We start from the raw sequence: 144,179 nt of genomic DNA on the forward strand, positions 1-144,179 counted from the left end.
GATTAAGGCGATCCCATTTTTTAAAATTTTTATTTAATTTATTTTTTTAATTTACATCCAAGTTAGCATATAGTGCAACAATGATTTCAGGAGTAGATTCCTTAATACCCCTTACCCATTTAACTCATCCCCCCTCCCACAACCCCTTCAGCAACCCTCTGTTTGTTCTCTATATTTGAGTCTCTTACGTTTTGCCCCTCTCCCTGTTTTTATATTAACTTTGCTTCCCTTCCCTTATGTTCATCTGTTCTGTGCTCTTTAAAGTCCTCATATGAGTGAAGTCCTATGATATTTGTCTTTCTAAAAAAGAGTTAGTTTTCTAATGACTGTATATTTATCACCTTAATCAGAGTTTTGTGTACTTTTGCCTTTTTATTTCAGCTAGAAGACCTCCTTTTAACATTTTTTCAGGCCAATCTAAAGGTGGTAAACTCCCTCCACTTCTGTTTGTTGTGAAAAACATTTATGTCTTCAAATCTGAAGGATAACTTTGCTGAATAGGGTATTCTTGGCTTGAAGTTTTTATCTTTCAACATTTTGAATATGTCACTCCATTGTCTCCTGGTTTATAGAACTTTTGCTGAAAAATCAGCTGGTAGATTTATGTGGATTCCTCTGCAGGCTGGTATACTCTTTTTCCCTTGATGACTTTAAAGTTCTTTATCATTGCCTTTTGGTGGTTTTAATACAATGTGTCTTGGAGAAGGTCCTCTGCACTGAGATAATGAGATGTTCTATTAGTTTTGTGGATTTGTATATCCATTCTTTCCCCAGGTTTGAGAAACTTTCAGCTATTATCTGTTTGTTTGTTTTTTATTTTTTTTAAGTCTACTTGTGTTGAGAGGGAGAATACACAAAACATGAGCTGGGGGAGAGGTGGGGAGAGAGGGAGAGGGAGAAAGAGAATCCCAAGCAGGCTATGCACTGTTAGCATGAAGCTTGATGCAGGGCTCAAGCACATGAACCATGAGATCATGAACTGAGCTGAAACCAAGAATCAGATGCTTAACAATGGAGCCATCCAGGCGCCCCTCAGCTATTATTTCTTTTAATACACTTTCTGCCCTTACTCCCTCTCTTCTTCTCCTGGTATATCCATTATTTTTTTTTAAGATTTTATTTTTAAGTGATCTCTGCACCCAACATGGGCCTCAAACTTAGAACCCTGAGATCAAGAATCACATGCTCTGACTGAGACAGCCAGGGGCCCAGAGGCAGCAACCTTATATTGACTTTCCTAATGGAGTCTGATAGTTCACATGGAGTTTCTTTACTTTTTTAAAACATGAGTTCTCTCTACTCTTCCAGCTGAAATATTTTGATATTCCTATACTTGAGCTTACTTATTGTCTCTTCCAATGGTTTCTAGTGTACTCTCATTTATTGAATTTTTCAGCTGTAGAACTTTAATCTCTTTGGTACTCCATCTGTTCACTACGTTTTATTCCTGAGAACATGGTATTACCTTTCTGAGTTTTCACTGAAAAATGCTATTTTGGATTCTTCATCAGTTAGATTACAATATCCCATGTCTTTGGGTTCAGTTGCTGGAAAATTATCATTTTCCTTCTGAAAAACCATACTAGCATGATTTTTCATAGTGTTTGATGAAAAATAACTCTGCCACTGCATTTCAAGTACTAACACCTTTCTTGTTTAGGTTAAGGTTTTGTTTACTTTGATTCTAGCAATTCAACATGTTGGTAATTAGGAACCTTCCTTTTGTTTTCCAGATAGTGGCACTAGAGCACTAGTTTTTGGTTTCTCTTGGCAGAGCTGACTCAATGCTGAGGTTGGGAATGTATACATTAAAAAAAAAAAAACTGGCAAGGAAAAAAGGAGTATGGCAGCAGACTGGGGTGAGGTGTGTGCTTAGCAGTGGGGCATCATGAATGCCCAGGGCCTGGTAGTGTGGGTCCTTTAGGGGTGGGGCAGGGGTTGTGGGTAGTCATCTTGCCAGAATCCCAGGACAGACAACAAGAAACATTTTCCTTCAGTTGGTTGTCTCCCTTCTTCCCTTTCCTTTGTCAGCCCCTAGTCACTGAAGTCTCTTCCCAAAGAGAGCAATGGGGGTCCCCAGCTGCTGGGCAGAGCCATGCAGACCCCCACTCACCCCCTTCCCCTTCCACCTCCTCTGCCAAAAAAGTGCTGAGTACTGTGGGGACCTGCCACTGTCACCACTCTTCTCTCTCCACAGCCTCCTTTGAGGTCCAGTCCACTCACTTTGGGGTCTACAGATGGGTGGAGTCTCAGGTATCCTTGTGTGCTGCACAGAGGTGCCTTTTTTAGTTTAGAAAGTTTGTTTAGTTGTAAATTGAAAGGAAGAGAAAAAAAAAACTATGCTATACCATGATGATGGCATCGTTTTGTTCCAGGTCTTAAAACCATCTATTTCTCCTCCATAAATACTGTCTTGCTTAACTGAATAAATACTTAATTTTGAAAAACATGAAACGGTGGTATATTTTATTTCCCCCATGGTTACCACTTAGAGTATTACTCTTCTAGTTTCCAGTTAGGTGCAGTCCTATTTTGCAGCAAAGAGTTACATAAAGTATGATTGACTACTTAGGGAAATTAAATCTCCAACAAGGGTTAATTTCTGAGTAAGTTATCCTATCTCTAGGAAGAGGTAAGCCAAATACAGAAGAGACATGGAGATAAAGAACTGAGGGCCAATGAGCTGAGTTTTATGAGATTATTCAAGGAAAATGTGGGAACACCAGACAGTGATAGGTGAAGGCACTTAGAGGAAGCCTGAAGTGATGTGGGGAGAATGAGCACCACAAGATAACAGTGCCATGGTAGTCATGAGTAAATAGTGCTTCAAGAAGGGGATTACCTTAAAATATAAAACGCCAAAGAGGAACCACAGAGGGTTAAAGTGAAGGTTAAGTATTATTTAAGTAGTTAGGATGTCACTACTGACTCTGTCTTTGACAAAGCCAGATTGCAGGGCTTTTAACACTATTTGAGATACGGGAAAAGTTCCTATTTTTCTTCAAAGAAAGTTTGCAAGAGAATTTGTTTGGGAATCTAGGATAGCAGGAAATCTTTGTAGTCTTAAAGAGGGAGAGTTTGGGCACCTGGGTGCCTCAGTCAGTTGAGCATCCAACTCTCAATTTTGGCTCAGGTCACGATCTCATGGTTGGTGGGATGGAGCACATGTAGGCTCCTTATTGACAGCATGGAGCCTGCTTGGGATTCCCTCTCTTCCCCTCTCCCTCTCTGTCTGCCCTTCCCCTGCTGGCACAGGCACACTCACTCTCTTTCTGTCTCTAAAAAGTAAATAAACTTAAAAAACGGGGGATGGGGTGGGAGAGAGTTTTATGCAGTTACAATCAGAAAAAAAGATATTTAATGGAGCAAGTCCTGGGGATGGTAAAGTAAGATAAAATCAAGATTACAAGTACAAGAGCTAACTCTAAAATAGAGTGGCACACTTCTCTTGTTAAAATTTGAAGGTAGAAAAGGACTGAAAATAAAGGAAATTATGAAAACAGAATGTTCTTTTGAAAGATGATCGTGTAAAATCAACTATTAGATGAAGGTAACTAGAGTAAGAATAAAATAAAAGTTTGTGGAGAATACTCTAGTTTGCGAATAATTGCTTTAAAGAAAGGGGAGTTAATGCGGATTAGTCAATAAATAGAATTCTTAACCGATTACAGACTGATTCAAAAGAGCAGCATGTATTTGTAATGTCTGGGTGCAAGGCTATCTGACTGCCTGACAATGCTTGGCAGCCTAAAATTAGGGGGTACAGAGGAGATAGATTTCTCCAGAGATGGTATTAGGATAGTTGTAGTGAAAAGACAAAGAGACCACAGCATTATTAGTGAACTGCCTAAAGGAGGCTCTTGAGACAATTTGAACAAAACTGTAAGTATTAAAGTGTTGAACTAAAGATTGACTCAGGAAACCTTTGGGGTTTAAGGAGTTGCTCCCAGCTTATTTCTGGTGTAGGATTAACTGCAAAATTTCCGTCAGTACTCCCTTGAATGATCTGATCTCAAAGATTTAAACTCTATTTGTTTTCTATAAACATAGGCCAAAGGGAGTGGAAAAAAACATCAAGCTGAAAATCAATAGTTCAAAACTGCCCCTATTCTGTGTATGTAGTTGATATAAAATGATGATGCAGGGAGAATTCAATTATATACATATTCACAATAGAGATGTAAAGCTTTATGGAATCACATTGAAACTTTATTAGAAAGTACAGAGTCTAAACCCTAGTCACCCTCACCCCCCCCCCATCAATACAAAAGTTAAAAGTAGTCTTGGTTCAAGATACAAAATAATATTTGACATATTTTGTTCTTCTACAGTAAATTTTTTACTTAGAGAATCATAGAAGAAGCGGTGAGATAAAATAATCTTTAAAATATTCAGCTTATTTTAGCTTTAAATGTGTCCTACATCTAGCTGGAAATGTTATTTTCCATCTTCAGCCATTTCTCCTTGCTTCACTCAATGTTACTTAGATTACCTCAGATAGATTAAGATAATGCATCTTTTGTTGAGTGAAAAAAATAATTCATTTATTAACTTCTGGATTATCTCATATTATTATGAAATGTATGATGCTATGTTAGATTACAAAAAGGAAAGGAATATCTATTTCTCTCCTTCAAAATCTAACATTTGAGACTTTTGGTTTTTGATCTCTGGAGTTCTTGTGAAGACTGACATTCAGTCTTGAGTTAGGGAAGACAGGCATTGGGTTTTTAAATATTTATCTTTATTAATTTAATCCTAAACGTGTCCATGAAGCCTTATGGATTAAAGATAATCATGATTCACCTAAAAGTCAAATAGTGATTGTGTAATTCCCCACACTCGGATTTTAACTTCTGGGCAATGAAACGAAAGGTAGGTATAATGCCCTATAAAAGAAAATTTCAAAATCTGTGTCATAGGAGAGAAACAGTAAAATAGATTTGCTCTGCTTTTATACAAGAGAAAGAGGCAACTGCTTCCTCTGCCCTCCCAAAAGGAGAAAAGTATTTTTTGCTCCTTGGAGATGAATGAGAATTATCCTGTGTTCTCCCTGTAATCTTTTGGAATGTAAATATCTCTCTCCAAAGGCCAGATAAGATTCAATGTCTCTAGATTTTATGACTAAAGATGTTGCCAAGGTCATAGGCCTCATTTCCCCTTGAAATGTAAATTAATACCTCTAGAGTTAGGTCACTATCTCTGTAGTTCTCTAGACCATCTATGCAGAAGCCAACTAACTTCCCAAGTTTTGTTGTTAGCTGATGATACCCCGTTTCAGCAAAAATCATTTAAAATGCTCCAACTCTCCAGAAACACAAAAATCTTTTATTCCCTCACAATAGATGAACTAGGGATTTCTTGGAAAGAGGTCATAGGAAGATATTGGTAATCCATAAGTAGAGTAAGGAGGATAGACAAATAATAGGTAATCTGCAGATACTGATGTTCATTTAGGCAGAATGTAGGCTCTAGTGACTACCTGACATGCTTGGATGTCAGATCCTAGAATAAAATCTTGACACAAAAGAGGTCAGAGTCTGGTATAGAAACTCATAAAAGAAACTGAGTTATGGTACAGAAAGCAGTTTTTAAGAAAATGTACAAAGTTGAAAAAGGTGCCATAAAAAAAACAAGAAAGAGATGTGGGATAAAGATTTGGTTCTTTGTTATAAAAGTTCTATATTCTATACCTACATATGGGTATTCATTCTTGGAGGACTTGTGGACCCTTGCTGAAAATTCATGGCTCTCTCCTAGAAAATTGTCTTGCGGGGGCACCTGGGTGGATCAGTCAGTTAAGTGTCCAACTGTTGGTTTTGGCTCACGTCATGATCTCATGGTTTATGAGTTCAAGCCCAGCATCAGGCTCCATGCTATGGTGCAGAGCCTCCTTTGGGATTCTCTCTTTCTCCTCCGTTCCCCTCCCCCACCACTCTCCTGCTTATGCACACTCTTTTTCTTTCAAAATAAATAAGCTTAGAAATTTTTCTTTTGTCATTTCTTTGATATCCTCTTTCCCTCTATATTTTCCAATCCCATTAAAATAAATTTTTCCATCAAATAGATATTAGATTTGTTGGGTACATCCTCTGTTTCCTCTTGTATTTTCTCTATTTTGTTTTCCTATGCTCTGGAAGATCTCCTTGACTACTATTAAAATATTTTTTAAATCTACAAATATATGTTATAATAACAAAGTCATTATTATTATATTGGTCATAGCTTTTTATTTGTATTTTGTGAATGTGATATCTTCACACATATATGAGAATATTAATCAGAATATTTAATTTTTTTCCTTTCTTAGAACTTAGATTTCATCCAAGATGATTTTTTCCCAAGTTTCTTGTTTCTCTACTCATTCATATCAAACCTTTTTTCAAATGTTATATGACTCTTGACTGTCCACATTTAACAATGAAAAGTGTGACTGGAGGTTCTGGAGAGTATCTTGGGGTTACTAGCAGACAACTTCATTTTTGAGTGAATGGTACAGATGGTGGCTCACCAAATGCCAGAAGAAGGGAGTTTCAACTCTGTAGGGCTAACTTCCATATAAGTTTCTCTGATTTCGTTCCAGTCTTTTTTTGTTTTTAGACTTCTGATTGTTTTTATTTAGATATAAACATAGGAGTATAGGTAATTAATTAACATATTATTGGGGGAAAGGATTTTCTTCTTTGTAGACTTCCTGTTCAACTTTTTAATGCCCCACTCCTCACTCAGGCCCTTTTCAATTTATGCTCTCTGAGTTCTGAGTTTGTCCTGAACGTCACTTTACTTTGTGGAGACTCTCCAATTGCAGCTCCCACTTAAAATATCTTCGGTGGTTTCCTCCTGTCTGCTTCATCAGCTAACACCCTTCCTTCTGCCATCTGTATTTTGCCTTTTTGTTTAAACTCTCCTGAAACTTCCTTTCCTGTTGTTGTCTTGCTGTGGACACATCATTCTTATTCCTTTTCTATAATTGTCGTCTGGATGTAAACGAACACACTGGATTTCAAGCTAGGCACTAAGGTCAAGGTCTAACCTCTATAGCTAAACAGATGAATTCTATGAGATTCTTTGTGAGGGCATTTAGTGAGGAGAGAGCTGAAATGAGAAGGAAGCCAGATCCATGTTACCTTAGCCTTAAACCAAATATCACCTGTCCTGAGAAACAAACAAGTAACACCTACTCCAAAGAGGCAGTAAATGGGATGGAAACAAATATAAAACTATTGATTTTTAGTTAACAATGTAATTTGACTATTTAACAACTAAATATGAGTGAAACAAGGCAACAAATAGGCTAAACAATCTCCACTATAGAAATATGAAAGTAATGAGAATCTTACAAACAATTACTTTAGATTCAGTTTCTGTGATTATTCCATTTACTTCCTTCCTGGCTGTACCGACAATTCCTTGGATACACTTAAATGCTGCAAGTGTTTCCTTGATAATCCCAAATCAGACACACCAAAACAAAATAGTCAGAACTAGGGTTATTCCACATTTTGGAGGATCTATTTCTTAGTGTTTATGAAAAATCCTTAGATTAGGGTCATGCTCTAATGGCCTCAAAAACATTATTATTGTTCTGATGGACAGTAGATGGTACATTCAGGCAATCCAGGTGCCAAGATCTAATGATTTGGTTCTGTGTATGATAAATCAGTATATACTTGGATATATGATTAGAACTACAACATCATAAAACATATGGTTTAGAAAACAGTTTATAGTATTTCAGACCCAATAGAAATGCTTTAACACACACTGAAGACTATATTCTAAAGATTCATATAAAGTAAAATGATGTATTTTGTAAAAGGAGCAACATTTAGACTGTAAATGAAAGGTTTATGTAAAGAAATAAAACTATAGTATTAAAATCATAATAATGAACACATTGATCAGGTATAAAAACAACAAATTCATAATATAGTAAAATTCCCCATAATATAGCTAAAATTCATAATACTTAAGTGATTAAACCAATAACTGCTTTGGTCCCCACCATCCAGTATCATTCTCTTCAGGCAATGAATGAGACAATAGAAATGTATATTAAACTTTTCTTTTTGTCTTATTTTTTTAATGTGAAATTTATTGTCAGATTGGTTTCCATACAACAGCCAGTGCTCATCCCAACAGGTGCCCTTCTCAGTACACATCACCCACTTTCCCCTCCCCCCCACCCCCATCAACCCTCAGTTTATTCTCAGCATTTAAGAGTCTCTTATGGTCTGCCTCCTTCCCTCTCTGGAACTTTTTTTCCCCCCTTTCCTCCCTGCTGGTCTTCTGTTAAGTTTTTCAGGATCCACATATGAGTGAAAACATATGGTATCTTTCTTTCTCTGCCTAACTTATTTCACTTAGCATAACACTCTCCAGTTCCATCCACATGGCTACAAAAGGCCATATTTCATTCTTTCTCATTGCCAAGTAGTATTCCATTGTATATATAAACCACAACTTCTTTACCCATTCATCAGTTGATAGATATTTAGGCTCTTTCCATAATTTGGCTATTGTTGAAAGCGATGCTATAAACATTGGGGTACAAGTGCCCCTACACATCAGCACTCCTGGGTCCTTTGGGTACATTCCTAGCAGTGCTATTGATGGGTCATAGGGTAGATCTATTTCTAATTTTGGGGGGAACCTCCACACTATTTTCCAGAGTGGCTGCACCAGTTTGCATTCCCACCAACAATGCAAGAGGGTTCCCGTTTCTCCACATCCTCTCCAGCATCTATAGTCTCCTGATTTGTTCATTTTAGCCCCTCTGACTGGTGTGAGGTGATATCTGAGTGTGGTTTTGATTTGTATTTCCCTGATGAGGAGTGATGTTGAGGATCTTTTCATGTGCCTGTTGGCCATCTAGATGTCTTCTTTAGAGAAGTGGTCAATTTTCTTCACTGGATTCTTTGTTTTTGGTGAAAACAAGCATTTGGTGAGTTCTTTATAGATTTTGGATTCTAGCCCTTGGTCTGATGTGTCATTTGCAAATATCTTTTCCCATTCTGTCGGTTGCCTTTTTGTTGATTGTTCCCTTTTCAGTACAGAAGTTTCTTACCTGGATGAGGTCCCGATAGTTAATTTTTTGCTTTTAATTCCCCTGCCTTTGGAGATGTGTCAAGTAAGAAATTGCTGTGGCTGAGGTCAGAGAGGTGTTTTCCTGCTTTCTCCTCTAGGGTTTTGATGGTTTCCTGCCAGGTCCTTCATCCATTTTGAGTTTATTTTTGTGACTGGTGTAAGAAAGTGGTCTAGTTTCAATCTTCTGCAGGTTGCTGTCCAGTTCTCCCAGCACCATTTGTTAAAGAGACTTTTTTCCATTGGATATTCTTTCCTGCTTTGTCAAAGATTAGTTGGCCATACATTTGTGGGTCCATTTCTGGAGTCTCTATTGCATTCCATTGGTCTATGTGTCTGCTTTTGTGCCAATACCATGCTGTCTTGATGATTACAGCTTTGTAGTAGAGGCTAAAGTCTGGGATTGTGGTGCCTCCCGCTTTGGTTTTCTTCTTCAATATTACTTTGGCTATTCGGGGTCTTTTGTGGTTCCATACAAATTTTAGGATTGCTTATTCTAGCTTCTAGAAGAATGCTGGTGCAATTTTGATTGGGATTGCATTGAAGGTGTAGATAGCTTTGGGTAGTATTGACATTTTAACAATAGTTATTCTTCCAATCCATGAGCACAGAATGTTTTTCCATTTCTTTATATCTTCTTCAATTACCTGCATAAGCTTTCTATAGTTTTCAGCATACAGATCTTTTACATCTTTAGTTAGGTTTATTCCTAGGTATTTTATGCTTCTTGGTGCAATTGTGAATGGGATCAGTTTCTTTATTTGTCTTTCTGTTGCTTCATTATTACTGCATAAGAATGAAACTAATTTCTATACATTGATTTTGTATCCTGTGGCTTTGCTGAATTCATGTATCAGTTCTAGCAGACTTTTGGTGGAGTCTATTGGGTTTTACATGTATAATATCATGTAATCTGCAAAAAGTGAAAGCTTGACAACATCTTTGCCAATTTTGATGCCTTTGATTTCCTTTTGTTGTCTGATTGCTGATGCTAGAACCTCCAACACTATGTTAAACAACAGCAGTGAGAGTGGACATCCCTGTTGTGTTCCTGATCTCAGGGGGAAAACTCTAAATTTTCCCCCACTGAGGATGATATTAGCTGTGGGCTTGTCATAAATGGCTTTTATGTTTAAGTGTATTCTTTCTATCCTGATTTTCATGAGGGTTTTAATTAAGAGAGGATGCTGAATTTTGTTAAATGCTTTTTCTGCATCGATTGACAGGATCGTATGGTTCTTATCTTTTCTCTTATTAATGTGATGTATCACACTGATTGATTTGCAGATGTTGAACCAGCCCTGCAGCCCAAGAATGAATCCCACTTGATCATGGTGAATAATTCTTTTTACATGCTGTTGGATTCAATTTGCTAGTATCTTATTGAGAATTTTTGCATCCATGTTCATCAGGGATATTGGCCTGTAGTTTTCTTTTCTTGCTGCGTCTCTGTCTGGTTTAGGAATCAAAGTAATGCTGGCCTCATAGAATGAGTCTGGAAGTTTTCCTTCCCTTTGTATTTTTTGGAACAGCTTGAGAAGGATAGGTATTATCTCTGCTTTAAATGTCTGGTAGAATTCCCCAGGGAAGCCATCTGCTCCTGGACTCTTATTTGTTGGGAGATTTTTGATAACTGATTCAATTTCTTTGCTGGTTATGGGTCTGTTCAAGTTTTCTATTTCTTCCTGTTTGAGTTTTGGAAGTGTGTGGGTGCTTAGGAATTTGTCCCTTTGTTCCAGGTTGTCCAGTTTGTTGGCATATAATTTTTCATAGTATTCCCTGATAATTGCTTGTATTTCTGAGGGATTGGTTGTAATAATTCCATTTTCATTCATGATTTTATCTATTTGGGTCATCTCCCTTTTCTTTTTGAGAAGCCTGGCTGGACGTTTATCAATTTTGTTTGTTTTTTCAAAAAACCAACTCTTGGTTTCATTGATCTGCTCTACAGTTTTTTAGATTCTATATTGTTTGTTTCTGCTCTGATGTTTATTATGTCTCTTCTTCTGCTGGGTCTGGGGTGTCTTTGCTGTTCTTCTTCTATTTCCTTTAGGTGTGCTGTTATATTTTGTATTTGGGATTTTTCTTGTTTCTTGAGATAGGCCTGGATTGAAATGTATTTTCCTCTCAGGACTGCCTTCACTGCATCCCAAAGGGTTTGGATTGTTTTATTTCCATTTTCATTTGTTTCCATGTATTTTTTAATTTCTTCTCTACTTGCCTGGTTTGCCCATTCATTCTTTAGTAGGGTGTTCTTTAACCTCCATGCTTTTGGAGGTTTTCCAGACTTTTTCCTGTGGTTGATTTCAAGCTTCATCGCATTGTGGTCTGAAAGTATGCATGGTATGATCTCAATTCTTGTATACTTATGAAGAGCTGTTTTGTGACCCAGTATGTGATCTATCTTGGAGAATGTTCCATGTGCACTCGAGAAGAAAGTGTATTCTGTTGCTTTGGGATGCAGAGTTCTAAATTTATCTGTCAAGTCCATCTGATTCAATGTATCATTCAGGGTCCTTGTTTCTTTATTGATCCTGTGTGTAGATGATCTATCCAATGTTGTAATTGGAGTATTAAAGAGCAACCAATGGTTGCAATGGCAATTGCAACCAAATTGCAACCCTGCAATTACATATTCTTATAAATAAGGTTGCTTACGTTTGTGATTGTTTTATTTATTTGGGGGCTCCCGTATTCAGCACATAGACATTTATAATTGTTAGCTCTTCCTGATGGATAGACCCTGTGATTATTATATAATGCCCTTCTTCATCTCTTGTTACAGCCTTTGATTTAAAGTGTAGTTTGTCTGATATAAGTATGGCTACTCCAGCTTTCTTTTTACTTCCAGTAGCATGATAGATGGTTCTCCATCCTTTCACTTTCAATCTGAAGGTGTCCTCAGGTCTAAAATGAGTCTCTTGTAGACAGCAAATAGATGGGTCTTGTTTTTTTTTTTTTTAATCCATTCTAATATCCATTCTGATCCATTTCTGTTGGAGCATTTAGTCCATTTACATCCAGTGTTATTATTGAAAGATAAGGGTTTAGAGTCATTGTGATGTCTGTAGGTTTAATGCTTGTAGTGATGTCTCTGGTACTTTGTGGTCCTTGCAACATTTCACTCACAGAATCCCCCTTAGGATCTCTTATAGGGTTGGTTTAATGGTAATGAATTTCTTCAGTTTTTGTTTGTTTGGGGAAATCTTTATCTTTCCCTCTATTATGAATGACAGACTTGCTGGATAAAGGATTCTTGACTGCATATTTTTTCTGTTCATCACATTGAAGATTTCCTGCCATTCCTTTCTGGCCTGCCAAGTTTCAGTAGATAGGTCTGCTACTACCCTTATGTGTCTACCTTTGTATGTTAGGGCCTGTTTATCCCTAGCTGCTTTCAAAATTCTCTCTTTATCCTTGTATTTTGCCAGTTTCACTATGATATGTCAGGCAGAAGAATGATTCAAGTTACGTCTGAAGGGAATTCTCTGTGCCTCTTTGATTTCAATTCCTGTTTCCTTCCCCACATCAGGGAAGTTCTCAGCTATAATTTGTTCAAGTGCACCTCGAGCCCCTTTCTATTCTTCTTCTGGAATTCCTATGATATGGATATTGTTCTGTTTGATTGCATCACTTAGTTCTCTAATTCTCCTCTCGTACTCCTTCATTTTTTTATCTCTTTTTCTCAGCTTCCTCTCTTTCTACAATTTTATCTTCTAATTTACATATTGTCTCCTCTGCCTCTTCAATCTGTGCTGTGCTCACCTCCATTTTATTTTGCACCTCATTTATAGCATTTTTGAATTCATCATGACTATTTTTAGTACCTTGATCTCTGTGGCAATAGATTCTCTGCTATCCTCTATGCTTTTTTCAAGCCCAGCAATTAATTTTATGACTATTACTCTAAATTCTTGTTCCATTATGTTGCTTAAATTGGTTTTGATCAATTTGTTAGCTGTCGCTACTTCCTGGAATTTCTTTTGAAGAGAATTCTTCCATTTCGTCATTTTCACTAGTTTTCTGTCCCTTATGCATTTTAAAAGCTTGTGTGATCTGCACCTGTGGGCACTGCTCTTTTTTAAAGGAGGATCACACACTGTCCAGGGCCTGGCCCTTCAGGAGGTGTTTTTTTTGGGGATTGTTACTTGCTCTCTGTTGTTGTGACTTTGGTTATTTTATTACCCTACTCAAAGTAATATTTTGGACCCTCTATCAGGTGTGCTTTGATTTGTCCCTTGGAGTAGCCCTGTAAAGGAAAACAGACAAACAGGAGTCAAATCACACAAACACACAAACAAATAAACAAAACCAAAACACTAAAGACTAAAAACAAAAAACCCCAAAACACGGACTACAAGTAAAGAAGAGGGTGGAGGCGGTGCTGATGGGAGAGCATATACAAAGAGAGAAATCACAGGGGCGGGGGGGGGGGGGGGGGGGGGAGGGGGAGAAATAAGCATTGATTAGGCAGAGAGACTAAAGGGCTTTTTCCAGACAAAGAGAAAGGCAAATAAAGAAGGAGGTGGGGAAATCGAAATGAAGATAAAATTACCCAGACAGAGAAACTATATGGCTTGATTATTCCAGAGAGAGAGAAAGGAATGTAAAGAAGGAGGTGTAGAACATGTATCAAGACAGTGGATTCAATATGTCTGTTTAGACAGACCAATAATCAGAGTAAGCAGCCTAGGGGAGGGAAAAGATAAGGAGGAGGAATGGGGTGGGGGGGGCAGATATCTATATATCCAGAATTGACCTAGAGTTAATCCAGGGAATGCTTCATCCTTTGCAGGTAGTAGCTGTCTGCAGGGTCTGTGCTGCTCTGGTGGAGACCAGTTACCCAGTGCAAAGAGGCGTGGTTTGGCGTTTTCTGGACCCACTTCCACTCAGGGGTGATCCCTGAGGCACCACCTTGGTGGTGGCTGTGGTGGTGGTGGGCAGGACAGGGGAATGGTGATCTCCCAGTCTCTTCACGGAGAAGGACCAGTGGAGGACTTGAGTCGTCCTCAGTGTGCCATGTGTGCAGACGCAGACAGGGTGGGCCTTCTCGCTCTGCCAACTCCCCTGACCCTGTGCTTGGCTAGGATTCAAAGTCTCACTCAGTACACTCTAACACTGGGGAAGTGCCTCTCAGTGCAGAGATATGTGGTCCCGGCTGGCTTTGTCTGTGCCACCGCACTTCTGGGAGGACCTCCTTCTGCTGTGGGATGAGAGCCGCTGCCCTCACTGCAAGCCCCCCCAGGGTGGCGGACACAGGCAGCCTTTGTCTTTTCCCACAGCACTCCGGGGAAACGGGGGCTTTTTCCTCCTGCAGACCGCGCCCTCCGCCCAGCCACTGCACCCAGGGGTTGCAGGTTCTGTATTGTCGTGCAGCCCTCCAGGGAGGGAACCACTTTCTCCAGCAGCAGACTGAGCCTCTGACCTACCACCGCACCCAGGCCTAGCTCCCCTCCTCCCCAGGTGCGGGGAACAGGGAGCCGGCTAGAGTCCAAATAAACCCCCGCCGTTAGAGATCGGATCCTTCTCAGTCTCAGTCCAAGGTCTTTCTCCTGTCCAGATATGGTCCTGCACTTCCCTAGCTGCTCTTTCTCTTCCCTTTGTCTCTCTGCAGAAGGGGGTCCCTCCCTGTGTGCCCACGCAGCTTTTTTTTTTTTATCTCCCCCAGTTTGCAGTTACCCACCTATCTTTTTTCCAGCTTTCCCATTTTCTTCCTAGTAGATTCAGTCGCCTTTTTCTCCCAGGCTCTGGTGTTCAAAGTCCTTTGGCTTCTACACTTACTTGTTTGAGGGACGTGGAATGTATGGATTCCCCCTACTTCTCCACCATGTTGCTCCTTTTTTTTCTCTTTTTGTCTTAAAAAACACGTGTACATATTTTTAATAAAATATTTGTGTCACATACCACAAAATTAACCAATTTAAAGTACACAATTTGGGGGTTTTACCTATTTACAAGTCTATCACAAGATGAAACCATCACCATTATCTAATGCCAGAATGTTTTCATCACCCCTGCCAACCCACCCCACCACCCCAAAAAAATCCCAGACCATTAAGCAGTCATCTCTCACTCCAAACAGCCACTGGCAGCCACTCTATTCTGGCTTGCACACAGCATAATGTTTTCAGAGTTCATCCATGCTTTATCAATATTATTGCTGAAAAATATTCTATTGTATGGATTTACCCTTTTTTATTTACTTATGAAGAAGTTGGGAGAATTTGGATTGTTACCATGTTTTTTTAGTTACTTTTTTTTTCCCCTTGGGTATATACCTAAAAGTAGAATTACTGGGTCATATGGAAATCTATGTTTAACTTTTTTTTAAATCAAAGTATAGATGCCATACAATAATACAGCATAGTGATTTGACAATTACATACATTGAAAATACTCACCACGACATGTGTAGTTACCATCTGCTGTCACACAAAATTAATACAATAGTATTGACAATATTTCCTATGCTGTATTTTTGCATCCATGTGATTTATTTATTTTATAATTGAAAATTTGCACTTCTTAATCCCCTAACCTATTTCACCCATGCCCGTACCTACCTCTCCTCTGACAACCATCAGTTTGTACTTTGTATTTATGTCTACTTTTGTTTTGTTTTTCAGATCTCAGATATATGTGAAATCATATGGCATCTGTCTTGCTCTGGCTGACTAATTTCACGTAGCATAATACATGCTAGGTCTGGCAAGATTGCATTCTTGTTTATGGCTGAATAACATTCCATTGTGTACATATACCACTTCTATCTTTTTTTCTTTTGATGGACCCTAAGGTTGCTTCAGTATCTTGGCTGTGTAAGTAATACTGCAATAAACATAGTAGCACACATACCTTTTCAATTACTGTTTTTGTTCTTTTCAAGTAAAAACTCAGATATACTGGATTTGCGGTTTGTTTGTTTTTTAATTTTTTGAGGAAATTCCATACAGTTTTCCACAGTGGCTGTTACAGTTTATATTTCTATAAATAGACCACAAGTATTCCTTTTTATTACATCCTTGCCAATAGTTGTTATTTCATGTCTTAAATTATAGTCATTCTGATAGGTATGAGGTAATATCTCATTGTGGTTTTTATATGCATTTCCCTGATGATTAGTGATATTGAACACCTTTTCATGTGTCTGTTGGCCACCTTTATATCTTCTTTGGAGAAACAGCTCGCCCATTTTTCAGTCAGATTGTTTGGCCTTTTTTTGGTGTTGAGTTTCAGGAGTTCTTTATACCTGTTGAATATTAACCCTTGAACTGATAAAGCATTTGCAGATACCTTCTCCCATTCATTAGGTTGCCATTTTTGTTTTATCCGTGGTTTCCTTCACTGTGCAAAAGACTTTCACCTTGATATCCTAATTGTTTATTTTTGCTTTGGTTTCTCTTACCTGGAGAGACAGGTTTCGGAAAATATAGCCATGACTAATAACCAAGAGTTTACTGCCTATGTTTTCTTTTAGGATTCTTATGGTTTCAGACCTCACATTTAAGTCTTTAATCCATTTTGAATTTATTTTTGTGTATGGCATAAGAAAGTGGTCCAGTTTCATTCTTTACATGTAGCCGTCCAGTTTTCCCAGTGCCATTTATTGAAGAGATTCTTTCCTCCATTGTATATTCTTGCCTCCTTTGGCATAGATTAATTGACCCACATAAGCATGGGTTTGTGTACGGGTACCCTATCCTGGTCGTTTGCGTTACGTGTCTCTGAGCCAGTCCCATAGTGTTTTGATTACTACAGCTTTGTAGTATATCTTGAAATTTAGGAGGCTGATGCCACTAGCCTGTTTTCCTTTCTCAATATTGCTTTGGATATTTGAAGTCTATTGCAGTTGCATATAAATTTTAGCATCATTTGTTCTAGGTTTGTGAATAACGCTGCTTGCATTTTCATAGAGATTGCATTAAATCTGTAGATTGCTTTGGGTAGTAAGGATAATTTACCAATATTAATTCTTCCAATTCATGACCATGGGCTATTTTTCCATTTGTTTGTATCATCTTCAATTTCTTTCATGAATGTTTTATAGTAGAAGTGCTCTTAAATATAAGTATTTGATCCATTTTTAGTTAATTTTCACATATGGTGTGAGGTAGGGGTACAAGATTATTCTTTTGTTTGTGGCTGTCTTGATGTCCTAGCACCATTTGTTGAAAATAGTATTTTCCCCCACTTAGTCTACTTCTTTGTCAAAAAATGTAATTTGGAAGCATTAATATAGTACCCTAGATTCTGGTGTATAACTTCAGAAATCTGACATAAATTTTACGTTCTATCCTTTATGTTTGGTTATTTTATCTTTTTGGAAACTTCTAGAAAGATACATTAACTTTAAATGATTTGAATTTTACTCTCACTACTTTAGTGTAGGAAGTTTTGTACTCCTATGCTAGGCCTTTATTCTGACATTCAAGTGGTGGAAGTTTTAAAACATATCTGAAAAGCTTTGACACTCTTCTAACACAGAGATGGGATCTATGTCTTATCTAATTGAACCTGGTCTTGATTTAGTGACTTGTTTATAACTGATGGATACATCTGAAATGATGTTGTGTGACCTTCCAAGAGTAGGTTGTAAAGGTGATGCAACTTCCACATTGCCTTCTGAAGCCCTCACACTGGTGGTTTGAGACACAATGTAAAAAACTTGACTACCTTGTAACTTCTATGTGGAAGGAGGCCACACAGACCAGATGTAGTTCATATGAATTCAGGTGAGGTCATGGCTGCAAGACAGCATCAGTTTCCAGACATATGAGTGAAGTTGATTCCCTGTGATTCAGTCGCCCCTAGCTATTGACTGCTCCCAGCTGAGGGCCCAGATACTGTGCAGGAGAAATAAGTTATTCTCACTGTTCCCTGTCCACATTTTATTTATTTATTGTTTTTTATTGAAGTCCTACTTAGCTAACATACAGTGTAAAATTAGTTTGGGTATACAATATAGTGATGCAACACTTCTATACAACAGCCGGTGCTCACTACAAGGGTCCTCTTTAATCCCCATCACCTATTTATACCTCCTCTCCCCACAGCCTCCCCTATGGTAACCATCAGTTGGTTCTCTACAGTTAAAAGTCAGTTTCTTAGTTTGCCTCTTTCTCTTTCTCTCTCTTTTTTCCCCTTTGCTCATTTGTTTTAAGGCAGTTTTGTTTGTTTTTGTTTTTGTTTTAATTTTAGAAAGAGAAAGAGAGCGTGAATAGGGGAGAAGGGCAGAGTGGGAGAGAAAGAATCTTAAGCAGGCTCCATGCTCAGCACAGAGTCTGATGTGGGGCTTGATCCCACAACTCTGGGATCATGACCTGTGCTGAAATTGAGTCAGATACTCAACTGACTGAGCCACCCAGGCACCCCTCATTTGTTTGGTTTTTTAAATTGCACATATGAATGAAATCATGATATTGGTCTTGCTCTGACTAATTTCACTGAAGATAATACTCTCTAGTTCCATACATGTCATTGTAAATGGCAAGAGTTCATTTTTTTTTATGGCTGAGTAATTTCCATTGTATGTATATCACATTTTCTTTATCCATTTATCAGTCGATGGACATTTGGGCTGTTTCCATAATTTGGCTATTGTTGTAGATAATGCTGCTGTAAACATTGGGATGCATGTATCCCTTCAAATAGAAACTTCTTTCTGGATATGTCTCTTGAGGCAAAGGAAACAAAAGAAAAATAAACTATTTGGACTTCATCAAAATAATAACCTTCTTCACTGTAAAGGAAACAATCAACAAAACTAAAAGACAACATGTTTGCAAATGACCTATCTGATAAAGGGTTCTTATCCAAAATATATAAAAACCTTCTGTAACTCAACACCCCAAAATTTAATGATCTGATTAAAAATGGGCATAAGATGTGAATAGAAATTTTTCCAAAGAAGATATCCAGATGGCCAACAAACACATGAAGATGCTCAACCTCACTGATGATCAGGGAAATACAAGTCAAAACTATAATGAGATACCACCTCACACCTTTCAAAATGGCTAAAAATCAATGACATACGAAACCGGTATTGGTAAGGATGTGCAGGAAGCAGAACCCTCTTGCACTGTTATGGGTAATACAAACTGGTATAGCCACTCTGGATAACAAAATGGAAGTTCCTAAAAAGTTAAAAATAGAACTACTCTATAATCCAGAAATTGAACTACTAGTATTTACCTGTCCAAATTTAAAACCATGAAACTGTGAGGATGATTAAATGACTTATAGTAGCTAAATTTTAGGGTGTATAGCAGTAATAATGATTATTTCTATGAATATAAATAATATAATATTCAACATAACTGAACTTCTGTAATCTCTATTACTGCACTATCATTGATGAGTGTTTTTTTCTTTGTACCATGTTTAGGAACTAGAAAGATACATAAATACACACATAATTATACATACATAAATATTATATATATATGTATATATATACATATGCATATTATACACATTACATATACATATGTATTACATAATATCACACATTTCACATTTTAAATCCCATCTGTATGTCAAAATCTGTGAACATAGGTCTTTGTTTCTTTCCTAGAGAGGTTGAAATCTAGGAGTTGGTAAATGAGGAGCTAGGCAATTCTTTTACTCACAATACTTTGGGGCTGACTAGTAAATTAATTACAATACTTTCTGTTGACAATACACTGGGGGAATTTATTTAGATCTACTCTCAGGGCTGACTTCCCAAGAGAATGCAAGTCAATTATGGTTCTAACTCTTCCTGTCTCATTAGCTATTTGAATAATAATATATTTGAATGATGGCCCAGGAGACTAGAATTAGGAACTATTTGTCTGAGTCCCAAATGAGCTGCTTAGTCAGATAATCCTAAGTGTCCATTATTACTTTAAGCTGTGCCATGACTGACTCTGGGATGTTCTACTTAATTCCAGGAAAACTGGTGGGATATATAGCTTTACTTCTTTTAAATAAACATCTAATTGTACTAGACATCTGTAGCTTAGCAAATTAATTTTCAAATCACCAAAACTGCTTCTAAATCAAGAGATCTATGTGGTATGTCAGTTTTGCTCAGTTTCGACTTAGGACACAAATGACTACTGTGTTCTAAAAAAAATGGAGTTTTAAAGATTTTTTTCAAAGTAACTATTTCTATGTAATCAAAACGAGCACCCAGTGCAAAACTGGGTTGTTGTGTTATTCTGGTGGCCAGCTATCCTTTGATGCATGGAATGATAAGATACAGACTAATCTATAAAATTCCACAAATGATAATGACCTAGGTCATTATTTAAATAAGTTGTTTAAGAGAAATTATTATTTTAAAAATTGTTTTCCAGGGGGAGCCTGGGTGGCTCAGTCAGTTAAGCAACTGACTTTGGCTCAGGTCATGGTCTCGTGGTTCATGGGTTCAAGCCCTACGTCAGGCTCTGTGCTGACAGCTTGGAGCCTGGAGCCTGCTTCAGATTCTGTGTCTCCCTCTCTCTCTGTTCCTCCCCTGCTCATTCTCTGTCTCTCTGTGTCTCTTAAAAATAAATGTTAAAAAAAATTAAAAATTGTTTTCCAGGATGGTATTTGCTGGGATAAGCGCTTGGTATTATTTGTAAGTGATGAATCACTAAATTCTACTCCTGAAAACATTATTACACTATATGTTAGTTAACTTGGATGGAAATGAAACAAAAAAAAAATCCATAAAAACTGTTTTCCAAAAGCTTGAAAGAGGAAGGGTAAAACACAGTACAGTATGAATGAAATAATACAAAAAAGAAAACCATATACCATGTAAAAACAATATGAACAGCAGTCTCAGAAAAAAAAATAGGATGGCTCTTTTGTAAGTTGTAATTTTAAGCATCTGTAAAAGTGAACCTAAAATTTTAAGCGTCTATAAAAGTGAATTCAGTTAGCCTCTGAATGCATCTTCATAACACTCTCGAGAAGATCAGATAAAAGGTAAAAAACAAACAAACAAAAACAGCAGTTTCCCATTCCCAACAGAGGTGTTTCCTAGGTGACTACTACTCCACTTTAGTAATGTATTTTAGCCAACATGAAGACGTCATTCCTTACTTGTGGCAACAGTTCTCTCTGCTATGAAATGCTGACTCTCATTAGTTGAACATTAACCCTTCATCTCAAAAACTTCAAAATTTACAGACAACATGAACTTAATCATTCTCTAGTTTTATCTAAATTCTGTATTATCATTAAGTTCTTTCTATCATGTGTTAACACAAAATGTTCTTATAGTAACACTACTACTAGGAAGGTCATGCATGCTTTATATATGTTACATACTTATTCTTACATAGTATCTGATATAGGTGATACTGGATTTTATGAGTTGATAGGTTGTCCCATGCATGTGAAATGACTAGATTATAGGTGAGTCAGCTATTTATACTGGCTTCTTTACTGATAAATGGGCATTCCCACACTAGCACTTACTGGTGTTGACTAATACCGAACAGTATAGAAACTATAAAATTTAGCAGGTCTGTTGCAGGTGCAGTGACCAAGTGAAAACCTAACTTTAATAAGCATATCTCATTTTAAGCATAATGACCCCAACTAAAATGGATATAGAATTATGTTACACAAGATTAGTATCATCTTTCTATGATAAAATATTTTTAACTCTTCATTCTGGTTTCCTCTTTTTAGATACTGTCTGTAAACACATTGGGCTTATTTCAATTATTTTTATTTTATTTTTTAGGTTTTAATGCTAATTTTTTTAGAGAGAGAGAGCATGCTAGCATGGAAGGGGCAGAGACAGAGGGAGGTAGAGAATCCCAAGCAGGCTCTTCCCTGTCAGTGCAGAGCCCAACATGGGGCTCCAACTCACTAACCCTAAGATCATGACCTGAGCAGAAATGCGAGTTGAATGTTTAACTCTGAACCACCCAGGTGCCCTATTTCAATTATTTTTAAAGAGTGAAGAAACTTTTCCTATAAATATTTCAGACAGATCCCTAATGGTAGACATTCCATCATAATAGATCGCCCTCCCCCACCCGCCCCCACCCCCCACCCCGACATCTGTTCTTCTGGTTTGAAGACCAGTATCTTGGTCTATATAAGTTAATGTTTTCTCACGCTAATACAAAGATCTAACTATTCTCATTAAAGAAAATAACACACTGTATGTATTATTTCTAGACTTCTTAAACACTCTGAAAGCAGACTGCCCATTAAAATATGACAATTCTCTCTAATTGGATTGTGAAGATGCTATGGACTAAACTGTATTCCTGCAAAATTCTTATTGAAGTCCTAACCCCTAATGTGACTGTATCTGGAGACTATCTTTAGCATAAAATAACATAAATTAAGTTTATGTGAAGTCATAAATGTGGGACCCTGATTTAATAGGACCATGTCCTAATAATAAAAGGAAGAGGGGTGCCTTGGTGTTTCAGTTATTTAAGCATCTGACTTCAGCTCAGGTCATGGTCTCGTAGTTTGTGAGTTTGAGTCCCACATTGGGCTCTCTACTATCAGCACAGAGCCTGCTTCAGATCCTGTGTCTCCCTCTCTCTCTGCCCTTCCTCCGTTTTCTCTCTGACACTCTCACTCTCAATGAATGAATGAATGAATGAATGAATGAAGAGGAAGAGATCTTTCCCTGTCCTGTCTCCCCTTCTCTTCTCTCTCTGCACACCCTCTCCCTGTCGCCACCCCCAGGTTATGTAAGGACTCAGCAGGAAGGTGTGGGTAGCTATCTGCAAGCCAGGAAGGGAGCTTTTACTAGAAACTGAATCCTGCCAAACTTTGAACTTGGACTTTCTAGCCTCTAGAAATGTGAGAAAATAAATTTCTGCTGTTTAAGCCACTCAGTCTATGGTGTTTTATTATGGCAGCCTGAGCTGACTAATACAGCAGTTTATAATTAGTGTGTTTTGATAGATCTGTTGGAATGAACAAACCATAGATTTTAAAACAAACTGATTGATTATGAATTGTGCTTAATTGGACAATAGCTACAGACAAAAATCAACACTTTCTTACAATTACAGGATGAAAAGTATCTTTTATAATGTCACTGCTATATTTAACAAAGGCTTTAAAATACTATGCTAGTTAAGTATGTGTCTACAATATCTGCAACAGCAGTTTAAAATCCTTAAATTTGATAACTATATAATAATTAAGATACCTTATATTTATTGAACACTTATCTTCTGGGAGACAATTAAATTGCATTATTTAAATCTTCTATTATAAGGTAGATACTATTTTTCCCATTTCACAAATGATGAAATTGACAATAGGCATGCAAGTGAGAATGGCTGATATTCTTGATGCATTTAAGACCATGGTATCCAATGCTATGCTTTGGATATCATGCTACTTTGCTCTTTGTTCTCTTTTTGTAGATGACGTTGAGACCATTTTCCCGTCATAAATATGTTTTTTTTCTTTTTACTTCAAACGAGAAAAAGAATCTACCAGGATAAGAGCTGCCTCACTTAGAATCACTTTATAGTCTTTCATCCTTGAGTTTGTACTCAGAACTAGTTTGATTGAATATTTATGTCATCTCTTGCATAGGGCTAACCTTACTCCTTAGAAAGTTTAAACATATAATTTATTCTGAGAGTGACAATTTCAGTTTTGAAAATGATTACTCTTTTCTCTACCTATGAAGAGTTAAAAAAAAAAAAAACAAAGAGAGAGCCATCTGTCTCTGTTATGCTATGAAACATCCAGAACGAATCAAGTATGTCTCCCTTTTTGTTAGATTATATGTTTCTCAGTGAGTTCAGGCCATGTAGAGCTTCTGGAAATTTGTGGGAGCCGCCAATATGCATACCAATGGCCCACAGCATGGGTCAGGATAACCTCCTGTCTATACAGCTTCTCCTAGACCATCAAAATGGAAAGAGGAGAGTGAGAATCATGCACTCGGAAAATTCTCCCATGGACCTTAGGAAAAGGGAGGAGAGCCAAATGGCTAATAAATACAGTAGCAGGAAGCAAATGTTGAAATGGTAGCACTTTCCAGTGTTTTCTGCCATGAATGTCTACTGGGAGAATCGTACTACCTAGTCCATCATTATCCAGATATTGGCTTCTTAGCCAAAACAGGCTATTACCATATTTTCCCCAAGTCTAGGGTTTATATATGTCAGAGAAAAGAATAAAACTAGCAAATACAAACACAAATTCATCAAATGAACAGCCAAATGTATGTCATCCAACAGCAATATTTTAGGTATAATATCTACAAAGAGGTAATAATTTCTCCTATGAGATACAACTTACTATTCTAGCAGCTGGTTATGATAAGGGCTTGTGGAAAGCATTCCTTGAGAGGATAGGACACCCACTGAGTTTCAGAGGTAGCTGCATGGACAGGTGAGTCAGAACAGGTTTCCCAAATCCCCTACTTGTGCTGTAGACTTTATCCAGATGCCTAGTCCATGGCCATATTACTGTGACCATCTTAAATGGATTAAGAAAGAAAAAAATATGGAAAATTAAACTAATAAATAGAACACGGCCAGTTAAGGTACACATAAAGGGAGAAAAAATAGGTACAAAGAGATAAGAGGATTTAAAGAGCAATCAGTGATTACAAAAAAAGAATTGGAATCAGAAAAATAAAATTTTAATCAAGAAAGAGAATTACAATACAAATGAAAATATTAAAAGGAAAATTTAATATGTAAAAATAGACCTATCTCAATGTTGTTTAAAACATGAGTAGGTAGGATTGTAGAATGAGAGTAAGAATTAAGAACTAAAAGGGGCGCCTGGGTGGCTTGGTCGGTTAAGCATCCGACTTCAGCTCAGGTCATGATCTCAGGGTCCGTGAGTTCGAGCCCCGCGTCGGGCTCTGTGCTGACAGCTCAGAGCCTGGAGCCTGTTTCAGATTCTGTGTCTCCCTCTCTCTCTGCCCCTCCCCTGTTCATGCTCTGTCTCTCTCTGTCTCAAAAATAAATAATAATAAACATTAAAAAAAAAGAATTAACTAAAAATGTTGAGTATAGATAGCAATATGAAACTATGACAATAAACATGACCAAGAAAAACTTTAAAAAGTTAAAAATGATTAGACAACTAGATAATTTTATTAAACAGCTATACAAAAAGCAATGGAAATAAATCAAGGCAATAGAAGAACTAAAAACATAACATGAATCTTGATTCTATCAAGTATGAGGCCTTAGTGATGTTATGCTTAGTATCAACAAGGACAGTGGCATGAACTAAATATGGCAATCAAAAACTTCTACATAGCAGATGTTAGTAATTCCATGGAAGAAAAAACTATTCTACACCTATCTGAATACACTTATCTGTTTGTACTTGAAAGACTAGCATTTCAGATGACATAGAAAAAACTTTGTAAACTTTTTGCTAGAAGGGGAAAGGAAAAACATTTCCATTTTAGTATAAACTGAAGTGCTTATGTATGATTATCCATACCAAGATAAACTATCTCGGCCTGGGCATATTTCTTTGTGAATCTGCTTTGGCACCCAAGAATAATCTTCAAGAACCAGAAAAATGAACAGCTGACCAATTTATTAAGATATGGCCCATAAAAGTCTGGGTTTTATCCTGGTGTGAAATCCTTTTCTGGATAAAGAATAAATAGGTCTGTGATATTTTTTAAGTTTGTTTAATTGTTTTGAGAGAGAGAGCACGTACACACAAATGTTCACTCATGCATATGCCAGAGGGGGAGTAGCAGAGAAAAAGAGGGAGAGAGGTTCTGCACTGTCACCACAGAGCCCCACACGAGGCTCAAACTCCTAAATCATGAGATCAAGACCTGAGCTGAAATCCAGAGTCAAATGCTTAACTGATGGAGCCACCCAGGTGCCTGCTGTTCTATAATTTTTGAATCCATATTTAGCCTTCCCTTTGTTGGGAGTTCAGTAGTGGAGAATGATATGGCAAAGAGCCTTGAGATGGTAGATGAGTCTGTGTGAGCTATTAATGCCTATATTAGTTTGTCCATACAAAAAAAAGGAAAAGAAAAAGTCAAAACCAGAGAGACAGCAAGGGAAACAGTAAGTTGAGTCACAAGGGAGGAAGCTCTGGGCTATAGTGAAGGGCAGGCACATAATAAAATGTCTGAAAGATGGGATGCATAGATCTATGAGCTGGTAATTGGGGAACTTTAATATTGTTCTAGAGAAGTTTAAAGATCATTGATTAAGATGTTTACTTTATATTTTACTTGTCACCTTAAGGACCAGTCCCCTAGAGAGACCTCAGTGAGATCCCAATTTGGCTTTAGCTTAGTCCCTATCCTTCACCGGCCCAGCCACCTTACAGCATTCTCCTGTCCCCTGTTCTTGTACCCAATGTCTTTGTATTGTCCAAAACCACTTGATACACCAAGAATCCACATACAGCCACCTTCTTTACACCCTTTGAAGCACTTTGGGCTAAACCTTTTATTTCCACTCAGACTCACAGTCCCACACTCAATTAGAAGTCAGCTGGATCTAAAAGGAAAACAATTAGATTATATTAAATGATACCAGAAGTATCAATAGCTGATAACCCACACCCACTTCCAAACCCTTTGAGAAAAACTGACATTTTAAAATAAGACACTTTAACTGCAATGAATATTCAATTGGTGGTATTTCAGTCACTATGAGAAAGTGAGAAAAGGAAATAAAATATCAGGGATTGTGGGAGAAATCAGGGAAGGGCGTTTTTAATAACTTGTAAGGTATATAATTTAAGTGGTTATATACTTCATGTCCAAATCACATTCTTGAAATGTTGATGTTTGCTGATTAATGCCTGATCACATCTTTCCTGTGATTTTTGTCCAATTTTTGCATACATTATCTAATGTAATACAGGTACGAGATTCATTTTGGTTACTTCTTTGATGAAACTTTTTGTCTTTATTGGCACCACAAATTAGGAGTGTAATCTTTGTCATGATCCAGTTTCTTTCCAGGCCATAATAATTGAATTTGTGCTCATTAGACCAATGAATTTTTGTTTTGGGTAGAACAAGTTCTATTTTATTAAAAAGATAGCTGTAAATACAGGTGAAATGACCTCTGTAGATGAAAAAAAAAGAAAAATCAACATAACTAAAAGCATAGTTAGAATTAAACATGCTCGTATATCTTTGATTGAAGGATATGATGTACAGATATTATTGTACACATTTAATTCTCTCTGGTCTCTTCCATAGTAAACATTTCCCATTATGAAAAAACTACATCTGTGCAGCAGGACACGGATAGGAGCCTTGTGTGTTTTCTGCTGGTATTTCTTATTCTTCAAGTTACTCTTCTTTTGCTGGGTATAAAGGCACAGTCCAGAGAGTCAGTTCCAAGGAAATGGACACAAAATTGGGACATTGTCATATCTGAATATGATGTGAACCTGGCGGGGGGGGGGGGGGGAGAAATAAAATATGGCAAAAAGATGAGACTGAGAAAACAGGTACATAAATAATCTGAAGAGAACTTCAGAAGCAGGAGAACTTCTAGTTTTGTTTTTATTATTTTTTTTAACGTTTTATTCATCTTTGAGACAGGGAGAGATAGAGCATGAACGGGGGAGGGTCAGAGAGAGGGAGACACAGAATCCGAAACAGGCTCCAGGCTCTGAGCCGTCAGCACAGAGCCCGACGCGGGGCCCGAACTCACTGACCGCGAGATCACAACCTGAGCCGAAGTCGGCCGCCCAACCGACTGAGCCACCCAGGCGCCCCAGAGAACTCCTAGTTTTAAAGTGAACAGTACACATTTGCCGCATGGCCTCTTCTTATTTCTGAGTGCATCGGAAAACATGAGAAATATTAACCATGGACTCCTACAGACCTGGGCCTGAATTCTAATTCCGGGTATTACTCAGATGTGAATTTGGAGGAGTAATTTTTACCTCTCTATCCCCTGATTTCCTCATGTATGAAATTAGGGTTAGATGTGTTTACTGTATTTTACATAGGCCTTGGAAGAACCAAATAGAATTATTGGCGCGAACTTCTTTATGCTATTAACTTATTTAAGCACAAGGTTGTCATTCCTTCATAGAATTTCTCTCAAGAAACAAATGTTAACAGCACATTATTTTAACTGATAAGCGCTCAGCCTTACCGATAGTTATTTCTATCCATAGGAAATGCCAAGTCAAGCATACAATGATACATAAAGAATATTCATTTTAGCAATAATTTGATAATGTTTTACTGGATCTATGTGGTAGATTAATATATGGCCATTCAATTGTTGGTGTACTATGTTTGTACTAATAGGGAGTATTTTACAAATATAGTTTATAAAAACTGTTCGAGGAAATATGTATATTAATGTTAAGGATTGAGTGTCCGTATCCCTCCCACATTCATACATTGAAGCCCTAACCCTCAATGTGATGTTATTTGGAAAGAGAACTTTTGGGAGGTGATTAGGGTTAGATGGGGTCTTAAGGGAAGTGCCCTCATGATGGGATTAGTGCCCTTACAAGACAAGATACCAGAGAACTTGCTTTCTTTTTCTCTATGGGCATTCAAAGAGATCATAACACATACCCAGAGATAAATTACTGTTGCTTGAGCCACACAGTCTGTGATATTTGTTATGGCAGCCCGAGCTAAGATAGTTGCATAAACTTATTTAGTTAAAAACCCTAATATGTGTAAATTAAGGTGATAAAGCAGAAGAAGAGACACCAAACACTTTACAGTGGTTAGCAGTGAGATTTAACATTCAGTGTTTCTCACTTTTTTCTCTATACATTTTTACAAGATATAAACATTTTCTAATGTGTGTGCATTATCCTTCTGATTAGAAAAGAGAAAAAAGGTACATTTACTAAAAAAAGTAAATCTCAATTGAAATTTTAGAGAGAATTCTCGAGTTTAAAGTAAAAAAGAGTGAAACTATTCTTGATCATGTTAACAGCGTACATACCTTAGGCAACTTGCTAGAGCTTTCTAAGCCTCAGTCCCTTCATTTGTAAATTTTGTAGAACAGTGTTAGCCCTCCCCAAGATCCTGGGATTTAGTAGGGGGAAAACTGAGATAAAACACGAGAAAATTTTTAGAAACCATAAAAGTATTTTTCCTATGTACAGTATATCATAAATAACTTTGTCACTACATATATTAAGAAAACCTATTTCTGAATAAGAAAGAAGGAGGGAACAATATTTAGGCATGAGAACTTTAAGACTCAGCACACAAAGATGCTTTAAAAAAGTTATTCAACCGTATAAAAGGGAATGAAGATTGAAATTGTTAACTTCACCAACCCTGTCTGGGAACAAAGAGCACTTTTCTATTATTCTTTGATGTCACTTATTTCCAGTGGTATATTCTTATCTTTTTCAAAGCATTATACAGGTCTTCTCTGTCTGCTAATCTCATTTGCCATTCTTCTTTTCAATATCTCTGCATTTCAATCTTGGTATACTTCAGAAAATAGTTCATATTCTTAGTTCTGATCAGACTAGATTAATCAAGATCTGTGGCTCCTTATCACTTTGAATAGTTCAATAGGACCTTTTGACAGAAAACAATATTCTGGATTTTCTTAAGAAAAGTGATACATGCCATTAAAGAAAACCCCAAACCTGTCTTTTGTATCTTAATTGATGCTTAATTAACTTTAGCACTGTGTACAGTAAGGTATTAAAAAAGCAAGCTAAGGCTGATGTTGAACAGCTTTGCTGTGTATTTGACAGATCATTCACTCTGAAAAATATAGTACCATTTTCCTGTGACTTACCTTCATTTTACTGTAGGAGTAAAAAGCTTGATGAAATAAAGGTCACATATGGAATTAATTAAAAACCAAAACAAAGTAAATACCATGACATTGCTTCCTTAAAGGACAAGTTTTTGGAGTGCCTGAGTGGCTCAGTTGGCTGAGCATTTGATTTTGGCTGGGGTCATGATCTCGTGGTTCATGAGTTCAAGCCCTGCATTGGGCTCTGTGCTGACAGCTCAGAGCCTGGAGCCTGCTTCAGATTCTGTGTTTCCCTCTCTCTCTCTGCCCTTCCCCAACTCATACTCTGTCTCTCTCTCAGTCTCTCAAAAAAATAAACATTAAAAAAAGAAAAAGGATAAGTTTTCTATGGAATAACTGGCACCCAAGGCTAAAAATACGTCTGTCCTTGGTATCTTCTTGTCCTCAATAGATACATCACCTTGTCAGAAGATATATGGGTACCTTGTCATACGTATTTAGTCATGGACATCCCAAACTTCATATTTTCCATTGAAAATTAGAAGGATAGAAAATTTGCAATAAAGAAAACTAAAGGTCACAGGCTTTGCATTGTCACTGCAGATTAAAAATGTAGTATGCAGTGTTTTCACATTAAATATGAAATGAATCTGCTTCCTAAGTATGTGCTTTTTTTAGAAGCAACTAAAGAAAGGTAGACTTCTCTACGTTCTCTAGGTTCAAAGATTGCCTAACTAGATTGAAACAGATATTTATATAAAACACAGGAAGATGTGAAAGTCATAAGTTGAGCTTTAGAAATAAAAATGGGGTTAATCCAGAAATACTTACGAAATGAAAATTCTTTGAGGGAAAGTGATTTTGTAAAAGGCTACTTGATGGTTACTAGTGTTTTATTTGTGTATGTACTGACTTTAATTGCAGTGGCCTTGAGACATAATTCACACATCATACAATTCACCCATTTAAAGTGTACAACTCAATATTTTAGTGTATTCACATGATTGTGCAACCATTGCCACAATCTAATTTTAGCACATTTTCTTCTCTCCTAAAAGAAACTATGCACTCATGAGCAATCAGTTACCATTCTCACCTTCTTCCATCCTCTAACTCTGATGAATGGTTAATCTAAATTCTGTCTCCAGAGATTTACCTAAATATTTCATTTATAAGGAATCGTATAATATGTGGCATTCTGTGATTGGCTTCTTTCTCTTGGCATAATGTTTTCAAGGATTACCATTGTTGTCATATGTGCCAATACTTTATTTTTACTGTGAAATAATATTCCGTTCTATAGATACATCAGATTTTATTTATCCATACATCATTTGGATGTTCGGGTTGTTTCCACTTTTTGGTTATCATGAATAATGCTTCTCGGAACATTTATATCTGTTTTTGTGTTGATGCATTTTTTTTCTCATGGGTATATAAGTAGGGGTGGAATTGCTGGGTTCTATGGCATAGGTGATGAAATATTGCTGGGGATGGTGGATTTGAGACTCATTCGGAGAAGAATGATAAGAGTAAGATAATATGAAAATAAAGACCAGTAACACTACAGAGCAAGAGAGGCAAATGCTGGTTCAAGGGTATGTCCATATTTAAGCAGTCGATGGAAAGGTGAAATTGAAGAAGGAAGTAAAACAGAGCTGTTCAGAAACTGAAGAAGAAAGCCATGTCAGTGCTACAAATAGTTCGTGAAGATCAAGAATAGAGACATGGATGCTAAATGTGGCATAAAGGAGATCAAGCATTGGTGACCTTGAAGGGAACAGTGTTTGTAGAATGAAGAAAGGCGTACTGCATAACAAAGGTTTCTGGAGTCAGGGGCAGGGACCTGGTCAATGTGGGGAAATAGTTAGCAATTTTGATTTTGAAAGGAAAGACTGTGATAGGGCTGCAGTTCAAAGTAGGTAAGCATCTTTGTAATCGGAGAAGAGAAGTCATTACAAAGAAAGGAGCTCTGAGAGGGAACTGTTCACTGAGAAAAATACCAAGTGAGGTGGGAGAGTGTCAGACGAAGAACACAAGTGCAGCCTTTGAAATCAGGAAATACCATTCTAATAAGTCTACATTGATGAAGGGAGGGAAAGCTGTTTTCTGAGGGATTTTTATTTTAGTTCTAGAAAATGTTAAGTAGTTCCTCGGATGATTATTCGACATTCCTTAAGCCTGTATTTTGTTCCAGAAACTGTTAAGTGCTTTAGGCATGAAATCTGATTCTCACAGCAATTTTATGGCGTACCATTGTTAATCACAATTTACAGATGATAAAACTGAGGTTTAATGTTTAGGCAACTTAAAAGATCACAGAAAAATGAAAGTATGGTTTAAACTCAGGCCTGTATAACTTAGCTTTTAACCAGTATATTAGTCTTTTTATTATGTTGGCCTCAATGTTTTCTGTGAATTAGAAGATTTCAATTTCTGACATTTGGAGGGTAGGATCTATGTTTGACTAGATCTGTGACTGTTTTAATGTGTAGGAATATAAATCTAGAGTAGATATGAATATGAAAGCTGAGGCTGTTTCTGATTTCTAAATGTCTGTCTTTAACACAAGAGGTGAAGACAGTGATGTGAATGTCTTGAGGCCACGTCCTACTCATGAAAACATAGCTCTGTGCCCTCTCCAGTAGGGGGCAGCACACACCAACATGCAGCCATTCACTGTGTCTGCAGACCGTGCAAAGAATACAGAGAGACCTTTGAAGAGTCCACTGTATGGAACTGGAGAGTGTGATGCTAAGTGAAATAAACCATAGGAAGAAAGACAGATACCATATGTGTTCACTCTTACGTGGATCCTGAGAAACTTAACAGAAACCCATGGGGGAGGGGAAGGAAAAAAAAAAAAGAGATTAGAGTGGGAGAGAGCCAAAGTATAAGAGACTCTTAGAAACTGAGAACAAACTGAGGGTTGTTGGGGGGTGGGAGGGAGCGGAGGGTGGGTGATGGGTATTGAAGAAGGTACCTTTTGGGATGAGCACTTGGTGTTGTATGGAAACCAATCTGACAATAAATTTCATATATTGAAAAAAATAAAAAAAAATAAAAATAAAATGTATTTAATGAAAATATATGTATGTTTAAAAAAAAAAAAGCCCACTGTAAAAAGGTACTGAAAAACCTGATCCTATACTAATAGGGTCCCGCCTTGAGAAAGCATTTTGTGAACTATAGAGATTACAGTTTTGATCTGTATTATCTATTCGTTAGTTTAAGAGCTATGTTGTCAATTCTGTATGAGAGTCATAATGGAGATACTTAGAAATTGAACTGATTATAAATTAATCTCTATCAAATAAATTTAATATCAAAAACGTAATTCTTAAAACTCAGAATAGTGAGACGAATTTCACAGAATCAGTGCTTGGGAATTGATGCATTTAAGATCTGCCAGCATTTAAAACTGTGGGGTATGAATAACAATGTATTAGTTATTGGCTATATGAAAGACAATATGATAATACTACAAGATGGAATTTGTTTTTGTATTGAGAAGGCCACTCGCCTATTTTAGGCTTTTGTTAAGAATATGATACACCCCCTGTTTGCTATTTTATTGGTGTTCAAATCACCATTATTTCATCAGATACATTGTTTTGAAAAATTCTTTAAGCTTGGTGCAATTAATTCACAGACCAAAAAATAAAATTATGGTAGATTGTGGAGGACACAGACTAGGAATTTTAGAAATAAAAGAAAGCTATAACCCAGCTAGTGATAGCTTTTTGCTTAAAGAGAAACATCATGTTTCAAGGCAACCTTAGACACTTTCCTTAATAAACACAATTTAAAAATACATTAATTCTAGCTCCAGAGTGTTCAGTTACCTGTAGAAAACAAGCTAAGATGTGCTGAGTGATCTCATTATATGTATATTAGTTAATAGACAATACTTTATAGCTAAAAAATAAAGGCTTAAGTGGGTATTGTACTTTACCTAGTGTCATATAGCTGGCAAAGACAGGATTCAAACATACGCCTAACTCCAGATCTCATGATCTTTCTAAAAACCACACCACATCATTCTCATGATCCTACTGTAAGTATTTGGATCTACCATATAGAATGATTTCTCATGAGTTAAGAATCCTAAGGACTGAAGCCAAGAAGGCTCAGAAGAACCAGAACCAGTAACAAAGTTATCTTCCCAAAGTTTCCTTTTCCACTTTTCTGTTAGTATACATCAGAAGCCATTCCCTAAGTAAGAGGAAGAACTCTAGATACAGACAGGATCTGTCATCTACAAAAACAATGGAAGAGCCAGGCCCTGAAAGAACAACCTCCTTCTAGGGCCCCTGTGCCTCTCTTCCCTGGAACATTCTCCTATTCAGAAAGCCGGTTTCCTTCCATCTTCTCCTGGATCATTCCCTTTGATGTGCTGGGCTGGGCTTCCTTCTCTGACTTTCAGACAATCTTTTAGACAACCTTTTATTCCAACCTTTCAGACAAACTCTGTACCAAAAAATGTCAAGGCTTTACCATGAGGACTAGTAACCGATCTGTGAAGTACCTTCAATAATGGCTGCACTTTGTAATAAAGTTTTCACATATTTTACAAACTAATCAAGGCATAATTGAAATACAGTCAACTATACATATTTAAGGTATGCAGTTGGTGGGTTATTTCACATTTGCATATCTCTAACACCATCACCTTAATGAGGGTAACACCTATGGCCATAACTCCAAAAAGTTTCCTTATCCCTTTTGTGATGTTCTGATTTATAATAAATATTTGGCTTTTGTCCCCACCTCTGGCACAGATCTTCTAAAACCCTGGGAATTTTCTAAGCTATAAAAGCAATAAAGGTGTCTTTTGTTATTCACAACAAGCCCTTTCAGCCACCTGAGCTCATGTCCATGAGGTGACTTTTGGAAAGCCCCTAGATGACCACAGAATGGGGTTTGGTTACCAAAGGAACCAATGATGTAATTAGATGCTTGAAACTTTTAGTCCTATCCCACACTTTCTGGTACAGAGAGCGGAAGGTTGAATTAATCATCTAGGGTCAATGATTCAATCAGTTGTGCCTACACAATAAAGTCTTTGTCAAAACTCAAAAGGATAGGTTCCAAGAACTTTGGGGTGGTGAGCACGAGGAAGTGCTACCAGAGTGTCATGCTTGGAGAGGATATGAATGCCACTCACTCTTTCCCACCTACTTCGCTGATGCCTCTCTTCCATAAGGCTGTTCCTGAGTTGTATCCTTTTAGAATAAGTCGATATTCCAATAAGTAAACTGTGTTCCTGAGTTCTGTGAGCCATTCTAACAAATGATAGAGCTGGAAGAGGGGATGAAGAGTTTCTCATTTATAATGGGTTGGTGAGAAGCACAGATAACAACCTAGACTTTTTTATCATCGTCTGATGTGGGAGGAAGTCCTGTGGGACTGAGCCCTTAACCTGTGAGATCTGATGCTGTCTCTAGAGAGATATTGTCAGAATTGAGTTAAAGGACACTGAGCTGGTGTCTGGAGAATCAGAATTGCTTGGTATGGCAAAAGAACAAAAACAAGGAAAACCTGAACTCAATATATCTGGTGTCAAATAAAATATTGAGAGTAGTAATGAAGTAGTAAGTCTACAGAACACAGAAATTTTCCTTTGTACCTTTGCAACCCATCTGTTAACTCCATTCCTGTCCACAGCCAGCCATTGCTCTGTTTTTGGTCATCATAGATTTGTTTACAAGATCTTGAATTTATATAAATAGAGTCATGCAATATGTAGATAGTGTGTGAATGGTCAACAAACACAACGAAAAGATGCTCAATAGTTTTAGTCATCAGCAAAAAGTAAATTACAACTATAGTGAGATACTGATACATACTGATTTGATTAGCTAAAATTACAAAGTTGGACTTCTTCAAGTGTTGACAATGATGTAAAGGAACTAGGGCTCTCATATATATATATATATATATATATATATATATATATATATATATACACATACATATATACACTGCTATGGGGATGGAAAATGGTACAACCACTTTGAAAAAGTAGTTGAACAATTTGTTAAAAAGTTAAATGTCACCTACCATATTATCCACCCATTCTACTTTAAGGAATTCATCCAAGAGAAGTGAAAGCCTATGTCCACACCAAGACTTGTATGTGGATATTCATAACGGCTGTATTTGTAATAGCCTCAAACTTGAAAAACAAATGTTCATCCATATGTAAAAAGATAATTATGGTATATTGATACAATGTAAAATTAAAAGCAAGAAAAAAGGATAAACTATTGATACATTCAACAACATGGCTGAATCTTAAGGGCTTTATGTTTTTATTTTATTTTATTATTTTTTTTAATATTTTTATTTATTTAGTTTACATCTAAGTTAGTTACCTTATAGTGCAACAATGATTTTAGGGGTAGATTCCTTAATGCCCCTTACCCATTTAGCCCATCCCCCCTCCCACAACCCCTCTAGTAGCCCTCTCATTGTTCTCCATATGTTTTGTCCCCCTCCCTGTTTTTATATTATTTTTGCTTCCCTTCCCTTATGTTCATCTGTTCTGTGTCTTAAAGTCCTCATATGGGCAAAGTCATATGATATTTGTCTTTCTCTAATTTTGCTTAGCATAATGCCCTCTAGTTCCATCCATATAGTTGCAAATGGCAAGATTTCATTCTTTTTGATTCCCAAGTAATACTCCATTGTATATATACACCACATCTTCTTTATCCATTCATCCATCGATGGACATTTGGGCTCTTTCCATACTTTGGCTATTGTCGATAGCACTGCTATAAACATTGGGGTGCATGTGCCCCTTCGAAACAGCATACCTGTATCCCTTGGATAAATACCTAGTAGTACAATTGCTGGGTCATAGGGTAGTTTTATTTTCAATTTTTTGAAGAACCTCCATACTGTTTTCCAGAGTGGCTGCACTAGTTTGCATTCCCACCAGCAGTGGAGAAGAGATCCTCTTTCTCCACATCCTCCCCAACATCTGTTGTTGCCTGAGTTGTTGATGTTAAGCATTCTGACAGGGGTGAAGTGGTATCTCATTGTGGTTTTGATTTGTATTTCCCTGATGATGAGTGATGTTGAGCATTTTTTCATGTGTAAGTTGGCCATCTGGATGTCTTCTTTGGAGAAGTGTCTATTCATGTCTTTTGCCCATTTCTTCACTGGATTATTTGTTTTTGGGTGTTGAGTTTGATAAGTTCTTTATAGATTTTGGATACTAACCCTTTATCTGATATGTCGTTTGCAAATATCTCTCCCATTCTGTCAGTTGCCTTTTAGTTTTGCTGATTGTTTCCTTCACTGTGCAGAAGCTTTTTATTTTGATGAGGTTTCAATAGTTCATTTTTGTTTTTGTTTCCCTTGTCTCTGGAGATGTGTTGAGTAAGAAGTTGCTGCGGCCAAGATCAAAGAGGTTTTTGCCTGCTTTCTTCTTGAGGATTTTGATGGCTCCCTGTTTTACATTTAGGTCTTTCATCCATTTTGAGTTTATTTTTGTGTATGGTGTAAGAAAGTGTTTCAGATTCATTTTTCCGCATGTTGCTGTCCAGTTTTCCCAGCACCACTTGCTGAAGAGACCATCTTTTTTCCACTGAATATTCTTCCCTGCTTTATCAAAGATTAGTTGGCCATACGTTTGTGGGTCCATTCTGGGTTCTCTATTCTGTTCCATTGGTCTGAGTGTCTGTTCTTGTGCCAGTACCATACTGTCTTGGTGATTACAGCTTTGTAATACAGCTTGAATTCTGGGATTGTGATGCCTCCTGCTTTGGTTTTCTTTTTCAAGATTGCCTTGGCTATTTGGGGTCTTTTCTGGTTCCATACAAATTTTAGGATTGTTTGTTCTCGCTCTGTGAAGAATGCTGGTATTATTTTGTTAGGGATTGCATTGAATATGTAGATTGCTTTGGGTAATATTGACATTTTAATAATATTTGTTCTTCCTATCCAGGAACATGGAATATTTTTCCATTTTCTTGTATCTTCTTCAATTTCTTTCATAAGCTTTCTATTGTTTTCAAAATTTCAAGATATAAAATCAATGCATAGAAATCAGTTGCATTCTTATATACAAACAATGAAGCAACAGAAAGAGAAATCAAGGAATCAATCCCATTTACAATTGCACCAAAAACCATAAAATACCTAGAAATAAATCTAACCAAAGAGGTGAAAAATCTATACAAGGGCTTTATGTTTTTAAAGCTACTGTCTGCCTTTAAGGGGTTTTCAGTGATGGGAAGAGGTAATAAAGGGAGAAGAGAGATATGGCTTTATTGTAACCATTTGAAGATTTTTTTCTCCCAGTATATACACAAGATGGCTTCCCTGGTGTATATCAGATGTGGGGAGTGATATGCAGAGAAAATTTGACATGTTAGGTGCCCTTTTTTCTGTCTTTTCTGTCTCCCTTCCTCCAGGTCAATTTCAGTCATGAAAGTAGTATTGAACTTTCCTGGCATGTCTTGAGTCAAACTACATAGTCTCAGATCTTCTCAGGCAGAGCTAATTCTAGATAGTAACGACATGAAATTATCATTTTAAAGTCTTTGCCAAAAAAGCATAGGTCTCCAAGGAATAACAGACACCTAAGGAAACTCTGAAGCTTATAGATCTGCCTATAAGCTACCTACTTAAGCGGTAGGTACTCTACCTACTTGAGTTCCCAAGGTCCAAGTAAAGACCCAGCAAAATCCTGAGAGCCCGGGTACATTTTATTTGGGTAATATTATTTCAAATTCATTATACTTTTAAGAAGCACATCTTGAATTAAAGCAAAATAGGAACTATTTGAGAAGTAAAACCACTCTATTCCTTTAATGGAGACTCTCTCCCACAGCCTCATTTCTTTTAGAATTGGTCATCCTTTTCATAAAGCTCTTCGAATTTGATATCCGCTTGCTGTATATTCAGCCATATCTCTGTGTTATTCATACTAAACCAAGTGATTGTTCTTCCTATTACAAAAAATCCCTGATTATGCATTTTGATATGGTCTGTTTGTCTAGAGGTTTCCAAGTAGTTCATAAGTATTATGACCTTTATTTTTCTCATAAAGAGCAATTCCCAGTCTTCTCTAAGGTTTTCAACTAGACCAATTAAAAAACTTTAACTTTTTTTACTCAATTTCATCTTACTTTGTTCCAATAAACCAAATGCATATTTCTCAAGCAGATAAAATGGCACGTATTCAGTGAATCCCACATCTGTATACATGACCCAGGACAGGGTCACTTCCCCTGAAAGCAATCCTCCACATCTGCAGGCACCCTGTGTGTTTCTCCATTTTTGTTTTGTCCAGATGTTTTATAATTGCCCTCATTCTCTCTCCTACAAAAGACCACCCCATGATATCAATTAAAAGCAATCTTCTGCTTGTATCAGTTCAGCCAACTTATGATAGGCAAAACCTCCTGGATGATGACAGGACCAGAATCTTCATCCAAGCTTAGAGATGGCAGATGATTTGGAAAGGCTTGATCAGCATGCACTTAACACAAGATGGAAAGCATGTTAGTTATCGTAAAGCAGTAAATGTAGAGGGGGGAGACACCTGGGTGGCTCAGTTGGTTAGGCGGTTAGGTGATTGGGTGTCCAACTCTTGATCTCAGCTCAGGTCTTGATCTCAGGGTCATTAGTTCAAACCCTGAATTAGATTCCACCCTGGGCATGAAGACTACTTAAACAAAAAGTATAGAGAAAATAAAGAGCTCCACACACTTTACAACTAATGGGAGGAGCATTATATTTTCATTCTTTTTAATACAATAAACATTTTAATCTGATTGAGACTATTAACTTCTGTTTAAACATGATATCACAAGGTTGTAATTTAGAGTTCAAAAATAGAATAATTAGGTTTTTAAATACCTTAAATCAAATTAAATGTACTAAAAATTAAGAAATATAAATATGTCTTACATACATTTAGTCCTAACCTGAGTTTTCCAGAGAGCAAGCGTTAAGAGAAAAAAATTCCTTACAGGTCACTTATTTGGGAAGTGATCCTGGTGAGCAGGGATGGAGGGTAAAAGTGAGAATGGGCACCAGAGAAGCCCTTTTGATTACCTCCACATCAACTGATTACCAGCTTATCACAGAAATGGTATCTCCTCTTATTCACAGTCCCGCCCACACCAAAGAGGAGGGTATTCTACCAGATGTGTATACCAGAGGGTGGAAATCTTGAGGCCATCTTAGATTCCTGCCTACTACATTGAGCTAAACATAGAACTAAAATCCTGTATTGAACAGATAGAAAATTATATATTGAACAGCTCAGTAGATTAAGATGAAATGGAAGACAAACATAATCATACAAGAAATACGTAAACATTTTAACTTCAGTTACATGGTGTTTAAGGATAATTGCCTTATTTTTCACATGGATTGAAATATCTTGATGTTAAAAGTTGCCAAAGAGCCATCCATTTTCAAGTCATGGAAAACCATATTGATTATAGACCTGTTGGTCCAGGTAATCATTTAAAAAAAATACAATTTAAGCTATAGACATAATAGCAACATTATAAAAGCTGGAGGGAAATGAGAAAAGAAAAATATTAGGGTGTGAGGGTAGAGCACTCATGAGTGAAATTGTGTCCTCACAATCCTATATGTGAGGACATAGTGAGAAGTGAACCAGGAAGCAAGCTCTCAACAGATGCTGAATCTGTTGGCATCCTGATCTCAGACCTACAGCCTCCAGAAATGTGAGAAGCAAATTTCTGTTGTTTATAAACCACCCAATTTATGGTATTCTGGATAGCAGCTCCAACAGACTAAAGCATACACATTAAGGACGAAGACACTGAAGCTGAGAAGTGAGGTCACACAGTTAGCAAGTGGTAGAGCTGGGGTTTGAACTCAAGGAGACTGCATCCTACATTGGCATTCTAGATCTTACATTTCTTGGCAGTGGGCTTAGTTGACTCTGATTACACACTGTCATTTCCTTCAAAGACAGCAATCTAGGAGAGCAAGGAGGAAGTGAATAGCAGGATTTCTTTCACCTAATAGTCTATGATCCCTGCCAGGGTCCCACTGAGTGTACAGGCCTCTCCTACAAAAAGTTATGATTTACCCTCTAAGCTATAATCTCATAAATGTTTTCTCCTTTTCTCATTTATTTCATGTTATATTATTCAATAGTGTGTTGAAAACACCTACCTTAATTATTACTACTTCAATTTTTTTTCTTCTGGAATCATTGCCCCTATCTTGGAAAATTTCCAAATTTATATCAAAAATTAATGAGTGTATAAAGAGACATTCTTTTTATTCTATTTCACTTTGTTAGATCACCTGTTACTAGTTCATTTCTGTTGGAGATCTCAAAGAACTATCATTCACACAAAGGAAAATGCATACATTAAAAAATATAATTCATGGGGCACCTGGGTGGCTCAGTTGGTTAAGCCACAGACTCTTGATTTCTGTTCAGGTCATGATCTCATGGTTTTGTAAGTTCAAGCCCCACATTGGGCTCTGTGCTGACAGTGCAGAGCCTGCATGTGATTCTCTATCCCACTCTCTCCATCTTTCATCTTTCTCTAAATAAATAAATAACCTTTAAAAAATTAATTCATGATTTTCCACCATCCTTTGGTAAAATGGCCCTCAATTTTCCTCTTCTGCCATTCTTCTACTTCTCCATATACAGCCTTGTTTTTCCTTTTTAATCTGCAAACCCAAGGGAGTGAGTGGAAATTACATCTCTACTCCTCTGAATAGAATATTTTTGCCCATCCCTACTCTTGAAAATAAAAGTGATAAAAGCAAACTATAAACTTTAACTTTTGTTATATCACTGTTTGCAAATTTATTTTTAAAATTATCCTTAAGTGAAAAAGTATAAATTAACAAATTATTTTAAAGTTAGCCTCTTAATCTTTCAGTAAATAATGATAGGGATGATGTATATGACTTGAATGAATCTAACCTCGGTTTTTTGTTGTTGTTTTAAGAATACTTGGATCGAATTAGCTGAGTCTAGGAAATTGACCTTGCTTCACTTCCTATCCTACAGATTTATAGTTGTTACTAATTAATGTGATGGGTGGGAGTTGAGAAGATAGGAAAAACTTCATACTCAAATGTTAGCATTAAAATTTTCCTGGAAATAAGGACATGAGATCCACATGCCAAATGAATAAAATGTTTATTATAACAGCTCCCAAAATACTTAGATTAAAATAGCATATTATCTATTTTAAAGTAATGTGATTATCATAAAAGTTAGAGGAATATTTTTGTGATTCAACTTAATCTGAATTGCTACTTAAGGGTTAATTTTCTCACCTTCATTTAGGTCATTGTTACTCATTTATACATGTAGTTAGTGGAAACTGGTGTTAAAAAAATGAACTGAGTAAATTTTTTAAAGATCTTACTGGCTGTATTCAATGATTTAGGAATCAAACAACATCCAATTTAGTAGATGTAAGGAGCTTGGAGGAGCAGTACAAGATGACTTTTATGGGGAAAAAGGAATAGGAACAAGGAAGTTGCACTGGGCAAAAAGGCAAGTTGGTTATTGTAAAGTTACTTTAAGGGATGGCAGGGGTCTATCAGGAAGATTACCTAATTAGTGCTGATTGGGTGTCTCCTGATAGACTGATTTAAGATTCCATTTCTTGAAGAAGCCAATACTGTAACTAAATCTTCTAAGTCTCAGTTTGGTGACAGAAGGCTTACCATAGTGAACTCCATTTTGGGCCCGTTGTTTCATTTTAACACTAGATAAAAACACCAGGCACAGGTGAGTCAAATTCAAATTCAACTGATAATGATTGAGAACTCCAGTGATCTGGAAATGTAATGAACCCCCAGGATTTATTATCTTGTTCAAATTTCATGGAAATTTGGACTTAAGTACAACTCTTCCCTTATAGTTGAGCAAAGTGTTTAAGAGAAGTTAAATTATGTACTGAAAGTTAAGTACATAATTTAAGTAACTAAATGATAGAACTAGGTTGGAACTTCGAGTGAAATTAAGTCCTATGCTCATTTGGGTAGAGAGGAAAGAGAGCTCAAGGTATTAGAGATCATTTCAGCCTATCTCGGTGGGGGAGGGGGGGATGGAACCACCAAAGCCTTTGTTGAGAAGATGAGTTGGAGCAAGATTACTAGTTTCCTTGACAAAGGCTCATTGTACATTTACTAGAAGAGGAACGTAAAAGAAGGAGTAAGTAAGAAAGTAAAGATGATGTTTTGGGAAATTAATTGAGATATTGATTGGCATTTGGAATTAGCATTGCCTTATCTCTCCTCTTTATAGTCAGACTTAAAAAAAAATCGTCCGTGCTCATCGTCACCATTATCACCATAATAAGAGGATTCTTATTACTCATGGGTTACCTGACTTTCAGCCACAGCACTTTGCTGACATGTCGTCAGTGACATCAGTATCCCTAAGTCCAATAGATATTTTTTTAGGCTTCATCTTTGTTAACCTTTTTTCATATGTAAAACTATTGATAGCTCTTCTCCATTTTAGAAAAATTCTCCCAGGTTGTCCTGTCCCTGCACTCTCCCTGGTCTGAATCCTACTTTTATTTTTCTTCCCTTTTCACTCTGTTCTACAATCTGCTCCTCTTTGCCAAATAACGGTTAACGGTACCCCAGCTGTTTTTTATTTCTATTCTGTATCCTTGGACAACGTCATTTGTACCCACAGTTTCTGTTACTATTTCTTGATACTTCACAAAGATACCTCTTTCTGGTCCAGACTGTTCCTCAAATTCATCATGTTCAACACCTTTTCACATACTCCCTCTTCCTTCCTCACAAACGGTCTTCTTGACCATTCCCTACATTGGGAACTCACCACTGTCCCTAATATTTTCTCTGTGCAATTGTCCACTAGCCCTACCACATCTCGTAGTGCTGAATTAATGATCAAGGTCTATTGCTTTGACCTCCAGAATACATTATAAGTCTGTCTGCCATTTTATTCTCCACCTCTGTTGTCGTAGGGTGGGTTATTCTCTCCTGTGGGAGCAATTTGAATAGCTTCCCACTCATGTGTGCAAATGCAGTCTTCCTTTTTTTAGTCGCTTTTCCACATCACAGCCAAGGTGAATTTTTCAAATTGTTACTCTTATCATAACATCCCATTTCTGAACAATCATTTTTCAAATAAAGACAAAATACCTTAATGTATATTAAAAGACCCTGCATAGTCCAATCTTTTCAACTTACCTCGCTCTGTTCTCTCTTTCTCTTAGAGTTCCAGCAACCATATATTTACATGGTATTACATGCACCATGGTTTTTCTTATCTTAGGACATTTGCACATGCACATCCTTAGGCCCAGAACAGTTCCCTTCCTCCCTTCATCTTCTTACTGCATCCTCATTCCCAGCTCAAGTTTATTTATTCAGAAAAGAGATGGGCGCATCTGACTATATCACTGTTTATGCGATATGTGCTAATGAGATCATATTCACTGTTTTCATAACATATATTGCATTTATACTTATTATCTTATTAATTTGTGTGATGGCTTTCTCCCTCTATGTAGAACATGTGCTTATTTTTGCTCACTATTGTAGGCCCCTAATTTGACATAATGCCTGTGCTATAACAGATGAGGAATACATATTTACTGAGTAAATAAATAAGTAAATGATTTGGTAAATGTAAGATTGGAGATCATACCTTTGTTATAGAATTCCCCTTGAGATACCTCACTTATCTCCCTTACTAGAAGACTTGGCTTTGAAAGTAGACACTAATCTAACCCACTCATATTTCCCTTAAATATCTAAGCTGGAACACAGTTTAAGTGTTTTGTTAACATTTAAACTGAAAGAAAATATATAAGTGGAAATCAAAATTCAAATCAATGTTTTCTTTTTGACGTTTTAAGCAATATTCCTCCTACTCCTTGATAAGAATCAGAAATTCATGGGTGTTCTTCAAAGGAACAGAATCCAAACGGGAACCTCTGAATATACATTTTTAAGTAGTTATCTCTGATATTAGAAGGCAAGTTTGAGAAATATCAATTTAACATTGTTAATATATTTATATTGATAATAGATGTAGTAATGAGAAAAAAAACAATGACATCATTCACATGTCTTTTTTTTAAGTTTATTTATTTTGAGAGAGACAGCATGAGTAGGGGAAGGGCAGAGAGGGGGAGAGAGAGAATCCCAACCAGGCTCCACACTGTCAGTGCAGAGCCCAACATGAGGCTCAAACCCTTGAACCATGAGATCATGACCTGAGCTGAAATCAAGAGTTGGAAGCTCAACAAACTGAGCCACCCAGGCACCCCTTATTCACACGTCTTAAGAAAAAAACCACATTCTTCTATTTTTCCTACCTTTTCTTTTCCCCATCTATACATTCATATTGCTGTAGTCCAAAATCAATATTTATTTATAATAGACTTGCAAATTGTGCCTTATTTTTCCTGAATTATAAGTATACTTGAGATTTTATGTATCAGTTTTTTGCTAAAGGCAGGAACACATTTGTCCTCCTAAATGATAAAGGAATTGTTACTTAGGTCTTCAGGTTGGGGTTACACTACTTAAGATTGGATGCTGATAGCATGGTTGTACTTAATGTGTAATTTATTGTAATCCTTAATGGTGCAATTATGTCTCATACATTTTACTGTATATTCTTTTGGGAAATCTCAATCTAAGTGCTAACATTTTTCTAAGTTCAACTGTGTGGGTTAAATTGTCTGGAAAATAGCTAGGCTGAGAAGGCCATGTTAAGATTATTACAGTAGCACTTTAGTGAAAAATTAGAGTGTCAAGGAAGAGTTGTACTCAGATGAGTGACCTCATATTGATTTTAAACAAAGGGACAAGTGGTTTCCTAGGGAAAGAGAGAAAGGATCTTGTCTTTGGCTCAGCATTTTAAAATGATAATAAATCAGATCAATGACATTCTAATGGTTTCAGTTTTGGAACAGTCAAGATTTCTGCTAGGGTCGGATCAGGGTTTCAGAATTAGGGTGTCATAACTTAAAGATTGCTATTAAATATACTTCAAAGTGTCAGAATGACAGTCAAGGCTCTGCAAAATTCCAGGAGCCTCTCCTTATTCAGGGCTTTTTGTTTTTTAAAGAAAATGCTACACAAACTAGTATCTATGCTACATTCAGAAAAAAAAGCAGTGTTGACCCCCAGCCCAAAAGCATTATCTACAAGATGGCTTCTCAATGTGCACAACATGGCTCCCTGTCCTGCTACTTGGACTTGGTCAATTATCAGTCCTGCTTTTTACTGTACTGAAGTCAGTTCCCCATGTACGTGGTCTAAGGGAACATAAATAGTACCCTTATTTCATTGAAATTTAGTTTCTGACCACATCACCTTATGCTAAACAAAAGTGAAAACTGGGAAGTAAGTAGAAGAGAACTTTGCCTCAAAAACCTGTCACAAAATCCATCCAATAATGTTACTGCTGTTAATTTATTATCTAATATTGCCCAGACTGTATTGTAGTGTTGTATTGTAGTGTTGTATCCAACACTAGCTGCAAAAATAAGGATTCCAAAAGGGAATCCTTACACTGTGCTTCCTCAAAAATATACGGCATTAAAGAAATGTTTAACTTGATTTAACCTTGTATGTTAAAGATTTGTCTGACAAAGTTCACCCTTCAATCCTTGCTTTTACTGATGTTTTCCCATGTAGGGAACTGTTCTATTAATTTGAAAGTATCTTGGTATCAGAGACCTCATATTAAACTTTAATGATTTCACAGAAGCTTTCAAAGTGCCAATTTACAGTAGTTCTTTGTTCAAAATTTAATAAATGAATGTGTCGGTGGATATAGATGGATGGAAGGATAAGCAAGTAAATAAATTAATAAAAACTCTTGGCCCTAGCATAATGAATGTAACATAGATATAGTAAAGATGAAATAAAGGTTGCTAAAAGTCAGATGCTACCAGCAAGATGAACCGATACTTGCAAAATATACATATATAGAGAAAAATCCTCTAATATCCTTTTAATCAATGCAGTACCCTTTTAGAGGGCCTTTCTTCCAAATCTCTTCCTCTTTTACCTCCACTTTCCTTCAGTCCCTTCCTCCTACCCAACTAGGTTCTCTGTTACACTATGAACCCTCTTCATATTTCTGTATACAACATTACAATTGCAGGTTAAATTTTCTGCTCCTTTGATTAATAATCAATTATCTCTAACATGGATCAAGCTTTTTTTCTATACACTCCACATGTACTGTCTCATTTATTCCTAGGTTCTTGCCTGTTGCTACTGTTATTCTCATTTTATGGGTATAGAAACTGAGGAGTTAATGACCTTGCTCCAGGGTATACAATTAATCAGTGAGAGAGTGGAGATATCAGCCCAGACACCTAACTGAATGACCCTTACTTGGTACTGCTCTTTTCAATTTATATCCTCTTCCCACTAGAGAGGTTTCTCTTGTGTGTTTCTCTTTAAAGCCAAAGGTATTTTTGCCAGGTTACTTATCTTAGCCTCTCACATGTATCAGTCCCTGTGACCTGTGACAATGAATGAAATAAAAACCACATGCCTAAATGAAACTAAGGCTATTGTTGCATTACAATATAGTAATTATTGTTCATCATAACAATGATGGGATATTAGGAAAAGAATAAAATATGTTGAATATATTCTATCTCAAAAGACAGAATAGTCTATAGTGTAGTTAAATAACTCATTATGGTTTAAGATACCTGGGTTTGAAAGGACCAAATACTCTAGTGATTTGAAAACACCCTATTTAGTAAGAAATCTCCCGTATAGACAGATGATAATGTCCTTTACATTCCAGATGGCACAGTTTTATCATATTCTGCTTATACAACTTGTGTATCAAAACAGAGCGTTTTCCGTTGAAAATTCATACTCAGTTATACTATTCCTGCTCTCCTTGTTGGAATAATAATAAAATATGGCCCTGTATGAGTTACTTGATGGAGCAGTTTAAAACTACAACAGGTTTTCAATATAGTTCTAACACCCCTATTCAGCTGATGGTTGTAGATGAATGTCACAATCAGTACGTGGATGTTTGATATGCCAATCTCCTGGGTTTGGAGAACTTGTAAAATGCTCTGGGCTCAGCTGGGCATTGTGTTGTCTTACCTCACAAAGGTAATATAAACAGACACCTGCTGAGCCTCTGCTGAGAAGGGGTTTCAAGATAGGCCTCTCCTGAAGTAAGACTCCATTTAACTTAAAAGCGAAAAAAGACTTCCAAAGTGAAAATATTTTCTTCAGAAGGTAAATAACACCTTTTATAGACTATTATATGATCTTCAGAAAGTCAAATTGTGTACATTCACCATTCACACGGTGTGAGTCTAATAGATTGCAAAGCTGGTTGTAACACAGTCTGTCCATTATGCACGAGAGAAGATCTGCCCCTTCAAATGTCTAAAAATTGAAACTTAGGCTAGTTATATTTTTAGAATTGAAACACAATTGAGAGATAGCAGAGAGTACATGCACAGTAAGTCCACTGAATCTTTTTTACAAGTTTTTTATCGAATTTTTTAATCAAGAAAAGGCCTGTGAAGAGTGCCTGGATAGCTCAGTCAAGCGTATGACTTCGGCTCAGGTCATGATCTCATCATTTGTGAGTTTGAGTTCCGCATCAGGCTCTGTGCTGACAGCTCAGAGCCTGGAGCCTGCTTTGGATTCTTGTCTCCCTCTCTCTCCTCCTCCCCTGCTTGTGCTCTGTCTCTTTGTCTCTCAAAAATAAATAAATGTTAAAAAATATTTTTTAAAAAGCCCTGTGAATTGTATAAGAAAATTTACACCCCTAACTGGTTGGACTTTGACTCATAATTGAAAGAACGACTAAGTAACTGGCAGGTTTCATTAGTTTAAAAAACACTTTTTAAACTGTGTTTAGCAAAGGTGTTTTAGGTTTTCATGAAGCATGAGATGATATAGGCAATTACAGTCAGCAACTTGCCTCCATGTTTTATATCAAGAAGATAAAATTATTGAAATTTGCTAGATTTGATGAGTTTATAAACTTAAGAAAGGACAATAAAAGAAACCTAAAAATTTTGTGATTATACACCCCACACACATGATTAATGGAAATGATGTAATTCCTAAATCTATATCAAAGACCACAATTGCTAAACTTAATGGAGAATAAGCCTTTATGGGTTTTTGACTGACATCTATCTCAAACAACTAAATATACTTATAAACACCTCAGTGAAGGAAATATTTTTTACATAAAGATATGTTAAAATGTGAGAAATTTAAAAGAAAAAATAAGTTCAAGTTATAGAAAATATACAAATAAGAGTGTCACTATTATCTACTTGGATTTATAGCCATTAAAGGGTAATTTATTCATGAACTCTGCAAGTTATATTGTAAATTTTAAGATACAAACATTTTCCAAAGCTCTATGATAGACTTTGGGCACATGATTTGTACTCTTTCAAAATGTTACAGATAGGGTCATTTTTAGTGAAGATGGTATTAGCTTTAAAAGTTATTGATACTTGGTGAAATAGGATTTATGTTTGTAAAGTGATTATGTACATATGCAGTTTCAGAGCCACCCCCTTTTTTTTAATGATCCCATTTTCTTTTTTTTTTTTTTTTTTTTTAAGTTTATTTACTTAGAAATTGAGAGACAGCATGAGTTGGGGAGGGGCAGAGAGAGAATCCCAAACAAGTTTTGCACTGTCAGCACAGAGCCCAACTTGGGACTCGAACTCACGAACCATGAGATCATGATCTGGGCCAAAATCAAGAGTTGAATGCTTAACCGAACTAAATCACCCACGTGCCTGGAGTCTGTCCCATTTTTAAGGTGACAGAGTTGTTTTTACAAAGCTTAAAGATAGTTTTTTTTTAAGAATATAAAGACAATAGTAGTAAATCTAAGCAGGTTACCCTCTAATTAGTATAAAGATAGCATAAAAAGTTTTGAAATGAAATGTCTAAAGATTCTGAAGATTGGTTCTTTTATTACTGTGTTGTTCCTTTATTACTGTTCTAAGGACAGCGCTTCATAGGACATAATTCTATCTGTACAAGCTGGTACACCAGAGAAATGCTCACATTTTAAGGTTTGTTTTGGAATGAATGTGTTGTTACAAGCCTTTGTGATAATGCTACTATTCATTATCCAAAGCCTCAAAAAATATATTTGACTTACATGTCTGCTCCGGATCACCAGTCTTGTTTCAAGCCTTCTGAGATAATCTAGACAGGTTTCTTTTATACATATTCTAAAAGAATAAATATAAATACATACATATACATATACATATATATATGTACATATGTACACATAAATACATATATACATATTATATACATATATATAAATACATGTATACACATATACATATATATGTATATATACATACACACAGAGAAACAGGGAGAGAGAAAATCCCAAGCAGGCAGTGTGGAGCCCAATTCAGGGCTCGAACTCATGAGCCATGAGAGCATGACCTGAGCCAAAATCAAGAGTCTTAACGGACTATGCCAACCAGGCTCCCCATACATAGGTTTCTTTTTACTAAGGCATCAGTGTGACAACAAAGGCAAGAGTGATGTTGCTTTCTTTTCAAATGTCTTTAGGATGGTACTATTATTTCTTAGAATAGTGATGGGTATGAGTCTAGAAGTTTGTATCATTCCTATTGATACCAATAAGACATGGTAAATAGCTTTGAGAAAATAGAGATTGCTAACATATTCATTTGTTACACATAACAGCCTCATTTGGAATATAAAACAAATAGGTAAAGATTTACTGACTGGAAACTTTACCAAATGCATTCAAGAATTTTTTAGGTCTGAATTAGGTAGAAAATAAATGATGTTTTTTTAGTTTCGATACATCATTGTGTTTAGCCTTTTTTTTAATATTCCTTGCTACCACACCAAGAATGTTAAGACAGAGCTGTGAACTTAAAAAAAAATTGTTAAGTTTATTTATTTCAAGAGAGACAGAGCAAGTGGTGGAGGGGCAGAGAGGGAGGGAGAGAGAGAATCCCAAGCAGGCTCCACATCATTAGTGCACAGCCCCACGTGGGGCTCGAACCCATAAAACATGAGACCATGACCTAAGCTGAAACCAAGAGCCAGACTTAACGAACTAAACCACCTAGGCACCCCAACACTGTGAACTTCAAAACAAACAGAAATACATGCACAAGGTGTAAACAGAACATAATACAACTGTGTTTATCTCAACGTGGATTACAAATGGAGAGAAGGAGGGATATTCTAGGAAGGAGCACATTTGTGAGTGGATTTAGATTGAAGAATGGTAAGATGGGTCTTGACAGGTAAAAACGTACCTGGCCATGGAGAATAGAGAGCAAAATGGAGTCTCTCAGGTCAGGCAGGGGCCTGTGTCCAAAAATGACACAAGCAGTTAAAGGTACTGCACTAGGAGATATCGCCAGGACCAGCATCAGCTGACACCCCAGAACTGGTAACAGGCAGAACCAGAGGAGGTCTGCAGGGACCCAAGACAGATGAAATCCCTTTCAAAGGGGGAGGACTTTTGCAGCAAACTGCCAGACTCCTTAGACCTGACCCCTCTGTGTCTGACCACTTAAAAAAGACAACTGCGCTGAAATCTCTGCTTGACTCATTTCTGAACGCAAATGAGAGCCTTCACTGCTTGAACAAAATAAGCAGTAAGCTCAGAGAGCTGACCCGACCCAGACAGAGACCTTATCTCAACTGTGCACCCACAGACTGACTTGGTGTTTGGTTCGTTAACTTCCTGCATCCTTCTGTCATCTTGTTTGCTGGGCGGTTGGTCTTCTGTCCTGCTCTGTGTGCCAGGTAAGAAGCCAAGTTTAATCACATGGTGAAGTGTCATTGAGTTCGGAATCCTGAACCTGCTTTATAATTGTGATTAACTTTGCTTTATGAGTGAATAAAGCTGACGCTGTGGAAGGACACATCTCGTGTGTGCGCCTTCATAGTGTGCTCATGACAGACAGTTTAAGTAGCGGTCCCAGATATCTCTGCAAGAGAGAGACTTGGACTCCACAAGGGATAGTGATGATGGAAAAAAGCAGGCAATTAAAGAAATACTTAGCATGCAGAATGAGTAAAACTTGTGAGTAATGTGAGAAGGGAATTAGACAAGAGAAAACAGAAAGGTAAAGCCTAAAGTGTTCTGAGGAGAAATAGATTCGGTGATTTTAAATTTAATTAAACTCATTTAATCATGAGTTTAATTTTAAAAGTGTTGAGTTTTATTTGTATATGTCCCAAGAGGCAGTTACAATACACATCTAGAGACCAGAAGACTGATCTTACCTAGAAAAGAATGAAGTCATAAAAGTACTTAAGATTCCTAATAGAGTATATGTAGAGTAGTAAAAGAGGATGTAGATACGTATTTTTAGTAATACTAATATTGACAAGCTGTTCAGAAGAATTGGAGGAGAAGGAACAAGATAGGAGGAAAATGAGGAAAATATTGTACTCCATAGGCCAAAGAATAGAAGCTTTCCAGGAAAAATTGGTAAACGACCATTGATTCATTCAGTTATGCACAAATACTCATGAAGTTCTTACTTTGCATCAAGCACAGGTATGGAAAACCCCTATATGGGCTCTACCTTTAGGGAACTTACAGAAAGATGGGAAAACAAATGTAAATGAAATAATCACACAAATATTTCATTGTATATTTCAATATGTCATAAAGAGTAATTGTATTATAAAGAGCTATAAAAATACAAAGTAGGTGTACTTCTGAGGTCTGGGAACCCCTATCTGAAGAGGTAAACTCTTGATTTGAGATTTAAGGAATAATGTAGAAGCTAGTAAGGCACGAAGCAGGAGGGGTCAGTTCTGACAATGAAACAGCAAATGTTATGGACCTACTATGTGAGGGACTTGACCATGTACCCAGAGCCCTACAAGTTAACCTGAAGCTTTATTTTAGCGTGAGAACAATCTCAGCTTCCAGGAGTTTTTTTAAAAAAAATAATTATTACTTTTAAGCTATCAACCATGCAGGGAAGGTGGTCCTAGATAGGACAGGGATGTTGGAGTTTGGTACATTTCCATTTTAGACTGAGAGGTAGTTATGGGAAATATGAACTTATTTATTAATTTATTAATTATCCCATTACCTGTAATATGTGTGAGATACTATGGGGAGGAGTGAGTGTTATATTTTTAAAAATCATCTTTATCATTATAATTTGAGGGATAATTTATATAGTTATCCATTTTAAGTGCATAATTCAAAAATTTGCTATTTTGCCAAGTTGTCACATTATCTTTAATCAAATTTTTATATATTAATACAATTTTCCTCCCAGTATGGCAAAGGACTCTTATCAGGCTGAACAGTGAAATGTTGCCCTTGTGAAGCCTTTTAGGGCCAATGTCAGATGCTTGATTCGTCTACCACGGCAACAAATAGCAATTCTATGCCCTCAACTGAAAACTGAAAAGTAGGGGTGCCCGGATGGCTCAGTCAGTTGAGCATTGGACTTTTGGTTTCTGTGTGGTCACAACAGAATTTATTGATTAAGCTTGCTGTGTTATACGGTGACAATTCGTGGCACCCCAAATGATTACAACAGTAACATCAAAGGTCACTGATCACAGGTCATCGCAACAAATATAGTAATGAAAATGTTTGAAATATTGCCAGAATTACCAAAATGTGACAGAGACATGAAGTGGCAGACGCTGTTGGAAAAATGGCCCCGAAAGACTTGCTTGAGAGGGGGGTCAAACCTTGACAGGCCTTCAATTTATAGACAAAGGACACTACAAAGCACAGTAAAGTAAAGTGCAGGGAGACAAGATGTGCCTGCATATAAATGTACATCAATATTTTTAATGTAATAAAATATTCAGATTCTAATTGGATAGGGTACATAATCACAGCATAGGTCATCTTTATCTTTGGCATTCTGCATGCGGTGCTTTTCATGCCTAACTTTCTTATGCAAGTCCAGTCACCTAGTATGTTCTCCAGTGTAAGCCTTTTAATATGTTGAAGTAGAAACAGTCACCCCTGGTTCTGATATTATAATGGCATGTCACATGTGGCCATTTTTCTTTTTCAAAAAAGAAAACACAGCAATATCCACTGAAAAGAATGTTTTCAATCACATATATGTGCAAGGTTTAGTTCCAATCTGATGAATTTAGAAAAGATGAATGTCTCTCAAATAATCACTTTGCTTATAGGTCTCATTTATTCTTTGTTTCCTGAAGGGTGTCAAAGTTAGAGGGCCCTGACTGTCCCAGGAATTAAATTAGGGCCTTTTTTATTTCCTTTTTCTTTCATGTGACTGTATTTATTTCTTAACTAGTGTGACAAACGTGGCTTAAAATAAAAATTGTGCTATTACTAATGAAACACGTGTTTGGCAGCAACAGGGCTGGTAACAACAAAATGTCACAGGGCACTTATTTTCTTGTTGATTTGGTGGAGCGGCGATTAGGGAAAAAGTTGTAATAAACACAATAATGGGATGCTTAATGTGATAGCCGGGTGGAATTTTACTTTGATTTATTGAAAAGAAACACATTAATAAGCAGCCATTTAATTACTATTCATGAAACCTAGTGGTTAAACATCAAATTATTTTTCTCCTACATTTCTCTGTAAGCTAATCAAGATTTTAGACACAATATTTTAGAAACAATATGGAAAAGCACACTGTACAAAACTAATGATAACTTAGATTTAAACAACAGGTTCAAAATGTCAAAAAAAAAAAAAAGAAATCAGAGCATGAGAAAAGACTAAGTATCTGTATATCACGAAACAAATTTGGACCTATTTCGATAGATTTGTTATTCACAGATTTGGCTCAAATAGTGCACATTATGATTATCAGAAGATGATCAGATCCTACTGACCTGGGAAGGACAACAGAGTTATATTTCTTAGTAGGATTTTATTATCTGTCTCATTAAAGCTGTTGGCCATCTAAATTTATTATTTGTGCAACATTTGGGTAGAAAAACACATGATGTTAGTATGCCCTCATGTGGCTGGAGACTAGTAGGTAAGATTGTCAGGAAAGGCCTAAAAAGAAAGAAGGCCCCAGCTGGTTAGATTATCAATTAATTGAATACTTACTGCAACAAGATGGAGGGTCGCCTCTCCTATTTTTAAAGTTATTCTAAGTGAGAGGATTCACAGTTGCTCCTATAGTTCTTACAAATATCTTATTTTTAGTAGTTGACTCATGTTAACCAGCTCATCCACTGCTGATTCTGAAGTGATGTCAGAGAGGAAAAACCTATGTCCACACACAAAATTTATTTTTCCTCACATATTGTTTGACTAAGTCAAGCCTGAATGATTCTGTGCAAATATTTGAAAATATATTTCGTGATTAAATAAGATAATGGATCAAGTAAAAAACAAAAACAAAAACAAAAAAAACCCGTGTTAGGACAGGCCCACGGCCTGAAGAATTAGTTTACCAATTTGTAGGATACACTTGAAGACTGGTGTTGGTTTATAAATTCTGTTAATCAATAGGATATGGGATATCTATAATGTATGTGGTAGATTTCCTAGAATTTGAAAACCCTTTTCTATAGAGCTTCTTTTTAGAGTCACCAACTTTAATATTTGATTCAAGGGTATTACCAATTAATACTCTTCTTGAATTAACTCTGTAGTCACTAGTCCCAAGGTGCAAAGACTTATCTGTTCACCAGTTCATGCTTCTGGAAAAACTCTGCAAGGATTAATTGTTGGTGACCCCATTAGATGGAAGCCTGCCCCAGATCTCTGAGGTACTGTAGTGTGTCCACAGTTGGGCACATTTTAGAAGTGAAAGAGTTGGGAGTGTTACAAATCTAAGGCATGAGGATTTGAGAACATTCTGAGTGAGGGAGACCTCAAATAACAGAAAAGGAAAATATCAGTATAATAACATTTGAACTTTGACAAAGGCTAAGACTGCCTCTTTGAGACACTAGCAAAGCAACAACACTAACTGTGCAGTTGGAATATTGAATTCTAACCAACTTTAACATTGCTGGTCTCAGTACAAGTTTCTTCTGGGTAAAGCCAGAGGATTTTTCCAGATTTCCCAGATTTTCCATTTGTTACTCTAATTAGTTCAAAATACTGTGCTTCTACGCCAACCTTTTTAATTAAAAACTTAAAAAGTAAAATCACAAATAGATGCAATTTTAAGGAGGGTGATCATTTAAGAAATGATGCAAACATCTGTTTTCTCTACTAAAAATTTCTCTTTTTAATGAAAATGCATTGTTTAGCATAACAACAATTTGTGATTGTGAAGAAATGTTTAAAATTCCAAGCATAGGGTAGGAAGGAATTTAAGGGTTCCCCCCCTCCCATAATCCAAACTGACCTCTAATTTTAGTTTGGTCATTTAACATATTTTTAAAATTTCTCACAGAATGGTATTTTACAACATTTCTACTTGCCTTTTTTTTTTTTTTTTGCACAGATTGAAATGAGTTATGTATTTGTAAAAGATAAAATGAACCATTTCTGACCCCATGCTTTACACCAAAAAGAGAAATCCAAAGGGTAAGACAGAGTCAAAATCCAAATAATAATAGTAACATTTCACAAAACATCTTGCTCATTTACTGGAAATTCTCTTCACACTGGTAGAGAAAAGCAGGCTAAAGGAGAATGGGAGAAAATAAAAAGATAAAGCAATAGATGAAATGATAGCATTTGTAATCTTAATGTAAAATCTCTTAACATTGAATATCTCCTAGCACATTATTGGTTTTAGTCATATAGATATTGGTTCAACCAGAAAAATTTATTAAATTCTCACGCTAAATGTTTGCTCTTTTTTTTGTCCTTGCTATCTTAGGCTCCTTAAAAATTTATATTCTGCAAAGAAATTTCCAATTAATTTTTCTTACTATGAAATTTTTGTAGGAATGTATTTGTTGAAAACTCCTTTATGGTTTTGAAAATAAAGCCACAGACACTCCAGTCAAGGCTACTTATGGAATAGTGATAATTCTTAAGTGTTTAGAATGGAAATGTTACAGAACCGTGAAGTGAAGAAGTGACATTGAGACAAAACTACCTGAATTCATCAGATTGGCAAATGGGTTAATTTACCTTTTCCTCATCTAGCTTGTAAAAACCTAATTAGCTCTCTTTTCAGGGTAGTTAGAAATCTCATGCATTGACCTACTATTCTGACCTGTGTATCATCTTTTTCCCATGGTAGAAGGCAAACAGTATTAAGACCTGCTTGAAAAGTATATGTTATAAATGTTACACACTTCAAGAAAGGAAGAAGTCATCTTTTTTTGCAAATCATATGATTTGGTTTGTAAGGCACCAGATTAGTTTTTAAAAAAACAGGCTTGACCATTAGCATACTGTATAGCATTTAGAATGAACCTTACAGTACTGAAAAGCTCAATGTTTCTCTTCCACAAAATCTCCTAATTACTCACTCTTACTTCCTACTTCTTATTCATAAAAGCAAAACATACTAGTGTTAAGAAACTGAATTATTTTCCTCTCTGTGGCTTAAAATTGTAATCAATTGTAATAATGCTCCATGCCCACTCTGGAGCAAAATGTGAGAATAAGTACTCCATTAAGGACTGTTGTTCAGCCTGAACAGCCTTATGCTATATATTTGACCATACACGGTCCCATTTTTAACTAGGCTGATACAAAATGATATTGTGTTAAAATCTTCAATTCTAAGGTAAAATTCAGCATTGATCACTTTTTTCAAAGGAAAACATGACAGATAAAATTACGTGCATTTCTTTTGCATATAAAATTTCCTATCAACAAGTACATGTAGAGTGAACATTTCATTAGCAGCTTACTGAATAGGAGTAATGGGCCAATAATAAATAGTCTTTATAGTACAGGCACAATTACATATCAGTGAAAACAAATGCCTCTCAAATTCTAGCCAATGAAAATAATATGGGATACTTTGCATTTTTTCATTGTTCTATGATTAAAAATGGACCACAATACAGAAATTTACTACCAAGAAAATTCAGTGTCAGTGATATGTACTGATAGAGCTTTACCAAAATGTATATTTTCAGACCTAAGGACATCAGACATCAAAGACACCCCCATCCTCACTGTGCCAAAGAAACTGAAACATCCAGAGAGAGCTGATAATATGTTAAAATTTTTATATGAAAACTTTTTGTTTTATAACACTAGTTATATTTCTAGATAAGTTAATATTATTAAAACTAAACACATCACACAGCACCTTTCCTTTTATATCTTGAAAAGTGTACAAGAACAAGAGTGGAAGAAAAAAGGGCTGATTAGAAAAGCCCACAGTCTTTTAGATTCTCTTTGATAATTATGTCTGTAACTGCATCAAACACGAACTTGACATTTTGGGTATCTGTAGCACAGGTCATGTGGGAATAAATTTCCTTATCTTCTTTTTTTAAATTCAGGTCTAGAAACTGGTTTTTGATGTAGTTCCCTGCATCTTCAAATGTATTTGGTCCTTGTTACAAAAAGAAATAAAGAAATGTTAATTACATTTAAAAATGAATGAAGTTAGAAATAATATTAGTAGGTTTTAGCATTTTACTTTGTGTGCTACTATTTGATATACTCACTATTGAAAAATCAAGATGGCAATGGTCACTTATCAGGGATTTATGCAATGTTACGTTGCTGGGAACTATGCTTACCCAGCTGGGTAGGGACTTCATTTGGCTGAAATGCTCACAATACAGTAAGAATACAAACATACATACATAAATAAGCTAGTAATGAAGCTTATATACATGACAAAGGCTGTGCATGTCTCTGTGTATGTGGGTGTGTGTATGTGCTTTAATATGAACTAAAAGAATAGAAATTGGAGATGAGTAGTCTACAAAATGAGGGTGGTATTTGAGCTGGATCTTGAGGGGTAGCTAGAAGAGAGAAGGAAATAGCATGAGTGAAGGCCAAAAGCAGGAGAATGGCCTGTGTCACTAGACTCGAAAGTAGGGTTGAGCAGCAAGTGTGCACTTTGCAGAATCTAGTTGGAATTGTAGCAAATCAAGTAGAAAGGATGGCATGGGTCAGATTAGAGACTATGTTGCTAATTAAACAAAGGGCTTGAAATGACATATGTACAAGTAGAGACAGCTGTTCTTTTTTTGAAGCTTATTTATTTGAGAGAGAGAATATACAAGCGGCAGGGGCAGAGAGTGAGGGAAATAAAATCCGAAGCAGGCTCCGGCCTTTGAGCTGTCAGCACAGAGCCTGACGCAGGTCTCTAACACACAAACCGTGAGATCATGATTTGAGCCAAAGCTGGATCCTTGCTTCACTGACTGAGCCACCCAGGCACCCCAAGACAGCTATTCTTGACTGATGCTTTAGTAGAACTAAATGGAGGGTCGATGAAAGGTGGGCTTGGGAATGTTTAGGCTGGAAGCAGAAGACATAACGGATCAATAAAAATACAAATGGTAATAAACACAAGGTAGCCAAAAGTGATCTGTTGGTGGGCTTTATAACAGAATATACTTGGTGGGAACCTAACACACAATAGGGCAGTAGCATAAAGATTTTCCAAGGAGATGAGATTTTGTTCCCCACTTTATTGTATCTAGGAGAAAAATGCCATGAGGGACAATTGTTATAACCATGTAACATGGCTAAAATCCAAAACACTAACAACACCAAATGCTGGCAAAGATGTTGAGCCATAGGAACTCTAATTCGTTGCTGGTAGGGATGAGAAATGGTACAGCCACTTGGGAAGGCAGTTGGGCAGTTTCTTATAAAGCTAAACATGGTATTAGCATACAGTCCAGCAAATATGCTTCTAGGTATTTACACAAAAACTTATGTGTGCACAGAATCATGAAGATAGATGTTTATAGCAGCTTTATTCAGAATTGCCAGAAATTGGAAGTAATTCAGGTGTCCTTCTATAGGCGAAAGGTTAAAGAAACTAGTTTCTTTATGGAATGGAATACTATTCAACAATAAAAGGAAATGGACTATCAACCCATGAAAAGTGGTGGAGGGAATTTATTGCGTTTAAAAATGAAAGCGAAAATAGTCTGTCAGAAAATGCCATATATTGTATGATTGCAGCTATATGCGTTCTGGAAAGGGCACAGCTATAGATAAAAAGATCAGAGGTTGCCACGAGAGAGAAGGGAGGGGAAAAACATAAATTTATAGTGGAACACAGATGATTTTTATGGCAGTGAAACGATTCTGTGTGTTACTGTCATGGTGGATACATGACATGGATTTGGGAGAGCATACAGAACTGAGTAACACAGAGAGCCCCCACTGAAAACTATAGACTTTAGTTATAGTGTATCAATATCTATCAGTCAGTTGTAACAAATACACCACATCAAGGCAAAATGTTAATAATAAGGGAAACCAGAATGTGACCACAGAGGGAGTATATGGAAACTCTGTATTTTCTGTTCATTTTTCCTGTAAACTAAAGACTGCTCTAAGAAATGGTCGATTAGTTAGAAGAAAACATAAAGAGCTTTACTTAGTCTATATTTAGTTTGTAGTATTCAACATGGAATCGTGACTATATTTAATCACATGATAAATGTGTTAACACAGAAATGATAATATTCACAAAGCTAGAGGAAAGATATAAGCAACTGTTTTAGATTAGCATAGTTACTGCGACCGAATACCATGCCTAGTAACATTTGGGTTACCCAAGTATCTCAGTGGTGGAATTGGGCTTCTATTTGTGTTTAAATCATGAAAATTTCCATCTTACATAATATCATTAACAACAGAACATTTAACTATATACGAAAAAAAAAAAGTTGTCTCTGAGGGAAAAACAACCCACCTATAGACCTGACATTTATAGTCACTGATTAACAGAATCAGCACTAAAATTCTAGGATCTAGGAAAACTGGAAAGAGAAAATGTCACTATTCTCAAAATCATTCAAACTGTCCTTCGGAAAACTTAATTCTGACTTCGAGCAACCACTGCATTATAAGGTTTCATTGGGGAATACGTAAAAAAATGTCAATTTGTAATATATTGTTTATAATGTTTAAGATAATATAATTTTCAATGTTGTTTAATACATAGAGTAGCAACCCTGATCTACCTAACCTCCTGTTTATTGACTAGAGCTTTGCTTTAATGTAGAAGGTTTTCTGTTTATCTGCAAACAGTTTGGATTCTTCCAGTTTGGATCATACACGTGACTCAAGCAATTATCATAAGCCTCAACTTCATAGATGCTACCTGTCAAGATGCAGATAGGAAAATATAGGTCTATGTAAGAATTTAGTGGGGCACCTGGGTGGCTCAGTCGGTTAAGCAACTGACTTCGACTCAGGTCATGATCTCACGGTTTGTGAGTGCTAGCCCCAAGTCAGGTTCTGTGCTGACAGCTCAGAGCCAGGAGCCTGCTTCAGATTCCGTGTCTCCCTTTCTCTCTGCCCTTCCCCCGCTTGCACTCTCTTTCTCACTGTCAAAAAATGAATAAACATTAAAAAACATTTTAAAAAGAATTTAGTATGGCATTAAAGAAAGAAGATCTTACCAGTGTATTCTGGAAAGCAGATACTAAGATGCACTTTGGTTACTTTTTCTTGAAAGAGATCCTTTTTATTGAGAAACAGGACAATGGAGGTGGTTGCAAAGTACTTGTGATTACAGATACTGTTGAATAGGTGAAGACTTTCATGCATTCTGTTCTGTTAGGTATAAAAGATGAGAATGTGTAGGATTATTATTTGCAAAATATTAACATCGGGTATTATAAGCAAAGCTCTAGAAATAACATCTATGTTTGGAAGGAATTCACTGAGTTGGGGAGTGTGGTAGTAATGTCGGAAAGCACAAATGCTTAGGTGTTTGTTTGTTTGTTTGTTTGTTTTACCCTGGCCTTGCTTTCCTTTTAGACTTACCACTTCCTCATCTTCCACTAGGACCATGTCATAGGCACTGAGCGCGGCACAAAATATAATGCATGTAACGCCTTCAAAGCAGTGAATCCATTTCTTTCTCTCAGATCTCTGTCCTCCTACGTCGAACATTCTTTAAAAAAAAAAAAAAAGAATAGCAAACCTTAGAGATACCTATCAAAAGTTACATTAATATTAACATTTCTAGTTATAAATGAATGCTCTCCTATCTTTAAAAGATTTTATTTTTATTGATTATAAGATATTTTAATTGGTCAATTTGCAGCTCAAGGACTATGGAAAAAGAGAAAGTTTATCTTTTTTTCTTTCATTTTTTTGTATTCATGAAAACTAGATAAAAGATACAATAACTCACATACTGGCTTTGGGGGACTGAGGAATTTTAAGCAGCTTATGGTTTTAGTAAGAAATCTATTAGAGTCGAGAAACTTCGATCAAAGGCTATGCATAGTGTGGAAGTGTTGAAGCACTATATCGTACACCCGAAACTAACAGAATGCTGCATGTTAACTGTACCAGAACAATAATTTAAAAAAAAAAATCTCTGCATAATCTTAAATGAACAGAACCTACAAAAAGATTGGAAGCCACCATAGTTCTGATACTACAATCCCTGTTTCTTCTCTTACCTCTTGCTACATTCATTTGTTCATTCAAACAATGACTGTTTGCATTTTATGTGCTACACACTGTGCGAGGACTACAAACACAGAGATGAATAGATACAGTCACTAGCTTCAAAGAGCTCTCTGTCATGCAGAGAGAAAACCAATATGCTATTATAGTATTATATAATAAATACTCTAATATGCAAGGTAAAATGTGAGCCCAGAGGAAAACTTAAGTCAGCCAGAGTCATCATGGAACCTACTCACAGGAAGTGTTTTAGAATTTGGCCCTCCCCCTGTGTTAGTATTTCAGCAAAAGACATCATTGTAGACATAGCAACTTGGTAAAGAAACTAGGAGTTTCTATTCTTAAGACCTCCCTTTCCCTTACCCTCCATATAATACACATACAAAATGCAGTTCCCAACTCATCCTCTTCTTTCCAAGTCCCCTTGTCTTGTGCAAGCCACCAACATTTCTTTTTTTTTTTTCTTTTAAGTTTATTTATTTATTTTGAGAGAGAGACAGAGAGAGAGCAAGTACACAGGGGAGGGCCACAGAAAGAATCCCAAGCAGGCTCCATGCTTTCAGTGCAGAGCTTGATGCGGGGCTCAATCCTACCACCATGAGATTATGACATGAGCCAAAATCAAGAGTCAGATGCTTAATTGTCTGAGCCACCCAGGTGCCCCAAGCCACCAACCTCCCCAACCTCCCCAACTTGCCCAAGTTCCCCAAATTCCGCAAGCTCGCCATGCTCACCATAGCCACTGCAAAACTCTGTGATTTGCCACAGGCTTCTTAGCCATGGAACCAAACACAGACTGGTTTGATGACCCTTAAGGCTCTGGCTATTTTGGTTCCTGCTTACTTTTTCCAGCTTAGTTCATACCACTTTCCTCTTTAATCCAGTCCAATCACAAGGCTATTCTTTAAGTGACTTTAGTATAAACCTACTTTTTGCTGCTTCAGGACTACTGCACAGTCACTTTTTTCCTCACATAACTCTGCCTTTTTCGCAACTTGAAGGTCTTACAGTCAGTGTCTCCTTCACAAGGAAGCCTCCTTGGTCATCTATGTAAATGGTCTCTCTTCCTATCCCCATTTAATTTCTATTGCATCACTTTCTTTGCTTCGTAGTGATTGTCATAATCAGTAATTAATTAGTTTGTTTATTTTTTATGGGTTTAATATCTACCATCTTCTTAATAGAATACCAACCTCAGGGCAGGGACTTAACTATATTAGTGACAACTATATTCCCAGTATCAGGCACTATGTTTGACCTACAGTAGACATGCAATAAATATTTGCCGAACAAATGAATATATTGCATGTTAATGGGATGGAGGGTGGATTTCGATATCAAGTGCAGGTGCAAAAGTCATTAAGGAATGAGAGGACATGGCATGTTTAGGGTAAGCACATAATTTATATTTTGGGGAACATGAAAACTTAGATAAAGCCATTGAGATATATGGCCTGCTCATTATTCATTTATTCAATAAATATTTATTGATCATGCCAGGCATTAGAGATTCAACCTCAAGAAGCTTCTAATTTGCTGGTGGCAGAGAAGGCAGTAGTGCATGTTGTGTGTTTGTGAACAGACATAGGATATACAGATAGAGAGTGTAGGGGTAATTGGAACTGAAGTAATCAGAAACTGCAGTCATTAAAATTTTAGGATGGGGGGTGGAGGCAAGTGGATGTCTGGGGAAAACATTCCATGTAAAGGCAGCAGAGAAAACAGCAAGAGCAAAGGATTTGAGCAGGCAGGAGTAAGGCTGATGAGTCAGGCCAGAAATAGATGAATGAGGCCTTTTATATCACATGAGAAGATATTTATATTAGAATCAGTGGGGAATGATGTGAGATTTGGGGGCAGGGAATTAAAATTGTTTGTTTGTTTGTTTGTTTGTTGTTATATTCGGTCACTTTGATCTGAGTCCAGAAGATAGATTTGATAAGAAAGAGACTAGAGGCAGAGAAAGGAGTTATGGGGCTTTTGTAATAGCTTAACCGCAAGACATTAATTACTAAGAAACATCCAAGCTGCACAAAGATTACAAAGGCAATAACTATACTTGGGATAATAAATGTCAATCAGCTGACATTACTGAAGATAAAAGTATAATACATTGCCCTTCTTTACTACTGCACACTTCATATATGAACCAGGTAGGGAACAAACATATGGAACTGAAAGTCCTCAAATACACACACACACACACACACACACACACACACACACACACACACCAGTACAAAAAGAGTTCAGTAGTAGATTGAAAGAGAAGATGCTCACAATATTCATGATAGTGCTTAGGAGTTCAGTGGTTATGTGATTTGGAAATTTAAATCCAGTGTCAATAAAGACTGTTACAGGTGCTGGTAATACCAAGCCCTCTGCAGTTTCAGACTTGCAGTATAAATGGAGGAAGAGGACAGCATTTTGACTTCAAGGTTATATTATGAGTAAATCAATCAACAAACTTAATTGTTAAAAACCAGTCAACACTCTTATGGAAGCAAGGATAATAAATACGCATTCAGACATTTAAATCTGTAGTTTTTTTTGATCTATAAAGTAATCTTAGTCTTTTTTTCAGACTTTGAAAAGTAGTTTTATCTATTGAAATTATAACATGTAGTACAAATGGAAATAGTTGGGATCGTGACTTTGATTTCCTCCATAAATGCTCATATCACCAATTGTAATATCTTAATTTTATTTTTTTTTATTTATTTCTTAAAATTTTTTAATGTTTATTTGTTTTTTTGAGACAGAGAGAGACAGAGCATGAATGGGGGAGGGTCAGAGAGAGAGGGAGACACAGAATCCGAAACAGGCTCCAGGCTCCGAGCTGTCGTCACAGAGCCCCACGCAGGGCTCGAATTCACAGACCGTGAGATCATGACCTGAGCCGAAGTCAGATGCTCAACTGACTGAGCCACCCAGGCACCCCAGTAATATCTTAATTTTAATGTAACATACCTAATAAGAGTTTATTTGCCAGGCATGTAAGCAATCTATAACAATTTACTCAAATTTTAAAATATAAACTTATAGTTTATACATATACATGTAAATATACATATAGTTTATGTACAACTATTGTTTCTCTTTTTCAGATGAGACATTAAAGCAACTTGCCCAAGGCTTAGTAATTCAACTAATATCTGTAGAGGCTATTATGTACCAGGCACCATGATAGGTTCTGTGGGTATGATAGTGAACCTCATCATGTGTCAGTCTATTTGCTTAGACCAGAGGTCCCCAACTAGTACATACTGTCCACAGTTAGCTTTAAAACTCTTAAGCTCTCACCAGTGGGCCAGAATTACCTTCACTGTACAGTCTATCCTTCCCCTAAGCCAAACAATAGCTCTATGTATTGTCAAACTGGGCAAAAATGTAAAACTCTCCCCTTACCAGGTGTTTTGTTCCATTATTTTAATGGTGATGGTATAGACCTCCGGGGATCTAGCTATTGTGTATATTCTCCACTTGATCACATGAGTATATGATGGATCATATCTGGTAAAGAACTGTGATACTGTGACTGAACAAAGATGCATCAAGTTGTGGGTTTTGGTGCACAGAGGACTGAATATACATCAGAGTTTTAAATTCCTTGTAGGCTTTTCAAACTAAAACAACTCCTTGTATCTCCACCCACTAGATTTTAACATGTAAATATCTCCATAATTCTTGTTTTCTCTTGTGTTCTAGTCCTCTCTCCAGGGTTTGCTTCCATACTGGACATCCTACAATGGAGAACTAACCAATCATGGAATGAGGGCAAAAGTTGCTAGATGAATAGAATGTTTGTGCTAAGACAGCCCAATCTTCAGTTTCCACAGTAGAAATGATACTGCTGCAGGAACCAAATTCCAGGACACCTTGATTAAGTTTTCCCCACTAAATAGGACTTGGATGAGTTAATTAGCATTTGTTTTTGAGCTTCTTTATCTCTGTTTTTATGGCCAACTAAGTAAGCTATCTGTCTGATAATTTCTTTTTTCTTTTTTATTTTTTTCAAGTTTATTTATTTAAAGAGAAAGAGAGGGAAGAAGCAGGGTGGGGAGAGAGGGAATCCCAAGCAGACTCCACTCCATTAGTGCAGAGCCTAATGCAGGGCTCAAACTCATGAACCGTGAAATCATTACCTGAGCCGAAATCAAGAGTTGGACCCTTAACGAACTGAGCCACCCACACCTGATAATTTCTTTTTTAAAATCACTTTTATATTTTCAATTAGATTATATTCAAAAGTTACAAATCTGACAGGGTGACTTAGTATAACTGCTCAGATTCCTAGCATGGTGGTCATATATTTTACCTCAAAGAGGGTAATCTAATATTAATAGTTTTGAATAAGAAAAAAAATTGCAGGGAACCCCTTGCAATGAAAACGGTAATAAGAATGATCAAGGTATGAGTATTACCAATTTATGGACTCCTAGGGGAATATAAACTCCCCAGGAAAAGGGAAAAACAGAAATTTCATATACTTCCCATGTATTTCTTTTCTACAATGTAATGATACCAAATGGCTTTCCCCAAAAATAGAATGTTTGCAAAACCTTTGAGATGAGAGTCAAAGCAAGCCCAGCAATCTCACTGGCTCTCTGCCGACTTTCTCTGATCATTCAGCGTCTTCAAAGCCTACTGTTGATATTAACATCTTTGTGTAAGGGTAGCTCTTCTCTTCAGGTAAATGTATAAAATCAGTGAGGGGTATAAAATGTAGTATGACCCTTAGCCGACAGTTCTTTTAACCTATCATGCAGCCTCCACTAAACACATTTTAATAGGCTTAGCTTTCTCCCAAGGAAGGGAGGACAAAGATCTGCCCTCTGAGTGTTTCGTTATGTTGATAAAAATGACTTTTGAAAGTCTTAGATTGCATGCCAATAACCTACTCATGTTATGATTCACTTGATAAACAGTGGTGTGTGTGTATATATGCATGGGAGCAGGTTGACATTAGAGACAAAGGTCCAGGAAGCATTGGCCATTGCTCTAATGTCATCTGCCATTACAGAATTGAAATGTTCATTAGCAGATCAGACCAACATCTGGAGTTTTGTTTTCATATTGAGTGTACTGGATATAATGTTAGCTCTAAGAAGTTACATTTTGTTTTCCTGCTATTGTAGTCCTTTCTTGTCATACATCTCTCTTCACTTTTAACTCCTTCTCTAAGTTTTAATTTGGGGCTTATTTTAGAGGTGTAAAGCATTACAATCTATTGAAACATTTTCAAGATTCCCAAAGTAGAAGCATTTACTTATATATTTCATTGAATAAGTATTCTTCTATATAAAAATATATTTAAGAATGTATATGAGTATATATAAATATATAAGTATATGGGAGTATGGATACATATATATTCCATCATGACCATTCTGTGAAAAACAAAAGTAGAAATCAGAGAAAAACATTCATTTCTGCTGACTGAACACTTGGATTCGTCAAATCTACATAACAATTAATGAGGTAAATGTACATGTGATACAGATTGAGTATCCTCAATTCCTTGAGCAGTTAAGGTAACCAGAGCCTTAATGATATTGAATAGAATATGCAGTTCTCATTTTGCATTTTGCATGAAGTTTTTTAATGTATATTTTGGTAATACATATTTTCTTATTAATTCTGATATTTAAGTCAGAATTCTTAAATTAAAAAAAAAGTTTTTAAATGCCTGAGTTGTATGATACAACTAAAAATCCACAGGCAAGGCTTTTAGGTGATAACTGAACATTGATTATTTGTTAAACTACCCATGGTATTAATATAGGGCGAACTGCCAGAGTTTTATATTAAATAGTTGGCTTTACATTAAACAGTTGTGTTTTATAATCTATTTTAAACAGTTCGGAAAGCTATTGAATTTTATGGGTTTGTGTCAAACAGTTGGCTAAATATTTAACCACACAAGATTATTCACAGTTCATATTAGATAGATTATAATGAAATAATCTGTACTTCATAGCAATTAAAAATTATTGCATAATCTACGCTAAAAAAAAAACGAAAATCTAACCTGATTTGGAATTTATTTTAAATTATTCTGTTGGTGGAGCTTTTTTAAGATATTTGACCATATAATATTAAACCATCTTAAGATGGCAACATATTAAAGGGCCAGGATAGATCTGTGTCACCACCACACAGCCATCACAAAATAGCCTAACCAAGTCTTTCTCTGGTGCCAAGTTCTCAAAATAGATTAGGACAGATATTTGCAGACAAAAAAGATATGCACAGAGATCATTCTAAATCCCTTCACTGCTTGTATATAAAAAACAGAATCAAAAGGAGTTATAACCATAAAACAGTCAGGGTCTCTAAATGCTCATAATTGTTAATAACATTATATACTTGCTACAAAATGTGTGCGTGTTTGTTTGGAACTTGATATACCCACTAGATAATTCTCTAATTATTGAATAGTATAATTCACAAAGTCATTAAAATATATCACTAGAATAAATTAGACATGTTACATAGCTTATTGTCTTGATAATACTAACCATGAACATACTTGAAACAAATATATAGCTATACATGAGTGATTGCTCTGTGAGATCTAATAGAGAAGGACAAAGCTAATTTGAGATCTAGCAGCTGAGTAGACAATCAGACTCACTCCTAAACTGACTTATGCCCCCACAGAAATAAACAGAGTGCATATGATCAATTTGAAATTTAAGAAAATTATAATGTATCTCATAGATCCACTCAAATATTGTTGAGAATAGTTACGTTGAATTTATAAAACCTAAAACTCTATGTTGTAATAATTGCTGACCTCTCTTCCTCGACTTCCATATAGTTTTATGTCCTCTTAATTCTATTGTTTAATTGTGGAACAAATTAGGGAGAAAGTGGCTTCTCTATCATTGTTGGATAAATCATTATAAATCTGTAAGTTCTTCGTCCTGAGGGATTATTTTATAACAATAAAAGAGCTCACACTTGTGTTTTCCATTTACATAGTACTTTAACATTTGTAAAGATAATTTATTTTACATTTGACTGTTGGAGTTCTGGTTTGATAAGAACTCTAAGGTAATTTCCATTAAATTAGGTGATACAGGAAGATGATACAGTATCTTAACAGACAGAATTTTTCATTTTGATGTTCCTGTTTAAAATTCTAGAGTTCTCTAGTTTAGTATGCAAATTAAATCTTTAGTTTTAAATAGTCATAGGATGATTTATGCTATGTGAATTCAAATCAATGCTAATGCAATATATTTTAATACCTGGGCACTTACCGAAATGAAGTTGGAAGGTATCTTATTTTTAGACTTTCTATTTTGAAACACTACCAAATTTTATACTATAAAAGTCTGTGTACTTTTAGATAATCCTATTCAGCACTTCAAAAAAAAACCAAGTGATTTAACTGTGGAAATTATTAAGGGATTAATATATCTCAGTTGCGGTGACTAAGCTTAAAAACGTAATTAAATGATTTTAAATAGTTCCTTAAGAAAAAAGTATAGTTGCCTTTTTTAAATTTTGTAGTAAAATTTAAATACTTTCAAAACTTCATTGTTTAAATACTTGTTTTTAAAGAAATTCCCTGCATTTGAGTTATTATCCTTCTCCATTTCCTAACAGAAAATGCCTTTAATAATACACCCTCTTCAGGAAGAAGAAAAATAAAACATTAAAACAAAAGAGCTGCAAACCTGTTTGAATGAATGCAAAGAGGTTGTATTTGTGTGGTATAGAAACTGTTACGTCAAAAGAAATCCTAACTTGGTTTCACAATCCAATTCACAAACACCTTCCATTTCAGCATTGATGCTGTCATAGAGAATTAGCAAGTCCTTTTCTTATTCCTTCATAAGCACCGGCAATATATGAAAGCAGCATAGGCAATCACCTGTCTATATGACTTAAGACAATGCCTCACAAAACACAGAACTACAAAAGAATGGGAAAATGGTACACCAATAGGGGTTTAAAGGTATACTCTGAAGAGGTCTATTATGAGGTAATATATCTTTAAAATAATGTTTTATTTATTAATTGCCTTTTTTAATTTTTAGAGAAATAGGGAGCATGAGCAGGGGAGAGTGGCAGGGGGAGAGAGAGAACCTTAAGCAGGCTCCATGCTCAGCACAGAGCCTGACACAGCGCTTGATCCCACGACCATGGGATCATGACCTGATCAAGAGTAGTGTGCTCAACTGACTGAGCCAGCCAGGTACCCCTAAAATCATTTTTTTAAATATTAATGCAAATGCTGTATTCTATTCAGGATATAATTTTTTAAAATTCTGTGAGTATTATTTGCTACTGAGTGAAATAGATGTTCCAAATAATGGACATGACTTTCTGAGGTTTATGTGTTCATTGGCAATTGTCATGTCCCTGGTTTCAGAAGCACAGATGTGCAAAGGTACTGAGGCTTGCCAACTCAGAGATATCTCACAAACAGGTCCTCTTCTCTCTCTGTAGGGAGTTATGAATGACCAAAAACATTTGAAGAAGCACTTACTCTACAGAAAAAAAGAATGGTTTCTTTTTTTTTTCTAATTTGTTTTTTAACGTTTATTTATTTTTGAGGGAGAGAGAGAGTGAATGAGTGGGGTTGGGGCAGAGAGAGAGGGAGACACAGAATCCGAAGCAGGCTCCAGCCTCCAAGCTGTCAGCACAGAGCCTAACGCAGGGCTCGAACTCGTGAAATCATGACCTGAGCCAAAGTCAGATGCTTAACCGACTGAGCCATCCAGGTGCCCCTAAAAAAGAATGGTTTCTGTCCCAATTTACCTAACAGCCCACAATGACATGCAGTGCAAGAAGTGTGGTTTTTGAAGTTAGAAAGATGTATGTTCTAATCACATTTCTAACACTTCTATGTATGATATTGAGGAAATCTTTCACCTCATTTTAGCTTTAATTTTTTTCTTTATCCAAAATAAGGACAGCAATACTCAGGTCAACATGTTATAATGAGCATGTAAAAATAGGGTATATATAGTGCTTGGCATCACACATTTATTCATCCAGCAAGAACTGACAGTACACCTACTCTGTGCTGGCCACTGTGATAATCACAGGAGACGGCACTGTAAACAGACATGACCCTGGCCTCCAGGAGCTCAGAGCATAGGAGACAGAAACAGAAACAAAGGAGGAAACAAATAAAGAAACAAGGAAACTTCACACATTAGTAAGTTTTTGTTTTTGGTGTTTTTTTAAGTAACAAAATAGTCTGATATTTCAGTGTTATAAAGGCATTGGCTCCCACTGGTATGGCTAGTGAGAGCTGTTTACATTTCTTCCCAGTGCGCATTCAGTGACCTCACTTTGCTAGGTTGCAATTAACCATTGTTAGGGTATTTATAGCAAGGGAATCCTCAAGAGCCATACATCAGGCGTTCCCTCTCCCTGTGTCCCAGAGATCCTATTGATATGTTTACCAGTACGCTACTGGGTGTAGTAGTGACAGGGATGTGAGGCGATGGGTAACAGATGAATAAGTCTCCATGAGGCGATAGTTTCTGATTTGGGAACCTAATGATAAGAAGGAGCCAGTCCTTCTCATCCAGCGTCAGAGCATTTTAAGCAAAGAGAAGAACAAGGTCCTAAGGTTTGGAATGTTCAAGGAACAGATATATATAGATATATAGATATAGATATAGATATAGATATAGATATAGATATAGATATAGATATAGATATATGCCATATATCTATATCTATATATATGGCAGATAATTTGTGAAAGTGACTATTTCTGAGAAGATACTAAGTTGGTGTTGCAGAGAATGACTGAATTATAAGCTTCTAGGTATTCATTATGTGATACTAATTTTCATAACTGGTTTATGGTCCAAGCGATCTAAAATCCAGAAAATTCCATTAGCTTGTGTAATGCTTTGACAGGGTTAGGAGGGGCAGAGGGACCAAGCAATTGGACTTGGACTCCCATGGGAAAACCTTAGAAACTGGATCAAAAACCAGAAGCCTGGAGAACGTAGTTGCCAAAGAGGAACAGCGATGACAGGACCGAAAACAAACTGCTTATGTTTGCCAAGAGTGGATGTGGATCCAAATCTTTGTGGCCACTTTATCCTGGTTTGATCTTTGGGTCATCTTTCAGAAAATTAACTATTGGTGGACCTGAGATTTGGGTGTAAATTTTGAAGGGCTTTATTTGATATTAACTTGAAAATATCCTGGCCATCTCTGTAATATCTATTCTAATTAGATATTACGTCTCACCACTTCTAATACTAAAAAAAATTTAAAGCTTTTATCCCACTGAAGTGAATTTTGCCTCACAAGTGGATACAGAGAATTCATGTCACTTTCGTTGTTTTTCTACTTTTTAAAAGTATTCCCATTTTGTGTACATGAATGGGTTTACTAATTGTATTTTTATTAATTTTTCATTATTTAGTGGTACATCTGGAACCTGGTTTTAATGTTTAATAGTCCATCTCATCAACAATCCATAGGGAGAGGCAGTTAAATATGATGATGTTTTATAGCACTATGGTTTGGATTTCCAATTCTTGGTTCAAAAAATGAGTGGTTTTGGGGTGCCTGGGTGGCTCAGTTGGTTAAATAAGTATCTGACTTCGGCTCAAGTCATGATCTCATGATTTGTGGGTTCGAGCCTGCATCAGACTCTGTGCTGATAGCTCAGAGACTGGAGCCTGCTTTGGATTCTGTGTCTTCCTCTCTTGCTGCCCCTCTCCTGGTTGTGCTCTGTCTCTCTCTCAAAAATAAACAAACATTAAAAACATTTTTTTAGAAAATGAGTGATTTTGCACTAGCATTTCTAGAAAGGTCTTGATAATGTGACAGCAATAAAAATACTGGACTCATTTTCATACCCAAACCATGCTTATAAAACAGGCCTTGTTATTTCAGTAAATGGCATCACATTCAAATAGTTCTCCTCTCAATTATTTGCATCATTTTAAATTAAGGAAATGAATTAATAAGAGTATTTCAGGCAAATGAGAGAGTAGGAAGGTAAAGGAAATAGTATCCGTGGCACCTGTTACTTAAATTTAATTTAAATACATTTTCTTTTCTTTTCTTTTTTTTAAGTAGGATATCAGTTTCAAGTAAGAGGAAAATAAAATCTAGCTACCACCTGGTCAATACAGAGGCATTTTTCTTGGAGGAAGTATTGGGACTTAGGGTGGGGGGTAGGGTGCAGGGCTATAGGAAGGCAATAAGGGAAAGTAGCACCGACAGTGAGCTAGGAAGGCCTAGAAAGTATGCCTAAGGTTCACTGGGCTTGAATATGGGTTAGACCTTTCTCTGTTAAAAAAAAAAAAAACAACAAAACATATATATATATATATATATATATATATATATATATATATATATACATACACATATACATATATATATTCACATATATATATGAAAAATTAAAAAAATATATATATACATATTGAATATTTCAGTTGATGATTAGAAAAGACATTGTTCATACCTGAAATGCAAATCTTTGAAGGAGAATTGAGTTTCAATGATTCCAGTTGTTTTCACTCGAGAATGTAAAACATCTTGCTCATTTGGGACATATCCAGGAGCTGTGATTCTATCTACATCATTAAGGTAGCTAATACAACAACAAAAATAGCATATATTTTTAAAATTTGCATTTGAAGATACCAGGATGCAGTACAAATGAATTTTTACTTCAGGGTCCATTAAAATTATTAAACTCCAGACTGGTTCTCTCTAACCCTGCTCATCAGAGCTTGGTGGACAGATGCTGCAGAATACTAAGTGTGGCACACACATGACCAATGGAGGCCTCTTGTAAAGACATCTAGGTCTGGGTGCCTGGGTGGCTCAGTTGGTTAAGCATCTGAGTTTTGATTTCAGCTCTGGTCATGATCCCGGGGTCATGGGATTGAGCCTGACCTGGAGACCCGTGTCAGGTTCCTTGCTAAGTCATGGAGCCTTCTTAAGATCCTTTTTCTCTTTCCCTCTGTCCCTCTCCCCTGCTTGTGTACCCTCTCTCTCTAAAAAAAAACAAAAACAAAAACTAGATCAATAGTACCTTAGCCTGCATTTTATGAGGTGTATGTAACAGAATTGATGTTATACAGATATATTTCAGAGAAAAGTTCTGTTTCCAGGTTTTGATCATCCCCCAAAACGTCCTATCTTGTAATGGTAGTCACTAGATTATCTTCAAAATGCTGTAATTTGAATTTAGGCATTTTGAATTTTAAGGGAGTTATTGGTTTTCATAACTTGAAGTTTGTCCTGTTGTTCTCCATGGATTGTCTAGCTTAGGACTCTGGACCATTTGTATGAAGTGCCATGATTATATACAGTTAGCACAATAAAAGAAAATATTTTGATTTTCTTGCTGGTTCACGATGGAACTAACTCATGTCATTGCTGAGCCATTCAGGGGACAGAAGGCTGAACTTAGACATTGCACCCACTCCTATCTCTCTTCTCTTCCACCAATGTGTCAGTATCCTTACCTCTTTCCTGGACCACATATTTAAAAACCCTACTGTTAGCAAGCTGAGTACTGCCCTGGTTTTGCCCACAGGATCTAGAGGTGCTGAGAAGCAGAAATAGATCTGAGTAAGCCGTGTGCTCCACAAGAGTCTGTTAGATTAGAGGAAAGAAGCTGCTCTTTGCCTCCTTCTTGAAATCAGATCATGTCTTTAAACTAAAACAAAGTATCCCATTGCTTTAAAAACAGTTGAAAACCACAATTCTAGACTTTGAATATAAGGCTTTAGTAGTTTAGCAATATGGCTATTTCTGTGAAAATGTTTAATAGTGACAATAAAAGCCTGATAAGGTTTTTATGACAAAATTGGTCATTATATTAAAACTAAGCTTACATGTATAGCTAAATAGGAAGATTATGATGGGCATACATCTATCCAGAAAGAATTTGAGAGGTAGAATCCAGCTAAATATTAGTTATCATTCAAAAGTTGAATTTTTCAGGGTCTAAGTTGAAGAGTTGTTATGTGTTAGCACCTCACATCATGCCTTGAAAAGCAAAACTATTTTATCCTTTTTTAAAAAATAAATTCAACAGCAATATGGGTAATTTATTCTCGGAGGATCTTTCTGCTTTTGAGCTGAAACAAATTGAGTGAACGCCTCAAAGGGATTTTGGCTAAATGACAAATAGGTGATCATAGTTCAGAAACACATTTATGTATGATAGGAAAATTTATTACTTGCTTTATTCTAATAAAGCTTAATTTTTCTTAAAAGCAAGGGACAAATCAAGAAACAGATATATCAGCAGAAAATATTGGAAGCTTTTTCCACTTTATCTATTTTCTGTTTTGTGAAGCAAGACCCTTTGTGAATTCTCTGTTGACTAAGTCTGCACATACGGCTGGTCAGTTGATTCATGCAAGAACAACAAAAACATACCTGTCAACATAGAGATTCAATTCATTTTAATGATAGCTAAATGAATACTTTGGTAAAGACACTTTTAATGTACTTTCATTTGCATGTGTAAATGATTTCAAGCAAAGCAGAAGCATTAGCAGAGTGACAAATTTGCATTTAAGAGGCCTGCTTTTAATGAATATGAGATTTGAATGCTCAGGCCTGTGGTCTAGAACTGAAACCAGAGGCCCTAAATACATATAGCTCAAATCAGTTTAAAAAAAATACCTGATACTTTTTCTAATCATGTAAAAATAATTTTTTTTCTGGTAAAGTCTTTGTTAAATATTAAAGCTTCTGGAATTTAAACAGCACACTAGATGGCCTCAATCAGTAAGCCATGAAGTATTAATAAAACTCTTTCCCCTCTTTGTCACTGTCATGCCCTTTTTCCTTCAGCTTCCTAGTAGTACAGGTGCGAGCAGGGAGGTGTTATGTTGCCAACAACATGCCCTTCCCTACTCTGATTAAGATTCACTACTTTGTTAGCCTAAACTTGAAGGGGCTCTAGGTTTGAGAAAATATAAGTATCCTATTTTGACCAAAACAAAACAAAACAAAAAAGGAACAATGGGGAAAAGAGCGAGAGGGAGAAAGGGAGAAGAAGAAGAGAAAGGAAAAGGGAAGGGAGAGAAGGAAAGAGGCCATTGCTCTATAAAATAAGTATGAAATAGACATGAGTGTGGGACTGATCTAATATGATATTTAGTTTCAAAATGTGAATGCAATTCAGTATTTGAAAAAACTCTGTTAATTTTTGGAAGAAAGCAATGGCCATTCAACTATTTTTCTTAATAAGTGTTTTCTTTAATCTTCCTTTTAAGGACCTTTGAGGGCAGGGAGTATTAACAATTTAAATTTTGGGTGGTTTTCAAATGAAAATTTTCTGAAACAGAGGTTGGGAGTGAAGGTGGAGAGGTGTTTTACTACTCTCTAAATCAATCAGGGTATTTAAAACCATTATTATATGGGCAATATTCACAAAATAGGTGCAAGTTGATACTGTGTAATGATGTTTAACGTGAACAGATAAATACTTTTAATATGAATCTATAACATGATAGTTCTGTAAAATATTTATTTTGTGTGTCAAAACAAAAAATCTGAAACTAAAGGCTAGAAGGTCTAGAAAATACAATACAGGGTCATTTCATCTTCCCACTTTGACAACACAATATATAATTTTTTCTGTTATTAAAGAGTAAAGTATTTGGTAAACATAATGATTAATATAATTGCAAATACACTTCTTACAATATTTGAATGGAGAAGTCATGCTTAATTGATAATGTATATCCAAAACCAAATATATTAATTACAGCTATTGAAGGGGTTCAGGACAACACCCCAGTTCCCCAGAATGTGTCACTTTGGTATGTGGATTATTTTGAGCTGAAGGCACTTGAGACCCTGCAGGCTGAAGAGAAATCTTGCCCCTCCCTTAACTGTATAGAAGAATCAAAACTGGGGGTCTTTCCCAGAATAAGTGTTATTAGGAGAGATAAATTTTATGAGTGACCCATCTATATGGCAGGACAAACCTCTAATTACCAAACATCTGCTGTTATCCCCCTTTGAAGTTGATTCCTTCCCTCTGAAGTCCCAGGCCCCACCCTCTTCTCCTTAGTTCAGGATGACATATAGACCTCATTTTGCCTGTCTTTGGAATTTCCGTGTCTATGTGGTTCCCTGTATGTATACCAATTACATTTCATTTTTTCCTGTTAATCTGTCTTGTGTCAATTTGATTCTGAGTTCAGCTAGAGGGACCTTTGAGGGGATAGGAATTCTTGCCCCCCAACACTATCTCTCCTTCCTTCTCTAGCGTTTTGTTAAGCAAAATTTTATGAGAATATTCCACAATTAAATTTCTTATTGTGACTGCCCTTATCAACGATTCATAAAGAAAAATAGAGTTTTCTATACTGCACAGAGTTGTCTTAGTATTAAAATATGGCTAGGCACTGGGACACATAAAACAATTAAATGAGTTTAATAATCACATGATGATATTCCTTCTCTACTTCATCAAAGAGATGAGAGCAAGACTTTCCTCCAAGGGCTTTGGAATTTAAAATGAACATGAGTGACTAATCACAGAAGACTGTTGTTAGCTTTTCCTAAAATTTATATAGTTTGTTTTCTCTCCATAATCCTTCTGACCATCACGATTAGAAAGCTGAAGTATCATGCAAGTTTCATTGTTCTATCCTCAAATAATCTTTCATTTGCTTCACTTTTACATCACCTTTTGAGTAGTACTAACATGTTCTGTTGTGAGTTCATCAAAAGAACTGTATTTATACCTTTTTATATATGAGTATGCATGGACAGATACATAGAATAAGTAATTATATTAATTTGCATACATGTACACACATGCGTGCAGGCTTATAACCAGAGTATAGGTTAAGAACTGCTTACTAAAATAGAAATTTAAAATAATTTTGATAATGAAATTATAAATGGTATCATAACCTAATTTTATTGTGGCTGATAATTGCCTACTGGATGATATTAGCTGTGAAAATTATATAATCTTTCTTGAGACTCAAACAGTATCCCACAAAATACAAATGTTTTGAAAATCATTACTTTCTTCTAGAATTCTGTATCATGTTCATCAAACCAATTGAGTCAAAGAATGTGTCATCAATAAAATTATTTTAGAAGAATATTTAAGTAATATGATGAGAGACGAATGAATAGCCCAAAACATCAGTGTGTATGCCACCAATCTGCGTTTACATTGAGAACAGTGCACACAGATGAATCCTTTTCATTTGGGAGAAAATAGTTGCAAAATGTGGGTATTTTCAGGCAAATACTTTCAAAATTATTTTAAAAGCTCCTTTGCTTATAGTTTTACATTTCATGATGTCACCTTGATCTATATTTCTCTTCAACTTCTTTTTATTTTAGTGTAACAAGACGTAAAGCTATTTACTTTCCTCATTTGTGATGACAAATGTAGAGTCTGAAGAATTATAGTTTATTTGTTTATTTATTTAAATATTTTTTAAAAAATGTTTAACATTTATTTATTTTTGAGAGAGACAGTGTGAGCAGGGAAGGGGCAGAGAGAGAGAGACACACACAATCCAAAGTGGGCTCCAGGATCTGAGCTGTCAGCACAGAGCCCAACATGGGGTTCGAACTCACGACTGTGAGATCATGACCTGAGCTGAAGTCATCCACTTAACTGACTGAGCCACCCAGGTGCCCCTGAAGAATTGTAATTCTTAACTTAAATGTTTCAACTATAATTCCTGTTAAATGCATTCACTTACTAAGCTGCTGAGTCATTGAGGTGATATTCAGATGCCCTTTCAAAGCAGGTCTGAACTCCTGTGTCTCTCCAGAGTCTTTTTATCACCTCAGCCAGTTCAGGTGTCATGCCACCATCTTGCAGAGTGTTCGCCATCACACAAAGTTGTCGTTGGTCTTCCTATAGCAATGTTTTTAAAAGAATGATAAAAATGTGTTGTTATGTGGAATCACATATCCTTTTAATAGGGCATTTCAATTTTATTCTTACTGGTTCTTTGCATGTTTATTTTTGAGGGAGAGCACAAGCAGGTGAGGAGCAGAGAGAGAGGGGGGATAGAGGATCCAAAGCAGGCTCAGTGGTGACAGCAGCAAGCCCGATGTGGGGCTTGAACTCACCAACCGTGAGATCACAACCTGAGCTGAAGTTGGATGCTTAATCAACGGAGCCACCCAGGCACCCTAAATTTTATTATTTTCATCTTATTCCTTGAGGTAATAATTCTGCTAATGCAATCTTAAATTTCCTTATTTTTAAAAGTGTTTATTTATTTTGAGAGAGAGAGTACACATAAATGGGGGCGGGGCAGAGAGAGAGGGAGAGAGAGAATCCCAAGCAGGGTCTGCACTGTCAACTCAGAGCCAGATGTGGGGCCCAATCTCACAAACTGTGAGGTCATGATCTGAGCCAAATTCCAGAGTCAGATGCTTAACAGACTGAGCCATCCAGGCTCCCCTGAGTTTCCTTATAATGGCTGGGTGAAGAGTCCTCTATTATAAAATCTATGTAACCTGATTTGGTAAATTTAGGATATTTTAGGATATGTCATTAACTTCTGAATGTAATGTCAGAGGGGATAATGTAAACCGATTGAGTTTTCAGAGTCAAAATGCAAGGATAAAAGGGTAACAATTCTGATATAATCTGGCACTTCTCATTTTGATCATTGCCATGTATTTTCCAGGAAATAAAAATACCATGAAGGAATTAGAGATAACATGGAAAATAAAACTCAGTATAATTTACCAACAAGTATTGTTTGCAATCATATAAATAAAGCCGCGATAAGTATTTTGATATACACATGGTTTTTGGACATCTGTACAGGTGTTGTTTGCATGACTTTGAGGCGAATCAATAGGATAGAGGTGAAGATTTCATTAAGAAAATAGAAGAGAAGGAAAAAAAAAGAAAAAGAAAATAGAAGAGAAGGAAAAGAAGAAAAGAAGAAAAAAATGAGATAAAGGGGGGAAAAAAAGCAGATATTGTGTTAGTCCTGATGGGATATTTGAAGGTGAGAAGGACAGAAGAAAATCAAACTTTATCAACTAAATAAAATAGTCAACAGTTTATCTAAACTAATAAAGCCATTTTATGACAAAAAAAATTAAGGTTAAGAATTTAAGTTCCAAAGGAATTAAGTTATTGACCATGATACTGGACCAGGCAAATGAAGTCTGGGTTCAAATCCTTGTTGTCAGACTCCAAAGCTCATACTCTTTCTAGCACATAGTATTATAACAAGTTATAAGACAGCGCCTATAATATCTCACAAAATCCTCACAGCACTAGTCGCATAGACAGCATTTTTCTCCATTTTACAAATGAATCTAAAACTAGAAGGTTGATTTGCCAAACCAATAAGGACAATGAGCTTCAGAAGAGTCAAACCCAAACTACTTTGTACAATGTCAGGTGGCTACCAGTGAAGAATTATCAATGGGAACTTGCTGCTTTTCTGATACAAGTCAATTTATTATTTTAAAATAGTAAAAATGGCTTATTTCACCATTTTATTAAAAATCTGTTCTTTGTGGGGCGCCTGGGTGGCTCAGTCGGTTAAGCGTCTGACTTCGGCTCAGGTCATGATCTCGCAGTTTGTGAGTTCAAGCCCTGCATCGGGCTCTGTGCTGACAGCTCAGAGCCTGGAGCCTGCTTTGGATTCTCTGTCTCCTTCTCTCTGCCCTTCCTCTGCTCATGCTCTGTCTCTCTCTCAAATATAAATAAACATTAAAATTTTTTTTAAAAAAATCTGTTCTTTGCATTAAAAACTAAAGTTATGTCTCTCCTTCTTAAAGAGAGGTTCTGTTAAGACTAAAAATCTTACTACATCTTTCTTCATATTCAGATTTTACTGCTAATCCAAACAGATTACATAGATGAGCATTAACCAAAAATTGTAAAATGGCCAAAATCTAAAGATTGAACCCATTTTCCTATATTGGCATAGTGTAAAGTTTTAAATCCTTCTTCCCAATTAGTTAGATGTGAGAGAGCACTGCAAATCCAGCGAAATATGACCCAGCCAGTTTAGCTGGCATCATCCCATGTGCCTCCTTCACTATTAAGGTGTCATTCAGGACCAATGATGCAATGAAACAGCTGTTCGAACCAGTTTGTCCTTAAAGGGAAAAAAATGACATGCCTTATTAACATATCTTTACGAACCAAGCTAATTTCTAATATACTCTTTCATTTAAAATTTTTTTCCAATTTCAACCTAAATACACTTTATTTGAATAGATAACCATCATGAAAATCGTCTCACCTTGAACATGTAAATGTCATAAAGTGTTCTTCGGCCACCATTTCTTTTTTTTTTTTTTTTTTCCAACGTTTTTTATTTATTTTTGGGACAGAGAGAGACAGAGCATGAACGGGGGAGGGGCAGAGAGAGAAGGAGACACGGAATCGGAAACAGGCTCCAGGCTCCCAGCCATCAGTCCAGAGCCCGACGCGGGGCCCGAACTCATGGACCGCGAGATCGTGACCTGGCTGAAGTCGGACGCTCAACCGACTGCGCCACCCAGGCGCCCTCGGCCACCATTTCAATCCTAGTACTTCCCTCAAGGGCAGGCCGTCCTACCAGTTTGGTTTTGTCTTTCAAGACCTTTTATTTTTTTAGTTTATTGCTTGCATAGAAAAGGCAATGATGGTGATTTTCAAACAGGGCTGTGCATTATAAGCATGTGAGGCACTCTTTAAAAATACTGCTACAAGGAATTCAACCCAAAGAAATGAGGCAGGAACTCTGGGTGTCAGGTTCTACAACGGTATTTTCAAAAATCTTCTGGGTGACTCAAATGAGCAGCCTGATTTGAGAATCCCTGGCAATACATAGTTTTCTTTACCCATAAATAATATGTTATAGGACATACTGTATTTTAATTCTGGAAGTTCTTCTGCAGTTATTGAAGGGCTGACATAGTAATTCAAAGAATCAAAATTCATATGGCTAAGGAATTGGACCCACCAATAACGTTTGAATTTTTTAAATATACATAATATCAAAATTAACAAGTATTATGAAAAGTTGTCTTTTTTTTGAACAGTTGTCTTCTACATAACTGCCAAAGTGATGGAAAATTGAACTCCAACTTATTATCTTACTCCCATATTTTAAAACCTCCAGTATTTCCCAGCACACTCAAAACCCAAATCCCATGTCATGGCTCGTAGTGTTTCACAAGTTTTGACCCATGTATTTTTTTTCAATTTTATTTCTCCTTCCCTCCCTCCCTCTCCCCCCCCACCCCCGCTCTGTCTCTCAATCTCTTCCTTCCCCCACAATTTGTCTCTCTTTCCTCAAGATGCACCAGACTTATTACTGTTTCTCAAACTCAACAGCCCCCCCATTTGAGAGCATTTGAATGGCTGTTCCTCCATGTCTTCCCTGTTTCATTTAGGTTTCTTCCCAAATACCAGCCCCTCAAAAATGCCTTCCAGAGCCACCCTTTCTTCCGTTCTTTCCTTATTCTCTAGCCCCCTGCCCTCCTCCGTTTTCCTTCATAGCACTTGTTACTACTTACATGCTGCATATTTCTTTATTTTGTATCTTTTATGTTAGACTATCACCACATGAAGGTGGTGATATTTTTTTTCTGTTCATTTCTACATCCTTAAGACTTACACCAGAACCTAATGCATAGTATTTGTCCCAGAAATATTGTAGAACAAATGAATCAATAAAATGAAATGTGTTAATTAGCTCAGACCTCTTGTTCTAAGGAAGCTTTAAAGGTTCTCCAATAATATCTCACATTTTTCAAATAGCTCTGAAGAGGTTTGAGTGGCATCCTGAAGAAATTTTATTTCCTTGTGATATATTTGGAAAAGCTTGGGAACTATGATGGTTCTGGAATGGCTCATTCTCTCAAGTTTGCATAGCTCTGGAACTATGTTGCAAAGAAAGAAAAATATATACTGTCTCTACAAGTTACCCATAATTTCTTCATAAATGTTAGGGACCTCAGGTGTTCCTAGAGTCTTGTGGAACTCATTCTAAACCCTTGAGTCATATTTCCAAAGATTGCAGAAAAAAATATATCAAGGAAAGAAGAGATATCACAACCTTATCATCTTGGGAATATATATATATATATATATATATATATATATATATATATATATATGCATATATGTATTTTAAACTTAGTTGATCACAGAACTTTATCCTGGAAAATTCTGAGAAATCACTGTTCTTTGGTTCATATTATAGGGTTCACTTTGTAGGATACTATCTCATAGATGGTCACAATACCCAAATCATGAGATAAAGTACTAAAACATTCAACATTCATTTAATGTTGGTCTAGAGGATGTTCTAGATGCTCTAAAATGGAATATGATAATATTCAGAGAGAACAAGTAGAAATTTACTAAATGCCTGTATTATGTCCCCTTCTTGTTTCTTCAACTTTACCCTTTACAAGTTCTATATTTATGAAATTAGTCTGTCAAATATTAATATAAGTAAAAACGAGCCCTCTCTTAGATGCATTCCCCTTCAGCTTCAGATACTATTTCTCTTTATATTCCTCAGCTATAGTTGCTAAAATGTCTTTAAACTGTTCCCATATCTTCTCATATCTCAACATACTTCATTGGATTCTGCATCCACAACTTTTCTAAAACCTGTCTCATGATACCCCCAGTGATCTTTGTATTATTAAATCCTGTAGGTTTTATTTTTTATTATTTTTTAAATGTTTGTTTAATTCTGAGAGGGACAGTGCATGAGTGGGGAAAGGGCAGAGAGAGAAGGAGACACTGAATCCAAAGCAGGCTCCAGGCTCTGAACTGTAAGCACAGAGCCTGTTGCAGGGCTTGCTTGAACTCACAAACCATTAGCTCATGACCTAAGCCGAAGTCTGACACTTAACCAACTGAGCCACCCAGGTGCCCCTGTAGGTTTTAAATATACTTCTTTTTGACCTCAAGACCTTTCAGCTTAGATAAGTACCCTTTGGAATATTGAATTCTGTGACTCCATATAACTTGGTTTTCCTCTTACTATCCAGCCATCTCCTCCAACTTTCTTATTCCTCTCAAATGACCAGAAAATGTTAGTTTTTCAGCACGTGTATCTAAGTCACTACTCTTCTTTACATGCTTATCTTCTCAGTCGAAGCATTTGAACTTTTCCATCCCACCCATTTCCTTAATATAAATTTTACGCTGTAGTATAATGCCAATGATACTGAGATTTAGATCTCTCATCAAATTATCTCCTTTGAACTTTAAATGCACAGTTCAACCACTTACACATGGGGACGTGTTACAGAACTTATAAACTCAACATTTCTTAAAAGAAACTTTATTATTATTATTAATTTATTATTCCCCATCCCCACTGGTGATAGTACTTCCTTTCTTGGTAATTCTTTCCACAAATGAGGATTTAGCTTCCCATTGAGCTGTACTACCCTTTTGCAATAGCTGATGCTTTGCAATTACTTGTTCAGCATCAGTCTTCCCTCTCTTTAGGGCAAATACTATTTCCATTTCATTTACTGCTGATTCCTCAGTATATTCCCGGTGTCCAGTCCAATGTCTGCTGTATAAATAAAGTTTAATGAAATATAATTTTTTTCAAATGATGTTGGATGTGTAGACTTCAATACATAAATTTTAATGAGCTTATATTCAAAGTGATTATCAGAGAGTAAATACTCAATATTTACTAGGATCTTACAATATTTGGGGGGGTTGTTTATTTATTTTGAGAGAGAATGAGAAACAAGGGGAGGAGGGGGCAACAAGCAGGGGAGGGACAACCCCAGCAGGCTCCCCACAGAGCTTGATGTGGGGCTTGACCTCACGAACTGTGAGATCATGACCTGAGCTGAAATCAAGAGCCAGACACTTAACTGACTGAGCCACACAGTTGCCCCACAAGATTTTGTTTTTAAGTGGATTTCCTATATTTCTGTTTCCTTCTGTAATAGTCTTTGAAACTCAGTGAAAAAAACACTAACATTTCATGGATGAAGAAAACAAAATGTACAAAGATTAACTTGTCCAAATTTACAGAGCTATAATCAATAAAGCTCATGGAAACTTTTTTTAGGGTTCCTTCTCTCTCCGAATGGTAATCTGCATGATGTATGAATGGTAATATAAAAATATAGAAATTATATAAATAGACAGTTAAATTGAAAGCCATAGGACAACAGAACTCTGAAAGCCACACACATAGGTGAGATGCTTAGCAATTAATCTGTTAAAAAGTTTAAGGCAGGTATAGAGTATATTGATCTTAAAATCAAATACTGTAGAATTGTCACCAAAACTACTGTAGTTTTCAACAATTGAAATCGAAATTTGAGTTATGTAGTATCTGCCAGCTGTGATGTTTGACATTTGAGGACAAAGGTCCTCCTGAGAAGTCATGTCGGTTGTTCAGTGCTGCATAAATCACTCTGTGTTTACCATTTAATGTACGCTTTGAATAAATTACATTCTTTTTAATTCTCAGCCTACTGGCAGCAATCTACAGAGTCTATTATTTTTACTCCACCTGCATGCAAGGTCATTAAGACTCTAACCAGTTGCAAATTAGCAATCACTTCTGACCATTAACAGTATTTTTGCAAAAATCCTTGCATAGGCAAAAGCACTCTAATGGAAGCCAGAAGAAGTGGGTTTTGCCCCCAAACATTAGCTATACAATGCTGGCCACATTGCTCATCCTTTTGACCCTGATTTTTCACATCTTTAAATATGAGACTTATATCAGGTTGCTTCTGAAGGGCTAATTTAAAGTCTCAGATTCTTAGGAACAGCCAGCGTCAGAGCTGTAACCAAACTACCCTTACATAAAAAAAAAAAAGGATCATCAACTCATGGAATGGTAAAGAATGCAAAGATATTGGAGTTGAGTTCCTCCTGCAAGTTCCCCTTTTACATGTGAGAGGGAAACTGTAACTTAAAGAAGTAGGTGACTTACTGGAGCCAAGTTTGAGGAAAGCTAAAAATGGAAAGAGAGCCTAGCGGAACTCCTGACTCTGCCTTACAAATGATCTGCCCTAAGAACATACTTAGCATTTCTGTGCTCTTTGTTGGAAAATAGCAGAACAAGAAGAGGATTTACCATTTCCTTTAAAATTAACAGCATGAAAGTATTTTTCTTTTCATCCTGGCTTCCAATGGTAATTTACATGGTCGAACCCTAAACTCCAAGAGGAGTATAGGGAGAGGAAAGTACAAATGTCACATTCTTCTCTGTACTTAAAATGCTGTTCTTCTCTTTTTTATTGTAGTATAACAAGGTATCTAAGAGTTGCACTGGCAACAGTTCAATTGATATCTTCTGGAGGCAACCAGCTGCTCTTGGACGGGACATGTAAAAATAAGTGAGTTTTTCCTGTTGATTGTACACTATTACTCCTCTTTTGGGTGTGGGTAATTATTGTTCTTTGGAGAATACTATATAGTTATAGAATTATATTACAAAATATAAAATAGAATGAAATGAAACTATTTAGATGCTACCTTATAAACATAACTCTGCCTATCTGAGTATATTTATTATACAGCTTACTTAATCACACGCTTTGAATTCTTTTTTAAAAAATTGACATTATAAAATAAAAATTTCCCTGCCCCACATTGCCTTTGTAATTATTGAACAATAATGAAAATTGTAATTTTTAGTAATGTTATTACTAAAAGTCTGCATGAAATGACTCATAATTCAACTTGGGAAATAAATGTAGAGATATTGTAGTTTGATTTTATGGAATAAATTCTTTTGTATTTAGGAAACATAACCAATATTTTTCTCTAATACAGTATATTATTTGATATTAGATTTGATTCCTAGGAAACCAGTTAATATTGAATAAGATTATAGCACACACTCAAAAAGAAAAGTTTCATGTAAAGAAAAAAAGGAAATCTCACACTAAACAGAATTAAAGTTTCCAAAATTCATAATTCATATTCTTAAATTTTTGGTGTAGATTAATACTAGAAATTTAGTTCTACCATTTTATGGCTCAAACTCCATTGTAGGACTGCAACGGTCATTATTTGCATACTTACTGCACTTCTGGGATTCACATAATCAATCCCAAGGGTAGTCATGGCTTTCACAATAGCTAGGATGGATTGCAATATGTTACTGTAAATTACTGCTTTGAACTCCATGCATTCTTGTTCACTGTAACCGTTCTTATGGATGATCCTACAATTTAAACATGAAGAGCTTTTGTGAGTTGAGCAATTGATATTTTTTATAATATTAAAACACATCAATAATAATTTGCTTGAATAAAATTACAGTATATATTTGTTACAAAAATATTGTCCATATATGTATGTTAAATCTGAACAGTTTTATGACTATGGATTTTTATTATCATTGGGGTCTAATGCACTATTTTTTTGAGCTCCCCATGCCAAATATAAAGAGGAATTAAAATTTGCTCTAGATAAACCACTATTTAAAATTGGTAAATCATGAGCATGTTACTTAGAACACTTGTTTATTTTCAAAAGAAAAATTTCCAGATTCCCAGGACAAAGATACAGAGTTCTCAAATTAGTCTTTATAACATGATGTCTAGAGGAAGTGAAGTACTTTAGTAGAACATTCATTTCTTTTCCTATCACTTAAGACACACTGGAAAATAGGAGTGCCTGTTTTCTATTCATAGCATTAACAAAGGCATCTTTTTTTTTTTTTAATGTAGGTAATTACCTGCTGCTAAATTCCTTATTTTTCCATCTGTGTACGTGCCATTAGCTCTCATAGTGGAAATGCTCAGACATTTATTTGGCTGAACTCTTCTTTTCCTTCCACTCATTCAATCAGAACTCAGTTTTACTTATCCTTTCGGAATAATAGATTAAAATAGATTTACCTTCTAAAAGCTAAAATCTCTGCATATGCTTATTACTTTATTGTCTATTGTATAATATGTTCTTGTTCCTTTCTAGGTTTGTTTGGTTTTGTTTGTTTTTGAAGTGTCTTATATTCATTAGCCATCATTTTGGATGTCATATTATGAAGGATTTGTGTTTTATCTATACACAGAGAGACGTTAGCATGAGGAGGAAAAGAACACTAAGGCCCTTAAAGATATTAAAACCTTCAAATATAACAATTTCTGAAGTGAAAAGAGTAGAGGCAGAACCTATATCCATTATTTGTTGTTTTTAATGTTTGATTGCCAATAATTGCTGTGTTTCTATTTTCAACATGGCCATGTTTATCTTGCTATATTAAACAAACAACTTTAATAAGTAAAAAAGTAGACCACTAAAGGTTGTGGAAAACATGCAATAAAATGTCTTTATAGATAGCTCAATAATAAGTTCATTAAAGAAATCTCAGTTCTTTGTAAAAAAAAATGAAATTGGAAAATTATTTAATTATTAAATTAAAATGGCAGTTAGGTTTTTCTTTCTGGAATAAGTTCTTATTCCTATCCTTTCATCACAGGATAAGGAAACATCACAAAGCAAAATGGTGAATGTATACTTTAAAAAATCCAGCTGTAGTGGGACTTTAAGTAACACTGTTTTTCCAGGGAATGCACAAATACATTTCTGTGACATAGAGCTTTCTATCTGCCAGTTGATTCCTAAACCTGTTCAAGTTAGTGAGCTTCTACTGGAAATTTTCTGTAACATACTGCATTGTGTACTGAAAAGAATTAATGAATGACACTTTCTCTCCTCCCCCAAAACATATAGACTAGAGCTCCACTGTCTAATATAGTAGCTACTAGACATTATTTAAAAGTAAATTAATTCTGGGACACCTGGGTGGCTCAGTTGGTTGAGCGTCTGACTTCGGCTTAGGTCATGATCTCACAGCTCGTGGGTTCGAACCCAGTGTCTTGCTCTGTGCTGACAGCTCAGAGCCTGGAGCCTACTTCTGATTCTGTGTCTCCTTCTCTCTCTTCCCCTAACCCATTAGCATTCTGTCTCTGTCTCTCTCAAAAATAAATAAAAACAGGGGCCCCTGGGTGGCTCAGTCAGTTAAGCGTCCGACTTCGGCTCAGGTCATGATCTCGCAGTTTGTGAGTTCAAGCCCTGCATTGGGCTCTGTGCTGAGAGCTCAGAGCCTGGAGCCTACTTCTGATTCTGTGTCTCCCTCTCTCTCTCTGACCCTCCCCCGTTCATGCTCTGTCTCTCTCTGTCTCAAAAATAAATAAATGTTAAAAAAATAATAAATAAAAAAATAAAAACATTAAGTAAAAACATTAAAAAAATAAGAGTAAATTAATTCCTCCTTTACATTAGCCAAATTTCAAATGCTTAATAGCCACATGTGACTAGGAGCTTCCATATTGGAAAATGCAGATAGAATCTTCCTGTCATCACAGAAAGTTCTATTGCAGAGTACTGGATTATATAGGAAGGTAGGGCATAAAATTTCACTTTTGTACAGTGTGAGAGTGTATTACAACAATGTCTGAATGTGGTACAATAAACTAGAAAAGAAGAAGCCATAGACTTTATTGGGAGGAAGTCTAAGAGACTGGGGGGAGACTGCCTGGGGCAGTGATTGATGATCGGTTCATTTTTCAAGGAGGAGTAGTTATTTCCAGATAGCAAAAAGGAAGAACATTCTAGGAAGAACAATCAGTACGACCGAACAGATGGTTACAATTACCAAACTTTCAGTGTGTGCCAAGCACTGTTTTAAGTGCTTTATATGTCTTCTCATTTCTTGCAATAAGTAGTTTAAGGTAGGTAAAATTATTACATACATTTTACAGGAAAGAAATGTAGGCATAGATAAATGAACCACCACCCCTAACTTAGTACATGGTACAGTTGAGCAATAAACGCAGTCTGATTTTGGAGCCCCTGATCTTAGCTGCTAAGCTGTATGCCTTCTGTCATACATTAGTCCAAAGCATTATGCAAGTTCAGCATCTCATGTAGAAAGCATGAAGGGGGAGGGAAGTCATAGGACATAGGACATCAGAATGAAGAGGTAGATAAGAGCTGGATTCTCAAGTGTCTTATGTGTCATGCCAAGCAGTTTGATCTTGATAGTTTGTGAACAGTACGATTCAGGAAAGACATACACTCTTTTTAAAAAGCGATCAGTTGGTGGGGCGCCTGGGTGGCGCAGTCGGTTAAGCGTCCGACTTCAACCAGGTCATGATCTCGCGGTCTGTGAGTTCGAGCCCCGCGTCAGGCTCTGGGCTGATGGCTCGGAGCCTGGAGCCTGTTTCCGATTCTGTGTCTCCCTCTCTCTCTGCCCCTCCCCCGTTCATGCTCTGTCTCTCTCTGTCCCAAAAATAAATAAAAAACGTTGAAAAAAAAAATTAAAAAAAAAAAAAAAAAAAAAAAAGCGATCAGTTGGTGTTACTGTGGATACTGCAGTGGAGGAAAGAAGAGGGAGATAGAAAGTTCTTAGCAGGATATTGCATTAATCCACTTCAGAAATGTGAGGTTTTTAAACTAAGGCAGTGACAATAGGGATAAATAACACCCTTGAAGATGTAACTTGTGTAGATGTGACAAAACTTGGTGAGAAGGTGAGCGTCTTCATATCTACACCCAGATTTATTGCTTTAGAGGCTGCCGCCGCTGCTGCTGTTGCTGCTATAATTAAATGTAGGGAAACAGGCCAGATGGAGAGATAAGTTAGTGTTGTTTTTTGAACTGGACCTATCCACAGAATATGGACATAGATATACCTGCTTCCCTAGTTTAGACAAAGTGAATTTGAAAGAAATATTCTAGGACAGTCTGGGACAGATGATAGCAAAAATCACTGGACCTTAGCAGTTTTCATCTGAAGGTATAGAGTAAGCAGAGAAGGGGACCTAGTACATTAGAGGCGCCAGCAGTTAAGATGTAGTCAAAGAATCTGGGAGTAAAGCAGGTGGTTAGGAGGTAAACTGGGAAAGAGTTATTTTAGAAGCCAGAGTAAAGTTTGAGAAGAGAAAAGCCCAGTGCAGTCAAACAATTAAAATAAGGACTCATGAGCATTCCATACAACATGGCAATTGGGAAATAATAATTGACATTTATAGGGGCAATTTTTTTGGCATGCTGGAGGCAGGCATGATGGAAATGGTTTAAGAGTAAATGGAAGGTGGAAGAGTAAAGAGAGCTAATGTTGACTATTCCTTATAGAGTCTGCTGAGGAAAGGAGGAAGAAGTAGCATCAGGAGACTCTGTTAATAATAGAAGCAATATTTGCTCATTGTAGAAAATGTGAAAAACCCAGCAGTGTTCAAAATGAAGGTTCAGTTTAACTTTAAATCCCAGTATTGAGAAGCAAATATCTTTGAACATTGGAATATTTTCTTCCATTTAAAAAAATTATCTATTTTGTTATAGTTGAGGTAAAGATGTTTATGGAATCTTGTATCTTTGTGGTGCAGTGAATATAAGTATTTTCTGCTATTAAAACTTTCTCATTTGCATACAACTTGTAAATGGGTGTAAAATATTACAGTTGAAAAGTGGATAGTCCCATACTTTCACAATCCATTTCCCTATGTTTTATTTTAATTTAGAGTATTTTGTTTTACCTCATATATCATTATTTTAAATAAGACTAGTCCAAATCTCTCGGTGCATAACTGTTCATATTTTCATGTTTATATTATTTTATTTTTGTACTTTTAAAAATTTAAATTATTTTATTAAAATTCTCAGAAAGATAGTTATTATTTTCCCAGGTTGCGGTGTAGATTGCAAGAGTTATTTCTATAAATCTGCTTTAACAAATAATTTTACGATTAGTAATGAAAAATATTAACTTGTCAAACCTCACCCTTATTGAGTAATATTATTTAAAATTGTTTGCTAATTTACTAAGATGAAGAATAGCTCATTATAGATGTAAACAGACATTAATTTTGTCTTTGTGAATTGTCTGTTCATAGTGTCTTACCATTTGTATTTATTGGGCAGCTTATTTTTTTTCTTACCAATCTATATTTTCTTACCAATCTGTATATCATATATCTCTCTATATATCTATATATCTGTATGTACATATTATTATAGTCAGTTATCTATTATATTTATTATAGATTTTTTGCTAGTTTTCTATTTTTGTTTAATTTTATTTATGGTTTAACATATTTAAAAGTTTTAATTTTTAGATAGCCAAATAATTGATTATTTCTTGTTTTACTGCATTTAACTTCACAGAGAATGGACAGGTAAAAAGGATAGGGGGAACTCAAGCATGATTTTAACCAGAAATAAAATAACAGGTGAATTCAGTGGTAGTGTTACAGGGTGTGCAAGATGATTTGGGATGCAAGGATGGAACTGAGAACACAAAAGCAGTACGAGCACTGGTCAGGATAGAGGCGTGTCCTGTTCTTCAAAGATGGGAGAAAAGGTATAAAAAAATTGGTTGCAAGTACAGATATCAGGGAATTTGAAAAGTGGGACTTATATAATTGCTGATATGGAACTTACATGACATTAGTACCTAAAAAGAAAGGAAAAAAAAACAGTGTTTTACATTCTACATAGATAATTGTATCATTAACTGGGATGATTTCCTCATGTGACCTATTCCAAAGAGCAAGATCCTCCAAAAGGTAATTAAAAATAAGCTAAAAAAAAAATGATCATTTTCTCCTATAGCAATAGTTGTCCTTTAGAATTCTCCAGCAGTGACAGTCATGAGATATTACATAATCATCTCCACTTATCAATTGAAATTTTATTTGTTCAGACATTATATTCTTGGATTTTAGAACCTTTATATTTGTTGTCTCATCAAGAAATTCATGCCTACTTATTTCATTATAAAGAGGAAAGAAAAATGCAAAAAAAAAAATGAAATCCATGATAGTAATAACTTTACATAAACATTTTATTCCCAGGTAGGTTAAATGCCAATTGGGTTGAAATTATAATTCCCTCCTAAATTCAAATGAATCTTTGACATATTTTGAAATGTTTATGGCTTATGCCCACCATATTGAAACCCTAGATTATACCCAGATTAATATATTTAAAACATAACTGCTTCTAGTAGGCATCTTGTTGAGAGGCAAAATTAAAAAAAAATGGAAATGACAATATTACTCATCAGTTATGCTCTCTGGTAAAGGGTTGGAGGGAAATTTTCACAGGAATCATGACTGCTCTGCTGCTACCTGGATATATGGACCATCAATCAGATTTCAATCTGATTTCAATATTTTTCAATCAATGGAAAATATTTCTTTTAAGACTGGTCAACTACACAGACAGACATCAAATATCAAACATTTAAAATAGTGTGTACTTACTTCATTTGTTTAACAATTGTACTTTTTCCAGATTCTCCTGCTCCTGAAACAGAAAGGTGGGAGTGTTATCAATTGCTACCCCAAATCTATATAGATAATAAAACCTGTGATTATCATTTTCTGATGAGTAAATCTTTAACAGACAACTCTCCTATATAAAGAAGGACAATCATCTCTGTCAGGTCTTGAAAGGCATTAGCTGTCTACTTTCTAGGATAGCTGATGAAAATAAAATCCTTCTATATAGTTGTTAATCCAGATATAGGTCTGGCTCCAAGATGAAGGGTATCTTCTGAAACAAGAAATGTATACTTTCAGAAAAAAAAATATTATTGAGTTTGAACATAGTTTGGAAAGTCCATATCTCCTGGGTTTGCACCCCAAGGAAAGTGGTCCCATCTTGATAGGCTCTAGATCAACTATGTATCTCTAGATATACACTCCATATTGCCTCATATATCCTATTTGATTAAGTGGCAGTAAAAAAAGAACATGAGACAATAGTCTTTTATTTCCAGAACTGTTTGAAGCTATTCTAATTGAAGAATGGGCTCTTACCTTTATCATTATGTTTACCTTGGTGCACAGGTGTTTTCTTTTTAAATAAAGTAAGTTAATAACACTAACAACACTAAGCAAACCAAAAGAGACTACAGATAACAATGATGTGGGAATATCCAAAAATGGGTTTCATGTTCCAGGGAAAGGAGCAGGGAGTGGCAATAATATAGAGAGCCAGTTGGATTTATCTGGAACATTTGTTTTAGTTAATGATATACAATATGCAAGTTTATTTTGGTATGTTCAGCAAAGATAATATAGAGGGATATAAAATTCACATAATTTTTAAAATATAAAACATGAACCTTTGATGAAAAAAATCTGTGATTGTTTCCAGCTATGTCTCGAGGCCTTTTGAGTATATTTCTTGAGTCTGCCTTGCCATTAATGGGTATTTACTTGGGAAATGAAACTCAAGAAGTACTGACATGAAGTGACCTAGGTTTGTGGGATTGGCTCCGTCTCTCTGTGTGTGCATGCACATGTGTGCACTTGTGTGTTTGAGTATGGGTGAGATATCTTTGGTAATTTCTTTAGCTCCTTAATTTCCTTATTTACAAACTGAGAATACTGACCTCCCAAGATTATCAGAAGAGTATAATTAAGCATGAAATTATTTGCAAACTACAATGCAAAATAAAGCATAAAGCTTGTACTTAAGAATCCAAGGATGTAAGAAATTTTGCAGTGTTTTGTAAAGAGAACAGTGTGAAGATACCCTACATGTATTAAATAAGTGATGCTGAAGCAACTGGATGTTCATGTTGGAAAAGAACACTGATTCTTATATGACAACGAAGCAAAAATTAATTTGAATTGATTCATAAACATATATGTGTTTGTGTATATACTAAAACTATAAAAGTTCTGGGGCAATACGTAGATGAGAAATCTTTGCAAACTTGTAGCCAAAATGTTCTTACATAAGTTTAAAAAAAAATCCCAAACAACAAGAAGTCAAAAATTGATAAATTGGACTTGATCAAAAATTTTTAAGATCTAATATCATTAATATATCATTAATATATGGGTGTTTATATGATATATATAGTTATATTTTAAACAGGATAAATGCAATGGGACTCAGGAGTATTCAAATAAGAGTGTGTATTATAATGATGGATAATGAAAGGATGACTACCATGTTTAGATTCTAAAACGGATATGACTCTTGAGAGTGAAAATGATGAGAAAATTTGGTTAAAATTACTACAATATAGCGGTGCCTGGGTGGCTCAGTCGGTTAAGCATCTGACTCTTGATTTTAGCTCTGGTCATTATCTCATGGTTCATGGGATCAAGCCCCATGTCAGGCTCTGCACTGACAGCACAGAGCCTGCTTGGGATTCTCTCTCTCCCTCTTTCTGCCTTTCCCTCGCTCACGTACATGCATTCTCTCTCTCTCAAAAAAAAAAAAAAAAATTACTACCATATGTAGAACATATTGTATAGAGTATAAAATGGAGTATAAAAACACACTTTTTAGTGTATTTATCTATGAGTCCTGGACATGTGAAGGACGAGGTGGGGAAGGAGCAAATCAGGCAACTACTTGAACTTTGTATGTTCTGACTTCATAGACAGGAGAAAAGCGGAGTAAGCAAGAGTTGGTAAAGCCTGATAATGCAGAGTTGTTCATAAAATTTTTAGATACAATCACCAACAAATCTTGAAAGTATTGGGAAATTAAGTATTTTATAATTGATATGAAATCATATCTTTTAGAATATATCCTCAGGTTACGACTAACCCTTATCCAAAGATATATGACATTGAAATATGGTATTGATCAAAGATCTCAATTAAAATACCAAGAGTAGATTTTTAGCTTTATCTTCCTAATTTCTGTATATCTAAGAGAGGCAAAGGGCTTGGTATATCCCTGCAGCTCCAGAAATTGGGTCACAAAACATGTTCGAAGTCTCAGTGTGCCTGTTAATTTTGGACAGATTTCAAAGTAGCACAGCTAAGGCAGCTTTAAAATGTCCCAGGAAAAATCCAAAATCAGGAAAACTCATAGACCTATGTATCTTGCCAGCATGGTAGCCAACTGCCTTGTCTTACCTTTGTTTTTATATAAGCAAAGGGAATATGGCTTTTGGTAACCCTGAATCTCAGAATTATATTTAAATTTATATCAAAATACATATTGAACCAGAAGACCCTGACTACTCTGTTTAAAATTTCAACTTTAATGTCACCCACTTTATTCTTCTTTCCCTACTTCACATTTTCCTAGCACTTACCTTATTCTACAGATTTACAAATTATTCACATGCTGTTTTAAATTTTTCTTTTCTTTCTTCCAACACTGAGAGGCAAACTGCACAAGGGCAGAGGTCTTTGTTTTGTTCACTGATGTATCTGAAACACCTAGAACAGTGCCTAATAGTAGACTCTCCATGCAACAAATGGATTCTTTAAACTCATATTTCAAAATTTTGCCCTCTCTTTTGTATATTTTTCACATTGAAACATTTCTGCCTGACTGGCACTGTTTTCTTAAGCTGTGATAAACAGATATCACTACACCCAGGTTTAATTCTACTTTACAGCAAATTTGTTTTATCTCAGGCCTATCTCCATGTATCTAGTTTCCGTAGTTCTCTGAAATACCTGCCCACCTTATATACCAAGGATATCTAGAGGAAAAGCTACAGGAAATAAAATTTCATTGCCTGGTGGTGATGTATGGATTCCTCCTCTTGGGTAAGCCTCCAGCATACTTCTTTGTGTGGTTTTATGCAAGTGTGGTCTACACCACACAGTGTAAAATTTGACAAATGCAAAATCTACTACAGCAATTGGCTAATCGTTCTTCATAGACTTTTAAAAATATAATCAAACATGAACTGACAGATGGGGCATAGCCATCTCATTGAATAGAGATTGCTATGTCCAAGAGTAAAACCTTTGAAGATAAAATAAAAATCACATTGAAATATCACCTCACCAATTTTCAGAAGACAACTGGCTATATTATTTTGCATGGCTGAGCGTTGTTTGCAAGAGCTGTAAGAACAAATCAATGAGCTTTGTACACTATCTTGGTTCGCTGGCTTCGGAAAATTTGCTATTTCATTCCAGGCTGTGAATCATTTTGAAAAAAAAAATTATCAAGCAAGATTATAAAAGTGTTATTGGCAGCCAGATATTGGATGTACAATGCAAAGATTTAGAAAAATGGCAGAATAATCTGCCCCCATCCCACTAGTTTGCTTTAATTGTTCTGACAACCACAGCTGGCATTACAGACCATGAAGAAACAAGACAAAAAAAACACACAGGAGGGAAAATCCAAGGTTTCTTTTTCTAGGGATGTAATACATTCATGCAAATAAAATGCCTTGATGGAAACCCCCCCCAAAAAAAATCTATTCTTGGTAGTTTTTGTTTTAAACTCTCTAATAGTAGTTGTGGACAGTAGAAATTATAGCATCTTCGTACACAGGTCACAGATTTGGAGAATATCTCACTTTTCCAAATATTATATATAATACACACATATATATATGGAAAACATATATAAACATATATATACATATATATGTATATATATGTGTGTGTGTGTTTGTGTGTGTGTATATATATATGTATATATATGTATATATATATGTGTGTGTGTGTGTATATATATGTGTGTATATATATATATATATATATATACACACATTTTGTTGTTGTTATATGGAAAAATATAGACTTACAGGGACATGGGAGCAAAGCCAATGGGCCCAGCAGAAACTCCATTGCTTGTTCATGCAGGTGTATTTAGTGTTGTATTTTGTTCAATCAGAATGGAGATACTGGGGGGGAAAACTTCAGAGAAAATCTGAGACTCTTGAGAAAGAAAACTCACCTCTATTAATTTAATTGGTAATCATACTGATAACACTATGACCTGCCAGTTTCCAAAATTATTTCTGAGGCTATAGTGTACCTTATTATATATTCTTTATAGTTTAGCTGGTCATTCATGACCTTTCTTAGGTAAGCAGAATAATCACATTAAAAAACATAGTACGTAGTTTTTTATGAAACTTCAAATGAAATAGTATTTTCTTTGGAAGACTTTACAAAAGGTATCTGGATCATTCCTTGCTCTACGTAGTGACTTCGGTCTTCTATGAGAAGGTTCAGGATAGTTAGCTACAGCATTAACAGGAAAATTCCTGAAGAGAAGTCAATCTCTCTAAAATCTTATTTTTTGAAACTCTATTATAAAGTCATTTCAGAAAGAAGTTATCAAATCCCATTCTCACAATGATTCTGGGCGTTAGTTCACAATAGCCATTCCATTCTTGTACGATTAGATCATGTTACAGAGTCAAATATAGCATCAAAACGGCATGTTCACATAGAGCGTCCTGAAATAATCTCTTCCTTCCAAACTGCTCATCACTAAAATTATTTTCTGGGTCAAGGGGTACAGAGGGAATTTTACTTCTTGGGAGTAGATAATGTCTCAAATAATTAAATATTTAGGTTTATGCTTCATATTTTGACACTCAAATTATTAAGAATTAGAGATTTTATTCCACATTTTTATTTGTAAATATTAAAAAAAATTAAAGCTACACAGTATCTATACTTGTAACTGAACTTCAGCTGAACACATTCCAGGCTTGCTTGTTCATTTGTACAACTTGTTAAAAGAGGCAAAACGAGAATAAACACTTCAACTTATGGTCATGCATAAGATTTTTTATGGGTAGTTTTAAAAATCACATAATTGTACAGTGGAATCAAACCTTACAAATCAACCAACTATGCAGATCTCTTTTATGAATGAGTAGAAATTATGATACTCATCTAAAGTTCCACATCTAACTTAAAACAGAGAAACTGTGTCCTCTGACTCATATTAATGCCTTAGTGTTGCTTTCTTTTTAAATATGTACTGGTAATGTCAATATCAAAATTATTTCACATAAATTATTTTAAACTCCCTCATTTTAAATTAACATGAAAGCAGTGTACTTTTCATAGATACTGGAATGCAGTGTCTGCTCATCATTCATTTATAGACTGTAGGCATGGAAGACATTTAGGTTAGCCCTTTTGAACCAACTTAATTTCACTGCCCTCACTTTTCCTCTTCCATTATAGAGCACCAACAAAATCATCTCTCTCTTTCACAGGAAAACCCTTCAAATAATCTAGACTGAGGGTGGGAAAATGTAATAAGCATAGTCACATTTTATAATTAAACAAATGTGGGCTTGCGGTTGTTTCAGATTTTGGGTATCTTGATCAAATTTAATCAGCGTCAGTTTTTTCTTTCATAGAATGGGGCTATTAATACTTCCCTCTTAGGGTTTGGGTAGGTTAAATTACAGATATGAAATACCTAGGGTGTACTCTAACATACAGTGAGTTCTCAACATTTTCTCTTAATTGAAGCATGCTCTCTTTTCTAAGAGAATTTTGAAGTTTATTATATTCCTTCAGTCCTTTCTTGTGGAGCATGATATTTAGACCCCTTACACGGGTAGCTATACCCCTCTTGAAAGCCAGAGTCCTGACACACTGGTACTTAAAATGGGGCCATAGATATCAGGAGATTTATCAACAACACTGATATTCTGATGTGGTAGGATGGGAATGCAACCTAGGCTGGCCTTGTTCTTGGTACTTGTTTTTAAATAGAACACTTAATATGGACCATGAATCATTTGCTTTCTTCTTTTTTTCTTTGTACTTTTATCATATTATTTACCTATATTGAGTTTGTAGTAGTTAATGTTTTTCTATGTGTTCTTTTTTTTTTTTTTTTCCATGTCACCTCTTAGCAAACAGATTCCTTCACATACTTTGCTGGTGTTTTTTTTGTTTTGTTTTGTTTTGTTTTTGTTTTGTTTTGTTTTTTGTTTTTAACATTAGTCGAAGATATCTTTTAAATTCCATTTTGCTCATTTGGACCAATTGTTTTTGCTAGTGGAAGTCAGTTGCCATTTTGACATTGTTTGTCACTATTTCCTGCCAAACCCTGAATGCTGCTTATCCACCTTCACCCAAATCCCTGGTGAGAGCATTGAATAAGAAAGGGGCAGGGGCAGGAAACTGTCAAGTCCATGAAGCATCTTAAGTCCTTGTTCACTATTTGTGGTCAACAGTAGTTAGCTATCACAACCTCTGAAGGTTGTTGTACATGCTGTTTATCTGGTTAAGGGAATTGCCTTTATACTTTGTTTGATAAGAGGTTTTATCAGGAATGGATGAAAGAAGTTTATTATTTATTTTTGATTCAGCTCCTAACAGAATTAACATGATTTTTTCTGTTAATGTGATAATGTAGTAGATAATAGGAATTAATGTCCTAACACTATTTTAACCATGAATTCCTGGGATAAGTTCCCCCCACATACACACACTCACATACACTTAAAAAATATTTTACACATTATTAGAATCAGCTTGCTAATATTGGCTTCGGATCTCATATTTATGTTTGTGAGGAGGAGGATTGGCCTGTCACAGTCTTTGTTAAGTTTTGTTGTCAAGGTTATCAAATAATGCATTAAGAGGTATTTCCTAAAGAAGGTTTATATAATTTTAAAATGATTTGTTCATGAGATAATTGGTACGATCTACTTGTAAAGTCATATTGAATTTGCAGATAAATTTGTACAGATAATAAATAATATCTCAATGTACACTTGCTTTTCCTGAATATTTTATTCTAATAATCTTGAAACCTGCGGAAGTTTGAGAAAATAGTACATTAGGAGTCCATATTTTAGTTTTTAAATTAAAGCATAATTAACATACAATGTTATATTAGTTCCAGGTATACGATATATTGATTCAACAATTCTATACATTCGTCAATTGTATATATTGAATATATAATAAATGCTCACCAAAATAGATATAGTCACCATCTGTCACCATACAATGTTATTACAATAGTATTGACTATATTCCCTATGCTGTACTTTTCATCTCTGTGACTTATTTATTTTATAATTGGAAGTTTGTTATCCTCTTCATCTCCTCCCAAACTGCTGCTCCTCTGACAACCCCAATTCTCTGTATTTAAGAATCTGTTTAGTTTTTGTTTGTTCATTTTTTTGTTTTTTCAATTTCACATATAAGTGAAATCATATGGTATACATCTTTCTCTATCTGACTTGTTTTACTTAGCACGATACCTCTGGGTCCACTCATGTTGCACATGGCAAGATTTCATTCTTTTTTGTGGCTGAGTAATATTCCAATATATACACCATACCTTCTTTATCCATTTATCTACTGATAGACACTTGGGGTTATTCCATATATTTCCTATCGTAAATAACGCTGCAATAAATACAGGGGTGCATATGTCTTTTTAAATTAGTGTTTTCATTTTCTTTGGGTAAATATCCTGTGGTGAAATGACTGGATCATACAGTTTTTGTTGTTGTTGTTTTGTTTTTGTTTTGTTTGTTTTTGTATTTCATAAGCATTTTACTAATCAGAGGGTCATCAGCAGACCCAGCCCAGGGAAGCGATCACACACAGGGTTCGGGAAGTCAGCAGCTGACTCCTTGAGCCCACCTGAGCCCCCTCCAGAGATCTGGGTCTGCAGAGCATCACTGGAGTACTTGCGGCAGGCTGCTGTGCAGGTGGTCACAAACACAATAAATTTGCTGAAGTTCATCTTGGCATCCCTGTTCTCATCCAGGTCCTTGAGCTGTTTGTTCATGGTGTATTTTTAATTTTTTGAAGAAGCTCCTTGCTGTCTTCCACAGTGGCTGCACCAGTTTACATTCTCACCAACAGTGCATGTGTGTTCCCTTCTCTACATCCTCACCAACACTTATTTCTTGTCTTTTTCATACTAACCGTTCTGACTTGTGTGAGGTGATATGTCACCATGGTTTTGATTTGTATCTCCCTGATGATTAGTGATGTTGAGCATCTTTTTATGTGTCGGCCATCTGTACACTTCTTTGGAAAAATGTCTACTCAGGTTCTCTGTCCATTTTTTAATTGGATGATGATGATGATGATGATGATGATGAAGATTTGGTGTTGAGTTATATAAGGTCTTTATACATGTTGGATATTAACCTCTTATTAGAGATAACATCTGCAAATATTTACTCTCACTCAATACATTGCCTTTTGGTTTTGTTGATTATTTCCTTTGCTGTGCAATTTTTATTTTATTTTGGTATAGTCCCGATAGTTCATTTTTGCTTTTGTTTCCCTTGCCTGAGGAGACATCTCCATAAATAAATTGCTAAAAGTAAAGGCCAAGAGATTACTGCCTATGTTTTTTTAGGAGTTTTATGATTTCAGGTCTTACAATTAGGTTAGGTCTTTCATCCATTTTGAGTTTATTTTTGTGTATGGTGTAAGAAAGTGGTCTGATTTCATTCTTTTGTATGTAGCGGTCTGGTTTTCCCAACACCATTTATTGAAAAAGCTGTCTTGGGACACCTGAGTGGCTCAGTCTGTTAAACATCCAACTTCAGCTCAGGTCATGATCTCACAGTTCGTGGGTTCAAGCCCTGCATCAGGCTCTGCATTGATAACATGGAGATCCTCTGTCTCACTCTTTCTCTGCCCCTCACCTGTGTGTGCATGTGCGTGCTCTCCCGCTCTCTCTCTCTCTCTCTCTCTCTCAAATAAATAAATATTCTAAAAAAAGAAAATTTCTTTAAAAAAAGAATAATTTCCCCATTGTATATTCTTGCCTCTTTGGTCCTAGATTAATTGATCATATAGATGTGGGTTTATTTCTTGGCTTTCTATCCTGTTCCATTGATCTATGTGTCTATTTTTGTGCCAGTACCATACTGTTTTGACTACTAAAGCTCAATAGTATATCATAAAATCTGGGATCATACCTCCAGCTTTGTTCTTTCTCAAGATTGCTTTCCCTATTCTGAGTCTTTGTGATTTCATACAAACTTGGGGATAATATGTTCTTGTTCTGTGAAAAATACTATTGTATTTTGATAGGAATTGCATTGAATCTGTAGATTGCTTTGGGTAGTACGGGCATTTAAATGGCATTAATTATTCCAATGCATGAGCATGGTACACCTTTCCATTGGTTGTGTTGTCTTCAATTTCTTTCATCAAAATTGTATAGTTTCCCCTCCCCAAGGAGGGGAATATAGATCTTTCCCCTCCTTGGTGGAATTTATTTGTAGGTATTTTATTCTTTTTGATGAAATTATAAATGGGATTGTTTTCTTACGTTCTTTTTCTGCTACTTCGTTATTAGTGTATAAAAATGCAACTGATTTTTGTATATTAATTTTGTATCCTGCTATTTACTAAATTCATTTATCAGTTGTAATTTTTTGGTGGAGCCTTTGGGGTTTTCTACATACAATAACATGTCATCTGCAAATAGTGAGTTTTACTTCATCATTAACAATTTGGATGTCTTTTCTTTCTTTTTTTCTGATTGCTATAGCCAAAACTTCCAGTGCTGTGTTGAATAAAAGTAGTGAAAGTGGACATCTTTGTCTTGTTCTTGGTTTTAAAGGAAACGTTTTTAGTTATTCACTCTTGAGTATAATGTTAGCTATTAGTTTTTCATGTATGGCCTTTATTATGTTGAGGTATGTTCCCTTTAATTCCACTTTGTTGAAAACTCTTATCATGGATGGATGTGGTATTTTGCCAAAAGCTTTTTCAGATTGTCATTAACTTTTTATCCTTTCCTTTATTAATGTGATGTATCACATTGATTGATTTGTGAATATTGAGCCACCCTTGCATCACTGGAATAAATTCTACTTGATTGTGATGAATGATTTTTTTAATATATTGTCAAATTCAGGTTCATATTTTTTGAGGATTTTTGCATTTATGTTCATCGGAGATACTGGCCTGTAGTGGTTTTGTGTGTGTGTGTGTGTGTGTGTGTGTGTGTGTGTGTGTTGGGGGTGGTTTTGTGTGTATGTGTGTATGGTGTCTGGTTTTGGTAGCAGGTGACGCTGGCCTCACAGAATGTATTTGGAAGTTTTCCTTCCTCTTCTATTTCCTTCCTCTTCTATTAGTTTGAGAATAGTTATTAACTCTTTAAATATTTGGTATAATTTACTTTTGAAGGTGTCTAGTCCCAGAATTTTGTTTGCTGGGAGTTTGGTTTACTGATTCAATTTCATTAATAGTAATTGGTCTCTTCAAATTTTTATTTCTTCCTGATTCAGTTTTGGAAGATTATAAGCTCTATGAAGTTATCTAGTTTTAGTGGTCCTTCTATTTGTTTTAATATTTTAAATGATATTTTTTCATAATTTCTTACATTTCTTTGGTGTTGGTTATTTCTCTTCCTTCTTTTCTGATTTTGTTTGAGTTACCGCTTTTTTTCCTGAAGAATCTGGCTAAAGTTTTATTAATTTTGTTTATCTTCTCAAAGAACCAGTTCTTGGTTTCATTAATCTTTTCCATTGTTTTTTCTTTGTGTGTGTGTATGTATGTCTATTTCACTTATTTCTTCTCTAATCTTTATTATCTTCTTTCTTGTATTACCTTTGGGTTTTGTTTGTTCTTTTCCTAGCTCCTTTAGACGTAAGTTTCGATGGTTTTATTTGATATTTTACTTGTTTCTTGAGGTAGGCCTGTATCACTATACACTTCCCTCTCAGAACAGTTTTTACTGTACCCCAAAGATTTGAGGTCATTGTGTTTCCATTTTCATTCATTTTCATGTATTTTTTTAAATTTCCATTTGTTTTTACCAGATCTTTTATCTTGTAATTTATTTCTAGTTTCATGCCACTGTGGGGGAAAAAAACCCAAAAAACAGATGCTTGATATGGTTTTAGTCTTCTCAAATTTATTGATAGTTGTTTTGTACCTAATATGTGATTGATCTATCATGGAAAATGTTCTACATGCATTTGAAAATAATGTATATTCTGCTGGAGTTTTTTTGATATAATGATCTGTATATATCTGTTACATCTATCTGGTTTAATGTGTCATTCAAAGCCACTTTTTCCTTTTTTATTTTCTGTCTAAATGTTCTATCCATTTATGTAAAGTGCTGTTAATGTCCTCTACTATTGTATTACCATCAACTTCTCCTTTTATATCTGTTAATACTTGCTTTGCAGTTAGGTGCCTCTGTGTTGGGTGTATAGATATTTAATATATTGTATCTTTTGTTGGGTTTATTCCTTTATCATTATGTAGTTTCTGTCTTTGTCTTTTGCTATAGTCTTTGTTTTAAAGTCTATTTTTTTATGATATAAATATTGCGACCCTGGCTTTTTATTTTCACTTCCATTTGCATTATGTATCACTTTATTTTCAGTCTCTGTGTCTGTAGGTCTGAAATGAGTCTCTTATGGGAAGTATATAGATAGGTCTTGTTTTTGTTTTTGTTTGTTAATCCATTCAGTCATGCTTTTCTTTTGATTGTAGCATTTAGTCCATTTACATTTAAAGTTATTATTGGTAAGGTATGTATTTATGGCCATTTTGTCAATGGCTTTATGGTTGTTTTCGTAGTTTTTCTCTGTTCCTTTCTTCTTCTCTTACCCTCTTCTCAAGTTATTTTATGGCTTTCTTTAATGTTATGTTTGAATTCTTTTTTCTTTATTTTTTGTGTATCTATGTTCTTGATTTGTGATTACCTGTAGGTTCATATATAATATCTTACATGTAGAGTAGTCTATATTAAGTTAATGGTCATTAAGTTCAAACATATTCCAAAAACACAAAATATTCACTCCCCCTTTGATGTCATATATATATATATATGCATATATATATATGTATATATATGCATATATATGTATATATTGTCATATTTTATCTTTTATTTTCTATATCCCTTGAGTAAGTTTTGTAGACATAATAGATTTTACTGCTTTTGTGTTTTAACCTTCACACTGGCTTTATTAGTGATTAATCCACTGCCTTTAGTATATGTTTACTTTTACCTGTAAAATATTTTCCTTTCATAATTTTCTTCTTATAATGGCTTTTCTTTTCACTCAAATAATTTCCTTTAACATTATTTGTAAGGCTGATTTAGTGGTGATGAACAACTCTAACTTTTTTTTTTTTTTTTTTTGGTCTGGAAAATTCTTTATCTCTCCTTCTCTTCTAAATGATAACTTTGCTGGGTATAGTATCCTTGGTTGAAGGTTTTTACCTTTTAGTACTTTAACTATATCATGGACTCCCTTCTGGTCTCCTATGTTTCTACTGAAAAATCAGCTAATCACCTTCATGGGGTTTCCCTTGTATATAACAGTTTTCTTTAGCTGCTTTTAAAATTCTCTTTTTATCATTACTTTTTGCTATTTTAATTATTATGTGTCTTGGTGTGGACCTCCTTGGGTTCATCTTGTTAGGGATTTTCTGTGCTTCCTGGACCTGGATGTCTGTTTTTTCCCCAGATGTTATTACTTTTGATGATGTCACTGAGTTCCCTTAACCAATGTTCATTTTTTACTCTTTTTTCTTTTTGCTCTTCAGCTTGGTTGCTTTCCATTTCCCTTTTCCAGATTGCTGATTTGTTCTTCTATATCCTCCAATATGCTATTTATTCCCTCTGATATATATATATATATATATATATATATATATATATATATATATATATATATATTTATTTCAGCTATTGTATACATCATCTCTGACTGGTTCTTTTTTATCCTTTATCTTTGTGAAAGTTCTCACTGAGTTCATTCGCTCTTTTCAAGTCTAGTATCTTTATTACAATTACTTTGAATTCTCTATCAGACATATTGTTTATCTTTGTTTCATTTAGCTTTTTTCTGTCATTTTTGTCTTAATATTTCATTTGAGACATATTCCTCTGTCTCCTACTTTTGTCTAACTCTTTGTTTCTATGCATTAAGAAGGTCAGCTACATCTCTTCAAAATAGTGGCCTTGTATACAAGAGGTCCTGTGGTACCCTGTATTGCAATGGTCCCCTGGTCAGAACCAGGTGCTCTAGGGTTGTCTCTTGTGTGACTTCATGTGTCCTACTGTTGTCACTGAGTTGCACTTGTTTTCTGCCCAGCCCAGCTATAATGCATTGGGTGCAGACACACTCAATGCCAGGGTCTGCTCCCTATGCAGCAAGTTAAGAAGCTTAGATGCAGGAACTGTGGGTGCTCTGGTGCATGAAATTACCCCTTCTCCCCAAGACAGGAATCAGTTTGGAGTGGGGCTGATCTCTGCTGTGGCAGATTGCAAGATGTGGTGGGGGGCTTAGTTTCCTATTGCCTTCATGCCTCTCCTGGAGTTAAGGCCACTGTAAAGTAACTGGAGTTAAACCCTGCTGATTGTAAAACCTCTCAAATTGAAGCCCCACTGTTTTTCAAAGTCAGACCTTCCAGAAACTTGTCCTTCCAGTGCAGGTCCCCAGTGTCTGGGGTGCCTGGTATAGAATTAACCCTCTTGCTTCACTGTGCTTTTGGCATCCCTCCTTTTTGTGGTTAGTCTTGCTGGGGGTTTTGTTCATAACTGTGTCTCTATCCCTCCTGCCCTTTTCGATGTGGACTCCCTTCTACAAATAACTGTGGAAGGTCTGTTCTGCCAGTCTTCAGCTCATTGTCAGAATTTGTTGTATACATATAGCTATTATCTCAGTGTGTCCAAGGGGCAAGGGGGACTGAACACCCTCCTACTCTACCATCTTCCATATATTCCCCTGAAAACCTATCTTTTATACCCTTCACCTTTAGCAATTATTAACGTTTGTCATGTTTCCTTTCTTTTGTGTATGTGTATGTGTATGTATATATATGTGTGAATGTATAGGAAATAATGTTTTATATATATAAAATTATATTTAGATATAAAATATATATATTATATGCATTCAGATGCATATAATATCCTTTGTTTTGCTGAACCTTTTGAAAGCAGACACCTCACCCATAAATACTTCAGAATGCATGTTATAAGAATAAGATTATTGTTTTCTATACAATCACAATACTAGTTTCATGCTTGACAAAATTTATATTAATCCAAAGTGTTATTTAATATACACTCTATATTCAAGTTTATCTGATTGTTCCAAAAAATGTTTTCATACCATATATTTCTTGGCTCCCAGATCCAAAGTTTACATGTTGCCTTTGGTTATTATGCCATTCAAATTCTTTTAATTTAGAACATTTCCATTTTTATATTGTTTCTATTTTGCTTTCATGATACTGGCATTTTTCTAAAGTCCAGGATAATTTCTTATATAGTTCAATATTCTGTATTTATCTGATTATATTCAATGTTAATGTTTTAGCATAAACAATACTGGGTTTTTTTGGTGTATCACGTCAGTAAGCATATGGTGTCAGATATATTTCTATGACTATTAGTGTGTCTGAAAAACTATTTCTGTGATAGAATACTAATAAGCATCACAAATCCATAAAATTCCTAAATACCTTAGCAGGCAAACTGAGCATTTTCACTTGTGAGAAATATTGTGGCTATGTACTATCTTTTCTAATGAAATTTTATTTAAATATTTCCAACTTTATACTTGTTTTAAAACATAATATTTAAAAGATTACATGAGCCTTCTTGGATTTTGAGAAGTATTTAAAAAGTATTTCATCTTTCTTATTAATATACATTTTAGGCTAAAAAAGGAAGAAACTAAAATGCAGAATTATGTAGTTTTCCCCAAACAGGCCTAAACTGTCTAAACTTTCATTAATTGTGGAATAGGCATGCACACACATTTTTGTATAACAGAGTTTTTTTTAAGGCCTTAGTTAATTACATGGTTATTTTATACATAGTTGATAATTGAGCAAAGGAAAACAGAGGACTGAATATATCAAATCTCTAGTACTCACTTGAGTTGTCCTAATTTCCAGACCCATATATTCATTTAATAAATATCTCCACTTGATTGTGTTACAAATATCATACATTTGAATGTCCTAAATTATTACTCCTTTCATATCTTCTCCAATCTAATCTTTTTTCTTGTATTTCCCATAGTGATGAATAAAATGATCATTATATTCAATTCCACCTTTAATCATTCCTCCCACTTAAAACCCACATGCAGTCAGCCACCATGTTCTCTTCACCTTGTTGCCTAATGTCCCTCAAATCATACTTCCAAACTTGTAATTTCCACCTTAATTTACAATCTCATCAAATATTTGCATAGTACTAATATTGGCCTACCTACCTCAACCATTCTCATAAAATGTTTGTCTCATAGTATAGTCAGGATGGTTTTTGACCAAAAAAAAAAAAAAAAAGAAAGAAATCCAAGTATTTATCATTCTCATTTACATTCTGAAAACCTACCAGTATCTTCCTATTGACTTAAAGAAACAAGCTCTTTATGGAATGATGTGGCTTTTTTTCACATATCGAATGTATGTCTATGTTTTAGACACTATGAACAATATACAGAAATATTTTAGATCCTGATTCTGTCATTCTTCCATACTCACATCATGCATGCATGCATTCCTATGCTAAGCCAAAGGAATTCAATGAAGAATAAAACCTGACATGTTGTTTGTTTTCATAGATCTTAGAACACAGATAATTTACAACTGACACAGATAAGAATAAAAGGCTTTGTTTTCTTGTAAACTAATTTGTGATCTTAAAAACTGAATTACCTTCTTAAGTTCTTATTTTCTTATCTATATAATGAAAATATCTATCTCATAGAGGTGATTTTATAGACTGAAAACAATAAACAGTTGAACAAGAGAAATATGAGACACATTCTATGAGATAGAGATAAAACTCAACTTTGTGACAAAACTGCCTTAGGGCAACGGGCAGAGAATGATCACAAAGGAGTTAAAGAAGATTGAAATACAGAGTTGATAAAATGGGAAAGAATATAATGGGGAACCTCATAAAATTCAAAGCCTAGGGATAAATAGGCAGCAAGATAAACATGAAAAATAATTTTAAGGTCTCCCAAGATGCAATCAGTTTGCTGATAAATAAAAGAAATTTTCAAATATTGATCAAGACATGGGCAAAAGGAAATATATTAATGTCATTCTTCCAGAGGAGATAATTAATTTCTGAAGCAAGGTCCTTAAGAGACAGTAGACATTGCAAAACACAAAGGCCCAAGACAAACCTTGATAAGTGAAGGCACTTAAGAATGGGGAGAGAAAGGGGCGCCTGGGTGGTTCAGTCGGTTGAGCGTCCGACTTCAGCTCAGGTCATGATCTCGCGGTCCCTGAGTTCAAGCCCCGCGTTGGGCTCTGTGCTGACAGCTCAGAGCCTGGAGCCTGTTTCAGATTCTATGTCTTCCTTTCTCTCTGACCCTCCCCCATTCATGCTCTGTCTCTCTCTGTCTCAAAAATTAAAAAAAAAAAAAAAATAAAAGAATGGGGAGAAGAAGCAAGCCTCAATAAGCGAGGAAGGAAGGGATATAAAACACTTGAGGGTATTGCAAAGTTACAGGATGAAGAAAGAAGAGAGATGCAGAGTGACTGAGGTCTGACTTTTGAGAATTGGAGGTTATCAGGGCTCTTTGGGAAATAATGTTTTAGTAGAGAGGAAGATACACAGGTGAGATTATAATTAACTGAAGAGAATATGGAGTGTAAGAAAATAGAAGCCAGAGCATACACTACTTTGAGAAGCGCTTCAATACAAAACCATTTTTTAATTTTTTAAATGTTTATTTTTGAGAGAGAGTGCATGAGCACTTGTGTGGGGGAGGGGCAGAGAGAGAGGGAGACTGAGGCCCCTGAGCAGGCTCTGTGCTGACAGCAGAGAGCCCAATGCAGGACTCAAACCCAGGAACTGTGAGATCATGATCTGAGCTGAAGGCAGATGCCACTGAGCCACCCAGTTGCTCCAGTATAAAAATATTTTTTTTTAATATACTTATGTACGGTAAATTCAGGGAGATTATGGACTCAATGTTTTTCAGGCTAATAGAAATACATATGTCAAGAGGAAGAAGGCAGTAAGAGAAGAATTTTGAAAACGGAACAGAAACAATAAATCATAAAGCAAAATTCTTAGGATATGGGAAAGGATAAAATTTACCACACAGAGGCCAAAATTAGCTTTAAATTATTTATTTATTTGCTTTGAGAGGGAGAGAGGGAGAGAGAGAGAGAAGAAGCAAGGGAGGGGCAGAGTGATAGAGCAGATAAGCAGATGGATTCTGAGCTTGAGTCTGAAATCTTAACGGAGGTGTATTGCATGTGAAATGTATCATGGGGTCATTATCCCATCAGATGTTCATGACCTTCCTCAGGCAGGCTCCACACTGTCAGTGCAGCGCCAGACGCCAGGGTTCAACTCATGAACAATCAGATCATGACCTTAGCTGAAATCAAGAGTAGGTCGCTCAACCAACTGGGCCACCCAGGCGCCCCAGCTTTAAAATGAAAAGCAAAAGTTCAGTGAGATTTGGAGACAACGTTCTATCACTGGCATGTGGGTGTTCATCTCAGGTGAGGTGGGGGAGCCGGGAACAGTTCTAGGTCAAAGTGATAATGGGAATCCAGAAACAGATGTCCTTGGAGGATTATAGGAAAAAACTAAGAATAAGTAGAATAATTGTTGGCCCAGCTAAAGTCCAAAATAGAAATTTGTCAGCCAGGAAACAGAAAAGGAGATACCATTTTATTCTACATGTGGAAATGACGAAAATTGGGAGTATGCATGGGGGTCAGGATTAGATAAGCCCTAAGGGTTGACTCCAGCGTATTAGACAATGGTAAATGGGGAATTTTGAGGGATTTTCTGAAGTTGAAGTTGTGAATGTCAATTAAGGCAGAGGATTAAAGGGACAGGGTATTTCAGAATTGTCAGAGGAACACAGCTAAAATGGCTGATTCTAACTGAAGGGGGCAGGGAAGTATACGAAATCGAAGAACTAACTCAGCAAGTGTCTAAATGAATGAGATACAATAGAACATAGAATGCTGGTCAGAGATGGAAATCTTCAGATATCTTAAAAAAAACCAATTCTAAGTAGCAAATTTATTCTATTTGAGTGTAAAATACTGAGGCAGGAATGAAAGCTGTGGAATCTGCTTTAAAGCATTGGGATCTAATAAACAAAATGGGTGTTTTTACGTCTTGATGGGTCGCTTCCTCAGTTTCACCTTGAATCCTATTTCTGTAGGTTCAGATCTACACTGATGTATTTAGACATTAGTACTTGGAGAAAACAGATAAGCAGATGGATTCTGAGCTTGAGTCTGAAATCTTAACGGGAGGTATATTGCATGTGAAATGTATCATGGGGTCATTGTCCCATCAGATGTTCATGACCTTCCTTTCTCTCAAAGATTATGCAGGGGTTAATAACTTTTTGTTAGCTGTTCATAGTGCTTATATAAATGATTTTAAAGATACAGTATTGCTTGCTCTTGAATCAATAATTCAGTTTGAATGAAAAAAGTGAATATAAAACTGTTCTGCAATATTATTAGAGAGGTTCTGCAAAATTAGAGTTAACAGGAGTCCTTTTCAGATTATTTAATCTCATTAACAAATAACCATCATTTGACTAATATAGAGTGCCTTAATAAATGGTTTGCATCTCTTATGTGGGAAACTTGAGTCTATGTATAAGATTTGCTGATTATGTGAGATAAATGAACCTAAAACAAATATATGCAAAACATTTGTGGAAGTTCTCTTTGCCTGCTGGATGAATAGACATTACACAAAGCTGTTTGATACTGCCATTTGCCATTTTTGTAAACAAATACAACAAAGGCCTTGCCTTTGAAATTGTTATGGTGCAAACAGTCCACTGCATTTTGGAGAAAATTTGAAATTCCCCAAATAGACTTTTTCTGCCTATTTTCTCTCTACTGAAAAATAATTTTAAACATTTGTCTTGAAAATATTTGTGCGTCCACAAGATTGAATATACTTAGACATAAAATAAATTATTTTATAATATTTTGAGACAAAAATACATTATTAGAGCAAGGAAAGGATGGCTGTAATTTGAATAAGCAAAAATTGAAAACATGATTTAGGAATGTGTCCTACCTCTTGTTCACTTATCACTAGTGATCAGAAAGAAATTTATTGGTTGATCTTAAAGTAATGATCCCAGGGGATCTGTTTGTCTGATCACATCCATGGATAGGCATTGACTCTATTGGTATAATGGAAATTCAGAATAGAATTTCTTACACTTGATGAATTTGTAATCTAGCCAGTGACTTGGGAATACCTCCAGTTTCCTGCATACTCTCCCTCTCACATTTAGAGATACTTAAATAAAAATAAAGACCTGCTTGAAAAAAAGAATAAAAATAAGAACTTTGATTTAACATACATAAAAGGAAACCAAAAGAAAGAGAAATTGTATACATTTATTGACATTCAATTTATTTCAGCTTTGGAAATCTGTTACATAACAAAAATCACATTTGTCTGGATTTTTACAATTTATAAAATATTTTGACACCCTCCATTTCTCTGAAGTTATGTGACTAGCCTGAGGTCACTCAGAGATGTGGAAAAAGCATAACATATGATGAAAATATTAAATCAATTTTTTATCGCAAATGGCTGCAAAACACATTCTATTCATTTGGAATTATATTCTCTCCATTCTGCCAGATGATTTAGCCAATTCTGCTATGCAGATTTTATTTTACCAATTATTTTGTAACAAGCTTTTAGACAGTGTCAGCATTATAATTCTTCCACTGTCAAACTAGAAAAATGACACGCCTTCTGAAATATCCATTTGTTGAATAAGTGGGACCTTTTGGAAAATTTGAAAATGTTGATTAGCTAAGTAAACATAAGCACATTTAAAATAGATATTCTTTTATCTTTGGACCCTTTTAAAGTTTATGTTTTTAAGAGTCAGATGATTGTATTAATATTTTAAACAATAAAACCCAACACCACCATTAAAAAATTAATGTGATGTTTGTAACACAGCACATAGAAGAATAAAGAATAAGCAGGTTAGATCTAAAAGAAAACTAATGAATAGTCCATGATAGTGCAAAATCACTGGTTAAAAGCTAATTTTAATATCAAAACTGAAAATTGTAGAATGAATGTGACAGTGTTTCAAATATGAAAAAAAAAAAGCAAAGCCAATTTTCCTTATACTTCCCACTGAGCTCTGAATCTAAAAAAGTACAAAAGAAATTAATGTAAAATATAAAGAGAGGGACATAGAAAAAATGGGAACAATCCACAATGATTCTACAATTAAATGGCAGGTACCTCTTTCGAATAGAAATGAAGTTTAATCAAACATTTGTAAATTGTCTCTAAAAATTAAGGAATTCTCCAAAAGAGAACATATTCTTTGTTAGAATTTGTTCTTCTTATTAAAATGTACTCTTTCTGGGGCTTGTTTAAAGGCTGATTTTTTTTTTTTTAAAGCACATGACATTATTATTCTGATAGTAATTCTCAAGTGTGCCATCCATGAGTGTTTGAGTCATCCCCACTGTTTTCTAGAAGCCTAGTTTTTGCTAAGGAAAAAGATGTGGCATCTCTTCTGTAATTTTACTAAATGTCTGAAAGGCATAATAAAGAGGGAATCTGTCTGCAAGGTGATCCTTTATTTGTAAAATAGCTATTAGATAGCTCTAAATTCAGTGAAATCTTGTGTCCAGTAATTCCAAATGGTACATCTACTTAACAGCACATCTACTTAAATTTGGTAAGTTGTGTTATGTCCTTAAGCACCTAGAATTTATTGGATAATAAGAGGATCAGTATAACACATAGATTCTGTCAAAAATATTTTTCAACTTGTATTTTTTACAAAAATTGGGTTAGATCAGGATCTGATCATTACCAAAGCTTAACTGTTTAGTCCCACATGATATACACTCATTGGTAAACTTAAAAGCTGTTGTTTGGACTGCTTCGATGAATGGGAATCTTGTTTCAAAGATGGGAGAAATTAAACAGATTTCATTCATGAGGGGATTTGAGGGTAGGAGGGTAGGAAGGTTTAGGTTAGTTCCACTGAATACTTTTATGTCTTAATGAGGCACATTTTGTATAAAAAATTATAGTTTAGAGAATTTGAGTTCAAGTCAAAAATAAGAATTGAAGCAGAGTTGTTACAAAACTTTGTTATTTTGAACTTGACAATTGAATGATCATACGCAGAACTCAGAGTCCAGAAAAAACAAAAAACAAAAAACTTAAATGTTTGGAGTAAAGTGGAAGAGGAAGCCTTGAAAATTTGATTCATCTTGTGTAAATAAGAAGTTCAGTGCACATATCATTTGAACCCAATAAATCCATACATAGTATATGGTAACTTTGGAACTGAATTTATGAAGTTATGATTGTCTTGGGAAAGTAGAAGATGAAATGGTGTTCATGCCTCAAGAGAGTCAACCTCTCTTCTTGATCTAACCCAACCAATTCAATCTAAAATTAATTAGTATAGGGGGAAGGGGAGGGAAAAAAATAGTTACAAACAGAGAGGGAGGGAGGCAAACCATGAGACTCTTAAATACACAGAACAAACTGAGGGTTGATGGAGGGTTGGGGGAGGAGGGAAAATGGGTGATGGGCATTGAGGAGGGCACTTCCTGGGATGAGCACTGGGTGTTGTATGTAAGCGATGAACCACGGGAATCTACCCCAAAAACCAAGAGCACACTTTACACACTGTACGTTAGCCAATTTGACAATAAATCATATTAAAAATAAATAAATATTCTTATAGACAAAAAAATTAATTGGCATATTGAGAATATGTCTATTCTTTTGAAATTTTATTCAAACATAGGGATTTTAAATATATTTTATCATTAGTCTTATACCACTGTTCTTAGTACAAGAGGGACACTGAATACATTTGTAGGAATGCTTGGCTTTCCCCCTCAACCTTTATTTGCTTTTTCTATGTCCACATTACTTTTAGTCTTGATCAAAGCCTCAGAGAATGCTCTGCAGTGTGAGGGAAAGTATATTTGCTGCTTTCATAAGAACTGGCCCCAACATCCTTGTTACCAACCCCTCAGTGGTTACTTGCAAGTGTTGTGGCCACAGAACTTGTGCATAAGGGGAAAGAACATTCTCTTTTCTTTGAGGAGCAATTGCTGGGAATCCCACGTTTGGTTTCTGAGACACTCTTGCCACTGGGAGCAAATGAGACACAGTAACGGGGCACTTAAGATAAAGATATTTTGTGTGAAAGATATACAATTCTGAATAAAATGAAGTCTTTTTGTGCTTAAGCAGGAGGAATACACTGATTACATTTCTTGTTTTGATTTCTTTATATAGGTCTTATTTATTTTTATTTCAAAAACATATTTATCTTGTGGCGACAACTACATGTTAGATTTTTTTGTCTAAAAAAATATGCAGCATACAGATTTTCATTCAGTTCATCCAACATTTACTTTATAGTTCTGGTAAAACATTGTTCTGAGTTTTAAGAAGATAAAAAGATAGAAGGAACATAATTCCTGAGCTGAATCAATATATAAATATCCTAAAAGGCTTTAAATGGAGTATTTTACAAATATACAGACAATATCACAGCCAATATTCAGAAACCTGAACAATGCTATTAATATAACTTAAAGTACCTTACCATTAACTGTATAAATAAATTGAGACTAATTGGTTTTAACAGCAAAAGTAATTAAATAACATGTTAAATTTGATATCAAACAACATATTTCTGTTCAAACAAAATAACCTAACTCTTTATAACTTATAATTAAAAGATTGTTTTCAATATTAAATAACTGATATTCAGAAAATGATTAGGGTATGATAAAATAATAAATTCATATGAGTTTTATTTTGCTAATAGTAAATTGTATTATTGACAAAGAAGAATTTAATTATCTCAGAAATATTTGTCTCTGCTTAACCAAAAAAAAAAGTAAATCCTAAAGAAAAAAGTAAACATTTATAGAGTACATTTAAAGCCTATTTAAGTTTCCAAACATGTATTCATAATAAAGCCCCCATGTGGTAATGTACCTAAAATTAAAAGTTGAGGAAAGTAAATATAGCATAATTGAAAACATCAGGGTTTTGAAAGAAAGAAGAAAAAAAATTACCTAATAACAGCAACTTTACAGTTCTTGCATCTCGCTCCGCATCTTCTTGAAGCTTTTTCTCCAGTTCTTTTGATCTTTTGGCTGACTCCTTGCTCTCTGAACTAATTCCGCTTCCCATTTGGGTAGTTTATTTGCCCAAACTTTTTCAAACGGACAGCACAGCTCTGGCTTGGACAGAGGCTGCAGAAGGAGTGCTCTGCTGAGGCTCCTAACAGCCCATCCCCTCACTCTCTGAGATTCTGCTTTGACTAAGGAGATACTTTATGAACTATCACCTGATCTAAGGGTAAACCCATACATCGCTATGGTTGTACCGCTGGAACCAGAGGAGGAAATTCATTATGCTTTCAAATTAAATGACCACTTATGGCACATCTTCAAAAACTTGGTCATCTTCCTTAAAGAATAGTGTATAATAATGTAGAACATGGTCGAAATCTATACACTAAAGTTAGTGTGCAGTGTGAACAGTTCAAGTGGATGTTTCTCACTAACAGGCAATATTTATTACTGTGATTTAAAGTTATTACTAACCAACAAGCATGTATCTTCATATATTTGAGTCTTCAAATTCTAGATAATCATTCCAATATCACTCTCCAAATATTTATACTGAATCATCCAAATTTATACTCTTGTATGCTTAGATTATCACCCAAAATTGTTGGGAATCTTCTAGTATTAACTAGAAGACATCCTTTTTTTAATTTAAATTAAATTTTTTAAATGTAGTTCTTATATTTATACAGACTGTTGTATTGCCACATAGAATTCAACACACGTTGCTCTTAAATTATTGACTTTAACCTCATTGAATCCATCTCTATAAAAGGAGCTTTTACTGCTTGTGAGAAGACCAATCCATCAACATTACTTGAGGGCCCACTTGGTGTAGACACTGAACTGTGTTCAATTTAGGCAGCACATTAAGTCTTTGGGGCCATTAAGCAACAGCTGTTGTGCTGGAAAGACTTTTATTGATTTGGTACCAAGGAAATAAAAAACAATGTTCTTTGAAACAGTAGGTAATTTGGTTCTTCCTGAAAAGTAAGAACAGTAAATACATTTAAATATGTTCCATGCCTTTTAACTACCCCACTAGATGTCATGCACTTGAGATCTGCAAGGTTGGGGACAAAGATTAGATTATGTTGTACAACTTTTTATTTATATGAAGCATAAAGCACTTGTTAGGTAGTGTGTGTGTGTGTGTGTGTGTGTGTGTGTGTGTGTGTGTGTATAGAGAGAGAGAGAGAGACAGAGAGAGACTGGCTAATTGGTTTTAACAGCAATGTCTATATCTATCTATCTATGTATCTATCTATGTATCTATCTATCTATCTATCTATCTATCTATCTATCTACATTATAAATAGAGTTGGCCCCCTGTGACAGCAGGCAAATCTTTCCATGAATACTTGGGGATTTGTGAATGTGCCCTAACCAGGAAATGGTAGAAGACAGTCAATCCATCAACATGTCAGCGCTAGTCTTCTTTCGAGTTCTTGTGCAAAGTTTGAACAGGTGGGGTTTTGCATATTCATAACACAAGGAAATTTTAGGCTTCCAAATTACATACATACTCCTCATTTGTTTAGTTTTTCACATAAAATATCAGGCTGAAGGTACATAAGCATAGTCAAAACTCATGGCTTTCATCTCTCCAAAGCCGTGTTATGATAGTATAAAGATGCCGAAAGGTAGGTATGCAAGGGTTTGTGCAAATCACGTGGTATTGCTTTTACAATGCAAAGAGCCTACCCCAAAGGAACAAGATTTGCACCCCTTAGTTTATTTATACTCACCAATGAACACAGAATTCACTCTGACAGCAATACAAAATAACAAATATTAAAATAAATTTGTTTTTGCCTATTGTTTTTATATCAAAATCAAATACATTTAGTACCTTGAATACACAAGATTCTTGTATGTTTTATAACAATTATGAACTAAGATCATATAATTTGCATTCAAGTATATATACCCCACAACTTTTTGGTGGGGACACACCTGGGTTTGAAAAAGTGTACATTTTACTAAGACTATCTAGGTTATTAACTTAAACTGAGCAGCTCTTTCAGGACTGTATACAACTTTCTGCACTGTATGAAATGATAAACATCTACTTTTCTGTAACCCAGAATGTTTAGTCGTTAACGTTGAGATTATTATGTAAATTTTTCATCAGTGACTAAAACAAGCTTGATATAAAATTCAAGACGTGTCTATATTTAGGGGAGGCAGGCTGGGAAGAGTCCGGGAGAAGAGAAACGTTCTCTGTCTTCTCCCCTGGGGACCTGGGAAACAGCTTCACTAATGAGCTGGGGTTGTTAATACAGCTATTAGCCCTGTTGTTGCACTTCAGATTATCGCTTTCTGGACCTAAGAAAATGTTGAAAATAAAATAGCGAATTCCACTAGAGTGGGGCCAAGAGCTTACGAGCTTTGATGTATTCCACAGTATTTGGCAGAGTGTTAGCCATAGGAAATGATCAAAAATTATTTCTTGCTAACGAATTGAGGCCTGGAGTCCTTTCTATTTCTTTCACTCTGCTAAGGTGACTGTACGATTAGGGCTCCTTTTCGAGGTTCAATGTGGGTCTATCTCAACACCTTAGAAATTTTAGAGTGCCTCAAAAAAATGAATGAAAAAGCTCACTTTTGGTCTGAAATAGTGTCAGTATATACAATTACAACTGTTAGCACATTTATCTTTTTTTTCTAAGCCTTAAAAATAACATTAGTATACTCCCTTTCGGTGGTTAAACTTCATCTCATAGTGAGAGAAAATTGATAAAAGTTGACAATGGGAAAAGGTAACTAAATGAGATGCTTTTTATTCAGGGAAAAAATGCAGCTAAAAATTTTGTTCTTGAAAACAAACCTAAAGCTATCCAAAACACTATAATGTTAGAGTTCTATGTATTAGTCAGCTGAAAGAGAGAGATTGCTCTGTGTACATATACCCACACACCCCGGAAGCGAGAGACATTGTATTGAAATATCATGGTCTTTTAGAATAATCATTGAGAATGACTTCTAAGAACCTTGTTGCTTTTTGATTTTTTTGTATCACAGCATCAACCTGACTGGGAATATCTTCTTTTGGAACCAGGTTGTGAAAAAGAAAATTGACTTGAGGTAAAGTACAGAGAGAGTCCTCAGCTCTAAAAGCTCCCTGAAATATCACAAGCTTGTAGGGGGTGAATAATTTTTTTTGGTATTTTTGGTCATGATCTCTGTGTAATCTTCAGAAGAGGATATGAGTCTTTAAAAAGGCTGAGTAATCACTATTTTACATTTATAATTCAACATCTAGCTTGGGATGACATGCAATTATCCCCCACCTGCTTTTCATGATGAGATTTCAAACAATGTTTCTGTAGATGTCTCTTTTGCCAGTATTACCTGGGCTTCTAGCTGGAGTTCCTTTGAGAATGTGATATGTGGCTGACTTCAGTGGCTCAGCTCCTTCTGGAAGTTGTGAATACAATTGTAAATACAAATCTGTATTATTCCTTATTTTGTTTCCACATGTTATTGGAGGTGTTGACTTTAGGCTTTGAGTCCCTGGGTGGTTTGAGTCCTGGCTGCCTTAGCAATGACCTTTATCCTAGTATACTCCCATGAAATTTGAGGCAAACCATCTCTCTTTGCTAATGGTACTCAAATGTGCACTTCTGGGAGCTCTATGCATGGTATCTCCAACAGAGAGTTCACATCTTTGGGGACTTCCTGAGAGGAGTCTTGTGATCTTGAGGGAATAGGACAAAACTTACTGTTTCAAGTTAGTGCATTCATGCAGTACAATAAGTTTACAATACCAGCATTAAGCAGCTCTTATGTCTTCAGAGGTAATACAAGTAGGTATTTTTATTCATTGGAAATGACTTCTACCTTTAATTATTCTACATGTTCTTCTTTTTATATTAGAACATGATTATATATAACGATTATTGGAAATAAAAAAAAGATATAAGCTTAACTGACAAAGATGAGATTCATAATTATTTCCTAAGGGGCCACTTCCTGTCCTAAATTCTGATCTTGTTTAAGATGTTTTTTACTGTCTCTTTAATGTAACATTTCTACTACTTCCTTCCTTCATCTTATTTCTCAGTCACTTCAGTTCTGATTATTACAACCACTTTTTACTTAGGTTTCCTGATTCTAGTCTCTGCCTTATTCCACTGTAACTTGTCTGATTGTGCCAGGTTACATTTCCTCAAGCCCAAATTTCATTATCATACTCCTCTTGATACAAAATCCAAGAACTCCTTAATTGTTATTCTATCCTGCCACCATATACTCAGTAATCTACTTAGCACTAGCCAGCTACCCAAATATATCTCCCATTACTTCTCATAACACGTTCTCTATTATAGCTGGGATTTTACATTTTTCCTAATTAGATGTCCCAACTTAGCTTTCACACATGCTTTATTTCCTCACTAGGAATATCTTGCTCTTCCACAGATGACTTTTCCATAGTACTTCTTCTTTTAGAAACTAATATATAGGGGCTCCTGGGAGGCTCAGTTGGTTAAGCATCTGACTTTAGCTCAGGTCATGATCTCACGGTTTTTGAGTTCAAGTCCTACATTGGGCTGTCAGCAGCAGATCCTCTGTCCCCTTCTCTCTCTGCTCCTACCCTGCTCATGTGCCTGTTTTCTTTCTTTCTCAATAAAATGAACATTAAAAAATAACCTACTATGTGTATGTATATTCTCCATTATACTTCACAACTACTATCACCCACGAGGTGATCCTTTACTCTCCAAATTCCTAAGAGGAAGCTGCTACTGGTCAGTTTGTTCTTCCTCAAACTAGGAAAGATACTCTCCGTGACCTTGCCCTCTGCATCTTTTCTGTTTGCAAGATCCTAACTAAGAGTACATTGAAAAAAATCTTCCTTATTGAAATAATTGGTGAATAGTGAGTAATTGACGGATATATGCATAGTGTTTGACAGCTCTTTGCTCCATATTGGAAATGCATGATTTTCCTTTTCACATGATGGCATGTATGAAATACTACCTCTGGAATTGCAGGAACTTACTTAACAATTGATATATTCAACAATTGTTATGTACCAGGCATGGGAGATTCAGCAATAAACAAGTTAGATAACACCTCACAGGGCTTAAATTCTACTGTGTGAGTATCTATGGGGGCTCACACAGACAATGAACATGATAAATATTTAAAGTACATAGATTTACAGATGGTTACAAGTGTTAAATAAAACAGAATGAACACAAGGGGTATAGGAGTCGTGGTGAGGATGAGAGATTAGAATTTTATATAACTTTTCCAGGGAAGATCTAACGAAAAGGTAATAATTTGATATCGTTTGCTAACATCTGACTTTTTTTTTCTTTTCAAATTTTACTTTAAATTATAGTTAGTTAACATACAATGCAATATTGCTTTCAGGAGCAGAATTCAGTGATTCATCACTTACATACAACACCAGTGCTCATTATAACAAGTGACCTCCTTAGTACCCATCACCCATCTGGCCCATCCCCAGCTCACCCCCCTCCACCAACCCCCAGTTTGTTCTCAATCTTTACGAGTCTCTTATGGTTTGTTTCCCTCTCTCTTCTTTCCCCTCCCCATATGTCCAACTGTTTGTTTCTTAAAATCTGACTTTAATATGAAAAACACATGCAAAAAGCTTACTAGAAAGTGTTTTTTGGAACAATCCATGTAAGTGAGTAAAGGAAGCAATATTGTCAGAAGGAGAAATTATATTGCAATGCAATTGCAGCAGAGAACTCAGCTCGGAGAGCTCAAAGGCTGACATGGTCCTTCAGGTTTATATTGAAATGAAGTACAAAGACTGGACTAGTATGCCTTCTTTAAGGACCATAGCAGCTAGGGACTGAGTGGGGCAGTACCACAGGCTTCCGTTTGATATTCACTGTGTTAACCCTTACTGTATAAACCAAAAACATGATATGAGGATTTTGCCAACTGCCATGTATATTCATTCTAATTATACATTTAGGGGCTTGAGAAATGACTACTGGCTGAGTCTGTGAATCCAGTGGATCCACCTTGATATGGTCCAGGATACCATCTATTACCTGGTTTCCATACGTCTCCATTCTAGCATGATGGCCATTATGCTACTGCTGGTCCCCGAGTATCAAGATCCACTCAGACCCCATATTATATTCATTCTATAATATAGCATGGTGTTGAAGTTTTCTCACTCATGGGGATCTTTCAATATTTGGGTACCGGCTCTGAGAAGTAGCTCAAGCATAGAAATAGAATAAGGGTTCACAACATTTTTTGAGAGCAGTCACTCTTATCCTCCTAATGAATACCCTTGATTTTTCTGGTTGTTTAACCTGAGCAATACTCATATTTCCTGCTCATTTATTTGGGCTTTAAGAACATTCTGTTTTATTAACTATTTTCATAGGCCTCTGCCTGTAAAGGTCTCCTGGCTGCCACTCTGACTTTGACTTTCATTACAGTATTACATTTATTTTGGTTCTCATAATTAAGTGCTAAAACCTGGTCTCTCTTTTTTTGGGATCTTATTACTCCCATTGATTTGAGGAAGCCTAGGTCTGTAATTGATTTTTTAATCATCAACCCCTGCCTATAAAGAACTATCTCAATAATGCTGAAATCTTCACTAGAGCTTTTCTCATTATTTTAATACATAGAAAGTTTTTTTGGTCACTTCTTAAAGTCTGACTGGTTATCCAGTGTAGGACACCAACTTCTCTAAGCCTCCTATTGCCCTTCTCTACCATTATCATGGGACAACACTATATCTGGTCTGCTAAGAGCCATCCTAGAAAACATGTTAATACCATCTCCCAGGGTGCTGGCACCCTGTATCATAGGAACAAGCTTTTGTATGATACCTTTCCTTTATCAAACTTTATGTCCTCCCTTCCTTTGATCTAGTATCATTAGAAACCAGTCATATGTATAGGTATTCCATATACATGTTGGTTAGTGTGTATATATGTTGGTTAATTTCTATAGCTCTTTCAGTATGTGGGCTCTTTCTTCTGATGCAGGTCCAGAGGTTCCCTGGCCAGGTTATGTCATAAGCAGATTTATAGTTATCGGTCTTTAGGAGAAGTGGGTATAGATCTTCAATAGGTTGAACGTTATGTTATAAGACAAAGGCCTCTGCATTATTGCCATGCAAGAGGGAGTACTAGCCTTTTAAAAGGAAGAGTATACCACTTTTGCTAGCCCAGAGGGTCCAGATCTAAGGATTCAAGATTTTCTAATGCATCAGACCAGGCATTGCTATTCTAAGTCTCTGAGTTTCACTTCTTTCCAATGACAACTTTGATTTTGGTGGAGTAGTCTTGCCAAGGTTGAAAATTCAATCTTCTTTGGAACTCTCCTATTCTTATAATTAAGTCCTACACCTGATCATCACTTTTTCCACGCTTTTCTCTACTGCATGATATGAGAGACTCTTTTTATCCAGCACAAGGCATCTGTTGGCTTTTGCACTTTGCATTACATTGGTGATTAATTGCTCTTGGCCTTTCATTGTCTTTCTCCAGTGAATAGATAGTCCACAGCTATAGTCCTTACAATATCTATTTTTCTTAGCTCAAACACTAAGATTTTGCTCACCTATACATTGTCTATCACTGGTATGCCATCCCAGGTGAAAAGCTTTATAAAGCAAACTGCTACTAAAGCCAAGGGCTATCAGTGATATGCTTACCACCAACAAAGGGAGGTCCAATTGTTCAGCTGGCTAGAGGTTGAGGGTGTGGGGTAGGTAATCTTTCTCCAGTATGCCATTTTAGAGTGTGCTTCTTAGGAACACCCCTGGTACCAACTCTCTCAGATTAAGTTTCCTGGAAATGGAATCAGACAGATTTACATGACAAAGTGCAGCAGGCAATACCCTTGGCAGATATGCCGATATGGAGTAAGAGTAAAAACTTAGCAAGAGGAATGGTTGAACTACAGTGCATTTACAAGAGGGGATTTAGCTGATCCTGTAAGAAGTCTTTAGCTAGAATGACTCTTCAACTCATAACTGAGAAGGGAGCTGAACCCTTACATTCCCAAGTTTTCCAATCACTGGATGTGGAAACCCCTGAATTGTACTCAGGTACAATTTAAATAAAGCCTTGGGAAATACAGCTCCTTTTGGTCAAGGACAATTCCTGAGGAGGGACTTGGCTGCCAACACTCCCGGTAGCTGAAAGAACAAGTGTCACAGTCATGAAAGGAATTCTAAGTGGTGCAGCAGAAGCGTTCACTTCAGTAACATTTAGGCAAGGACATCAAAGAGATGAGGAATAAAAAGCAAAGACATCTGGAGAAAGACAAATCTGAGCAAAGAGATTGGTAAGTGTGAAAGCCACGAGGCAGACACTTGTCTAATGTAACTGAAGAACTGTAAGAGAACCCGAATGGCTGAATAGAGTAAGTACATGCTATTTATGGGTGGGTAGAAGAATAAAGCAGAATTAATAGGAATGGGGTGGGTGGTCCAGATTATTGAGAGGCTCCTAGTTTAGCTCAGGAGTTACTCTCAGATACTGGAAAAACATTACAGGGCTAACAGAATTCTGGATAGCATGTTGAAAATTAATTAAGAAAATTTCACAATAAATCAGGTGAAAGGCAACATGATTTAAGGCTAGATTATCACCACGGTAGCAAATGGTCAGATTCTGGATACAGGTTACAGGTAGAACTGACAAGGTTTGAGAGATGAAGGGTTTGTGAGAAATAGAGGAGCCTGAATAATTGTAATGTGCTGAGATGGGAAAGACTGTGAAACAAACAAATTTAGAAAGACCAGGAACTCAATTTTTGAATATCATATATTGAGATAGCTATTAGCCATATTAAGTGTTCAAGCAGGCCATCATACATGAGTCTATGAGTGTAGGACTGGCTAGAATATAATTCTGGCTAGAATATAATTTGAGACTCATCAGCAGATGATGGCATTCAAAACATTCAAAAGTAGATGATATAATGAAGGGCATATGTAAAGATAGAAAAGAGGTTCAGAGGTTGTATCCAGGTAATTTAAAGAAGTCTGGGAAGTTGTTGCTAACGTGGAAGAAGTATCAGGAGAACATATCTCCTGATCAGGAGAGATAGTCCATGCTCGTGGATCGGAAGAACCACTATTGTCCTCCTAGAAGCCAAGGAAAGGCATAGGGTCTTATGAGATGGGAGGGATTCACTCTGTCAAATGCTACTCATCAAGTCAAGAAAGAAAGTACTGAAAATTAATCCTTGATTCCAGTCAGGCCTACCTCTTACATTTTCAAGCCAGAATATTATTCACAGCACACACTACACATCTAAATATTAATTATAAATCAAGCTAACAACTTTTGCTTTAGTGTTTATTCACTTTTGAGAGAGAGACAGACAGAGAGCAAGTGGTGGAGGGGCAGAGAGAGAGAGTGAGACAGAATCCAAAGCAGGCTCCAGGCTCTGAGCTGTCAGCACAGAGCTTGACACGGGGCTCGAACTCACAAACCAGGAAATCATGACCTGAGCTGAAGTCCAGCGTTAACCAAATGAGCCACCCAGGCACCCCAAGCTAACAACTTTTAAAAAAAGTATTCTTCCTCTTAAAAAAACAGTAACTTCATAGTGCTGTGAAAAGACATGGTCAAATTTAGCCCACTGAGTGATTTTTAATACCAAAATATGAAAGAATGAAGATCTTGCCTCTCTTCTCTTTCCACCATTAACTCTGAGCTCTGCCATGACAGAACTCTTGCACAGGCAAGCTCTGGCCAAGCTCTCTTAACAACATACAAACAGCTACTTCTTGGTAATCCCTCTGTACTAGGGATATGTATACTAGTGGTGTGTTCAACTCTTGAGGGGTCAGACTCAAGAAAGAGGCCCATGCAGATCCTGAAGTGGGTTTGAGTGATTTTAGCAGGAAATTATGGGATTTTGGTTTCTCGGAATGTGGTCTAGAGGAGGAGCATAGGCTCCAGGTGGGCATTTCCCCTTGGCCTCATGAACTCCTTCCTCTGTGGGAGGTGAGCTCAGACATGAAGGGCCAGAACAGGGATTTCTAAGTTGTGGGGCTCATGGAAGTGGCCCCTCTTGACTGAATATAGAGGTAGTACATAATTTAGAAGTGTTGACCTGGATAACCATGGTTTCAAAACAGTGTTATAAGTGAAAAAAATGGGGTAGAGAAATCAGAGACTGCAGTGGACATTGCTTTCAAGGTTTTCTTCTGTAAAGGGAAGGGAAGGACTGTCATGGCAACTGGTAGGCACGTTGGTCAAAGAGGATGCTTTCGTATATAACCTATGAGAAAGAAACAGTGCAAAGGGAAAATGGTAAGATTTGATAATGCATAATAGAAAAGAGACTGTGTTGTTGAAATGATCTTCTTGGGTAGGTGAGAAAGAATGACACGTAGTGCACAAATGGATAGTAGTTTTCTATTAGAAGACTAGACAGTTCATCTACAGTAACAAGGAAGAAGGAAAAGAAAATAAATATTAAAGCAGACAGATGTTTGGTATAATGCTGGAAGAATTCCCATTTACAATTGAGTCCAAAATAATGATCTATCTAGGAATAAATTTAACCAAGGAGGTAAAAGACCTGTACTCTGAAGACTATAAAACACTGATGAAAGAAACAGAAGATGACACAAAAAAATGGAAAGATATTCCATTCTCATGGATCAGAAGAACCACTATTGTTAAAAATGTCCATATGACCCAAATAAATCTACAGATATAATGCAACATCTATCAAAATACCAACAACATTTTTCATAGAACTGGAACAAATAATCCTAAAATTTGTATGAAGCCATAAAAGATCCCAAATAGCCAAAGCAATCTTCAAAAAGAACAAAGCTGAAGGCATCACAACCCCAAACTTCAAGGTATACTACCAAAGCTTTAGTAACTAAAACAGTGTGATACCAGCATAAAAATAGACACATAGATCAAAGGAACAGGATAGGGTACCCATACATAAACCTGTGATTATATGCTCAATTAATCCATGACAAAGGAGGCAAGAATATGCAATAGGTAAAAGACAACCTCTTCAACATATGGTGCTGGGAAAACTGACATATGAAAGAGTGAAATTGGGCCATTTTCTTGTACTAAACACAAAAATAAACTCAAAATGGATTAAAGACCTAACAGAGAGATGTGAAACTGTAAAACTCCTAGAAGAAATCACAAGCAGTAATTCCTTTAACATTGGCCATAGAAACATTTTTCTTGATATCTTTCCTCAGGCAAGGGAAACAAGAGCAAAATTGAACTACTAGGAATACACCAAAACACACACACAAACAAAACAAAACAAAACACAAAAAACATTTTTGCACAGGGAAAGAAACAATGAACAAAAACAAAAAGGCAACCTAACGAATGGGAGAAGATATTTTCAAATGATATATCTGACCAGGAGTTAATATACAAAATATATAAAGAACTTCTACAGCTCAACACACACACACACACACACACACACACACACACACACACACACACAAAGCAAATAATATGATTAAAAATGTACAGAGAAATTTGATATATATTTTTCCAAAAGATTTACAGATGGTCAACAAACCCCTAAAAAGATACTCAACATCACTACTCGTCAGGGAAATGCAAATTAAACTCACAATGAGATATCACTTTATATCTGCCAGATAGGCTAAAATAAAAATCACAAGAAATAACAAGTGTTGGAGAGGAAGTAGAGAAGAGGGAACTCTTGTGCACTTTTGGTGGGAATGCAAATTAATGGAGCCACTGTGGGAAGCAGTATGGAGTTTCCTCAAAAAAAATAAAACTAGAATTACCATATGATCCAATAACTGCACTAACTAGCCAAAGAAACAAAAACACCAATTCTAAAAGATATGTGCACTTCTGTGTTTATTGCAGCATTATTTACAGTAGCCAAGATATGGAAGCAACCCAAGTGTCCATCCATAGATGAATGGATAAAGAAAATGTGGTATTTATACAGAATGGAATATTACTCAGCCATAAAAAAGAATGATACCTTGCCATTTACAATAACATGGATGGACCTAGAGAGTTTTATGCTAAAGGAAATAAGTCAGTCAGAAAAAGACAAATACCATATGATTCCACTCATATGTGTAATTTAAGAAACAAAGGGAAAAAAGACAAAACAACCTGACTCTTAAACACGGGGAACAAAATGGTGGTTGCTAGGTGAGGAGATGGGGTGGGAGATTATGGGTGAAATAAATAAAGGGTGTTAAAAGTATGCTTACCTTGATGATCACTGAGAAGTTGTATAGAATTGATGAATCATTGGTAAGCACCTGACTTCAACTCAGGTCATGATCTTATGGTCTGTGAGCTCAAGCCCCACATCAGGCTCTGTGCTGACAGCTCAGAGCCTGGAGCCTGCTTCCAATTCTGTGTCTCCCTCTCTCTCTGCCCGCCGCCCTCTCCACCCCCATCCCCATGCTATGTCTCTCTCTCAAAAATAAATAAACATAAAAAAAATTAAAAAATGAATTGTTGAATCATTATGTTTTACACCTGAAATTAATATAACACTAAATGTTATTCTTGAATAAAAAGATAATAAAAATAAATGTCTCTTCGGATGGCTTCTTTTTTATTTAAATAGGAAGCAAGAGAGGGAGCATGTATTGGAGATGCTAAAAGAGAGTGAAATAGTCATCTAGTTTGTTACCAGTTCAACCTAAATAACCCTTTATATCAGCCATAAAACCAAAGATGCCTCAGCAGTCATTGTGTTGTACAAATCCCCAAATCTTTTCCTTTAGGGGTTGTCTTTAAATTCCTCAGGAATTTGGAGATTGCTAACAGCTCATTTCTCTGAAACCTCTCTCACATGGACTTTCATGTTCTGGCTAATAACCTTTTATGCCTTCACACCTGGTCTTCTGTCTTCACTGAATTCTTTCACTGTTTCTTTTTCTAAAGCAAGATTCTTTCACATTTCTGTCTTTAAATCCGATGCTCCTTCTTCAGACAGCCTCATTTCCTCTTCAGGACTTAAGGATTACTGTTTCTTATCCAGGTACATACTTCACCCTCTCTCCCTGATTATTGGGGCAGATTCCTAAAGAATTTACTTCCTCTTTTCTTTCTACCAAACTCTTGCTCAATCTGATGTCACACGGATGTAAGAGTTATCTTCCCAAGGGACAAATGACTCTGTCCTTTATAACATGTCCATTGTTTAAAGTAAAAACGTTTAGAAGACCCAAAGGACATAAAATAGGTTTTTTATTTTTATTTATTTTTTTAGTAATCTAAACAGTAGGATTTGAAAAACTATTATCCTAAAAACGTGAAATACTGAACAAATGCTCTTTCTGGAAATTACACAATTTCCACCCCCCACTTCTGACCACACTTTCCCAGAATAATTGTTGAGTTACAAGTTCAAATAAAACTGAAGTTCGCCCTACACCAAACACTTACCAAGACCAGGGAGCTATAAGCCTACAGAAATAATCCACTGTACAAGACCCTCCACTTCCAAATATTTCTCTGTAAATATTTACTTTGTGTTTCCAGCTTGAAGGAATGTCTCAGAAAATAAAATGTCTTGTAAAACTTTTAAGTCTATACTAGTTAATCCACCTTTCTCCTGAATTTTACATTTGTCTCCTATATTCTAAATCCTAGTTGAATTTTTTGCTTTTCATACCTTTTTTCGCTAGCTCATCATGTCTTTCATCATTAACCTTGTGCTGTTCTTGTTGCCTCAATGCCCTTTCTCATCTCAAAAAGGTTTAATGCCCAATTCAGTGTCACCGCATCCACTACACTCAACTCTAACAACACTTGAAAGCTCTTTACATATTCTCTGAAATTATAAAATTTTACTGTGACCCATTTTTTAAAAAAAATGTTTATTTTGAGAGAGAGAGAGAAAGAGCGAGTGGAAGAGGAGCAGAGAGAGAAGGAGAGAGAATCACAAGCAACCTCAGCACTCTCAGTGCAGTGCCCGGTGAGAGGCTTGATCCCACGAACCATGAGATCATGACCTGAGCTGAAATAAAGTGTCAGAGGCTTAACCAACTGAGCCACTGGGGTGCCCCTACCAGGACCACTTTTACAGTAAGTAACTGAACATATTGCAATTCATTTAAATAATTTATATATCTGGTTTATTGTTGGTTTGCAAGCACCTCGGGGGCTTTCCAAGTATAATCTGAAACTGGCCCCACAACGTGGAAGGTGGGGAGAGACTGAAGAAAGAAGTCACTCCAGATTGGTAGATGGAAGTTTTAAGAAGCAAAGAAACTTACATTCAAGGCTTGTCCTGGGTGGCTGCAAGACGAGTAGCTTTCTGCACCTGCCCATGAAATCTTAAAAGTGTGCATAGAGGTTTTAACTAGGTTCAGTCACATATTCCGGCCAGATGGTCTCAACCATTTATCACTATCTCAAGGCTATGTCCTTGGAGCAGCCTCTGGGATCAGGGAAGGCAAGTGGACCCCATAATCCAAGGACATGGGGAGTGGGTAAGGAACCTCCAATTGCTGGGTCCAGCTCACAGCAATTAGGTCTTCTTGATGACCCACACCCAACAATTACTCGTACTAACTGAAAAACCATAGGCTCCAGAGACAGAGAAATCTGCAAAAAAATACCGCATGTTATTTGTACTTTAGTCAGAACTATGCGACAGTCTTCTGCAATGATGGGAATATTCTGTATCTGCACAGTCTAAAACTATGCATTCGCTGCATGTGTCCACTGAGCACTTGAAGTGTGTCTAGTGCAAATAAAAACTACATTTTAAATTTTTAAAAATTTTAATTATTTTGGGTTTAAACTTAGATAGGTACAAGTAGCTACTGGCTTTAGTTACTACATGTTCAGCCTGCAGGTGTATACACTGAGATTTCTTGTGTAAATGTCATCTGCAAAATCCCTTCATCTCACCACATGTAAACCCTTGCTGTGAATGCTGCTATAAGATGCATATCTGGGGCACCTGGGTGGCTCAGTCAGCTGAGCGTCTGACTTCGGCTCACGTCCATATCTTGCAGTTCATGAGTTCAAGCCCCGCGTCTGGCTCTGTGCTGACAGCTCAGAGCCTGGAGCCTGCTTCACATTGTGTCTCCCTGTCTTTCTCTGTCTCTTCCCCACTTGTACTCTGTCTCTCTCTCTCTTTCTCTCTCTAAAATAAACATAAAGGAAGTTAAAAAAAATCACATCTCATCTAGCCATTGCCAAACTGCACTGTGCATACCAACTTGGGCCTTCTCTCTATGACTCATGCTGCATAATCCTAATCTGTTTCCCTCTTTATCCCCACACTTCCCGAAACACATGAAAGCCTAAAAACAGTCACAAAGCCATTACTCTCTGAAAATGAACCCATGATCCAGTATTTTCATTCTTATTTGTTGCGGTTTCTATTTGTTACGCACATATGAGCCAGAGACATTACTGGATGCTTGATGGTAGCAGGAAGAAAAGTTAATGTGTTTCAATGACTGTGCATTTTTCTCATCCTTTGTCATACTAGCAAAAGAATAATTTCATGTCTCCCTTGAATTATCTTTTCCCTAGAAAATCCTCAAATTGTTTATCTGCCTATTCAACACACTTTATATCTCTCCTGAAATTTTGAGGTACAGTCGTACCACAGAATGATATTCTTAAAGAATATTAAAATAAATGGTCAGGACAATAATCCAAGTGCACGTGAAAAAAGAACTGTGGTGTAAGAGGTTGATGGTTAATGTCAGAAGAATTGTATAGATACACAGGCACACAAAGACTTAAGGAGTTCAGAGAAGAGAACTATTGCTTTTATATGCTTTCATATATAAGGAATCTTATATAAAAAAGTTAGGATTCTAGCTATATTTTGAATTATAAGTAAAATTGCACATGGATAAAATAAAAAGCATGCCAGAGCACTACTGTGTTTGTAGTTGTGTCATCCTGTGCTAATTTCTTAATATTTAAAAACTGATTTTCTTCCCTTGTAAAATGAGAGACTTACTACATCCATTTTTTTAATTTGAAGATTAGAAACAATGTCCTTAAAACCCCTAGCATGGTGCTTAGAGGATCACAGCTTTTTAATACAGAGTAGCATTTATGATTTTTCCAGATGAAGGAAACTGCATGTTCTGAGAACCAGAGGTGAGAATTCCCACAGACACAAGAGAGTTTAAGAGACAGTGTGGTGAGATACCATGAACAGATCAGTTTGGCTCAAGGACTTTGTATATTTGGGAGCAATATGAGACATATATAGAAAAATATACTGAAACAAGATTGTGAAAGGCATTTTGTTCCAAGGTAAGGAGTTTATCATATAGATTGGAAGGAGCCAATAAATGTTCTTCAGTAACATGGTAGCCAAGTAGATGCGGTGTTTTAAGAATAGAAACTTATGTACATACTTGGAAAATGGAGTAGATATAGAGCATCAAGTCAGGAGTCTGGCACGGTAATTGAAACATCAGAAAATAAGGATTAGAATTAAGGTATCAAAAGTGGGAAAATAAAAGTGACATACAAATTGGAAAAATAATACCTATATAAAGGTAATAGATGCTTGATCAAAAGAGGAACATGGAATGAAAATTTGGTGTAGCAAAAAGAATTTTTTGGAGTTAGTCTTGAGCTCAAAATCCTGCCTTCACTTTTTGCAAGAACTTAATCATATACTCAATTTCCCTGAGCCTCCGTTACCTCCTTTGTAAAATAAAACTAATGATAGCAGTGAATTTGCTGTGCAATTATAATATGGTGTAATAGTAATGTATTTTTTGTTCTGAATTGGAATGATGATGGTATAAATGAGCAGGATTTAGAAAAAAGAACAAAATATATGAAACAGGAAATAATAAGACTAACATTTATTTGATATGAATTGAAGGACCTCCTTGAGGTAACATATAATAGGCATTTGAAAATTCATGACTAGTACTCAAGAGAGGGACCGTTATTTAATTTTGAAAACAGAGGATGTTTTAGAAATATGGGGTAGAAATCTAGACCTGAGGTGTCAGAATTGTAAGGTTTCCGAACCTACAACTCTGTATCCCTGAGTGTAGTTCATGATGAAATCTGATTTAGAGCATGGGAATAGATTTCCTAGCCTGTTGCTCTTACCTTTCCCACTGAGTCTCTACAATACGGCTAAATATGGTTGTCTAAGCCTCATTTGAAAATCTCCATTGATTTTGAGATGTGGCATTCTCGCCTCTCTGCTAAACAGCTCCAATATTCCCATTTAGTCTCAGACATTATCACATTTCCATAAGTTATTTGCTGTTCATGGCAAAATTTCCCAGGACTTTGCAGTCTTCCTCAAAACCAACCCTTCTTTGCTTTAGCTTTCTGTTTCCTGGAGTTACTTCTTTTTTAAAGTTTATTTATTAATGCTGAGAGAGAGAGAGAGAGCGTGAGGAAGAGAGGCAGAGAGAGAGAGGGAGAGAGAGAATCCCAAGCAGGCTCCATACTGTCAGTACAGAGCCCAATGGGTGTCCGATCTCACAAACTGTATGAGATCGTGACCTGAGCGGAAATTAAGAGTTGGATGCTTAACCGACTAAGCCACCCAGCTCCTTCCCTACCCAGATGTAATTTCTATGTGGGATGTCATTATGAATCCCAAATGTGTCCAGGATATCAGGGTTATGCAACATTCATTTAAAAGTTGAAAATATGGAGTACGTAAATTTGAAAATTTGTTTTAGGGAAGTGCAGATCTAGCAGTCAGGGCAGTGGATTTATATTGTGGTTGCGTTGACTCAAACAATTTGTGTCAGATGCAAAAAAGTTAGTCAGACTTTCCTCTCTCAGCTTTAAAAAATAATACAAACTGAAACATTTCCCATCAAGGGCCACAATGGGTCATTGGCAGAATGCAGAAAAGTCTTTATTATCCGTCATAGTGTCTACCTAGAATGGGGAGCCAACATTGCTAAATAATCATTGCCCTAAATTCTGTTTGACCTGAGACCAATCCCTTTAAAGAGAGTTACCCTGATATGAAATGAGTGACATTATTATTTACCCCAACCTACCTCCCCTTTGAGAGTTTCTTTCCTTTCCTATCTCTTGGTGCATTCTTCCTTCAAGCTCAGAGACCCACAAAACTTCCCATTTTCTAAATGACACACTTCCTTCAAACCCTCCCACTAAACAGAACCTTGTAATTCAGACCTATTCTACCATCTAAAGATCAAGCTATTGAATCTGTCTTAGTAAGCAATACAGGGGAATGGAAAGTCAAGCAGATCTCACTGAGCTTAAGTCATCTTCCCTAAAAATAACAATAATAAAATCTATAGTCACAAGTGAACTAACACATGAGAGGATATTAAAACAGTGTCTTGCCTCTGGCAGTATTTTTTTTTAATGATATTCTTCCTGGTCCTGCTCCAAAAAGAAATGTTCTGATAGGACTTACCTAAGTAACCAGGGATGATAATATCTCCAGAACAATTCTTTATCCTGCGGGGGTGGCCTAATGGACATGTTTACTAGGATTTTGCATAGATATCCTTGGGTGGACCCTGTGCCTAGTCACCCACACCCTTATTGAGGATTGAAGTTTACTCTCCTACTTGCTAGAATGTTTCCGCCTAATGATAGCTGGGAGCTTGTCACTTTTCTCCAGAAATTTCCCTCAGCCAAAAATATCTACCTCACCCAAGGTCACACATCCCAAAGGGGATGTGCATCCAATGATTGGGGTCTCCAGTCAAGACAAATCTGAAGAACCATCTCAGCTTAAGAGCTCCCTGCCAACTTTGCTGAAACATTATTACTGCCCAGCACCCCAACATCTCCTCCTACCTGATTCTGATACTTTTACTTCCCCCAAAAATGTTGATCCTGGGAGCCCTTCTTAATAAGATTCCTGTACAATTATCTGTTCCAGAGTTGGCTTCCCAGGGAACCACACCAAATAACATGCTCCACACCAAAATGGACGACCACCAATAACAACAGCACAACTTGTAGTAAACCTGTAGTTCACATGGCATTTCGTGTGCTCAACAGCACACTGAAGCTCAATAAACCAAGGTATTTTTGCCACTTATTCTCACTGTATTCCCACAGCCAAGGAAACAAAGAATCTACTCAATTTTTAATAGACTTTATTTGTTAAAGCAATTTTAGGCTTATAGCAAAACGGAGCAGAAAATACAGAGATTTCTCATGTACCTCTGTCCCTATGTGCATAGCCTCTCCCATTATTAACATCCCCATCAAAATGGTACATTTGTTACCATTAATGAGCCTACATTGATACAACATTATCGCCCTAAGTCTATAGCTTAAATTAGGGTTGACTCTTGGTATGCTACATTCTTTGGGTTTGGACAAATATACAATGGCATTATCTATCATTATAGTATACAGAGTAGAGAGTAGTATCACTGAGCTACAAATCCTTTATGTTCTACCTATACATCCCTCCTTCCCTCTAACCCTTGACAACTACTGATTTTTTTTTTTTTACTGTCTGCATAGTTTTGCCTATTCCAGAATGTCATATAGTTGGAATCATATAGTACGCAGCCTTTTCCGATTGGCTTCTTTCACTTAGCAATACGTATTTAAGTTTTCTTCATGTCTTTTCATGACTTGAAAGTCCGTTTCTTTTTAGCAATGAATAATATTCCATTGTCTGGATACACCACAGTTTAATTTTTCATCACCCACTGAGCAACATTTTGACTGCTTCCAAATTTTGGCAATTATAAATAAAATTGTTATACATCCATGTGCAGATTTTTGTATGGACATAAGTTTTGAAGTCCTTTGGAAAAATACCAAGGAGAGAGTCAAATTGCTAGGTTTTATAGTAAGAGTATGTTTACTTTTGTAGAAAACCACCAAAATGTCTCCAAAATGGCTTTACCATTTTACATTCCTACATGCAGTGGATGAGAGTTCCTATCGCTCCACAAGCACTGTCTCATTTTTTAATTCGCATTTCCTTGATGACACACAATGTAGAACATCTATTTATATGCCTGTTGCCATGTATATATCTTCTTTGTGTCTTTTAAGGAATTGGCCTACCCTTTCAAATTCACTGAAGTTGTCAAATTTGTAGGCATACAACTGTTCCTTCTAATGTTAATTGGATCTGTAATGATGTACTTTCTTTCATTTCTAACATTAGTCATTTGTGTCCACTCTCTTCTTCTGTTAGTCTGTATACAGGCTTATTCATTTTATTGATCTTTTCAAAGAACTAGCATTTCTTTTTTCCAGTTTTTGGTTTAGTGATTTTTCTCTATTAATTTCCTGTTTCCAATTTCATCAATTTCTGTGGCAATTTTTATTATTTATCTTATATTGCTTACTTTGTATTTATTTTGCTCTTTTTTTCTAGTTTCCTAAAATGGAAGGCTAGATGACTAATTTTAGATCCTTATTATTTGGTAATATATGCATTTAATGTTATAAATTGTCCTCTAACTATGACTTCACTGTTCTCCAAATTTTGATACAGTGTGTATTCATTTTCATTTAGTTAAAATGTTTTTAAATTTCTCTTAAAATTTCTTCTTTGACCCATGTACTATTTAAAAGTATGCTGTTTGATTCCCAATTTGGTATAATTTATACCTTTTTGTTATTGATTTCTCGTTTAACTTCATTGTGGTCTTACAGCAGTCATTGTATGATTTCTACTCTTTTAAATTTGGTGAAATGTGTTTTATGGTGCAGACTGTGGTCTATCTTGATGAATGTTCCACATAAGCTTGAGGAGATTATGTATTCTGCTGTTGTTGGAAGACTTGGTCTATAAATGCCTATTATACCCAATTGATTGATGGTATTGTTTTCAACTATGCTCTTATTAACTTTCTCTCTGCCGGATCTGTCCATTTCTGATGAAGGGTGTTGAAGTCTCTAACTATGATAGTGGATTCATCTGTTTGTCCTTGCAGTTCTATTTTTGCCTTGTTTTATTGCTAGGCACATACCTTAAGGATTATTTTGTCTTCTTAGAGAATTGACCCCTTTACCACTATGTAATGACCCTCTTTATTATTATTTCTCCTTCAATTTTTAATAATGATATCTCAGAGTACAGAAATTACACTTTAAATGTTTCACCCCACTCCCTTCTTGTTTACATGGTTTCTGAGAAGTTGTACGTAATTCTTATTTTTGCTCCTTTATAGGTCAGGTGTTTTCTGCCCCCTCCACTGACTTTTATCAGGATTTATCCCTTACCTTTGATTTTCTGTAGTTTGACTAGAACAGGTCCAGGTGTAGTTTTTGTTTGCTTCTTTGTTTGTTTTGTCATTTATCCTTCCTGGTGTTCTCTGAGCTTTCTGGATTTGTGGTTTGGTGTCAAATATTAATTTGGGGGAAATTTTCAGTCATTATTATTTCAAATATTTATTTTGATCCTTTCTTTCTTCTCCTTCAGGCATTCCCCATCACACATATATTATACCTTTTGTACTTGTCCCACAGTTCTTGAATTATGTTCTGGTTTTTATCATTCTTTTTTCTTATTATTTTTCAGTTTTTGGAGACTTCTACCAAGATGTCCTTAAGCTCAGAAATTCTCCCTCCCTTTTAGAGAGCTTGCCTGATTATTACTCAGTTCAATAAGCAGCAGTTCAGTAAAAAGCAGATCTTCATGATCCAGCTCTTCCTTAATTCCCCAGTCACATTTCTTATTACACGGCACCCCCACTATAGTCATACTTAGCAGCTTAGCCTTAAAGGCATGATATTCTTTCTCTGAACTCCAGATGTTTTGCACAAACTGCCCCCTGTGTCTTGCCTTATCTTGCTAATATTATTCACCAATACATGAAATTGCATAGTTTTTAATTCATTCAATTAGGTTCCAAAATAACTAGGGAAGATTCTAAGTATTATTTACTATTTTAGTCTCTAATCTTGACGTAATGCCTGACATGATATACATTCATTTTTTTTTTTTTTTTAATAAGGGATTTCTCAGGGCACCTGGGTAGCTCAGTCAGTTAAGTGTCAGCTCAGGTCATGATCTCACCATTCATGGGTTCGAGCCCCACATTCAGCTCTGTGCTGACAGCTTGGCATAGCCTGGAGCCCACTTCAGATTGTGTCTCCCTCTCTCTCTGCCCCTCCCCCGCTCACACTCAGTCTCTCTCTCTCTCTTTCTCTCTCTCAAAAATAAATAAACATTAAAAAAATTTAAAGTGATTTTTCCATTTAAAATGACATGGATGGAGCTAGACAGTATTATACTAAGTGAAATGAGTGAGTCACAGAAAGAGAAATACCATATGATTTCACTCATCTATGTTATTTAAGAAACAAAACAGATGAACAGAGGAGGAAAATAAAGAGAGGCAAATCAGAAAAGAGACTCTTAACTATAGAGAACAAACTGAGGGTTGCTGGAGGGGCGGTGGGCAGGGGGATGGGTTAAATGAGTGATGGGTATTAAGGAGGGTACTTGTTATCATGCGCACTGGGTATTGCATGTGATGAATCACTAAATTCTACACCTGAAACTAATATTACACTGTATGTTAACTAACAGGAATTTAAATAAAAACTTGGAAAAAATAAGTGATTTCTATGTTGAAATGAGTACTTTGGTCGGGGGTTGCTAACTTGATATAATCAAATCATTTAGAAAGTTTTTTTTTCTCTTAAAGTTATTGATATAATTTTAGGACTCTGCATCAATCAAAATAGAACAAGAAATAATGCATTAACAAAAAATTACAAAGTTTCATGTACTTGAAACAACAATAATTTCATAGTCATTACATGGAGACAACATTCATGGAATGAAAAGACTAGAATTCTAAGTACAGGGTACTGGGGAATGTTTAGCAAGTAAAATAAAGAAGAAACTTTTTCTCTATTCTAGTATAATTACATGAAGATAACTATTTCTATTATTTTCTACTGCACAGAAATACATTTATATTCACCTATATGGGTTTATGAATAAACTCATACATATAAATAAAGCTTATAATGGAATGTTTAAGAATATTTAGATATTTAATAGCCAGTCATTAATTACATTTTTCTAGAGTGAGACATTTGTATTTTGAGTTATATGACTATTTTCTCTAAATCACTCTAAAAGAGTGATTATCTAGTTTTTTTCCTAATAATATTCCAGAATGAACATACCTGAAGGGTGTTTTCTTTTCACATGAATTAGCAAGAATGAAACTTTCTCACAGAAGACTTTAGTGATAGTTTGTGAATTATATGCATATTTTTCCAGGTTTTATGTTTTAGATTAGTACTAATCAAATTCTAAGATCTTATTATTTTTATAGTTTTTTGTTTAAAGTATTTGGTTGTAGCAATTATTCCAGTTATTGAAAGGATTGTTGGTTTTTTTAAATTTTAAAATATTTTATTTTTGAGAGAAGAGAGAGAGAGAGAGAGAGAGAGAGAGAGAGAGAGAGACCATGAGTGGGGGAGGGGCAGAAAGAGAGAGAGACACAGAATCTGAAACAGGCTCTAGGCTCTGAGCTGTTAGCATAGAGCCTGACACAGGGCTTGAATTTGGGAACAAGATCATGACCTAGGCCAAAGTCGGACACCTAACCAACTGAGCCATCCAGGCGCCCCATGATTGTTGGTTTTCTAATTGGTGTGCTAACATTCTCTGACTTGTTTCCCAGAAGTGGAGAGAATGTCATACTTCAGGAATTTTATTTTTTATGTCTATTACTACTGAGAAGGCAGATTATAACACTTCTGTTAAATGAAAGTATGCGTTACCTCCTATTCTTGCTCAATTTCTAGTAGCTTATTGCTTCTTTCTGTTGCCAATATTCACAAGAAAGGATCCACTCTGCTCATGAGTAGAATAAGTAAATAGATAAACATACCATATCATTTGAGTAGTTCTGAATTTCTCCACCAACCAGTTCCAATGTCTCATGTTCCCACAGGCCAGGCTTTTAAAGAACAGTTATTTTGGCACATATATAATGTGAACTCACACAAATGTTTTTATCTGTTTTCTCTGTGTTGTTGCTCTGTTGTCACATTTTATTTCCCAGAATATTAAAGAGCAATGGTAAATTGTTGAGTTATGTTAGAACTATAAATAAAAAGGAAAGGAAGAGAGAAGCTTTAGTTATAGGCCAAAAAGCACAGATCAAGTCAACCACTCTCTTTCTTGTTCTATAAAAATACTGATCAAGGGAAGATTAGAAAGGGTCAAGGAAAGCTATCCTTGTTGTATGCCTTTGGAATACATCTTTTCATCTATGAAGGAGGATATATGTGTGTGTGTGTGTGTGTGTGTGTGTGTGTGTGTGTACATGTATGCATGCATTTCTTAATCTTATATATATTTATTCACTTATTTCAATATCTTCCAATACAGTATTTCTCTAATCCAAAAGGTAAATGACAGTGGAAGGGACTCAGTTCCACTATAATTATTTCCACCTAATCTTGCATAGGTGGGATTATGTCTCCTGAAGTGGACTGAGAACTTCCTGGGTAGAATACTTCCATTTTTTTTCTTTTAATTTCCATAGTACCTGGAACATCAAGGCCTTCAATAAATCTTGTTCAGAGGAATGAATGAATAAATAAATTGTTGGATATACTTTCTTCAAAAGAATAACCATTTCCGTGCAAATTCAAAAGAAGACTAAAAAATTCTTACTGTGTGGATTACTATCAGACCCATCTGAGAGAAATGCAAAGGAATCACATGAAAGAGAATATGAAATTAGAATTTAGGAAATCAAAGGAATGTAATACCTTATGCTAATTTATTTTTAATCACTCATGCTCTCATTACTCTCCAAATTGTCATAGACAGATGAGAATTAAAACGTTTTTGGTTTTGCTATCATTTGTATGCTGTGCTATTCTATAATAATATAAGTAGTTTTAAAAGTTTGGCAAAGAAATCCTACGTAGTTCATTTATATCCTTTAATGTATACCTTGAAATAAACTTTCTTGGGTTTTACTCTCTTAGAGGTATTGTAAGTACAGAGGAGGATACTGGGACACCACTGGACCAATAAGAATCTCTATTTTTGTTTTCCTTGACTACATCTGCTGTTTGCCTATAACCTGATTTCCTTAAGGCTTTCTTCCTATTGACTCCTCTTGACAACCAGCCAAAAGGAATTTAAAGGCAAACACAGTGAAAAGGCGCATTCAGCTTTTTCTTCACTCCTGATCACAAAGCTATTCTTCATTTCTTTTAGTTAAAAGTCCCATCTATAAAAACTTATGGAGTAGAAAATTTGGGGTTTGGGGTTTGAAACTTTTGAAAACTTGTATGTCATCCTGAGTCTCTAATCTTTATTTGAAACACCCTCTCCCTCACCTCCACCTACCTTTCCCGTCAGACCCCAGTAGCTTCTTTACTGCTTCATCCTCAATTTCCTGGAGAATCAACTGTGGACGTTGGGAACTGGAAGATCCTTCTAAGCAGGAAGCATGATTATGTATCTTTTTTCATTTTGTCTCCCTTAGAGTCCCTGAGGTATAGAAAACCTTTAAAATGTACTTATTGATTTTTCTGACTGCTTTACTACTAGGTGTCCACATAAATAAGAGAGTAAATAAATGAGTAATCATAGTTTTTATTATAGATAATCTCCTATTTTCCTTCTCCCCTTATTCTTTCAAGTTCTTTTAAGATAAGTCAATGTAATTAGCTTATTATTCATTATATTTTGAAATATAATAATTCTTAATATCATTATGGTTTATAACCTACTACTAGTTATTTTGAACGCCTCAATTTTAAGAGTAAACATTGAAGACTAGTATGCCCTTATAAATATTTGATACTAGCATTGTTTTCTTTCTCTTGTTTTTTTGCTTCCCTTTGTATTTCAGAAACAGTACGCCCAAAGAAAGCCCAACTTCTTCACGTGAAGGAGGCATTTCTCAGAGGGAATATAGTCTGCTTTCTTGTGGTTCTTTATCCTTTCCTATAAGGCTTTCAGGAAGTAATGTCCAGAATCTGTTATCCTTAAAGGCAATTGGGCGATGCTTTATTTTTACCTGTTGTCTCATACCAGGTCTATGGCTCTGTAGGTAATAAAACGAAGTTTAAAAAGTGAAAACTTGGGGCACTTGGGTGGCTCTGTTAAGCCTCCGACTTCAGTTCAGGTCATGATCTTCCGGTTCAGAGTTCAAGCCCCTTCAGCCTCTGTGCTGACAGTTTAGAGCCTGTTTTGGATTCTGCGTCTATCTCTCTCTCTTTCTCTCTCTCTCTCTCTCTGCCCCTCCCCCGCTGGCGCTGTGTCTTTCTCTCTTTTTCTCCCTCTCTCTCTCTCTCAAAAATAAATAAACTTTAGAAAAAATGTTTTTTAAAGGTGTGAAAACTTACCTATTGGGGTTGCAAATAAAAAGAATGCAATAAAAAATGGAACTTTTACTCTGAATGGAATGAGCAAATGAGCAAAATGCAAATAGAGTACTATGCAGGAAGATATTAATAAATTGTTGACATAAAAATATGAGACAAGCTGGCAAGTTTATGAAATCTGGAGGAAAACAGGAGCTTGGAATTTTATGGCTAGATGATATGAGAGATTACATAACGAAAGGTTTTATGTCATAGATTAGACACCTGAGGTGTTTTGTTTTGTTTGTTTTTCAATGTAATTCAGTAAGTTCAGAGCCAAAACAGAAATAAAATCCAGGTTTTCCTACATTAATCCTAGTTCTAGGGGGACTTTTAAAATATTGTTCATTTTGGGGTTCCTGGGTGGCTCAGTAGGTTAAGCCAAGACTCTTGATTTCAGGTCAGGACGTGATATCAAGGTTGTGTGATGGCAGTGCTGGGCACCCATGTTGGTCATGGAGCCTTCTTAAGACTCTCCCTCTCCTTCTCCCTCTGACCCTCCCCTGCTTATGTGTGCATACTCTTTCTCTCAAAAAGTAAAAATAAAAATAAAAAATAAAAGATTGTTCATATTATTAATACGTGCTCTCTGAGATGGAGGATTTTTGCCTTCTCCACTGTGGTATCCCTAGTGTCTAAAACAATGCCTGACCATATTACGCACTCAACTACTATTTATGGGATATTTATGGGATATGTAAATATGTACTGAATCAATATATTGATTCATTAAGACTTAACTTTTGAAGGGCTTGC

The 144,179-nt window shown here is 35.9% G+C and overlaps 1 protein-coding gene across 1 annotated transcript; it reads right to left on the minus strand.

Moving 5' to 3' along the window:
• Positions 1-54,283: 54,283 nt before the first annotated feature.
• On the minus strand, positions 54,284-117,504 carry GNAT3 (G protein subunit alpha transducin 3). The gene is made up of 8 exons (XM_060632329.3): positions 117,058-117,504; positions 93,523-93,565; positions 87,332-87,473; positions 79,029-79,186; positions 73,784-73,912; positions 61,663-61,792; positions 61,296-61,449; positions 54,284-58,249 (listed from the first exon to the last, which is right to left on the minus strand). The coding sequence occupies exons 1-8, from the start codon at positions 117,173-117,175 to the stop codon at positions 58,059-58,061; spliced, it is 1,065 nt and encodes a 354-aa protein (XP_060488312.1). The 5' UTR covers positions 117,176-117,504; the 3' UTR covers positions 54,284-58,058.
• Between the last annotated feature and the right edge of the window lie 26,675 nt (positions 117,505-144,179).

The sequence above is a fragment of the Panthera onca genome, chromosome A2 (assembly GCF_046562875.1).
Source record: "Panthera onca isolate mPanOnc1 chromosome A2, mPanOnc1 haplotype 2, whole genome shotgun sequence".
Classification (NCBI taxonomy): domain Eukaryota; kingdom Metazoa; phylum Chordata; class Mammalia; order Carnivora; family Felidae; genus Panthera; species Panthera onca.

What these genes read in the sequence shown, in the direction of transcription:
- GNAT3 (XM_060632329.3), bottom strand. Translation starts at nt 117,175, where the DNA reads ATGGGAAGCGGAATTAGTTCAGAGAGCAAGGAGTCAGCCAAAAGATCA. An exon ending in TGTAAAGTTGCTGTTATTAG is followed by an intron (nt 93,566 to 117,057) that starts GTAATTTTTTTT and finishes TTTCTGTTTCAG; the next exon opens with GAGCAGGAGAATCTGGAAAA. An exon ending in CTGCTTTCCAGAATACACTG is followed by an intron (nt 58,250 to 61,295) that starts GTAAGATCTTCT and finishes TTTTGTAACAAG; the next exon opens with GACCAAATACATTTGAAGAT.